The sequence below is a fragment of the Buteo buteo genome, chromosome 12, assembly GCF_964188355.1.
Source record: "Buteo buteo chromosome 12, bButBut1.hap1.1, whole genome shotgun sequence".
Classification (NCBI taxonomy): Eukaryota; Metazoa; Chordata; class Aves; order Accipitriformes; family Accipitridae; genus Buteo; species Buteo buteo.
Genome location: NC_134182.1, coordinates 37,572,529 through 37,716,707, shown reverse-complemented (window position 1 = coordinate 37,716,707; position 144,179 = coordinate 37,572,529). Strand labels below are relative to the sequence as shown.

At 49.7% G+C, this 144,179-nt stretch overlaps 1 protein-coding gene across 3 annotated transcripts; it reads right to left on the bottom strand.

The window, feature by feature from the left end:
* Window positions 1-38,617: 38,617 nt before the first annotated feature.
* On the bottom strand, window positions 38,618-143,645 carry ZMAT4 (zinc finger matrin-type 4). 3 transcript variants are annotated; one of them, XM_075043432.1, is made up of 7 exons: window positions 143,620-143,645; window positions 88,458-88,559; window positions 73,457-73,546; window positions 65,466-65,622; window positions 56,147-56,374; window positions 46,941-47,037; window positions 38,618-39,041 (listed from the first exon to the last, which is right to left on the bottom strand). In XM_075043432.1, the coding sequence occupies exons 2-7, from the start codon at window positions 88,557-88,559 to the stop codon at window positions 39,026-39,028; spliced, it is 690 nt and encodes a 229-aa protein (XP_074899533.1). In that variant the 5' UTR covers window positions 143,620-143,645; the 3' UTR covers window positions 38,618-39,025. The 3 variants fall into 3 exon arrangements, with proteins under 3 accessions (XP_074899533.1, XP_074899531.1, XP_074899532.1); XM_075043430.1 differs by lacking the exon at window positions 143,620-143,645 and adding an exon at window positions 120,507-121,016; XM_075043431.1 differs by lacking the exon at window positions 143,620-143,645 and adding an exon at window positions 107,033-107,126.
* Between the last annotated feature and the right edge of the window lie 534 nt (window positions 143,646-144,179).

The window sequence follows — 144,179 nt, the reverse complement described above, 5'->3', positions numbered from 1 at the left end:
GTAGCACTAATGAACCGGGCTGAATTTCAGTGTTACGGTCCGTTAACAGTCCTGTTAGAGAAGGGAGGTAAAATGCAGCTTCAATTCTTGTACTACGGGGGATGCTGCTGCTGCTGCCCTTCCTGCGCTGGGCGCTCCTGGGGTCCCAGACTCTCAACCTCCCTTTGGGGGAGTGGGAGTCACCATGATTTGAAGGAGGATGCTGATGGGGGTCTCATCCCAGCTCTAGGCTTATTTCCCTTTCCTATATAAAATGGAGAGCCAAAAAGAGCTTTTACAGATCCTGCTGGAGCGCTGAGCACGTGGACACGCACAGGTCACCCAGCAGAAAGTGGCTGCTCCAGCCGAATTATTCTGCACCCCTTGGCAGGACCGATTGCTGTACCGAGGATTTAAGTTGCCTGGCGTTTGCAGCATTGCGGGGAGCCCTGCCTGAAGAACCGTACAGCCGCTCTTGCGAGGAAATCTGTGCGTGGCCGTGTTTCACAGGGCTGCCATCAACATGCTGTATTGCAGGGGTGCTGGAGGATTCGGAGACACAGGAACGATGAACCCCCCTCCCCGGGTGCAACGATAAAGGAATGAACTAAGGTTAAAAAACAAAAAAGAAAGAGGAGAAACAGAGCCAGGCTAGAACACAGAGAGCTTCTGTTCCCTGGGCTTTGGCAATCCTTCTAAAGGCAAACATGCCTTTTCCAGTGCCCTTTTTCACGTCTCCTTTTTCATACATCCAAAATAGGTTTGCTATGAGCACTTTGAGAGTGGTCAAATATTAAACTCCGTGCTCAGCACAGAGTATGATAAATGTGCTTGAACAAATGATAGTATGCACCAATTTAACAATAATTCAGGGATAAGCATTGCATAGTCATTTTGAGCCTTTGGTGCAGCTTGGCAAATGCCCTTCCCAATGTCAGTGTGCCTCCAGAGAATTCAATGTGCAATCCAGCATTAGCCAGGTCAGAGTTGAGGCTTCTGGCCCACAAGAACAATTCATCGGCTTACTTTTAACGGGAGTACTGCCTGCCTGTTGCAGTGCAATTTCATCTGGGCAATTTTTAAAGTCTGTGTTTATTTTCAGATATTTGTTGTTCTGTATTATTTTAAGTTTGAATTTCTGTTTAAAGCACGCCTTTGTATTAATCCTTCAGCTATTAAGATATATCTCTGCCGAGTATGGAAGGCACAGTAAAACTAATTAAATAACATCCAAGAGCTTTAGCACTGCCATTTATTACTATTACAGAAATACATTAAACTGTGAGGAACTGCTCTTTAAGAATCATTGCAAGGGGTGCACAACCAGCTAATTTTTCCCATGATGGACTGTCGTCTTGTACACGGGGGAGTGAGGAGAGAGCAGGCTCACAGGAAGGGACACGCATCTGTAAGACCAGGTTTTGAGCAAGGATGCAACAAGGGAAGGGGACGATTTACAAAATCCAAAATCACTGTCTGCTCACCTACAGCACAGGGTACATCCACCCCTCCCAGGATGAGGGTCTGCTGGCAAACTGGGTACAGCACTGTTTTACCCACCGCCTTCATTTGGAGCAGAGGACATCCCAGGCTGCTCCGACCTGCTCCCATCAAACCGCTTTGTCACTGCCAGCCATGATCACTTAGAGGAACAAAAACAAAAGAAAGAGAAGGGGTAGGTGTGGAGGACTGCTGTTGAAATGAACATATGTGATATAAATGAGCAATTCTACACAGAAATCTACTGACTTTCACAGGGGGTAATGAATTAAATGAAGTGGAAAGCATGGCATGAACTGGAGATTTGCTGTAGTGACTAATGTAGTTAACCTCTATTGAAATAATTAAGCCTCCTAATTTGTGCTGCATGAGCAGCCCAACCGAAAGGGCAGGTAGGAGCCAGACCCGCTCCCGCGGCAGGCACCCGACCACCCGAAGGGTGCTCCCTCTCGGTGACGGGTTTTGGCTGCGTTCCTGGCAGCTCTCCCTCCGCTCCGCGGTGCCGCCGCTTGCCATGTGCCGGGGATTTAGCTGGAGCCAAGGGCAGCTTCTGGCACAGACCCCGGCACCGAGCGCAGGCACCGCGCTGCGGGCGGCAGGACCGCGTGCACGGTCCGCGTTGCCCGAGCTGTCCCAGATCAGCGTCTCAGGGTGGTTTGTTGGGCTTTGTGAGACGTCGGCGCTCAGGGGGAGAAGTTGGAGCACCCCAGGCTGCAAAGCTGAGGTCCAAAGCCTGGATCGACAGCCTCCAAATCCCCTTTTCCTAATCCTGGCGTGCCCTGTCTCAGCGGGATGCTGCTTTACGACTCTGCTTGCGGCACAGAGGGAATAAGCCACACAGGTTTGGGAAAAAAAGATCTTGGGCACAAATATCCCACAAAATCCTGTGGCCCATTCCTCTGGGAATGGGCTTGACCTGTCTCCTCGCAAACTGTCGCATTTTCCTGCCTTCAGCAAAGGATTGCTTTATGACAGTCAATGAAGCAGGGGTTTGTTGTCTCTAGTTATTAATTTACTTTTATTGGCTGCAGTGCCTTCCCACATTTTATTACCAAATAGCTCACACTAGCAAAATGGCTTTTCTTTTAAGTTATACGCAAATGTTTGACTTTCCCAAACGGGCACCAAGGAGAGGCAAAACTCTCCCGTGCTGCATCCTGGCACCTGCCCTCCTGCAGCGCTCGAGGAGCACACGGACCCCTGAGCACAGCATCAGGGCATCGTTACTAAACTTTTTTGAGTATCAATAATCCCTCATTTGAGCTAAGGAGGGGCAGAAGGGGTAGGCAGGTCGTTAAGTAAAGAGTCACCACCACCTTTCTGCTGGTAGTGAATATAATTGTGCCTGAAACACGAGGCTCTTGCTGCACTTTCACGTTTCCCATTTTACCCAGGTGCGGTTACTGCTCTGCAAACCTCCCCCTCGCCCCATGGCCAGCAGGAGTGGGCTGCAGATGCTCGCAGCTATTTTTCAGTGCAGGAACTGCTTCATTTTATTAATGCTTCTAGGTTACCTGGCACTGCAATAACTGCAAAATGTAAAACAGTCGATAACTAAAGGAGTTTGCTGGGGGTTTTGTTCTGTTAGTTCTCTTCATCATCCAAAAGGGCATTTGTTCTTTGTTTCACTGTCTGGATGAAAGGTTTTACTCTCCCTCTTCTGCAAGTGCATGTGCTAGTGGGATCCATTGAATCTGGCTGTCTGCTGAGTTTTTTTCCCTGCTAAAGACTGGCTGCTGGTGGAGAAGCACTGCAAAAATGCTGATCCTTTCCCCCTCTTTTCACTGCTCAAGGCATATGATGAAAAAGGCATAAGATTTAGATTGATTTTTTTTTTCTGTCCTAAAAATATGCTCTGAAATGCTTTCATTGTCAAAGCATTGCTCTCTGTGATAAGGCACATTTTTCCTCTATAGCAATTATTTTGAACACTGCTATTAGATTGACTGTGAAAACCCAAAAGCATCACATGAGGTACTAGCGATACTGAAATACTTTCACTGTTCCTGAATAACACATCCCCGCTGCGGTGTGTCCCATCAGTCTGGGTCCTGCTGAAGCCAGGACAACAGGAATATGGTGAGATTATTTTTTTTTTGAGAAAACTGACACCTCAAATGAGTCCCCTGCACAGACACCCATTTGTGTTAAAGTTAAAAAATAAAAAAAACCTCAGGTGCTTTACTTGCTTTGAAGCCCGACAAAAGAACTCTGCTTCCCAGGAGCTGTCAGGAACGGGCATCTCACCCAGGTACGACACGATGGCTCAGCAGAGCAAGGCAAGGAGAAGGTGCCTGGAAGCTTTGACCCACTTCCCATCCAGTTTTAGGGATTTACAGGACCAAGCTGGGAGGAGCAGCATTGGGGACAAAGGATTAGCAATTGGGCACTTCCAAGGTGAGGGGCAGAGCGGGCTCTGGCGATGCCTGACGCTGCTTCTGGTGTGATAATGAGCCTCATGCCAAGGCCAGGTAAGTACATCACTGCCAGAGCCAGTGGACTGTTGCTAAATTAATGCAAAAGGCAGGCATAAATTCTCATTCACTGCATCCTTGTCAACTGCACTGAGCAACACAGCTTCTCGCTAAATTTGATTATAGCTGTATCACTGCTGAAGATAATTGGGGGACATGTCATTAGTCTTACAGCAAGTATAGCATGTATTTTTCTTTCAGTCATATTTACTTTAACTTCACAAAGGAATAAATTAAGTTTGCAGTGATATCCAACAACTGTTGTGAGAAGGTTAGAATTCAATTGAGCAAAGGAAAGAGAAGGAAAGACCACAAATGGGAAAAAATGAGGTCCATCAGATACTAGTACTGTCTGATCCTCCCTTTCTTGCTCTGCTTTGGATGATTTTCCCAGTTCTGCTGCTGACCACAACAGAGTTCCTAGGAAGAAACTTTGGAGAAATACCTTCAGAAGTGCTCTGCTGCAGACAGAGCCGTGTGAAGGCACCTGGAGTGGCATCCTACTGTCAGTCCTGGACTGATTTTCCACAGAAACACACTTGTTGAGTAAACACCTCAAGATATCCGAGTCAATCTGCAGGAACAAGAGGATGCACTGCAGCCCTTGGCATGCACGATCCAGGGACATGGGGGCAGCCAGCATGGGGGGGGGACGGACAGGGCAGCGTTCTGCCCCCCCGATCTGCCAGAGCCCAAACATTGCCCGACCCACGCTGCAGCACAGGCAGCTGGCTGGGGCCTCAGGAGGGTTTTTTCTGGATTTTAGTACCCTTTGCACACACCTAGTTTCCACTACTTACTAGTAATTAAGTGCAATTTGTAGGAGGAAACCTCTCCTATGGAGGAGATGCTCGTTTTCAAGACACAGCCATCCGTTGTGTAGTTGTGCTCGTAGCGTTTTCCCACCCTTTTGGGGTTGGGGTTTTTTTTCCAGATTTTAAAACAGGGATGACTATTTTCAGTTAGGCAGCTTCTGTTTAGATAAGCAAAGGACCACAGAGCAGAGAGAGGTCTGGGCACAGCACAGTGCAGGCCAGCAGGTCTCCTGGTCCTGTACCTCCAGCAGCTCCTGAAGGACAAGGCAGGCACAGGAGAAATTCTTGGTGGGTGAAGCTGAACACCCGGCACGGCATCTGCTGGCATTTAAAGCCCAGGACACACTCTGATGGCTAATTCCGCTTTTTACAGCCCCAGATTTGCCAGTCTGTGCTGCAGCGCTAAGGTATATACAACAGAAGATGTGAAGAGTTTTCCCCCAGCCATCTGTACTAGCAGCTAACACGTCTCCTCTGGAAAAACTTCTGTGCCAGGCGCAGAAGAAACCCTCAGACGCTTCTCCACAGCCTTTGTCTCTGCTCTTGAAAGAGGCAATGCTGAAGATTTTAAAGGTTTGTTCATTTGCTTGGGGGGGTGTTCGTTTCCCTGGAAGATTGACAGGCTCCTACAAAGTATTTATATGAAACTGTTGAGTCTCTCTACATTTAATTACACTTGACTGAGTGCATTAACACAACCATGAATTTTTAAAAGCTATCAGTTTTATTCTGTTTGACTCCAAACCTGACAGTGTGAGTTGCTTTCCAGCACATCCTTCCCCCCAAGCCCTTTTCCCTGGCAGCTGCAGCTGAGCTCAGGCAGCTCCGGATCCCAAGGAGACCCCCTGCACGCCCCGCTCCAGCAAAGCTGCATCGCCAGCAGGAAAACACTGATTTCAGCCCACAGGCCTTATAGGGGCTTTGCTGCTTGTTGATAATACATCTGCCCTGAGTCATGATAAGAAAGGCCAATAACGAGGGGAGAAATATATTAACAAGACCAAACTGGCTCAAAAATCAGCACCATGCACTAGGTCAGCAGTACCTGCCTCCCTAGACAGTTTGCTCCATCAGAAATGGCCTTTATTCAGGAATAAATGAATTTAGTCCCCAGGTGCTCACTCAGGGCATGGGAAAACGCACAGTTCTCATCCTCAGGGACCCCTCCGGTCCCTGGCCAGGATCAGGATCGAGTGAACGGCTCCAAGGATGGCTCCATAGGACACAGCGACAGCAAAGACTGCCCAGGAGGGGAGGGATCCCGGGGCTGTCCCATCCTACGCTACCCAGGCACTGGCACAGACGGACATCCCCATCCCTGCCTGGCCTCAACGGGCAGGATGAGGTGATGAGGAGCAGAGCGGGATGGATAACGGCATCCACACAAGGTGTCCGAGAGAGAGCAAACGTGGCTTTCTGCAGCTCAGTGCCCAAATTTTGGGAGCGCTCAGCCTGGCTCATCTCTGCTCCTCTGAGCAACCGATCAGGAGTAGGAGCTAAGTGAATTTGAGATCCTGGCCACATTTGTGGGTACTGAGCTCATGCAACTCGTATTTATTTCCTGCGTGCTGGCAGGAGCCCAGGTCGTGCACGGCTCCTCTCTTACTTGCATTTTGTGACTCTTCTATCTTCCACATATTTATTTCAGTCCATTTCCTAGTCCAGTCTGCAACCCTGTGATAAGGCATCACCAAGTCTTTACAGCCTGGATTTTATTGTCTCTGCTGCTCCTTGTGTACTTAGTTGCCACCTTTTTCAATGAGAATTTCTTTTTTTGGCTAAGGGGTTTAGGGAGATTGTTTTTTGAAACACAATGCTGGCAGGTTAATTGTAAGGGGTATAGAGTCCTAACGCCAGTAGCAGAGTAAAAAGCTTCGATACCTTTAGAAAGTCACACGCTCAAAATCCACGCAATTATCTGGGATGCAACGCTTTCTGGTGGCAGCTACCCTTTGCTGCGTGCTCATCAACAAACAATTTCCAAAATGGTCACCGTGGCAGGGATGGCTGGGCTAAATTCTGGCAGTGAAAAAGACAACTGATCGTCAGCAAAAGGCACATCCACCGCCTGCAGCAAACCCAGACCAAAATCAGGGCAGGACAGCAGCGATCAACGAGCCTTGTCCAACAAGGTACTGCTGAGAGACTGAGCCTGGAAAGGGGTCTCCTTTTTCCCCATCCCATTTGTCATTCTGTGCCCATTGCTTTACTAATTAACCCTCTCCCTGGGCACATCGCTAAGCAGGGGTCTCCAGAACAAGGGACACAGCGACTGCACTACAAGTGCACGTAACGCTCCGTTATCGAGGAAACCAAAGACCTGACGTTCACACGCTCTCGTTACTTCTGCAGCACGATGTCAAGTCCTGGCAGAAGCAAACAGGGACTTAACCCAGTAGTCCATATGAAAATCACTTGGGTCTCAACAGGATCCTTTTCCTAGTTTATCTCTAGCTGCAGAGCTGCATATAACATAAGCTGAGGCTGTTAACAGATTTTGATTTTCACTACCAATGATTTTATCTCTGACATCTAGTACTTAGCCCTTTAAGGGTGATATTACTTATGTAAACACAGCAGCAAGAGGCTTGAAAAAGCAAGTGGTAAATTCCAGATCTTGGGACAGTAAAATACAGTTCAGCCAAAAGGGGTTGCAAGAGAAGTTTATAATCAAGATCTGCACCACTAGGAAGGTTATTTGCATTTAACCTGGACCAGAAAATATAACTGAATTTACTACAAGAGTTCTCTTGAGACGCAGCTCGTAGACCAACGCTTTATCTTTGCCTCTGTGCTGAACTCAACCGCAATGACAGAAGCAGGAACCTGGCTGATTAGGGTGCCCTTAGCATTCACAGATATTAAGTGACAAATTAGCATATTCTCAGGAGCCATCAGCAGCAGGATGGATGGTCCATCTCACAGACTACTCCTGGTTGTTGTGATTAGCGTAAAACCTGGGGTATTCAGAGAGCACAACGAGTGCTCGGGAGGCTGCTCGGTGCAGCGGCTGCGGAGCGACCAGGATGGGTAGGGGATTTCTCCAGCCAAATTCTGGAGCCCCAAGAGAAGTTCTTCGTCCTTTCTGCCACTGGCAGGTATTTATTTTTAGGTTTGTGCTGTGAACAATTAAGTACGTACGTGAGGGCAGAAGCGCCCGGGCTGTGCAGCCATCGGGGTTGCTCCAAGGCAGCTGCACACGCTGTGCCCCGGCTGGAGCAAGCACCCACCCATCCAAAACCAATCCTAAGGTATGGTACACAGTACAGTTTAAAACTGAATTTAGAGCAGTGGCTCATTCATCAATTCATATTCCGGTCAAGCTCTGTGACAACGATGCTGGAGACATTTAATGAATGCAAGTGAACACAGTTCTGCCTGTATAATTTGCTTCTCTCTGGCTCACACACACCTATCATTTTCCTGTAGTTTGTTAACAGTAAGTATTCACATAATTCATTTCTCTAAGGACAAAACAGAGAGTGTTACTAATGTTTTGTTTCCCTTCACATATGTGTCAGGCATTTATTGAATACAAACTTGAATAAGTAGGTGCCATCCAGAAATGTAAAGCAGTATTTCACAGCGAACAAAGCACAGGTGCTGGTATACTTGAAGTAATTTTGCAGCATTAAACCCCATCAATTGCATATAAATAATGAAGTAGCAGGGATACCAATTCACAATTAAAAATGACTAATCCCCTGTGCTGCCAGGCACCCCTGGAACACCCCGCGGGATTGCAACACTTGGCACTCACTTCTGCAGAACCGGCTTTTTGCTCGTCAAGCCTCACGAACACCCAGCCCCTGCCAGCACCCTCCTGCAGCCCTCAGCACCCACCGGAGGGGACCTGACCCGGGCTGGGAGCCGGCTGCTCCCCCTCCTTGCTGTCATACAACCGCCACGCGCTCGCAAGAGAAAACACGAGTTACAACAGATCATCGTACTCCTAGCTGGGAAATTTTGATCTTTCCGGTATTAGACATAATAGGATAATACTCCAAAGATTTCTTTGCCTCTGACCGGCTTTTTTTGTTTAAGATCTTTTTGTAATACTTTCCTACTTAAAACAGATACAAACCCTGCTGGTAAAACCACATGCTTTGTAGGTAATGGAACGATGTTGTAGAGCACAATGCTGGAAGCATTTACTTTTAACAACCCCTTTTGTGTGTTTAGGAAGACAGCACAATAAATGCTATGAATATATATATAGGACAGCACAATAAGTGCTATGAATATATATAATGTTTTTTCCTGATGGTGAACAACAGACTGGTAGCCCACAATGAGAAGTCATTTATTAGGAATGATAGGAACTATGCTGCCTGTTAAATGAAGATGTATCTTTTATATCACTGCTTTGCAGGCTAAGTGTAGGTCTCCACATAGACCTTTAAGGTTTTCTTTCAGATCTTAAAGAAACTACCAGAGAAGAAAGTTTACTTCCAACTTTAAATGTATCTCTTTTGAGATGATAACATCATTTACTACACAAAAATGTAAACTCTCCTGGGAAGCCAGTCTGGTCTGGTTTTCCTAGATAACTCTAAAGTTTTTAGCTCTAAAACAGTTTTCTTGGAAGGATTTCAGTATATGGTTGTGAGGATATCTTTTTCATACACCTATTATTTGGAATTTATTTCTGTGTTTGCCCCATGTAGAACTAGAAGAATTCTGAAAGGTGAGCCACTTAAAATATCATGTTGTCACTATCAGTTAATTTCAATAAGCCATTAGTTAAAAAAAAAATGAAATTGCACGAACTACTGCAGGAAGAGAGTCTGGCATCAGCAGGATGGACCAAGAAATTTTCCTACTAACTGAAGTCTTTCTCACAGCCTGGAGACAGGTGTCATTTTGTGTTATTTTTAATCTACTGAAACTTATCTTTTAAATGCTGCGAACTTTAAGTAAAAAAGGACATCTAATAAACATTAGAAAAACTTGCAAAAAGAAGTGTATTCCAGGAAGATAAAACCATACACTGGCAATTAATAGCAACTCAACTTTCTAAGAGATGCACCCAGAATGGCAACAGAGCGGTTGTTTCAGGCTGTATTTCCCTGTACCTTGTTTTCTGGTGGTTGGGTAGCCAAGTCATGCTTTAAAAACGTGTTTAATAGGTTGGTAAATGGTGCAGTTTATTAACTTCCTGCAATTTTGCCTTTCACCTGCACCGCTCTTCTGCAGACTACAGCAAAGCAGCACGTCTGCTGTAGTACAGATCTTCTATACCTATAGATAGAGATACCTTCTTGAGCGTTTCCCCAGGAGAAAGGGGGGGCAGATGAGGGACCACCCCGGACACCCTTAGTAGCAGTTACACTGGATGATGGCTTGAACAGCATCAAGTTCTTACAGCTATAAAAGCTCTTGAAAGTTGCCCTTAAACCTTTTCATAACTTAATGGAATTGGAAAAAGGCTGTGTTAATGCAAGGGACTGACATTTAGCTTTGAGCAGTAACGAGTCCTTGGACGGCTGCTCCTTCTGCACAATTAACGAGGCAGCCTGGGCCGATGGGCAGCTCGCTCCACGTCTGCCTGCCAAGGATCTGGGACGCAGAGCAGACGCAGCCCCTTGGTGAAGCTGCTCTTCTGCTCTGCCTCAGGGCTTCGGGTAGAAGTGTGACCCATCCCAGAAAGCATCCTCCAAGCCTGTGCTGGAGACAGCCTGGAAAGCATCCCCGGCACGTGACTGTACTGTCACCTGGCTGTCACCACGCCGTCTCTGGAGCGTCTCTCCAGCCTTAATAGTGAGAGATTTCCATCTGCTCCCTGGGCACCACACCAGTACTCGCCTTGCATGCAGTGCTAATTATCAGCAGGGACTGATAAGCATAATTAGAACTGGGAAAGTAACAAGGTATTACAAGTGACTTCTTATCAAATAAGTACAGTTCTTAAACCTTTGATGTGGACAATTTTATAGAATTGGTAATTAACTTTGTCTAAACGTGTCAGCATTTGACCAGCCAGCACTGCACCTCTGCACGCAGGAGGCTCTGGAAACCACCAGGAGCAAACCCTGCTGAGATCAGGCCTGGGATGTGCTCATTGGAAATGCACGTCCTGGCCTCCTTCCACACAAAACATGAGCAGGAAAGACAAGTGATGGACAAGACATTTCTTTGTCTCCCTGTTTTGTGCCTTATCCATAGCCCAGAAGACATCTCTCCAGGGAATAAACTCATTTGCAAGCAGATGAGAGAGTGATGGGGAGACAGACTGGAATGCAGGGGTCTGTTCCTGCAGATGCATTGCATCTGAAGAGTAATTAAAAGCAGTGAAAAAGTTGCTGCTAATAAAAGAGCTGAAGCCTCCAGTGTCAAAATCCCATAACAATCCAGCCAAGTGACAAGCAGTTTTCATCCTCTTAATTTAAGAGGACAATGCACAAATTTGTTTTCCTGCTTTAAAGTATATTGACTTTAACAAATACTCTTTTCCCATTAGTAACCTATAAAGGGGCTAAATTCAGTTAAACAGAAGGTGATGAGGGCTCAGGCAGCAGCAAGGACACCAGGAGAGTGTTCACACAAGGCTAGAGGGCACTATGGAAAGGGCACAGCTGATTTATATTTTTCCATTCTGTATTGTGCCCAGATGTTACCAGTTTTCAGGGCTTGCACCCTACTGCTGAGCCTCTGTATGCCAAAAAGATGCTAAGCAAGCTGGGTCTCATTTCAGTCCCTGGTAGACCCACATAGTCCTGACTCCCACAAGAAACTTTCCCACTAGATCTCATATATTCTGCTGAGCAAGAGTTTGATGCAATAACTTAAATGGATATGCTTTTTCCGCCACTTACTGAACTTTTATTCCTCAATAACTATTATTTAAATGTGTCTCCCCCTTTCACGCTTTTTTCATGGAAATGCACGATTTCAGTGAAGCAGCCACACTTTTCTCACTTTCTGCAGTAACAACCAACCAGACTGAGTCATCATGGGAGAGTGCATGATTTGTCAGATAAATCACTAATGCATGCAGACACTCTTATAGAATAATTTTGGTGCAGTTGCTCCGAGGTTACCAAGCCCAAGATGCTATCAGCAACGCTGACATGTGGCCCATTTTTTACGAGAGAAATGTAACATTTGGTGTAAATCCAGGAGGGAGGTGTGCAATAACGAATGAGCTCGGCCTTCAGCAGTGGCCTCTGCGCAAGGCAGGGTATTGATTTCAACATGATGAGAAAATGAAGAAGGATGATACGTTTCATATTATTGATCCTATCTATTAGCAATAACGGCAGGTCACTCTATCCTCCCCCTCCACGCACAGTCTGCATGGGAGAGAACAGGCAGCCTTGGAGAGGTTTATTCCAAGAGGCTCTCGCCTGTGGTCAACACAGATATTTAAGGTGGCATGTGGCTCCCTCCGAGGAGCAATGACCCTCCCTCTAGTGCAAGGCAGCACAAACAGTGACCAAACTGACTAGAATCACAACATTGCCATCACTTTTTGCATGCAACGCATTACTTCAAGAGGCTTCTCACTGCCGGTCAGGAGCAATTTCTCCCCAGGGTCACCAGGATAGGGGACAGTATCAATGGAAGGGTCTTGGTCCCTGCAGCTGGGGCTTACCAGTAACAGAGCAGTTAAATACCCTCCAAATCTGTAATTATAACGATTTGACAACTAATATGGAAGCTGCCAGTGCTGGCCCAGGGGAGGGCAATCTCCAAGGTCTCTCAGCTTTAATTGAAATCCTTTTACTATTTCGAAAACAATGCAAGTTACTCTAAAGAGTAACTTCTAAAACATTTATTAGTCAATGCATTTAGCCAAGAGCACAGAGAACAAGCCCTTAAGCAGAGGTGGCGACAACACCTTTATCTTTATAGCCCTTGGTGCCAGATGCCAGAGGGAACAGCTCCATGCTCAAGCACGGCTGGGCTCCCCTGTCAAAACATCCCATGAAACCACGAGAAGTGAAGATGAAGCTGCCTTACTACCCCATTTCAGCCCTCACCTGAGTCCAGAACTCCTCTCTCTGCCCCAAGCAGCTGAGCCGATCGCTGGCTGGAGCCAGGGCAAGGGCAGGGGCAGGCAGGACCTGTCCCCAGCCCGCAATCACAGCACCTCTCTGTCCTGCAGAGCCCAGGCTGGGCAGGGACCGATCCTGGGGTCCCAGCCCCCGGCACGAGGCCACGTGCACAGCACAGGGATGCTCCTGCAGGAGTTTGTCCCGGGAGCATCGTACCACTGCCACAAACTGCAGATCAGAGCTGTATCTCTGCACAGCACAGCTTTGTTTCCCTTCGATAACACAAATATATTCAATCTATTTCTCCCCCGCCAGACCTCTGTGATTTGGTCTCATTTGGTCTGATCATGAGAACTGAAACTTGGACTTATGATGGACTTCAGATTAGAATCAAGCCATTTGTGAATGGCAAGGTGAATTTTTTTTTTTAAAAAACATATTACAAGTTCTAGTTCACACACCACAGTTTAATTGCATTTGCCCTCCAGCCTTTCAATTAAAAATAAAACAGAAACCAGCCCTTTCAGAATGGAGATGAGAATGAGAACAAATTCTCATAAAGAGAAAAATGCTATGTTTGGAGAGGAAGAATAATTATCACTGAAGATATAATAAAGAGGGAAGGAGTATCATTCTGTGTCGTATCCAGGGGCCAAACATGAGTTATTCAGACCTTTCAAAATGAGGTCATGCCATCACTGAAGGCAAAATGAAAACGGCAGATTATTGCATAGCTCAGGGATCACTGTTTTACCTGAAATTCTGAGATGCAATGGGGAAAACCCTGTGCTGGGAAGAACTCAAATTAATGATTTTAGGGTACTTTCCCTGGAATTCTGCTCCCTGACTTCACTGACACTGAACAAGGGAAGCTACTGGGAACCGCTCTGCCTGGCTGCTGCTCAGCCCTGGCCCTTGGGGGAGAGCTGGGCTCTAATTCAGACACTGGGGGCTCCACGCCACGGCAGGGGGACAGCAAGGAGACACTTGCCCAGCACCCTCCCTCATCTCCAGAAAGAGGAGGTGTGAGGAAGGCTCTGCCGAGGGCACCGAGCAGGAGCAGCAATGCTCCTTCCAAGGGCTGAGCAAAATCACACCTGCCAGGAGGTTTTGCAGCTACTAGCAGCATGGCAAGCAGCTTTTACCAGCTGCTGTAAGAACACATATCACAGCACCATGCATCCTGGCTGTGTAGGCAGCGACAGGTACCTACCCGAGTTCATCAGTGGTCAAGAGAAAGGAGTATATTTCCAGGCTACAGAAATGGACACTTTCATGACAGATAATGAATAAATACCAGCTGTGAATAAATAACCTTCTGCTATTTCCCAAGGGATCTTTGACTCTCATTCTTGCCTCAAATTTCTACAGTAGAAAAATAAACCTACAGAGCTTTGTGTAAAACACCAAACACTTCTTACTCCAGGTTGTCTCTAGTTACTTCCTACCACCTTGCTTGGCAAGAGATTGATTTCTGATTAGTGTTTGTTTTTCCCCATGTATTACTGCTGCTGCTGTGTGCACCTCTCAAGTAAAGGGCCCTTTTTCCACCCCCCCATCCCCACCAGCAGCTCTTCCATTGGCTCCCCGGCCACTGACATCCTCGGAGAGAGGCTCATAGATGGACAACAGCACCATAATTCATCTCCTTCCATCTCCTCACCCTGTTCTTGCACCCGCTGCCTCAGCCACTGACTTCTAGAGCAAAGTGGGAAGGAGAACCAACTGACCAAGCCTATAAACACGTTGCCTTCATTTGCTTTGCGCCCCTCCTGGACACCTTTGCAAGCCAACAGCCCCCGGCAGAGTATGAGCAGGCATTTGGTGAAATCCCACCACCTCTCCATCAGGAAGCCCAGGGCAGGAGGACACTTTCTAGCCGGGCTGGGGTGCCCTGAGTGACAGCCGTGAGCTGTGCTGGCACATCTGGGCACTCCTGACTCAGGACTACAGCTCTCGCCTCATACTTGAGAAATAATTGTGACCCAAAATCTTGGAGGCTTGTGGCCCTGAATATTAACCACCACAGTGCCCGCTTGCTACAGCTCTGGAATATTTAAAAAAATTCTGATTGTACCTTCAGATAAATTATATCATGCTTTCTTGCAGAGCTATGAATAAAAGATATTTTCATAAGAAAACCAGGAGGGAAGATACCCTTTCTTGCTATACGAATATGTCATCCCAAACCTAGACCTTGTGGCGAGAAATAAGTCACTGTGCACAGACTAAGAAAAATTTCATACAAATGACCTTCTAATCACCCTCTCCGGTCCCTTGCTCATATTCAATTTTGCTCTCACTAAATATCTTTAAAGCCTTAACTTGGGACTTCTCCACACTTACAAAGCGATCACCTGGAGGGATGCCTCCATCCGACTGCAGGGCTTTTCCCACGCTCCAGCTGGGCTGAGCCGCACGGGGACCCTGTAGCTTCTCCGGGAGAAGGTCTCGATAGCAAAGGGAAGGCTCAGAGATCCCAAACCTCCAGGAATAAGCACTGTGGGGAGCACTAAGGCACAGGGAGCCTGCTGGAGGCAGAGCTGGCATTCCTCGAACAGCTGCTTCCTTGCGTTGTCCTCGATTTGTCCTCGAGGTTTCCCACTGCCGGTGCTGCACCAAGAGCTCCGCAGCTCATCACCGCAGCCCTGAGCCTGACGTTATCCCAGCTCCTTCCCAGCCTTCAGGGATCTGCTCCACTTTCGGTTTACACTGCTGTCAACAAGCACAAGCCAAACAGGTCCTTCGCCTATTTTTCATGTTTTTCCTGCATTAACAAAGCTGCTAAGGGACCAAACAGGAGGAACCCCGGAATCGCAGATGGGCAATTTGGGATCTGCTCCATCCACACAGAAAAAAGCCGACCAGGCAGTCACACCCCAGCCACCCATCCCAGCACCTCTGCCCTGGTACTGACGAGGGGGGAGCAGGAGGGACCACCGCACCGGGACACGACCACATCCTCCCAGCCTGGTCTTCCTCACCGCAAAAAAGCATGATAAGGCCATCGGCAGTGTCTGGAGAACAGACAGCTGCTCTCCAAACTGGGTTCTCATCTAGCAAAGTGCGGTTAATTAACACAGGAGGTTTAATTAGCTAATATTTCTAAGGAGCTCTGAGAGCCTGAGGTGAAAGACACCAGATAACTGCAAAGCATTATTATTACATTTCACCAGCAGTGGTTTATTGCCCTCAGCTTTCCGCACTGCCTCTCCCCTTCTCTCACTGCTTCCCCGCTTTATTACATCTCCCTAACGCAATAACCTCCCTCTCTTTTCCTCAAACTCAGCATTTGTCCTTTGCTCCTTCTCCAAATGGGGCTGTCTGCATTCGGCAGCTATTTCCCCGCCAGGGACCGTGCGTGGCACTGGTGCAGCCCTGGCACTGGTGGGTCTGAGGGTCTCATGGTGGACCATACTGGGGGGGCTCAGCTCCACTCCCTGGGCAGCTGGGAACTTGGGGGCACAGCAGACACTGCGGCACGGGCAGCCCCAAGAAGCATCACTTGGATTTGCACTCCAGTAACAGAGATCTCAGGACTAGTTGGGGTTTTTTTGCTGCCATTAATATGTGCTTAAGCCACAGGGAGCTTCTTAAGACAAACTAACTCCTTTTCTGCTTGTGACATGGAGCATTTGTTAAATACGTACTTTTTTCCTTTTCTCCCGACTCCCTGCCCAGCGGGGGCAGCTGCACTGCCAGCACCCATATGGGCTGAGTTTCAGACCACTTGTCTGTAAAGGAGGCACCAGACTTGGTAAGAGTGAAACAAAAGGCAGCAGCTTTCTGCACAGCAGGATAAATACATTTGGAAGTTAAGGGGGGACAGGGAGCATTAGTTATAATGGATGGCAGGGGCACAGACCAAACCAGGCTGCAGAAACTCTTTTTGCTGCGTGGACAAGTTTTAGACAGCAGATTTGCAAACTTTGGTGCCTAGAAACCAGTAAGCATTAATGTCACTTTCTCCCAGCCCAGCTCAAATGAAAAAGCAACCAGCAGCTTCGAGTTCGTGCATCTAATCAAATACATATTCTGAGTTCATACAGCATTGGAGGCACTATCCATATGCAGAAAGTATTGCTAGAAATCCACTTCGGTAAAAAAACAAACATCATTGAAAAAAACATGCCAAAAGCAAGAGGCCCTGCTACTGTGGAGCAGCAAGCAGTGTGTGTTGGCAAACAGATCCATTTCAGAAGGAAAACAAATGAGATAATTTAGCAAACATTAAAGACATCTCAGCAAAGCACTTCTAATTGCAGAGGAGAGGCCAGAAGGAGACAAACAGAAAACTAGCTGCAAGGAGGTTATTTGCAACATGCAGGTTTGCCATTTAAGATAATTAATTTTCCTGCAAAATGCACAGGTGGACACATTGCAGAGGGGTGCAGCATTGGACCTTTTCAGCTCATCATGTCACCTGCCTGTCACCCCAGGGAGCAGAGTAATACATTCAAACTGACAGCGTCGCATACCTTAGATCCGCACCCATCTGATTGCACTGATTGTCTTGTACTGAATGGGAACATTCAGTCTGGAGAAGGGAAGACAGAGGAGACATGCTAAATCCTCAAATACGTAAAAGGATGAAGCAAAAAATACATCCACCCCCCCCACATGTGCATCTTGGAGAGAGCATAGATTCAATTTGCAAAGACAGCACAGGTTAGACTTCAGGAAAACAGCATTTTAAGGGAAAGAACAAAGCAGCCCTGTAACACTCTCTGGAGAGATTGTGTAGTTTCTGTCATTGCAAATTTAAGGCCATTTCAGACAACACTCATTAAGGGACATGGATTTGATGACCCTGCAGCCCTGCAAACCCCAGCCTTTCGGATCGTGCCCATAGAGCAGGAGCACAGGGCTGCCCCGCAGGGCTGCACCGCGACCTTGCCCCAAGCCTACGCGCAGGACTGCCGTGTCCAGAGCACCGCACAGCACCGCTGCACCCCTGTGCCTGCCTGCCAGAGGAGGCTGGATGAACCCACCAGACACAGCTTCCTTTTAGGGCTGCCACTGTAACCTTTATAAATTTGCTGCATTGCTCTCACCTGACTTGTTACACAAATACCACTGGTTTAAATTTATTGCAGGAGGTAATTAACACTAGGGAACCTGGCTGCAAGGCAGAAAGGATAGTTCCAGCTAACGACTCCAGCATCTTACAATCAAAAGAGGTATTTGATTTTTATCTGGCCAAGGCTAAAGCTGTTGTAAAGTTGCTGCTTCAGACTGTGGGACAGAATCCTGGAGTATTTCTAAAACCCCACTTCTCCCACATGGACATTATTCCCAGTTGTTACAGAGAGGCATAAGTTTTTCCAACCTTCAGTCCACCCTCATACACTCTCTCTTGAGAGGTGACTGCAAGCATTGGGAGGCTCGAGTGTGTAACTGTGGCGTAGCAACAGGCAAGCAGTGCTCCAAGTAAAAAGCAGAAGCCCAGCAACCCAGCTCACTCCACAGGTTACCACCCACAGGAGCCACCCACAGAACAGACTAACCTACAGGAGCTGGGAGAGACAAGAAGTAATCAGGTATTCTGCCTCTTCTTGCAATAGGATTTCCCTAGCCATTCCGCAATTCATCTTTAATTAACTCGTGGTGCTATCAACTGCACTCTTCTGGCTGAGCCACGGTGCCCATCTGAGGTTCCACAGTGCATTTACTGATGGCGAAGACAGACAAATTAATAAATGCTCCATACAGGAGTTTCCAAAGGGCTTATTCTGTGTCTTTACAGCACAAGCCCAGCAGAATTCCCTGTGCCAAGTAGTGCCTACAAGTGCCTGGCAGACAATCTGTTCTGCACACTCAGGGGAGATAAGCAAGTTAATGAGCATTTCTTCTCCCAGCCATGACCATTGCAGCAATCCCTTGTGAACCCCGTGTTTCTCTCTCTCCTGTAATGAAAGCAGAAACTGACTTTATAAAACTGCCACTTACAACATTTCTGGCAGAGATTTTGGCTGATTAGGACTGTAAACACTGTCACAACTATTATAGTAATGTTAAACGCAAGATAATTTTCAGGTTTAAGGCAAAAGCTTCCGAGGTGGCTCGCAGCTTGCAAAGCATGTGTCTGTGTGGTTTATTCTTTGCAATGACACTGCCTGAACCTTGGGCATTCTACAGTGGTCATAAACAGGAGCACTCTCACAAGGTACAGCCAGCTAGCACGCAGACTAAAAAAAGCCTCTCTTGAGGAACAGAAGGGACCTCCGCTCTGCCTTTACATCTACCCCAAGCACTAATGCACAAAGGAAAAGCTGCCCAGGCACCAGGGCAACATCATTAGAACCCCCACAGACAGCAACTAAAGCACAAACAGACTGCAGGCTTCAGGCATATTTTTTTTTCTTATTTTCTTCACATCACCCAGTGTCCCATCCACACTATGGAGCCCAGGCCACCACTCTCGCCATGTCCTGTCTGCAGCCAGGACCAGCTTTCCTCCTTCCCCCATTCGCACGCGATTTTATTTCGGCACCAGTACGCTGAAGCTACCAGACAAGAAGGATGCCACGAGGCTGGGTTACGTGGCCAACGCTCGCCGCAGCCCCGGGCTGGCCGGCACTTACTGCTGCTCTCACCCACTGCCCTGTGCACTACCCTGGCCCCACGTGGCAGAGCGACCTTACCCCCTGCCCATGGAGCAATTATCTTGTTCTGAAGGATACAAAATACTCCATCCCTCTGCTAACAATCCTAACACCAATGATTGCAACTTTTATGCAGCAAGTCCCTGAATAAACTGAATAGCGAACGTTGCTGAGAAATCCTGAATTGTAACTAAGCCAGCTCAAGCACAAGTTGTCTGCGGGCATTAGAATAGTAAGAAAAACAGCAACAGCAAAAAAAAAAAAGAGGAGTTTCAGTTACTCACCAGGCCTCATCTGCTCAAGTGCAGGCGCAGCCCTTGTGTCCGTACATCTGCCCAGGACCTCCAGGCTTCTGCCACCCCTGCTCTCCCCAGCAGGTCTCTCACCACCCGCCTCCGATCCTGTCTCCGGCTCCATCAGCGTATTCCGATCAGGTACGCGCTGAGCCGCAGCCCCACGCAGCCCCACTTGTTCAGGTCCAGGTCAGGCGGTGCTTCCAGCCCTAAAAGCATTTGGCTGCAGCACCTGGAATTTAATGCACCGACCTGGGAGTCACCACTCCAAGAGCTATTTACAGCCCGACTTGTACCAAGCGCGGAATGATTGCGGGTCTCGCAACAAAGTTATGTACCGCTGGCTTATTAATAAACCCCCGAAACGGCAATGCCAGCTCGTTTAGCTCGGCGCCAAGGCCGCTGCTGGCGGCTTGACAGCCCACGTTGACAGAGACAACGCATCCGTCCCAGAAGATGCGGCGTGTGAACTGGACCTGGGCCGCTGCCCCGTGGGGGTCCTGCAGCACCATCTGCCCACGCTGACAGTGGCGATAAACATGCTTTTAAGAAAATAGCCTAACTTGGTCCTCTCCTATCCCGCGGTCTCCTGTGTCCCAGCAGATTGAGAACTACCTGGGCCCTCTTGCCTGTCATCCTCACCCAGAGCCCTGGGGTCTCGCTTGGGGTGAAGCTAGGTCCCCCCAGCAGCATCTCTGGTGCCCACGAGGGTGAGCAGCCAGGGGCTGTCACAGGGCTGGACGAAAGGGTCCCTCTGCATCCTCCCAGCAGAGAAGCCCAGGTCAAAGCTCCTGATGCTCCGGAGCAGCCAGCTCCTCCAAGGCCAGGATCATGCCCACAGCATGTCACCGCTGTCCCCACACGCTCCCGAGCAGCTCTGCATTACCTGCTGCAGCGCTGCCAGGCTCCCTGCCCCACGCACAGCCGTGCCAACAGCCAGAGCCCCTGCCAAACAGCCTTAAGAACTGGGTACCAGCCCAGCAGCTTTATGGGCATGCCCAGCGCTGGTGGTAACAAGCCTGGCTCATCGGGGCCAGCTGAGCTCAAAGGTGTGGGCAATCCCTCCTCGGGACCTGCTAACAAGCAGAAACCTGGCTGTGCCTGTGAGCAACACGCAGCCGTCACCATGCAAAATGAAAACCGAGCACAGCTGCTAAGGGTAGCAGAAACTGTTCTGCAGATCAGACAATCTCTGCTAGACAACAGGAACATTAATGTTATGAGCTGATGAAGAGGAAAATACTAAATATCTACAAAGTCTGCTATTTTTGGTTGAGGCATGGATAAACACTAGCACTGACAACGAGTGAAAACCAGCACATTTTGCACTCTGCATTCATTCTATGGCCAATATTTTCTTTACAGAAGTCACTCAAACTAATATCTAGGAAGCATAAAAGCACCATTTCTGCTTTACTGATTAACAAATGGGTTTGCCGTAGCCAAAGACGTACTGGGTACACATTGCAGAGGCAAAGCAAGAGCAGTGCATCTGCAAGACTGCAGGATAGCAACGAGTTAAACAGTTCTGCAGCAGATCAGGCAAAAAGCCGTGCAGCGCATCAGGCAAAAGTTCATTGTCACCCTGCGTGGTGCTATTCTGTGCTGAAATTTCAGGGACCGTGACCTCCAGCATCCGTGTTGCATATGTGAAAGCACTAGCAGCGATACGCTGAATTTCCAGTGTCTGTCATTACAAAGCCACCTACCCTGCCTGCCGGGGTTTGCAGCAGATCCTGATGTGTGGCCATTCCTGCTCTATGAGGCTATGAGAAAGGAAAGACAGCAAGTGAAAAACCATGCAATGTCCAATTGAAACTGCAGGAGGAATTACCTGGCCAAGAAAAATGAAGTAAAGTTTGAGGGGAGAAAAGCCAGGAGGTATTTAATGGACCAGACTGACTGTCTGACACAACATCAGAAATAAGAACACATCCAGCCCACAGAAATGCTGTGCTGGGGTATGGGGCTCATCAGTGACACAGACGGAGGTGCGTCATCTGCACTCTGTCACAGGAATAAATCTTTCTAAAAAGGCCAAATGACTTAATAAGTCTTGGGTCCTTCTCTGCACCAGCTCTTTGGCTGCTATCAAAGCTGTTTCTGAGAACAAGCGGCGCACGCGGGAGCTGAGATCCATCACACCTTGCCTTGCGCCAGCGCAAACAGCGTGAAGATGTGACAGTACTCCTTGGAAAAATTGTATTTCTACTGCACAGTCCCAGCTGCGGCTATCGCAAGTGATCGAACGCTGAAAATAAAATCGATGGGACCTGGCGCATCCGAGATGGCACACGGCGAGGTGCACGGCACGCAGGCTCCGTGGTCGCGAGCTGCTGCTTCAGGGAGGTCAGCATCTTCTCCGTCCGCAGGCAACGCTGCCCGACGGTTGCCCGCAGCCCCCTCACAGTTTAAGGGGACTTTGCAGGAAAACAGATGCTGAAACCACATGTCTTTTTTTCCCATCTAGCCACCCGCTTCTTGCAAACGATGGTCCCAGTGGTGCCAGGACAGCCGGGCTGGCTGGAAAGGCTACGGGCAGGATCCCAGCCCCTGGGGCGGTCAGGGTAGGGACCTGGCTGGTGTTTCTCCCCCAAACAGCTCCTCTGGGTACATGGGGGAGTTGGTTCATGGGGCAGCCAGCAAGAGAGCCTGAGTCCCCAAGGTGCAAGAGCTCTGATAGCTGCAGAGGAACCTTGGCTCTTGCTAAGTGCAGCCACCCTCTTCTACCCTTGCAAAAATTTCATCCAAGTGGTTTTGACGTGAAAAAGCCTAGCGGAGCAGGGTGTGCCTCGTGCAGGTCTACTGCTGCCTCTCAGTGAAATCCAGGGCTCAGTCCCTGCTCTGCCTGGGGGTAGGTGTGAGATGACCCCCCCCCACACCCCCTCCCACTGCTTTTCTGTCTGGCTGCTGCTATCCTGATGCTGCCCCTGGCAGCTCCTGCATTTTTGCCTGCTGTGCTGGAAGCATGCAGAGCCCTTCCCACCCCCAGGCTTTTTTTAGTTCTAAAGCCTTGCCCTTTTGCTCCATTGCTCTTTCAGATTTACTGGCGTAACTGTGACTCCTCTGCTTTTCCTCCCTTTGCACACCTGACCTTACACAGGCTCTTGTTCTTTATAGCCCTACCTACAGACACCTCCTCTCCCCTCTCCTCTCCCTGGGTCCCCGTACTCTGCTGCCAAGGTGCCCTTGACGTTCTGTTTCTCCGTAGACCATTAATATTTTCATTACTAATTACAATAAGAATTTGGATACTGACCGGGTAATAAAGCAGAGTTGCTGAAGTGGTGCGCAGCAGGTGACACAGTTTTGGAGACAGGTCCCCTTTATCGTAAACCACCAGCTCCCTGATTCCCACCAGTGCCAGCCCCAGGGAGCTGCACCACGTCCCAGCGCCCAGGTCCCCTGAAGCCATCGGGCCATCTGCCACCAGGCAGGACCTCCCGTGGGTGCCTGGGCTCCCCAAGGACGCTGTGCCAGGGAGAGCGACTCACCCCCGGGCACTGGTGCCATCCCCACGGCGCTGCTGGTGCTGCCGGCGAGCTCAACACGGACCAGCAGCACCGAAGTCGCTGCCTGCTTATCGCTGGGCGAGTCGGGGAGAGCAGCACCCTGGTGATCCGTTAAGGTGCAGAGGAGCCACAGAGCATCCCTCTGCAAGTTGTGGATATTCTTAAACTGCGTGTTTAATTAAATAGAATACTTGTGCTTTATATTAAAATCACACAGCAGCTGACTATTTAAAACACATATATCGAAGCCCGCCAACAGGGGAATGGCTCCGGAGCTGTTCTGTGGATCAACTTCCAGGAGAAAATGCTGCTAAGTTTCTCTGAGGCCTTTCCAAACGACCCTCCTGGGACCACCAGCCTGGTGTTGCTATGCAAAGAGAAATGGGTCAGAGCCATCGGTTTTGAATTTAAAATACTACTTTATCGCTCACCATGGATATACGGTGGCAAGCAGCTCCCTGCCACCGCAGACCTCAGCTGCTGCCGCCGCCGATGTTCCCACAGAGCCGCTGTTCTCTCTGGAGGGTAAAAAAAACCCAAAAAACCCCAAACCCTAAAACGCGACGTGTTAGGGGAGCAACAGGTACTCGCTGGGATCGATGCGGCAGCAGTTAGCAAGTTGGCCGGACCATCGCGCTGTGCAAACCAGCAGCGCGGTGCTGAGGTCGTGGTCCTGGCACCGATGGTGTCTCCATAAGGCAGCCCATGCGGGAAGCCCCCGGAGCGATCTAGCCATGGTTTTCATCTCCCCATCCTCCAAATGACTGCTGGGTTCATTAAAACAGTGAAAGGGCCCCCGTGGTAAGGCATGAATGTGAGCAGGTCCAAATGAAGCTGCTGTTGGCAGGAACGGGTTGTACTGGAGCCTAGGTTGGGTGTCCCTTATTAGTGGGTGAATGGGGGCTGAAAGCTTAATGTGCTTTTCCAAATTGCTCTTCTCCTGGCCTGTGCTAGCGTTGTATTGTTCAGAGGGAGCGGCACGGCTTTGTTTTGCTGTTCTGCTAGGCGGCGAGGAGCGTTCACGGAGCGGGTGCGAATGCAAAACCAAACCGAGCACGGAGGGTGCCCGGGGAAGGGGTCTCAGCTGGTGAACGGACACGGAGCTGATGGATGAAACCAGCTGGGCCAGCCAGGGAGACCCCAGCCCCACTTAGCACTGGTCATCCCCCTGCCCCTGCACCCCACTCCTCCCATCCTGGGCACCGGTCCCTGCTCCCAGACGCCAGCCCTGGGCAGGGAACGCTGTGCGGCATCGCCCGGAGCACAACGGGTCTCCTCGGGCGTGATGGACCCCAAGCATGCCGGGGTGGACTTCTGCCAGATATAAATCCCACAGGCAGGGCTTTCTCCATTCCCCCCATCACGTATTCCCTGCAGAGCTGGGGCAGATGCAGGTAATACAAGCAGAGTTCCCATTTTAAGCACAGAGGAAACATCAGAGAGGTGCGGGTGGGAGAGGGAAAGGCTGGTGATACCAGGTGTCTGTGCGAACCAAATGGCATCCCACCACCCCAGAGCATCTCGAGGTGAGCGCTGCTTGGCTGGCGGAAAAAAGATGCAACTGAAATAAATCCTCAAAAGAAAATAAATCCAACTATATAGCACAGATTTCAAATTATTTATTTTTAACATTCCTTTTGAAATACATGTCTATGATTGTGCTCACTTTAGAAATGGTACATACACAAAAACCCTGTTCTCAGAACAGAAATTACCGGGTTGGACATTCTCACATACAAAACGCACGACGCTGAATGGCAACAGAGAGGATTGTACAAAACCCCCTAAACACAAACCACAACATGTGCAATTCACATCTGTCAAGTGGCAGTTCCAATTTTCTGTCCAATGCAAAACAATAAATTTATTTCAAATCCTTTGAAATTAGGTGACGGTTGTAACACTATTTAAAGCTCCGAGATTCGAAATAATACATGAGGTTTATAATACTTAATTTTACAGGTGCTTACTACCTTTTTCCTCCAAACTGTCTAATTTGTTGCCATAATTATGTTAAACTGAAGCCGAAATTTTTTCCAGTCTGCATTTAGCTTGAAGCTTATTGTTCCTATTTCAGACCCAAAGAAGAATCTGTGTGTCCTAAAGCTTGTCCGTTTTCTAACTATATTGGATACTCTAATAAAAAAGCAGTACATTTCACTATAAACTTTAATTAGCCTATATCCTTAGATCATCACTACTACAACACTAATAATAAATTACATAGACCCCATTACGAGGGTGAAAGTCGACAGGAACTCTAACAGACATCACTATTGCTATGACTGTAGCCAGAAAGAAATCGGTAAGTAGAAACCTGTGTCCCAAAGGCAGCGGCGTTATCTGCCAGCCAGCGCCGACCCGCCTCGCCGTGTCGCAGGGCCGGGCTGACGTCTGGCCGCGGGAAGGCTTGTGCTGGGTTTATTTCTGCGCTCTGCTGCGGAGGCCGTTTGCTCTGCATCCGTCACCGGGTCATTTCTAGCCGCTTACCGGTTGAGCTAGTGGGAGAGCACGGACAGATCTGACCCGGAGCTAGCAAAAGGCAGCTGGGTCCTTGGAAGCATCCCTGCCGCAGAAGTGCACGCAGTGTTTTTAATTAGCGGGAGGAGCGGGCTTTCTGCATGGCAGCCTATTCCCAAGCCGAGCGCGGTGCCACAGGCATGAATAATCACCAGCTGGTGCCTTTCCTGCCGCTGGCTGTCACCATCCTGCGCCCGGCTGAGCCCGGGATGCGACGGCAGGCAGCACCGTCGGTGCCGGGCAGGTGAGGAGTGGGGGCTGTCGCCCACCCCACGGCCGGGACCCGGCTCCGTCCCACCAATAACCAGCCCCTTGCGTGGCCGCATAGTCCAGGCTCTGAAGGCTTTTACGTAGGAGTCCTGGAAAGAAACGCTCAGCACCTGATGCTGTTATTGTTTTGCTCACCGCATTGCATTTGATTATATCCCTGCGCTTCTCCAAAAGCGGTTCCAAAAATCACAGGGCCGGCTCCCACAGCCCAAGTCAAGTGTGAAATAACGGAGATCCTGTGGGCAACATCTTTGGATCAAGCAGTATTTTATTAGCGTACTGTCCTCCAAAACAAACCCAAAGAAACCCCACCCCAATGCAGAAGCCAGGAGGGTTTCCCCAAACCAGTCCCAGCTCTGCCAGGCCACAGACTGGTTTTGCTTGGAAGGGACCTCTGGAGTCACCTTGTCCAACCCCTGCTCAAGCAGGGCGAGCTACAAGCTTCGGAATATCTCCTGCGATGGAGAACCCCCCCAGCTCCCTGGGCAACCTGTGTTATTGCTGAGTGTGGTTTTTGCGGTGGGAGCCACAGCTGTTTGCTGAGACTAGGCTGGGACGCCTTCATCCACCAGCATCCTTCAAAAGAAAAGTGTTATACAAGTGCAAAATACTACTCGCTGTTACTGTCCCGCGGGGTGTTTGCAGCACCTGTGGATGTGCTGGGAAGGGCTCTGGGCCAGTCCCCTGTCCCTGTCCTGGGGACCGGGGGTGGCTTTGTGGCAGCTCAGCGGGGCTGGGGCAGCATCTCACTGGATGCACGGAAGGATGCACGGGCTGCCCGGCCCTCCGCAGAGCTCACTCCTAGAAAACGTCAGCAGGGTCCTACCCAAGTAGTGCTGGGGAAAGGCAGAAGCCAGAGTATTTGGACAAGGAGATAAACAGGCCTTTGGTCACAAGAGCAGGAAAGTCTGTGATTTTGCCTTCTTGTTTTCTGAGCTTGTAGGCACTTACTGGTAAGTGGCCATAGATGTAATGTTCAGGACAACATTCAAAATAAAGATGAGTTTTACCAAAGCGCTGGTTCACGCTGGTAAAGCAAGGCTTGTCTGCTTTTCTCATGCAAATGACTTAATAGCTTGGCTTAAGGAGCTTTCCAGGTCACATCAGTGCATGCTGGGCTGTATCAGAGACTTTGCTGATTTATACTGCCCTGCTCATCAACCGTGCTTCACTGCCCACTGAGTAAAATCAGTAGAAAAGAGCACGTTATCTTGCCTTTTAGCTCTACTCTGTAAGGTTTTAGCTCAGTGGCGATTCTGGTTTCCTCTACAAGTAGCTTTGCTTTAGCCCTTGCCAGCCGAGAAAGCATATTTCTCCTCCCTTTTACTTTGCCTTTTCCCATTTGACTCACTGGAGTAACACACCACAGATCTCCATCTAATTCCATCAGCGCTAAAGCAAAACATGATGGTCACCTTTCGGTCTTGTTCCAGACGATGGGTCCTGAAGCCAGTGCAGCACCAGCACCCATACGGTCCTCGGGGCTCGATACAGGACCGCACAGCGAGCATCGGCTGACGGCTTCAGCAATTGCAGCCTAATGCAATGCACTCTGCCAGGGGGACTCCCCTCCACGACCAGTCCGGGCAGGAGACCCTGGGCTCAGTGTAAAGAAGCCGTTCGGCTGCACCAAGCTCCACCCGGGATCTGGATGGAATTTTCCAGAACATTGGCCCTTCCCTCTGCCCGAGTCAAGGCAAAAATGAACCTGAGAATTTGGGCAGGGGGGGGGAAATTGTTTGGGTTTTTTTAAATCAGCATTGCCTTTTTACTGAGATTGATTTTAATGCATCACCGCGCTAATGAACTAAAAATCTGCATTAGGAAGTGACTCATGGGCAGGGGGGAAGCAATCGAGACAGCACTCCTGGTGATTTAAAGATGCATGAGCTAAGCTGGACTCAGGCCAGACGTCTCTAAAGGTGCACGCTGCTTAAACGTACAGAAACGGTGGAAGGGGTAGACTTGAGCAGTCTGTGCCTCACACCGCGTTCAAGGGCAGGCTCGAGGAAGAATCCACAGTGGTGCCTATTACAAGAGCCCCCCTCCTGGCAGCCTAAACCGAAACGCCCGGTGGCACAAGCATCTCAGTCTTTGTGCTCCGCAAGACCGAACAGAAAGGAAGAATCCTCGCAGAGTCCATCTGAGATCCCCACTCATCCCTGGCACTGCACCATCATATTCCTGGCACTAGCAAAGTTGCTTTTTCATTATTTAATACAGTGCACCTGCTAGATTCCACATTCCCTAACAAAGATAATAATTTCCTCATTAAGAGAAGCTATTGAATCAATAGCACAGAGCTGTGAGTGAATTGAGGTCATTTGTCTGTTAAGACCAGCACTAGTCTCATTAAAAGGTACATGCGAGTGGGACTTTACAGAAGATGCTATTCTGAACCGGCTTTTCACTATTTCTTCCTTTCTGGATAGAAAGGCTTCTTCTGATCTATTTCTGAATACCAGCTATCTCCAGCCCTTTGAAAAATCCCTTTCCAACCCCAAGGCATTCATGTCACCTCACAGAGCAGCATTTTTCCACCACAGCCCACCTGCACGGAGCCTGGAGACGGTGCTGGGATGGGCATTTTGCTCCAGCAAGGGGAGCAGCCCTGACCCCAGCAGAGCACAGGGCACAGCCAGGACAGACAGACAGACAGACAGCTCGGGGTCTCGTGTACTCCCGCATCAGGAGCTGCTGCTGCAGCAGGCTTGCAAAAACCCTGGCTGACACGATGGGGGCTGCTCTACTTTCCCCCCGCCTCCCGTGGCGAGGGTCCCGCTTCCAGCATCCGTGAAGGCGTGGAGTGGGAATCCGGATGGAGACTGAAGTCCCCGACAGACCCAGACCCAAGGCAAACCTCCACGAGTAACCGTGCCACGTGGGGCCGCGGGGTCTGATCCCCTGCAAGGGTAAGAGCCCCCCCACCGGTGCTAATTCGGAAGGATGCTTCCTCAGCCGAGTGAGGTGGGTCGTGGCTCTGATGCCCGTCTCGGATGCCGCTGAGGGCTGCCACATCCTATAAAAAGTAAATTAAGGTTAGCCTGGATATTTGTTGCCTTGGGCTGACAAGGTGCAAAACAGCTTTTTAGTATTTTCACCATAACGTTATTGCTATTGTTACAGGCTATAGCAATGCAGCAAGAGGCAAGCTGCCAAACTGCCACATTTTTTGATTCAAGCAATTTCTTAACACATGAACTTGTAGGAGGCTTTATGCTTTGGAGACTATAGCCCTCATTTCCAGGAGTGAAAAAAAATCACAAAATATGGGCCTAACTAAATGCCTAAAGGATTGTTTAAAATATTGTTAGATTGCCTGATGAAATAAAGGCCTTCCACAAGAATTCAGCGTGTACTCACAAAAAGCCTGTGCTGTCAAATACTAAATTTGAACTCATTCAGTTATTTACATTTACTATGATAACAACCATGATCATATAAATGGATTGAAGCTCTGGAGTGAAACATCCATCCCACACCTTTGCTTGGTCTCATTCCTCCAGCCACTTTCTTTATAGCAAATGCTCACAGGCTTTTTTTTTTTTTCTACCTCATACTGTTCCTTTTGTCCCGCACAGTCTGCAGTGGGTGGCTGCAGAAGCTGCAGACTGATTTCAGATCAGCAGCCGCACTTCTTTTCTTCTGGAGCTGGTGTGATTGAAAACCCCTAATTCTGTGCTGCCGCCCTGCTCACAGATCACTGAGAGGTTCCTCTTTCAAAATATTGTCACTCAATATTTATGTAGCGTTTACATGAGCGGTGCCTATTGTGGTCTCCAGTCACGCGCCCGCTGCTGTCATTTTGCACAGCAAACGGGAATGCTCCAGAGAGAACTGACAGTGGCTTTCCCTGTCTTCTGCTCTGCTCTTTCCAGAGCAATAGGAGGTAGGAGCAGGGGGACCTTGTCTCCTGCTGCAGGAACTCGGTGCTCCCCCCTTGCTCCTCCTCAGGATCAGCAAGGGCAGCTTTGTTGGCAGAGGAGAGTGGAGAAAAAAAATATATATATCTCCCTGTTCTCCCTTCCAAACGCCCTTTACTGTCCGCGTCCTTTGATCCCAGATTAGGAGAGCACGCTTAAAATTTAGTGATGCTAAACCTGAACTTGACTTAAAGCAGCTCCCATCTCCTCAGCAGCACTCGGCACAATCCCCAGCACCCACCCCAGCACCCACCCTCGCTGGCCAACAGGGTTTGCTTCTCCTCCAGCCCCTTCTCTGGTGGGGAGCTATGACAGCAATTAGTGGAGCCAGGCTGCTGGGGATGTGCTTTTTCTTCTGGATTCCCCCCCCCCCCCTTTTCCCATTTCTTTAATTTCTCTTTTCATCTCTCTCCTTTCAGTCTTGGGTTTTTGCCTCCAGACCATTTTCCTGCTGGGACACGGAGGAGGGAAGGTGGAGCGCAAAACCAGAGCACAGAAAATCACCTCCCGAAGCTGAAAGCAGGGAGAGCCCCGGGAATTGGCTGCGCTGAAAGTCTGTGCATCTGCAACAGCAGGGAACAGCCAGGGAAGGGGAGAGGAAAAGCAGAAAGAAGACAAGATAAACAACCTCCTCGTGCTGCGATCTGCAGAAAAGCCGGGGGTGATTTCAGATTAAGCACAGACAGCGGGGGATGCGAGTTGGAAGCCCACGGAGCTCAGCTCCTAAGTCACCTAGTCCCACATCAAAACGTTGCCCCTTTGCTCAGCCGGAGGACCTGGGACAAGAGCATCGCTCCTCCTGCGGTCTTACAAAGCGAAGGTGTAGAAAATGCTGTCAGCATAAGGAATTTGTACTCGGGGCTTGTTCGGGGCCATTTCACAAGCCCTCGCTTGTCATGCTCCCCCCTGCATGCCTCAGTGCTGCACAGTGCCACGGTCCATCTGCCCCCCCCCATTAATCCTCCCCGGGCACCGCTGCTGCCGGACGGACCGTGAGAGACGGCTCCGCTGCCGCGTCCCCGTCACTGGCACCGGGCTGATGAAGCCAACACCTACGGCAGCTGTGAAATGCCAAAACCTGGAGAGTGAGCAGTTCATTACTGGCATTTTAATTATTCTGCTGGAGTCAGCTGCAATAAATGGACTCCTAGACTGGGTCAACCTTTTGCCATTTTGCAAGTCAAAAGCACCCAGCAAAAATGTGATATTTAGGCTAGCTTGGAGCTGTCACAACAGGCATGAAATCCTGTCTTACTCTCCTGTTAAATGATCCTTGTTCTAAGGGAAAAAAAAAGATTAATGAATCCATCCATGAGAGCTATTAAGAGGAAAATAAAGACAGCGATAAAGAAAGATAGAGGCAGAGAATGGTAGATGCCAAACATGTGTTTTCTGCAATTTCTTTTTTTATACAATAGATGCAGTTTCTTTCTTTCCTCGGACTGGAAAGATGAGCTTGACAACCATCTCATCACCAGCAGCAGATAATAACATCTCCTTGCTATTAATATGCAAATTGAAATGCACACACTGATTAAAAACATATTAGACAAAGGCTATTGTGAAAGACCTAAGAGCACGCTACAAGGCTCGATTAGCGAGCAGTGGCCCGCGGAGGGGATGCTGCTTAAACTGCTCCCTTTCAAGCACTGGCATGGCAAACCCAGCCGACACCATCGAGGCGAGCGAGCTGTCACCAGCCCTGCTGCACCAACATAAGCAAAACCTCCAGGACGGCATCTGCAAATAAGAGTCCTCCCATCCAGGCTTCTTACAGAGACTGATAAAAATCCGCTCAGCTCTGTATTTAAGCTCAGGTGCTGCCGGCAGGACCTGCTGCAGCCGTCAGCCCTACCTGGGTACCTGCTTTGCCGGTGACGATGCCATCCCTTCGGCGCAGCTGGGTACCTGCAGCTCCCTCTTGGCTTTCCCAGGGAGCAGCCTGGCTCTTGCAGCTCCCAGTAGTCGGCTCGAGGAAGGGCTGGGGGGACAGACGGGGCTTAAATGCAGCTCCAGGACCCATGGGCTGGGGATGCGTGGGGGGGAGCAGGTGAGGCTGGCTGGGGTGATTGAGGACCCTGGTGCATTTAGGGTTCTCACGTTGTGCTGATGACATTAAACACGCTCCTTCGCAAGATGGTGTGTGATAGCAGCCCCGTTGAAGATGGGATGGGATTAATGCTACTTCTAGGGCTTGGCATCTGCGGTCATCATGCCAAAGGGGGCGGAAAGTGGACAAGACCATCATGGAGAGATGTCCAGGATAACTGTTCAGCATCAGCTGCTCATGTTCTGCCCCATGCCTTTAGCAAAACCCCAATCTGCAACCCCTCTGTTGAAGGATATGAAATGAGGTCCTGGCAAGAGTACAAGCTAGCTGCACTCAGAGATGATTTTTAGTAGTACTGGCAGGATTACGAGATGCACAAAGGTGCTGGGAAAATGAGGATATGATATAGAGAAGGAATTTTATAGAGTTTGCTTTAGATCTCCTGTGACTTAGGGTACAAGTAATATGTAAGAAAGCGGTATAAAAGCGCAATACATTGCTCTGGCTTGAAGAGTTCTGCAGCCGTCTCCCAACCCAGCTCCCTAAAGCCAGGAGAACACACTTAGTGAAGATAAACATCACTGGGTCAACAGGACCAGCTCCATCATCCCTATTCTGACAGTGGAAATAGAAATTAGACTAGAAAATTTATCCTAAAGTCTTGCAATTGAGCTCAGTGCAGTAATTTAATTAGGGAACGCTTTGCAATGTTAATAGATATTTGCTTTCTCTCTCTCTCGAGATCCTGAATGTTTAACCACCAAATTGGGTCTTCCCTGTCTTGCAGATCTGCAACAGATCTGGAGATTCCCAACAGCCTCTCACTGGGGGGAGAGGACTTTCAGGTAACGGTCACATGCTTGAGGAGTTCAGACGAATCCAGACAAGTGCAGAAAGCTGCTAGCACAGCCAGAAGGAGGAATGCAGACTTCCACATACATAATTTGAAGATTATGGAAGGTGCTTTTAAAGGTCAGGACTTGCTAATTAAGTTGATGCAATAGGAACTTAACAAAGAAAGTACCACTTACGTACTAGGAGCATTCTTCTCCCATGATTAATTTCTTTGTATTAAGTAGTATGTCTCACGATAGAGTTACTTTACACACTGTTGCCATAGAGCTCTATTGCCTTAGCACAAGCAGCCAGTTAAAAAACATGCATTATTGTGCTGTACTATGTCTGAGCATAGGACACTACAGAAAGTTAACGTCTTGCCGCCCAAAACATAACCTAATGTATTTGCGCCAGAGCCTGAAGAACTGTATTAGTATGCACTACAAAACCCTAATAAAACATGTCTAAAAGATTACAGTTTTGGTGTTGATAATCACATTTCCATCTGTCTCCCAGTGCCAGCGGTATTCCAGTTAGCGCTGCTCCTTAGAAGTGTGTGTGCGGCAAGACACAATCAGATTGACACTTAATTATTGAGATTTACTTTCTTTACAGAATATCTTGCATGGAATTTTAAGCTGGGAAAACATTTGGCCAGAACAGACAAAATTAAATTATGTAACATATAGGTGTTTTGCATCAAAAATGCAGAGTACGTTTTGGGGTTTTTTTTAAATGAAAAAAATATATGCAAATGTTTCCACCCTTCAATTTAAAGTAACCTTGGGGCATGCAATGGTTGCACTGCATTCATTTTCAAAGATCTCTAATATATCTGCACACAGCGTTTAAGCCTGGGGTTGTGTACCAATCTCAACATCAGAGAAGAGCATGCAATCTGGAGGCATTTCTGCAGGGATCACTGACTTACCACTAGGAGATTTGTCTTTTTATGTCTTGCTTTGAAGGCCTAATGAACTTAGGAAAAGCAAGAGATCAGAAGGATTTAGGGACCAAAGCCTGATTGACTGGACCAGCACAATATTGGCAACAAATGCAAATATTGTGCTGCTCTAGTTACTCCAGTTCGAAACAGGACAGAGCGGGGGGGATGTCCTCTGTCTTTGGGCATCCTCTTAGACCAAGCAAGCCACCAACTCCAGGCCAAGCGGGACAGCCAGGGGAGAAGGGCAGACAGACTTGTACGGGCTGGGTATCGGAGGCTGACTTCAACCCAGCTCACTGCAGCAGCATCAGGGCTGTCTACACACCTGCCTAGGGAAAGAAATTGTGTTTGTGCTGTAATTAATTTGCTGCAATTAGCTTGTAGTGATTACTTGAGCACACAAGTTAGAAGATTTTATTTTTTTTTCTCTCCTGACAAAATCGCCTCTGCAGCACCCTGGGTGCAGCTTGCAGGAAGGCACACACAGGCTGCAGAAAGGAAGAATTTGGGGGGGAAAAGGCTCAAAAAAGTCAGGCTGCACATGCAAGAATGATGTGCCCTATTTCTGTAAATCATTCTCGCTGTAAAAAGGCAGTTTAGCTTCAGAAACACTGGCGTCTTATGTTACTACCCAAACCACAATAAATGAAACAGCCCCACAGCTATGAAACCTAAGGAGATGCTTACTCATCTGTGAACAACCCATTCTCCTCCACACATGAAAGGCATTAATGCAAGAGCACAAATTAATCATATAGAGCTTCTTCAGTATCTTTTACCATCCCCAGCGAGTAAACAATTAGATTCTGCAGTGCATCTGACCCTTCCCTTCTCAAGACCGAAGGCACAAGCACACCCCACAGCCCAGCCGGGGCCGATGCTCCCGAGGAGCGGAGCTCCAGGCAGCCTCCGGGATGTGGAAAAGCAAAGGTCTCTCTTCCGACTCGGTTCCTTCTCTCTCTTTAGATCCCCTTAGCAAGGCAGAGGAAATGAGATGCTGCTGGCTGGTGCACTGCAAAGTACAGACCTGGAGCACAGCGCAGGGGATAACTCCATTTTGCAGGCACCTCCCCTCTGCCATGAGCTTTCGAACAGGAGAAAGCCATAGGCGCAGGAGCCTCCGCACACAACTGCAATGTCGTATACAGAAAACAATGCAGGTATTGCATATGTGAGCATATGCAAAGAGAGGCACACAAGTTACCTCACTTGCATATAAAATATTTCTTAAATACGTAACATGAAATCGGCAGGACTGAGTGAAGAAGAGGCGAGAGCACTGAAGGGACAAGGTTTTGTGATTAGCTCTGTAGGTTTCCACTCGCCCCCCAGCAATACAAGGGAGCAAGGTGAAGGGAAAAATCACTTCCAGACAGACTATACGCTAGAAGCATTTGTAACTTACTTCATTTGTCCCTTTTGCAAGCAGAAAACATTCTTCAAGTATGTAACAGCATCCTGTACATCTATTTGAAACAAACCTCAGCACCGGTCGGAGTCTGTGCCCGCTGCTGTCACGGGTTACGTGGCCAAAGCTCCGTAGGTGTCCCCTGGGCCACAAACTGCCATTGCTCACCACACACATGAGTGGGGAGAGTTTTAAAAGCATTAAGTGCTAACTTTGAATAGGTCTGGTGCTTCTCTCTCTCTTTCCCTATGCCACTTCAGCTAAACTAAACTAAGCACAAACAAAATGCAACAGGAAGGATTTTCAAAGCAGATAAAGACAGTTGGGCAAACTTTAAAATTCAATGTGAGTTTTGTGGCTGTCTCCTACCTGTCACAGCTCAAGTGTACGAGTCAGGGACTTTGCCCCACATTGCCTGTAACATCTGTCATCACACATGACGATATTCATATTCATTTCACCAAATATGAAGATGACCAATTGGATTGCTCTGTTCTGTCAAGTCAATTAGCCCAGCTATTATAGAGATGTAGCATGTCCCTTTGATTAAATGCCAAATGAAGATAAAGCACTGAACATTGCCTATTAAGTTTTTTTGCCAACAGGTTTCATATGTTACGGCAAAAAAACCACCAAACCCAAATCCCAGGAGTCTCATTTCTCCTTAGAATAGAAGGGGTCTATTTAGTCTTTGCTGCTGGCAGGCAACATAACATGGGTTTCCGTGGAGCAACGTTTATTATTGATCTTCCTCCTTATTTAGGAGAATTATTTCCCTTCTCTCCTGAAGATTTGGAAAGAGTCTTTTAAAAATAAATCTGTTCAGTTTGGGCTTTAATTGCCTTTGCAAGGTAAAAGAATTATTTCCACTGACAAAAATAGGTTTGTTTTCACTAAAAGGCTGACCCTAGCAGCGAGGTAGTGAGGGATTTCAGAGTCCCAGATGAGATGGTAATTAAGGAGCCAGTTACACAATATTATCATCGTGAAGAAAAGCCAAAGCAGCTTTCCGTGGCACTGGTCCCTGCGGCGCGTGTCGCGGAGCTGCAGCAGGAACACCCTGCAGCTGCCTGCAGCCCATGCTCCGCTCCAGCCAGCCTCAGAAGATGGACTTCTTCCCCCAGTAGGGAAAGATATGAAAAACAGAACCCTGTCAGCAGCAGATTAAGACTATTTTTCTTCCTCTGGCATCACAAGGTCCCCTCCACAAAAAGCCTGCTCCCACTTCATCCCACGGGCTCATTTACAAGTAGAATGGCTTGTACTGACGGAGTCCTACAGGTACCAGCACTGGCTTCAGGACAATTACTTCTTAGCATGTGCTGCCTGCCACTTAATGACTTGAAATATTGCCTTTCCCCCAAATATGGTTCAGCGTAGGCTTACAGTGAAGCTGCCTTGATTTCACATGCACGTCTGCCACTCCAGACTGGTCTGCCATACAGACCCTTTGGGTGTTGCTTCCCTCAAAGTGAGACAGATCAAGGTTACCGAGCAGCGCCTACAGCATCCTCTGCTACAGAGCTTTATATCTTATGGGCTACCATATTACAAATATACAATAATAGTAATAATTCTATGAACATAGAAAATGACATTTGCATCACAACCGCAGTTTTCCAAGTGACGTGCCCAAACATCTCTCATCTGAAGCACAGAGCGCTACTCAACACCAAAATGCAGAGCTTTGCTTTGCTTTGGTTTATTAAGGTATAGAGAAGCGGATGGAGGACACAGATTAATCATCTATGTACGATTTGTTAACTTGGCAGAAAATTCACAAACCTGCAGGCCACGGTGGTGAGCTGTGGATTAAATTAACTTTCCCCGATGCAGAGTCAGTAGCAGCAGGTCACTGCTCTTCCTTGAGATGCTGGAGAAGTGAATTTGCACCTTGCTGGGATTCCTGGCAAATGAACTGATGGATCCATACACATCACTGCTCCCTTCCAAAGACACAAGAGAGCCTCTAGCCGAGTGTGCACAAAAAGGAAACGTCAAAGCCTGTTATTTCAGAGATGCAGAAGCAGGGAAATGGCCACAGTCTCAGAAGAATTGTGCTACTACACATACATAAAACAACCAGATTGCTCTTTAAAAAGGTGGTGCTTAATCTCCAGCAGCATTCACAAGACAGGTTCTCTGCATGCAAAGTGCACTCACCGAGTTTGTGTAACAGGGCACAGCGAGGTTTGTTTTGCATTGCTCGTAGTACCTACGTGAAACCGGATCATGTTTATTGCAGCGCTTTGCATTGCAGCGGGTTAGGTAAGAAACCTGGTCTCTTTGTGCTGACTGCAGCAGAAAAACTAAAATCCTTATGAGCTCCCTCTTCCCGGTGGATAGAATTACTTTTTTTTTCCACTCCCCCCAAAGCCAGTGAGGAATAAACACCTTCCCTATAGACGAGCACCAAAATGCTGCAGACTGGGATCCGGCTGGGGTCTGCGCAAACAGCGTTCCTTTTGGACAGTTAAGGCTGGTTTTCGGTCGATTTTTTTTTCCCTTCGAATCCTTTGAATTTTTTCCTCCCTGCAAGCAAGGACGCCCCGAGCCGCAGTCCCTGCCACAGAGCCCCTGGCTGCGGAGCTGTCGGCCGGGGGTCCTGCCCGGGCAGTGGGACCCCGGCTGGAGCTGGAGGGGCTGCCAGAGACCCCCAGCACCCACAGGGTCTCCAACCCATCCAGCTCCTAACGTTCCCTGCAGACCTTGACCCAGCTGAACGCTTCGGCTCTCCCGGCGCAAGCGCGGCTGCAAACTTACAGGTTTTTCCGCTGCGGGGAGAGCGATTCGGTCCAAACCCTCTGCCCACCTGGCAGGGAAACGCCGGAGCTCGGCGGGAGACCCGCGGCTCGGCAGCGCTGGGCTCTGACGGCGAGCGGCTGGGGAGGTCGCCCAGTGCCGACCGGTGCCTCGGCGGAGGTCTACCGGGGCACGGAGGAGGATTTTTGCCCCAGCGCAAAACTCGGCGCCGGTAACACCCAGACGCCGGCGAGGGCTCGCCGTGCCACGGGGCTGTGGCTTCCAGCCCGGAGCCGGCCACACGGCGAGAGCAGCTCGGGGGAATGTGTGACGGTCAACCTCGGTGTCCTGAAACCAACCTCCGCACGCCACCTCTCCACCGTCTCCCGGCGTACGGCCCGGCAAGTTGAGGCGTTGCCGCCGGTCCGGTCCCACCGTCGTTCCCGCAGCTTTCCCGGAGGGCTGCCCGCTCCCAGGAACGGCCGGTGGGCAGAGCGAGGTCTGGCTTTGGGTTTTGCATCAGCAATAGTCGATAAAGCGAACGGCTTCCGTTTAGCCTGTAGGAATCCTACTGGCAGGGAAAGGATTTTACGCTTTCGTTTTAGTTTTCTTTGCTCAGTGAACCGTTTGTTTCTCTGAAGACAAAGAGGGAAGGAAAAAATTCATCCGTCATACAATCCCCGTGATTCATTTTTTGCTGCTCTTTATGTGTTGACACAAACCATGCTGGAGAAGGTGAAGAAAGTATGTTTATTTCTGATTGAAGACTGATTACATCACTATCATGGATAATGTAATAGAATAATTTCATACTCTTGGGAGAAATCTAAGAATAAATATGAAAAAGTATTTGTTTCCACTGTCTCTGAAGATGAGTGATGATTAAGTGCTGTATTTACAGGATAGTTATCATACTCTAGACTCTGTGCTGAATAAATATTATCTTGAAAGGGTAAAAAAATCCATTGAAATATTTTAACTCACCACAAAATTAAAAAAAAAAATCCATGTATTTGTCCAAAGCGAAGGTTAGTTACATGTTAATTATCGAATCCACACAGGATCATTGTCCAAGAAAGCATCCTCTCCTCGCTGACCAGCTCCTCTCCGCAGAAGAAGCCTTGGTGGTTTTCTTTGTCTCGACTGACAAACTACTACTGGTTCTTCAGGCTGCAAGACAGACACGAAGCAGAAGTCACTCCCCACCCTGCCATTCCTGCTCCAGAGCTGGTTTCTGCGCACCAGCCCACGCGTCTGTCCCCGTCTTAGCCCAGGCAACCCCAGCAAAGAGCCTGCCCAACCCTGCAAAACTTGCCTCGGTCATGACCCAATGTGGTTTTGGCCAGTGAGGAATTTCTCATTCAGCGAGCGTTGGCGATCTCGGGTTTACACTCCGAGAAATCAGGCCGCTGTTTATGCGTTGCGTTAAAATAATTAATCTGTACACCCGACACCACGAAACAAAGTTGCACGAGCCATTCTGGGGCTTTCAAATTATGATCAAAACAGAAGATATCAGAGATAGCTTTATTTTCACTTACATTAAAAGGGAAGGGAGAAAATGTAATCCTATAATGAGAGAAAGTATTACACACTCTCTCTTCATAGGCAGTGTAATTACTCAGCTGCTCTCTGGATCTGAAATAATGACAAATTAAAATGCCTTTCAATTCCTTCTACCTTTTATAACTATTCATCTTCTGGAGTTATTATCAGTCTAAAGGCTTCTTTATATTTTAGGCATCAGCCACTATACGTTACAGAAAGCGCGTGGAAATTGTGACATCTCCCGACAAAAGTTGCTGTCGTCAAGGTAAGAAAAAAATCATTTGGCTTGGTTGTAAAGTACACGGTACCACTCAAGTATTTACTATAATTTCCTGAAATTTATTGGAAATCTTACATCAAAGAGTGCATTCATTCTGGGTGAGGATGCGCAGGAGGGAGCTCAGCCTCGCAGCACCAGGGATGGGGCTGGAAAAGCCCGGGAGAAATAGAAATAACATTTTGCATAAAGCCTGACACAAACGAAGTCAGTCCAGGAGCCACCAAAGCCTTCCTCTAGTTCTGTCTCCTGCTTTTCAGCATGTAATAAACATCCAGAGCCCCCGGAGCAGGGACAGCTGCAGAGGCAGAGCACCCACCTCGGAGCGAAAGCCCAGGACCCGCATCCGCAGCGCCCGGGGAACGGCCCTGCTTTCGCCGCTCCTCCTGCCCGCACGTTTGCTACGTCAGATACCGCAACCGGGAACGTGTTTCAGTCCCAACAGGCTGTAAATACTTGTTTATGCTTTCTCAAATGGATTGGAAAAAATATGGAAATGCAATCATGGTGAAGGGTGACATTTCTCCAGGCATGATATTTACAATATTTTGATTAGCTCTGATTTCTGAATAGCCAAGCGGCTTATGTTAATAAATACCCTATTCCAATTAGACATCTGTGTTCTCAATCTGAAAAAAAAAAAAGGGGGGGGGGAATGCACAGGCACCAAGCCTGCTGTCATTTGCTCCTCAGCAGGCCATGAATCGTCTGGGCTTTCACAGGGTGCAACCCAATGACTAGGTGAAGGGCTGTGCAGAAAGGTCTTCGAAGCACACCTTCCAAATTAGAAATGACCATTCTCAACCCCTAGGAATTCATTTTGACCAGATACTGCGCTCCTTTGGTAGGTTGAATTGATCTTACCCTAACAATAGCTGCTGGATTGGGTCCCCTCTCTGCAAAAATCCTAAAAGTAATCAGAAAGCATGAGTTTGAAAGGGAAACCTAGACGTGTGTTAGCATCTATGAATGTGTAAATGAGTGGTTATAAAGCCCCACAATACATTTGTGAGCTCTAGATGTGGCAGAGAGGTCTGGCTGATCAAAGAGACAAAATAAAGGCAAGAAGATAAAAATCTTCTTTATGGAAGTGGGAATCATTATACTCAATATAGTCAGACTCTTAATTACTAGGGCTGGATCTCAGCCTCCAGTCGCTGACAGCCAGAACGGTGGAGGACAGCTCACAGCTCTCGCTATCCGGCACATTATTATAGCATTTGATATATTTGCAACCAGCCCAGAGATGGCACTTACATCAAATGTGGGTCTGAGCTCTGGTACTCTGCCAACAGCATCTTTGGTTCTTTCATCCGCAAGCCCCTCAGGAGCTACTTCAGACCTGGAACTGGGCTCTCCGATGCATCATCCCCAAACACAGCTCTCTTCTCCTGGATGCAGTGACGAACACAGCACCCTGTGCCCAGTCCCACTGCCCGCGTGTGCTAATTAAAGGAGGGAAGTGCTTTTTGCAAAGCCCTAAGTTAATATTCCACACAAGCGTTTCTTTGATGCCAGAATTTGAATATCCTCTGGCTTCTTCCACAACTATCCGGGACTTTCATTCTCTGTTGTTTGTTGCAAATCACTTTTAGCAGTGATTTTTCACCTTTACAGTTTACACAAACCAGGAAAAGAGGGAAGTTTTGTTTCTTGCAGCCTATGGCAAGCGGTAAGGAGCAAGGCTGGCATGTGATTCTCTCCCAAAATTTCAGAGATAATGTGCCCTCCTTCCTGCAGCATCTCAGGAGCTGGTGTTTCGGCTGCCACTGGTCCCCATAGAAACGGAGCTGCTGGTGCTGACCACGGTCCAGCCAAAGCGGGCACCAGCACCGTCGCCTGCCTTGCACCTTGCTGGTCATTCTGTTGCTCTTCTGCTCGTCGCAGGGAGGAGGAAGGGAGAAGGGGAGATTAAAAAAAACCCCACATCTATTTCTGGAAAGCAAGTCAAACAATGACTCAATCATCTCTACACAGTTCATAAATCCCTAATTAAAGGTTTGGTGCTCCTCCCCGCCGCAGATGTTCCAGAGTCCAGCCACATTTCAAAACCTTCTTCTGGGCCGGCGCGTGTGCATGCAGCCACCAGCGTCGCTTATCAGAACCGCGAGCTGAAGCTCTACTTTCCCAGCACATTTAAAAGCAGTCCTCGCTCAGCTGCTCTGTGTGAATGCACGGTGCCATCAGAGCGAAGACGAACGCTGCCTGACCCCTGACGTAAACAGACTGGATGCCAGATTTGTGATGCCTTCAAAGAAATATTCTCCCGTATCCGACTCTCACCCCAATTCCTGACTTTATGATAAGATAAAAAAAGGATGCGTTTTTCCTTTCTTTTCAAAAATACGGCTTAAAGTACATGCACCCTGAAGAAAAAAAATGGGAGCTAGTAGACATTATCTTGCTTTGCATATTCATTGGCCAGAGGGATAAGGACTAGCTCAATATTAGCTACCTCCTCCTGCATCTTTTATTCAACACCAAAAATAGCAGCCAAGACACTTTCAGCTTTCCTCCCAACCCCCCATTTTCCCATCTTTTGGTCAAACAAATCCAGCCAGAAGCATTCAGGTGAGCCCCTGAAATTCCTGTTAAGCAAAGAGCTGAGCTCCCCCTGCCAGACACCCCCAAAGGAAGACCAGGTCAGCCGCAGGGTACGCAGCCTTGAATTCCTGCTTTGCTAATGGAGCTCCAGCACCATTAGCGCCCGCGCTGAGAAGTGATGGAGGTCCAAATAACAGGGGCTGCTAAGCAGTAGTTCAAGGGCTGCTATATAGCGGGTTATTTAAAGCAACTCTAGCAGCGACTCAGTTGTGTGCTGCTCTCTGGAGAGCTCTCAAGAACTGTAATAAATATCCACAACTTGACTCATTCCTCATAAAAGTTCTTCTCTCCTAAAGCAGCTTTTCAGAAGACTCGCCTACCTGCTATTTTTTGGGTGCTACCAGCTTCCAGCCTGCAATCACCTTCCCTGCTAACCTGTCCCAGAGCAAAATCCCTTTCCTTTACAAACTGCTCCCCCCCGCCTTATTTTTTTAATTATATGAAGTGTGACAGCTACATAAAATGTTTTGTTGCCTTGGCAACTGCAATCCACTGGCTTCAGACCGAGTTATAAGGAAGAGGACAGTCTTGACACTAACCAACAATAATGAGAACAGCAAAAACCGGTGGGCAAAATACTCGCCAAGGTACGCAGGAGGGCTGGCTCCCTTACCTGGCACCCCAACGCGGAGCCCATCTACGTTTGCTTCACCCCGCGCTTGAGACCCAAAGTGCTGCGATGACCCAGCCGTGCTCTGCACTTCGGCAGAAGTACCAGGTCCGGATTTCAAAATTAACTTTCTTTGCACAGAAGAGGTAATTGCTTGTAGAAAACTCCAAAACCTAGGTGCAGCCCTGTTAAAATCTGTTGTGTTTCTGCTGCCCTGCACATCCCTTTGCCTTGGAAACAGGGCTGAGCTGAGGGCACGTGTACCTTCAGTCACTCGTACAACAGTCAAGACACCGTGTAGAATAACTTTTCACAATGTGTTCATTTACAGCACTAGAAATGAAGATTTCTTTGTCTTCGTCTGCGCCGTAGATGATTTCTGTAGTCAGGGACATGAGGCCTATGAACTACTTTACCTTCCTGAATTCTTTTGCTACCTGCTATTATCACAAGTGCCCAACCTGTGCAGCCGGCTCTGTACAAACACCGTGTACAAGGTCACCTCTGCGTACGTGGCAAATAGAAGAACTACGGTCGTGAGACCCCCCTGACTCATTCTGGGGCTGCATCTCTGGGTCCAGCCAGATTTAGCAGACCCCTTAGACTATGGGGAGAGAACTGATTCAGGATAAAAGATATGGGTAACTCATTCCCTCAGTCCCATATAAAGGACAACGAAGCTGCAAAAGCAGCTTTAAACAAGGAGAGTGAAATCTGGTTACATACTAATTACAGGGTGGGAAGAGCTTTTGTTGTGCCCAAACCCAAGCTGCCAATCTATTGTCTCCCATGCTTCTGCACTTTGCTATAGGCGCTGGAGAGATCTCTGCTGTGCTTGGATACTTAGCCTCAAAGAAAATTGTGTAAGAATGAACAATGGATGGAGGAAATAGAATAATCGGAGCAATTTCCCATAGAAATTGGTCAGACGAATGTCTCTAATTGGCATTCCATTATTACATTTGTAGCATACTTTCTTTTGAATGTATTACTTTGTTTCCTCTTGTACTGAATACCCATGAAAATCTCTTGGGACCAGATTTAAGTCATTATGAATAAATGATAAGAAACTAAATTTAGAAAGACTGATAAGAATATTAATTTGCAGAAGAGGAAGGTCCTTAAAAAAAAAAAAGCAGGAGTCCTGCAGGCCTCTGTGCCACTCTGGTGTTCCCTGCACAGGCTGGCTTGATCCTCACCGAGATGAAAGCAAAATGGGCCTTCCTATCAATAATTCATGTGCTTTCAGAGCTCCGGAAATCTCTGGGAACGGCTGTGACTTCCACCAAGCCTTGACACTAAAATAGTGCAATGCCATTTGGCTTGCTGGTGTCCCAGTGAGATGGGCTGGGACACTGGGAGCCTCCGTAAACCAAAGCCAGCCCTCTCCGCACCGCGTGCTGCTTCCTTCCCGACCGCCCCGTGTGTTCAGGACAGTATTTGTCTGTACCCTGCTGCTTTATCACCACCCCCCTGGTTCCCCAGCGTTTCTGCTCTGGAAGAGTTGTTCTTGCGAGTTTGAGCAACAGCGGGAGGTTTTTCTGCTGAACAGCAGCAATCCCTCCTGCCACAGAATGGGATTCCCGGTTTCCCCATCCTACAGCCTGGCCTCCTGCCACGCACGCTCAGTCGGGGAGTTGAGGGTCTTCTTCCCCATGGGCAGCAATAAACAAATGTGAATTATTGTCTCAACTCCTGCTGATTCTTTACCCAGATACTCCCTTCAATCCCGAGCTCTGCAGTGAATGCACTCCCTGTTAGGCTCCTACTCCAGCTACAGAACAAGAGATGAAGCAGAAAGAACCTTAGTGTTTGCAATTTTTGTCAGAGTAAGTTGGAAGAAAACATTTGGGAAAGCAATAGATGCAGAAGGAATTATCTTTCTGCAGAACTGTCTAAGTGTGGAGATGACACTCTTCTAATTGCAGGTGATTGAACAACAAAAGCAGAAGGCGTGGGTATGAAACAGAGGATGTGAGGCACCCTCTCGACACCAAAAAGAAGTAGCGCATCTTTTCTGCATATCTCTATTTCCCATCCATGAGGCTGCTCTGATTTGAAATGAACTCCTTTATCCTTTGCAATAATACCAGCAGCAACAACAGCAATAATAATACAAACTCAGAAGGACTGGCAGGGGAAGGATAAATTACAGCTCTGTGCCCAGGCAGCACATCACAGCTGCTCTCATTCCAGGTTTCCGACGGGAAGAGCTGTCAGCTCTCTTTTCCAGCAGTGGGAATTTGTTGCACTGGGTACGGACACCAATCCCACCTGCACCGTCCCACACACTGCGCATGTAACCTGGAGGAGCAGGGACACGCCGTCAGTTAGGCGTGCTAAAAAAAAGAAAGGGAGATGGAGGCAGCAAAGGACTTACTGGAGGTCCCGGATTGCTTGTGGCACAGCCTAAACCCACGTCTCGCTTGCCTGACCCCAGCCCTCTTCTCCACAAACCATCTAGACCGGGAGGTGTGCTGGATCACCGCGGCCACTCAACAACTGCCTCTCCTTCCACTTCACCCATCCTTTGCAAAGAGGGCGAGGGAGAACACCACCTCATCAGAAAGTCTGATACCATCAGTTCCTTCTGCTAATTGAGATCCCGACTGTGACTCCACGCTGAGGTCCAGGGAGGGTAGCATTTGGAAGTCAGTCAAACGCTCCATGAATAAATAGGATAGAGCTAACGTTAATAATACCAGGAATCTTTGAAGGTCTAACATCAGCTGGGGAAGGTCTGCATTTATCCTTTGGTAGCTTACGCAAAATTAGACATTAGTACTTATTGCTGGTTCTGATCATCCTGCCTCATCTTTCAGACTGCCCGTAAAGCTACCTGAAGTATTTCAGTAAGTAATGACACCTTTTATGTCCCTCTTCTAATCTGGGCAGTCCTGAGTGCTTCAGCCTGAAACGGTTCCCAAAGCTCACATGTAAGTGTATTAAGAGAGATTATTTCATTAATCTACTCTCTGGTACCATGTATCTTTATCACTTCATTTTAATATTTTCTACTAATTGACAGAGCAGACTCCCTCCAAGTCTCGAAGTTGGGTAATACATAACTGCTCTAAATCACAGCATAAACATTTTCACTTGGAAACACCTAATCCCATTACACTCCCAGTGTCTCCTCTGAGGTTTAACACATGAAGGATGCTGCAAACTCGGGATCACTAAGCACGAAGGCTTGTGGCATCAGGACCAGACACCATTAACGTCTTGGGTCACTGCTGCCCGTTTCTTCTTCACCCATCCCAGACCAGCAGGCACTATTTGGGTTCCCCAGCATTCTCTGACACATTTCAGTGGGGAGGGACATCAAACCTATGGGACAGGACACGGGGGAAGAGATGTGCAAAGCTATAAGGTACTCTGTGCTGTAAGTGCATGCGGTGCTGTCTCAAGCAGAAGTCAGGAGCGCTCCTGCCCAAAAGCCCATAACCTCTGAAGGACAAGCTGAGGACAAGGGGCGTTCCTGAGGACGTGCAGAATGACAGCCATGTGGGGGGGGGTCCTGAGAAGGGGGGCTAGAAGAGAGGTCTGCAGGAGAGAAGGAAGATGTTCAGGAAAGCAGGACATCCCCTTAACACACCTCTCCAGGCAGGACCCCCCGTCCCTGGGACATCTGGAGGCTCACGACTCTCCAGCCCCAGCCGAGCCTGCAGGACCATCCCAGAGAACGCAGGCAGAAACCCAGGAAACCAGGACAAACCTCCAGCAGCAAAACACAGCAGGCTGCGTGGAAAGCACGAGGAGCTGACAGCAGGTTTCACTGGGGCATGCTGTGGCTGGCAAGGAAATTAAGAGCAAACGGCACTCGACGCTTCGGTGGGACTCCGGGAATCCCATCTGGGCTCAGCCCTGCGTTTCTCAAGCTGGAGGTGCCTCCCGTATCTGTGTTTGCAAAACACCCAGAGCTCCTCAGATGAGAGGGTTATCGGAGCGTAAAGCATTACTTTATATATATTCATTAGGCAGACACAGACAGACAGGAGGCCACCGGGAAAAGCACGAAGATACCCACTTGGTCTGATGTTTGGAGCCCTTCAGGTGCGCGTGGTACTGCTCTATCGAATTCAGGGTGACGTTGCAGATGTTGCACGTGTAGCTGCGCTTCAGGCCTGCGAAGAAAACCCAGAGTCATTAATTGTGCACTGGCTGTGCATTTCGGTGTAGGCTGAGGGCAAGCTCAGGGCTGCGCCGTGAGGAAAAACATCTGCATGCCTGGGCTAGAGACTATTCAGAATCAAAATGGCAGCTGGAAAGTACAAATGAGTGAAAATGGCTGAAGAAAATGGGGAAAAAAGCAAAAAAAAAAAGCATTAGTCCTTGCCCCCAGCAAACTTCTAATTAATTAGAAGGTACTCAGATCTCAAATTTCATTTCCAGTTTCCCAAACATTTCTCTTTACAGTAACCCACCTATTTACTTTTCCAGGCCAGGGTATCCAAGCATTAGTGAAGTCTAAAGAAATATTTTTAAGAGGCACAGACCGAGCAGAACAAAGCAGGGTTCAAAGGCAAATCCCTCCTGGAGACCGCAGTCCCCACAGTTCCTCAGCGCTAGCATCCCTCGCTCGTGACTTTCTCACGAAGCATCATTACACTCAGACTAATGAGCACACGAGGCCCCATTTATTCCTCTGTTATTTTGGTAGCGATAGCAATTCTGGGCAATCCCTCATTAGTGTATTTAGGAGCCAGATCACTTAGGAACTTGATTTTCCCCCAAAGGGATCCGCTCTGATTTATCCATCGAAGTGAATGGCCGTGTTGGCCGAACGCAGCCGCTGGTGTCCCAATGCCAGTGAGTCGGCAGCTTTTGTCTGAAGGTCAGAGCTGGAAGCCTGGCACGGGGACCAGGTGGCCATCCAAAAACTGGAAGCCAGGAATTCATTTGCCTGACGGATTTACTCTTGGCTGCGATACCTGTCTACAGCCCCTGACCGCAAAGCAGCCCTTGCTTTGCTAATTTTAGCCCTTCACAGATACAATAACAAACAACTATTTATAAAGCTGTTGCTTTTGCTGCTGGCCAACTGAGTACCACTGAACTCGAAATAACATCTCAGTGGGTTCACAGTAGAAACGTAACGAAATTTGTTGGTTTTGTTTTGTTTTGTGGGGGCTCTGGGCGGTTGGTTTTGTTTTGTTTGGGGTTGTTTTACCTTCTAACAAATCTCTTAGCTGCCTCTGCTACTTTTTCATTTCATTGTTTGTTTGATTGCCACAGTTACAAGTGATTTTCTAAGTAAATATACCGCATTTTATTTTATTGCGATGTAAATCGCAGAGAACATGATCTAAGTGCAGCAGTGCAGCTGGCTGAGCAAGTTAAGGCAGCAGCAGGCAGGGCAGGAGACTGTGCCGAGCTCAGGAGAAGCACACAGGTTATACGCAGGCAAAAAGGAGACAAATAGTATCCGCAGCACCGAACCAAACCATGCAAACTCCCCCAGAGCAACAGAAATGGGGACTGCAACCCATCCTGCTCCCTGGGTCACGGAAGGGCAAAAGCTGTACCCTCGGAAGGGGCCACCAGACCCACGGAAAAGACCCCCCAATACCCTCCCGAGGAGCCTGGGTTTAAACAGCATTGCTCTCCTAATTCACTGCTCTGCCACTGGGCACAGATTGCAGGGAAGAAAAAAAACCCAGGCAATTAAGCAGATTCATGCATATCTCAAACAGAAGCTGCAAAGCGATTTATAAGCAAAGTCACAGAAACAGTCTCTCGCCACATTCACTAGAAAACATCCGAGCCAGAGAACTAAACCCAACAATATCAGCCTGTGTTTTGCTTATTCAGCTAAGCTCAAACTTCACACCTCTGAGACACCCACTGCAGACAAGACATTTATTCACCTGAAGAGTGTGCATGCACAGAACACCAACAGGAGACTTAGCAGGATTATAACGGCAGGCACTGCCGACGAGACCATAATAATAAGAGAAGAGCTACTTTTCTCTGAATGCAACACAGAAATATCTCCAAACTGTGCTCAACTAATTGTCACATAAGGTTAAAAAAAGCAAGAGACGGGAGGTGATTTATGGATACAATAAAAATTGCTCCTTTAAACATTATAATAGCTTTTACATTGCTACCAAAGTTCAGTTTTTACTGGAGATTGATACTCAGACTGGGACAGTTACGATGGCTTTTTTTCCTATACTATCCTTTCCACTCCATATTATTTCAGACCTTTTAATAAAGTGAATTGTCCTGGGTGGGTCTCAGGGAAGGGGGAAGAAGGTCAGGATTAAGGAAGAACTCCAGGGTTACAGATGCAACCTCTGTACAGAGTGGCCTGAGAAAAACAGTCACCTGAGATACCCAGAGAGACACAAAAAACGCTGTTCTCAACGCTATTTATTGTACTAAATAGGAGAATTATTTCTTCCTCATTTAACAGCTTGCATCTCAGAATTATAATTTAATGACTTAAGGCTGAGAGTATTTTCAGTTCTCAGCAGGACAAGGAAATCAAGACTTTGTCACCTCTGAAAAGCTGAAAATCTAAAAATAGGAACCCAGCAGACAGGCAGCAATCAGAATTAGAGGTGAAGGAGAAAAGGCTTTTTCCCAAGAGAGTGTGCTGCCCAGTGGCTGCTGAAAATGGCTGATATTATTTTTGATTCGTGTCAGTTTAGATTTCCTGGAAAAATGCAGAGTTTGGTCCATTTCAGAAGCATTTATTCTTAGTGCCCTGGATGCACTCCTCTTTCCCTCTGGAGAGGGTATTAGCCTGCCTAGCACATTATAGATCAAGTAATTATTTACACACTAATGTTCTATTTTGCCTTCTAGACAGGTTTTCACCCAAAACATTCCTCAATGACTTTTGCAATCACAGAAGAATATGATGCTGCCGGGGAAGTTCCTCCACACCTGCAAAAGCTGCAAAAGCAGATTTAATTTGTTTCTTTCTCTCTCTTTTGTTTTTTATTTTTTTTATTTCTTTCTCCATCCATAAGGAAGTGACCTGGGCCAAGAGAAGGGCCACTAGCTGCGTTCGAAATCTATTTTTTGGTGGAAGAAATGAGAAGCCTCTTTTAGGAGCTACAGCAACAACAAAACCAGATATTGCAGAAGGGAACAGAGTGCGTCTGAACGTACATTAAATGCCTGTTTCCCTTCTGGACATCCCTGAGAGAGCGAGCAATCTGAGGGCTCTTACTCCTGGTATGTAGGGCAAAGCCTGACATGAATTAAGCATATAAACGCAGATCTAAGTGTTTCCAGACCCTGATTCTGTTGTCTCCCTTACTATGCTGAGTGTCAGAGAGTGGTTTCTTCTCTCCTCCTCTCTTTTGTATTTTAATATCCTAATAATTCCCTTGGCATCACAGACTGCATTAGCATCACTGACATTACACGTACATCGGCATTTCAGTAAACCATTGATGCTAAAGTAATTTCTGTCCTGTCCTCCTAGAAAAAAAGAGAATTGCAAATTTTAGAGTCTCTGCGGTCGTGTTTCTGCTTTGCACTGATTCACTTCCATGAAGATCTGAACAGACCGTTTCAAGCTTAATTGAAGGGCTGCGCTTAAAAATACCAGAGTTGTGGGATTCTTAGCACAGGCTGCTGCACTCTTTAGGAACAGTTTTAATGTACCATGTAATAGTCTCTTTTGACTTTCTACAGTATTATTTCTTTGCAGAAATTGCTAAAACAATTCATTTAGAAAAAGTAATGTATGGCATTCTCAAATCTGATCCGTTTATGCTTACCATAATTAACTACATAGGCTATATACACACTTACCATTCCCCAGCTGTACCTACAGACTCCCCAAAAATCACTTGTTTGAAGTTCAAAAAACCCCCCACTAGCTATACTAACAGTCCCACTTTTCTCAAACATCTCATACATCTCTCACCTAGAAATTTGGCCCAACATGAAGTTAAACATCTTCTTTAAAAAATATTTCAAAAATATTCAGGTGAGTACTTAAAAACACCAAGCAAGTGATAAAGCAGAAGCATTTAAATAGTCACCTATATTTTTATGTGTCGTGATGTGGCACAGAACAAAAATCAAATAGCAAATATGCTTATGGATGCTCTCCTTACTGAATTTATTCTTGATGCAGCAGCAACGGTGTCATAGTCAAACCCTCTGTCCACAGCTCCCGTTTCCTTTATTAAGCCAACAGGCGTCAGAAACCACACACATTCATGCCACAACACAGGGGAAAGGATGGAAAAGGTAATGGATGGCTGACACGGGCGGTGCATTAGCACCTTGCTGCAGACTGAGCCCTCGGACCATGCCGTGATTGCTGCATGGCAGAGATCAGGACCGGGGGAAATAAGAAACCGGTAATACTTTAAATTAAGGTAATAAGGTTCTAATGCTGAGCAGCTAATTTAACAGCATACATTAACAGCAGCCTTATTGAATCTTAATTACTTGTGTAGGTGGAAATGCCATCAGCGATTACAGTTCCTAACTGGGGACACTGATTTTTTTTCCACCAGCATGTCAAGGCTGCTCATGATGATGAACAAGGGGGAATCCTGTCCCCCCTCCCCGCGTCCAGCGCTGGCGCCGCTCCGCTGCAGCAGCTCTTCCCACCGGCTGGAAAACGCGGCCACGGAACGGGCCGATCCTGTGAACTCGCTCGTGCTCAGCGGACTCACACGGCTGCTAGAACACACGGCTACGTTTTTAGCTGGATGGAAACGTTGCCGGGGCTGGACCAGCCGGTTGGGAAGATGCCAGAAGCTGGACCGCGCTCCACAATACCGCGCTGTCCCGGCGCAGCCACGCACCCCTGCACCCGGGATCGTTATTCCTGCGGCAGGACCTCTCCGCTGAAATCCAGCATCCCGAAATGGACTTGTACAGGAAAAGTCTTGAGCGTGACATTAACTCCACCGAAACAAGACACGGAGAAAGGAAATCAGCCTCAGATGAACTGCGGGATGAAAGCGCAGGCACCAACGACCTCCAGAATATCAAAATTAACAGCGTGTGATCTCACTGGAGCTCACCAAAGCTGCCAACTTGGCCAAAACTGCAGTTTCATCAAATGCACCCAACCAAAGCGCGTTGGAGTTGAGTATTAGCACAGCGGGCAGTCTGCAATAGGAAGGTGGTCCCAACCAGAGCAGCCTGTGCTCTCTCTGTGTTCACGTCTACTTTGGCATCCTCATGACACATCAGCTTTCCCTCCCCTGCATCATGACATGCATTCATGTAAAATTGAATGTGCCCCTATATCCATTAAATAAAATATTAACAAGTCAAGTCATTAATGTCCTTATGCATAAAATGCATTAAAACACATTCCAGGGGAGCACGTGTTAAATTGCTTTTTACTAACCAAAAGTGACAGCACAGAATGAAAAGTATTTATAAGGCATACAAAGAAATTATGAGCTGAGAAGGAAAATGAAAATCAGCTCTTTGCCTGATTTTGCAAGATAGCATCTGCAACTATGACAATTTACCTGAAAATACAAAGGCTTCAGGTGACAACATCCCCATGCAGCCGTCCCGATCCTGCTTTTACTGCAGAGGCTGCTGTATTTTATTTTAGGGATTCACAGTGTAATCCCCTTGAGAGGCACCAGTTTCTGCACCAGGGCCTGGTGCTTTTCTTGTTCACCAGGGACCAAGTGCCCCAGGAAGAAGACCCACATTCCTGCAGTTTACAGGATCCCATCTAATCCGCTCCAGGTACACAAGGCTGGCCCAGAATCTATCGCCATCGCTATGTAAAATTCAAGTTTTACTGGCACGCATCGAAGAGAGCCCAGGGTGCCTTGGCAAGTCATTTATTTTCACGCAATAAGGTGCTGAGGCTCAGGTTATAAACACTGATGAGATGACGGAGGGTTTGTCTGTACATTAAGTCTTCTGCTCATTTTGTTCATTCAAAGGTTTACATATAGGGAAGGGAAAGGCCAAGGGCACACCGAATCCGTGTAACGAAGCCCAGACTTTCCAACACTGTACCAGCCTGCAGAGAGAGCGCGTTTTGCTGTGGGGTTTTGGCTCCGCACCAGTAATAAGCAGGGTCCGTTATTAATTAAATTCCCCACGAATGAGATCTGCCAGTCTCTGCTGCGAAGCCTCTGCCCCTGCAGAGCCCACCTGCATCAGAGGAGGAACGAAAGAGAGCTCAGCGGCGGATAACGCCAGACGTGAAGCAAAACTGGTGAAATGTGACCTGATGGAGCAAAACCGCCCTTCTTCTTTCTGCCTGGCGCAGGCTGTGGGAAGGCGAGAGCTGCCAGACGGAGCCGCGCCGGTGCCTCCGACGGAGCAGCTTCTGCTCAGTGTTGCTGAACAGGCGCAAGCTGTCGGGGGAAGAGCCCAGAATTCAGGGCTCGTTACCATACCCACTGCTTTTTGTCTTTTTATGATCCGCTCCAGGATCAGGCTGGGGTGCAGCGGCAGCCAGAGGAGGCAGCTCTGCAGGAAGAAAACTCTCCATTTCTTCGTTTTTCAGCGTATGTCCGCGTGCTCTCCTAACGAGTAAGAGCAGAGGGGTTTCCAGGCCAGCCCTGGGAGCAGGAGGTCCTGGACCGGCTCTGCTGGCAAGGCTGGAAAGCCACACGAAGCTGCTCGGATTGACCGGAGCAGCAGCGTGCACTGCCCATCACCCAGAAAAAAGCACCATCCACTTGGCCAAAGTGTGCGCTGCATGACCGTGCACTTGCACATATTGCGGCTTTAACTCAAAACAGACTGCAGAAATGGTGTTGTTAGCGAGGGTTCTTTTTTCTTTTCTTTTTTCTCCTCTCTCTCATTTCTGAGAAGAAAATAAGACTTCAAAATTGCAGGATGAGTACTTGGCGAGAAGAATCAATGCTTTTGTTCCCTATAAATATCAGTTGTCCAAAAATATATCTCTATTCTTATTTCTCCAAATAGACATTCATATTTATCAATAAATATTTTATTATAGTCATTATCAAAACATCAAAGGCTGCTGAAATGTTGTACTTCAACTGACACTGCTTGTTCCAGGCTCACACAATGCATCAAATGTTCGTCTCCCACAGCAGTCAAAATAGAATTAATATTTAAGTTGTGATGGGAGAAGCCACTGGGGATACCGTGGAAAGGAAATGAGTTTGCGTTCTAGCGAAGACCGAGGTAGCAAAACAAGCGGAGAGCAGGGAGAGCACACGGCTATAATCCCTACCACGTCCTGCCGAACACCAAACCCGCCGGACATCGAAAGCGATGGTCAGACACGATTTCGCTGACAACCTGGGACAGATCGCCACTGGCTATCTCTGAACTGCCACTGTTATCATTTCTCTTGAAGTCAGATATGATTTTACCTGCCAAGGTAAGGCTATTTTCTCGGACAGAAGGCAGATCTTGTTCCACGTTGGCTGTTGCAGAGATCTGCTCCAGCCTCACAGCTAAACACATACAGGAGAGCGTATCACAGCCCCTAGTTAAAAAAACTGTGAAAAAGAGGATTACCCAGCCATACTGCTATTCCAGCAGCAGAGGCAAGCTTTGCAGGACACCATCGGCAGGCTCAAGGACATCTTCCCTGGCTCACCGAGTCTGGCTGTGCAGCTTGTCGACATCCATAAACTGCAGACTCCAAAATAACAGCCTGGAAGTGTCCAACCAGAGGACCGAAGCTGCCTTCCCGCTGTACCCGGGGATGTGTACGTACAGCCACGGCGCAGCTCTGCAGTCCCCTTCTCCCGCGATCGGTGGCCGCTGGCAGGACCACGCTAGATTCAGCTGCAAATCTCAACCACGCGCAGAACCGCCATAAAGTTAAAAACCAACACGGGCTGATGAGTAGGTAAAGCCCTCCAATTTCAACTCTCCTAGGCACCAGCTAAATGAATAAAACACTTCACAATTGATTTATTTACAGTTAATGACATCCTCGGCCACTCTTGAGCTTGGCACAGTTCAAAGTACTAAGCACTTCCATGTTATTGTCCCAGGTTTTATTTCCCTGCATATTTTCAACAGCGGGCAGTGACTCAGCCACATGAATCATTTATGGCATTGTGAGTCACACTAGGTAGCACACGAAGGATCTGGATAACCATTACAAGGTTTATTTGAGATCAAGAAATGCACAATATACTGCATAGTCATTAGTATTTAAAGGAAAATTATTTCATTTAGCAAAGAGTTAAAAAAAAAAAGGTATTTTAAAATGTTAATGCAATGTCTTGCTGGCAAACCAGACTTCCTCTCCCGCATGGTTTTGAAAATCAAACCTGCACTTTTTCCTCAGCCTGCTTCAGTCAAATACATTGTGTGCACAGAGGATTATAATCAAGACCACAGAGAAAAATTTCAACAGGAGGCTCGTACCTCTCCTCCTGCAATTACCCCTCTATGTTAAAGAGGCGCTTTGTTCAGAATTCAGTCTTAGCCGCATCCTCAGCCGGTATAAATTAGCACATCTCCATCGACAGGCACAGTGTGATGGAGCCGGTCCTTCATCGGTGCCAGGCGGCAGCTGCGACCTGGAGGGACCAGGGATGCTCGGGGGCTCTGCGTGAGGTGGGCTCCCTCCAGGAGGGATGCAAAGGCCAAATCCAGGTGACCCCGGGGCGCAGCCCCCGCAGGGACCCCATGGGTGCCAGCACCCACAGAGCCGGGAAGGCACACAGCTTGACCTCCTGGCAGGGCCGGGATGGACGGACGGACAGACGGGTGGATGGACGGCTGCTCCCCCTTCAGTGGGAACACGGAATACTTGTGTTTAACATACCCATGGCAAATGCTCAGTTTCCCTTTTCTGCTGCTGACCCAGGGCCGTTGCAGTGTTTTACAAGCACTAATTAAATCACAGAAGACAGCTAATGCCCCGCTCTCCATCAGGGAGATGTAGGGAGTGCTCTGCCTCCAGCAACAAATGTCCCCGTCCCCATTTCCCCGCGGGGCCGAGCGCTTTAACGCATTCTCCTCTCTCAGCAAACAGGGATAGGCCTGGAGGACAGAAGTGTGCGCTAATGGAAGGGACTATTTTGGGAAGAGGCAAAAGAAATACCTAGGAAACAACTTGTAAAGGATGCTGCTAAAACTGCAGACCGTCATCTTAGAGGAGGGGATTTTTTTGGTTTTTTACGATAGCGGGAACCTCGTAAAGCAGTAAGAGCACCACGGTCACCCCTGCACCACTTGACCAGAGGAACAGTGACTGCGGCGAGGGCAGCATCGCTGCGGTGCCCAGATCCCACGGGGAGCAGGTCCTTGCTCTCCGCGTCCCGGCGCTCTCACCTCTCAGCTCTCCCAGGTCCAGGGTCTTCCCCAGCTGCTCCAGGAGGTCGGCCCTGGCCGCGTTCTTCTTGTGCTTTTTGCCGTCGTAGTGCTGCTGTGCCATCATGGGGTTGTTGAACCAGGCTGCGCAGAGCTGGCAGTACCTGTCCGAGTCTCTCCGCTGATGCGGCGACGGTACCACCGGGGGACTATCCGCGTGCGGCTGCTTTAGGGAGCTCAGAGTGGTTTCTGTAAAAGAAAACGTTCAGACGTGAGCTCTTCCAGGCTACTGGTGCTTGTCTGAGTAACAGCAGACCCTGAGGCAGATCCCACATTAGACACGGGGAATAATTAGCAGCAGTTACAGGGTCCCACTGGATATTTTGGATGGTACGGCTCGGAAATGTACCATTTCTCATAAAAAAAGCAGCATGAAAGGGACTGCTCCTCAACTATCTTCGTTTCACTAGCTGGGAAAGGAGGATGCTCTCATTGCGGTTACATGTCTTATCGCTGTTGTGACTAAACCTGCTAAACCTATCCTGCTTAAATTGCTACTTCCAGGAAAAATTGCCAGTGGAGAATAAACAAAACATGCAAAGCCATCTACTTCTCAAGATAGACAGATTTATCGTTATCTCGGGATTCTTATTTTTCACTTTATTTGGTCTCAGAAAGAATAGGGAAATTTGCACTAATTCTGAATTGTGACAGATGAAAAAACATTCAATAGTCAGTCCCCTCATCCACGTATCTTCACATTGACAGGTACCGGCAACCCACAACCTTGATTTAATCCCATTTCCCTTCAGATTCGCCAAGAGGCCATGTGGGAACACAAACACGATCCCCAAATAATCTCAGAGAAAAATGGGCGATTAAGTCTTTACACAACGGAGCTGCGCCTTGTTTGCCAGAGTTTTCCTACTTTGTACAATAGAAGTCACAAAACTGTGGAAAAACAGTTTAAAGTAAAATAAAGTTCACATAACACTAGGATACAAAAATATACAATGACTAGCACTTAATTATCACACCTCATTCAAAAATTCCCTTTTATGTGGTTTTCCTTTTCCAGATGAAATGTCTGCTATCTAAATAATTAACAAACCACTCTCGCCGTGACACAAGAATAGGCAAATTTTAAGGTGGTGAAGAGGAGCTCGATCGCTCTCCTTTGATCAAGAGGCTCCGTGCTATTGCAGCTGAGCCCTGATGAGAGCACGGGTTGGCAAGTGACGAACCCACCTCGGTGTCTGATACCGGGAACGGCAGCAGCGAGCAAAACAGGGATATATTTAGATGTATAATTACACCTGAAGCCCACTGTGATTGACCCCACGGCTCAAGGAAGTTAACGTTCTTATAAATCTTCTGCTGACCTGCTCGGGAAGGGACGTCTATTAACTTTCCGCAAGGAAATTGTATCTTACATATAACATTACTTACAACCTTATCAATTTCCAGGGGTTTATGAGCTTCTATTGTTTTTGATGACAACTGCCAAGGTATCAGAGTTTCCCGGGCTGGACGGTTGGCCGAGGCACCATCCTCCTCCTCGCCAGGCTGCCTCTGGAGAAACACCTGGAGGAGAGTTTCCCGGCTTCTGCTGCCGCTGCCAGCGCTCTGCACAGCACGGGCTCTTTCGGGGATTAGTTAATAAAGTGATTACACAACTGGCTCCCGCAGAAGATATTTCTTCTCCTCGTTCAGCTGTCTCGCAAACCGCCCGCCCGCTCATTTGGATTCATTTCACCCCACCAGAGGATTCCGCTGCCTAATCTCTGCCCGCCCTCCATTTAACTAGCCTAGTTAGAAACCAAGCACAACGCCAACAAAGAAAACCGTTTTTTCCTTTGCCTTTGGCCCCGCTGCCCCTTGCAGCATCGCTGGGGCCGGGACTGCGCTCCGACATGTCCCAGCTCTGCTACATCCTGAAAAACTGCTCCCGACAGCACTGGCAGGCAGCAGGCAGGGCTCGGGAAGGACCCAACTGTATTTTGCTCCTAAACCCAACATCTTTTCTAATACCTACGCTTCCAGCACAAAAGACTCACCCCCAGCCCCTCCAAGGTGCACGCAACATAAATAACAGCGCAAGGACACCAAAGAGCAGAGCCGGGGGCCAACGCACGGTGTCGAAGAAGAAATTTCGGAAATAGCGATATCGCCTGCCCAAACTAAGATCGCGCGAGGCTTTGCGTACTCTTGACTGGTGAAAAGCAGGAGCAGCGTGCCGATTGCTCGCGTATTTTTGCGACCGCCCGCAGGCACAGCCCCGGAGATGTTCGGGCATCTGGACCGTTATAAACAACCAGTTATTACGGCAGTCCAGGAGCTCTGTGATATACTTGACTTGCTGCTCCAGAGGCCCCAGGCTATAAAGTTAAATCTCTCCGATCTTTCGGTCAGCTTTCTCCTTGTTTATATGTTAGCTGCCGCCAGAGGGGAACCGGGGAGGCTGAAGTTCACAGAGCTGGTGGTGTCTGCAGGAGTTATATCTCCCGCTCGCTAAAGAAATACGACTGAAGCGTTCTCCGCTGCTCAGCCGTCAGCCGGCCCGCCGGCCCCATGGCTGCATGTCCGAGCCCCTCTCAATGGGGTTGGGGGCTCGTGCTCACCCAAATGCAGCACAGGAGGGAGGCTGTCAGTGCGAGCAGCGGTCCTGCTTTGGGGGATCACGCCAGAGCCCCCCCCCCACTCACCCCAGCTCTGCTCTGAGCCCACCACCGTGCCTGGCTCCCCTCAACCCCGTGGGCTGCAGCCCCCGCAGCAGAGACCCCCGGCCGGCATCATCACGGGTGCTCCCGCATGGCAGGGATTTCCTCTCAGCATTCACAATACAAAATATTTTCTTGTAAAGCCACGTTGCTCAGGTTCCGTTTACAACTACCACCAGTCCTAAGGTGTGCTGAACCCAGCCTGGCAGTTAATGAAAACATCCTGTGTCTTCCAAATCCTCCTTAAGAGAAATAGATGAAGGTTGACTTCTCCGCAAATGTGGATTTATCATTTTGATATGCGCTACATAACTACTACAGAACAGAAAATATCATCATTCCCTGAGCAGCGACATGAAAATTAATAATAAACACTCACAAAACGTCAAATGTTAAAAATGTTTCTCCATCTAAAACACAAACATAAAAGCTGCTAGTTTGACTATTTCAAGTATTTCAAAATGCTAAATAGCTCATGACAGTCTGCCTTACGTTCCCTTTTGCTGTGGGAGGGAAGTGAGAAAGTCTTACTTTGCTGCAAGAAGCAAAATATAAAGTTAGAAACACTTTAACACTCTGGCAATGAACTAATGTTTGACTTATTTCTTGCATGCAAAGCTTTTTATTCATAGCTGTATTTAAAGGGCACCCAACTTCTTATCATTGCCACTCTCCAGGAACCGAGCATGAGAACGCGTAAGTAACTGAGCCACAACAACAGGGCACTAGAGAAATTCTGTTTTCTTCAGAAGACAAATCTGAGGCTGAGGTAGACTCCAGTTGCCGCCGGACAGATCCCCGCACCCAAACCCGAAAGCCATTTGCTCTGTCCCCTTCGGCACATCTGAAACGCAAACCCCACGCTGGGAACTAGAGAATGAGGAGGTAAAAAAGCCAAGGTAACTTTTGCTGCCGACAAAATCACGCCTTTATTCCTCACCCCGAACACGGGGCATCCTGGTGCTGGCATCTCCCCTGGCAGCAGCCGGCGCGCACCGGCCCCAGCACCTCCTGAGCCGTGACTCACGTCGGCACCGTGGCACTGCCGGGGCTCAGGGGCCAATTTCCACCTTTCCAAAACGATGCCTGCAGGTACCCACGCTTTGATCAATGAAGGCAGCAGCTATTTTCCCCCCTACAATTCTTTGGTTTAGAACTCATGCTGATGACTGGATGCAAGCTGACAGAAGATGTTGGAAATGACTAGAGAAATTCATCAGCAATAGCGGTGACATAAAGCCTCTGAGGGCTACAACCTTGTACGGAAGGAGCAGCAGAAAAGATCACAAATACTTCACTCTAGCGATGAGACATTGCCCTCCGATTGTGAAAACCCGACTGTTAAGACACTTCTCCCTCTCCTGAAAGCACCAGCAGAGAAATGAGAGATATGTATTTTGTTAAGATGATAAAATTGAAAGGGAAGGTGTAACTCCATAAGGGGACTGAGAATAGATGTCACTTTCTACGAGATTGGTGAGACAGAGAACCCAGAGTATCAAGCAGCGGTCTGTTCGGAGGCAGATGTGTCCACATGGAGCTGTAAAGCAGATCCAAGCCCTCCCGAAGGCGGGTGACGGGGTCCTGCAGCTTAAGGTGATCAGAAAGCACATCTGAATTATCTGGTAGGAATGAGGGGGAACAGAACTGTCAGGGCACAGAGTAGGATGTACGCTCATGCCTTGCACCGCTTTATATACTACGCAGAGCACAGGTTCCTCAGAGCTTAGGGCTGATGTAACCTCCACGGTGACAAGAGGGAAGTCTGGTCTTTACCAATTCAGCAGAGTTGAGATAAACATTTCACCTCGCGGCGTGCAACTCATTGGGAAGCCCCTGAGCTGCTCTCAGGTTCAATATTAAGCAGCGCTCTGGCACTGCGCTGCTTGCAGGGAAGAATGCTCAATGCTCAGACACACACGTTGGATGTCAGCACCAGAGGACATATCTGCAGAAATCCTTCCCTCTGCCGCTTTCTGGCTGGAAACGGATGCGAGTCCAGGATGAAGCCACAGGGCGCTGCATTTGGAGAGGAGCTGCTCTGCAGAGGGGAAGCCTCAGGGAATTTTTGGCCGCCGGCAGTGGCTCCAGGTCCCACGGCAGCCCTGCAGCACGGCATGTTCAGAGCCGCTGCCTCCAGGAACCACGGCCAGGATCAGAATTCCAGTTGCAGGCATTTTTCAAATTTTTCACCTTTGCTGAGAGTATTACGTATTTTTTCGATGCTTTTTTTTTTTTTTAACCTTTACTGGAAAACGCTGCTCTTCCAACAGCTCAAGAATTCTCCTTAAATTTCCCCTGCAGTTTCGACTGCATTCATTAGTCTTCATTTTGTCCCCTAAATTCATTTTGTTACTGTGCAATTTAAAGAGATGCTACGCTCCTCAGAGGCAACCGTATGTCTGTGTGAATGAAATGACTCCCGTGAAGACAACTGTGCAAAGAATTTCACAAGTTCTTTCCTCCCTTTACACACAGACACACTAATTGAGTAAATGGTCAACACAGAATTTCACAAAAATTTAGGGTAGCAGAATAAATTTTTGTGCAAGGCTGAAAATGAAATCTGGAGGTTATTACCTATTTTTACTTACCTATTGCCACTAAAATACCTTTTCAGATTAACCATGTTTAATCTCAGCCATAATAAGAGCACTTGGGGAACTCTGAAAACATTTTAAGCTTTTTTTTTTTAATTAAAAGATTATGAGAGTTCAAATATTTGTATAGAGACTTTCTCACTTTTTTTGATCACACATGAAAGTTAAAAAATAGTGTCCTCTTAAGAGCTTAAGGAAACAGCAAATAAAACATTCAATCCATTTAACCATCTGAAGGATTACCGTGTTATGATCAGAACAGCAGCTTGATCTCTTTTAAAGATGCTAAACCATTACACTGCAAGCATGAGCTCGTGCCTCCCAAATCTCCAGCACCTGCTCCTTGATCTATTGGGCTCAACATCCAGGTCTCCAGATCATCAGAAGGGGCTGGATCCCTCAGCAGTGACACGCTGGTGATTATCAATACCTCTTAACTGCTGCAAGTTAGCAGCTTACTTCCGAGCAGATAAATGTTATAGTAAATGTTATTTATCCCCCTTATGAAAATCAAAGGGAAAACAAACCACCCCTCATCCCAGCACAGGGTGATGTGGAACGCGCCGCGTCCCTGTCCCGCAGGACCCGCAGTGTCAGAGGGGACTCTGGGACTCAACGTGCCCAACAGCCCTTTAATTACAGACGGCCGGAGCAAAGAACAGCTCCACCACCGGCACTTCCAACCTCCAGCGCCGGGGTCTCAAAGCTGATGCTGAGACGCTGACAGGGCTTCTGGCAATCGGGGCTTTAAGGACGATGCACAAGAGCCTCTGGAGTGCCTTTCCATGGAGCTGGGGAAGAAAAATGGCTAGATAATAAATTCTCCTACCAAAACCAGCACAGCTCCTGCTCAAACCCTGCACAGACAGCTGCAGCCCCGCAGCCACGCTGTTGTCACAGACACGTGTGAAGCCCCCGAGGCTTCGTGTGAAGGTTCCCGAGGACCCTCCTCCTCCTCCCCAGGAGCATCCAGCACGCTCAGGGCTGTGCGTGGTCAGCTCCCAGGACTCACGAGCACAGGAGTCTCGGAAGCTCTGTCCGAGACTAAACACCCCCCGGTGCCAGCCGTGAAGGACTGGGACAAAAATCCAATGGAAAAAATGCTGAGTGACTCTGTAGGAAGCCCAGAAAAATGCTGCGTCCAAAGGGCACATTTCTGACAACTGCTGGAGAGCAAGGAGGTGCTTATTAATGTATTCCTGCAGCTCAGCTTCATCTTCCAGATCAAGTGTCTGGAAGAGCTGATGAGTCCTTGAGTTACTCTCCTAGTGATTATGACAGCTGAAGAGCCCATTACTCTCGGAGCATGCGGCGCAGCTCACTTAGAGCCTTTGCGAGGCTGATCCAGATGATTAAAAAATTAGACGAGAACACGATGCAAAGGTGCGGCTCTTGGAAAGCCCTGCCTTGTCAGGGCCCTACAGCTTCTGTACGGATGGGCAGCGCAGCAGGGCTGGTCGCTGCACGGTCTTGCATGGATCCCATGGTAAGTCAGCCTCGGCGCCCCTTCAGAGAGGTCTCTAACTGTTAAAGAGTTTATGAATGTGGGTTTCTCTAGGTTTGCTTTATTAACAACTCAGAGTTGGGCCACCACCGCAGTGAATGGCAACCCTCCAAAAGTTTTCAAATCTTTTATACCCTTTTGCCACCCATTGTCCCAGTCCAAAGTCTCTGTAATTTTCCAGTCGATTCTCTGTTCTCATATCGTTATCATCCACCATCTTATCTCATCCATTCTCCATTCTCATGTCTCAGTTCTTCTGGGATTGGTGGTCATGGGCAAAAAGTCTCCGGTCACCATCATCACTTATCTTCTTACACTTCAAAGGTATCTATGGGTCTCCAAAGAAAACTACTCAGGTTATTTTATTAATTTATCTTATTCTAAAGTTAATCACTTGCTCTCATGTCTTGGGTGTAAGATGTATGATCCTTTCTCTGTTGATTCAGCTTGACTGGATTTTAAGCCAGCCATGAAGAGGGAGTCTCATAAAACAATTAAGCAACTCATAGATATTGTTTTATATGCACCTGCATTCTATTAATCTTCTCTAAACCAATTTCTAATCATTAGTTATATGTCTAATATGAATAGTCTTATGCAATAAAGCAAATAGTCTTAAAATAATGAGGCTTAAGGCCTAGTTCCTTTTACACTAACGAAGGAGAGGGTTCTCATCTGGTTCTCGTCTACCTATTGCCAGTCCACGCGCGTCTCCAATTCCACTTCCAACAGAAATGTTGGTTCGCCAGAGGCCAAGATCTCCACTGGCACCTGCTGGGCCAAGATCAATTCTCTCCTGCCATCGATCGAGACCCACTGCCCACAGTCTGTCCGTCCGCCTTCGCAGGGCTCCAGCTCCGCAGGCGGACCCTGGGATCCCGGCTGCTCCCGAGGACCTGCCCGAGGACCACCAGACCCGTGGGGTCTCGCCCGCAACGACGGTCCTGGAGGTGAAAACAGAAACTCTTTCCCTGCTGGCGGGTGAATCTGAATCGTCGACTTATGTGGGAATGGGTCCATGCGCTATTCCCTGAAATCCAGCACCCCCGCGACCCTCAGAGACTCGCCGGGATGTAACCAGAAATACGAGGTTTTGTGGCAGGTCCTTTGGTGCCAGAGGAGAAAATGCTGGAAGGCTGCACACAAGGGACAGGGTTCTGAGCACTAACACAAGCACTGGGCAATTAAATACCATAAACGAGTACGCCACTTCTCTCGGTGCCCTTGTAATTATTTGCCAGCTGCAGAGAATGGCCTGAGGAGTCCTAAAGCGAGTCAGCTGCAAATTACCACGTTAGTTTATGTTAGATCCGTCCTCCCGGCTCGCTGTGGGGATGGTCAGGAGCTGCCAGCACCCCCTGCCACCCACGGCTGCACCCTCGCCCCCTGCGGGGTTCACGCCTGGTACCCAAAGCACCGGGGCAGTTTTCAGATGCACCTCAGCGACTCGTGAACTCTGCTGCACCTTCACTTAACGAGCCTTCTGAGAGCCCACTTGTTAGTTAAAACAAGTAAGCCACCATCTAAAGCGATTCCCCATGTTCCCTCAGGCAAAGCGGATAATGTTTCCCAAGCCAATCCTGGGAAAGGACAAATGATATTCTATGCACCAGCATCTACAGTCTGTAAAGTTAAAAAAGCAACAAAAACACACACAGAGCCAGCCCCCCCTTATTTAACCATACCTAGGATTTATGCACATCGCGTTAGGCAGGACGTAAAATGCACAGCCAACTTTATATTCTGTTCCGAAGGAAGGGCCACTGGTAGAAGTACCAAAATACATCTGTCCGCAGGACCACAGCCCAGCTATCTTGCCTGGTTAGCATGAAGAATACTTTGTTCGAGTATCCTCTGGCCTGACAACCACAGAGGAAGTTTTGTTTCACAGTATATTAGCGGTTTGCAGGGACTTTATGGTTAAGCAAACAATAAGATGGTTAAATTATCCGATTCCAACGTTTGACTTTTTAAATGTGAAAGTTAATAAGCTTGCATTATTGGAATCACTGTGGAGGAAAGCATGAATCCCCATCTGGGCAAAAATCAAAAGGCAATCGATCCAACAGTTTTTAAAGACCAGATTTCCCTCTAAGGTAAAAGCAAATGATATTCTGTTCTGTACAGTAACACGAAAGGTTTATTAAACATATTAGCTAAGCTGTCGAATAACTTCTGATAATTAAAGCGAGGCTTGGCTGTTCGTGCCCAGAGGAGATATTGCCTTCCACCGAGCAAAACATTTCAGAAGCATGGAGCCAGAGATAGGACTCTCGTACAAAGGCCAGCCCTGGCTGATAAACCACTAATCTATGTGAACAAAGCAGGCAATAATGAGCATCAGCAATTTTTAAAGGTTGTTATGACAGCAACACAAATGAATAGCTGCTTCTGCCGGCCTCCATCGCTCAGCTCCATTTTTTGCCGCGCTGGCACCGAGCCGGCACCTCGGCACAGCGAGCCCGCTCCGCCCCGCGCCGGACCCTCCTGCTCCGGCTCGCTGCCTCCGGACCTACCTGTGGCCTTTAATGCTGGTTGTTCACCTAGCAACAGTTTTAACCTTTTGGCATGGATTTTCCCTTGGTAATGCGATTCGGCCACCACTGCTGAGGTAAAGGACATGTTACATAGTGTGCAGCATTTGTTCTTATCCACTGAGTCACCATCACTGCCCTGGGTGGAGACAAAAACACAGACAAAAAAAGAGGTGTATAAGCCCACCAAGCACGGTCAGGGAGAAAGAAGAGAGAGGAATCCAGGTTGTTATGCCAAGGCCATGGTTTCCAAGGGGTTTCCCTTCCTTGTCTCCCCCAGACTCGCTCCTGCCTGGTCCCAGCCCTGCTCAACCTACGGATGCCTCCGACCCCCGGGCGGTCCCGACACCCCAGCACCTCCGCTCCCATTCGCACGCTGGGAGCTCATCCCGTTGCTTCGTGTTCCCCACAGCCGTGACGTTCACCCATCACGTCCACCAGCCTGCCTTCCTTTAGTCTTTATTCCTATTCTCTGGCTGAGGGAGCCATACAAATCTGGTGCTTTCCCTGCCGTCAGACACTTGCGCTTCCTCCTGCCACACTTCTGTAAGAGACCCCAAAGCAGCCGGGGGGACGGGACTCGGGTGTGCATCCCTCTCACCAAGTGGGAGAAGCAAATAAACCAGCGGGACTCGTGCAGGTCCCCCAAACAGGATCGCACACCAGCCCCGGATGCCTCCTGCTCCTCTGCCTTTGCTCTTCTGTTCTTGAGCCCTGGGGGGAGACCCCCTTATCGCCCTCCTCATGCAGAGACCGAGACTGAGATCAGCCGGAGGGGCAGGGAGCCCTGGCTGCACCCCAAGTGTCTGCTATACTGGGCAGGAGCTCCACGAGGTGCCTGGCCGTACTGGGCTGCCCATCTGCCGGCCCTTGCAGAGGAACCAGGCTCATACTTCACAATAATTTACTACCAGCTACTAACAAGATAAACCTGAAGGCAAGAGCAGCCTTATGGCATGTACTACAGATAGGAAAAACCTCTTGCTGTAGGGTTTGCACAAAAGGAAAAAAAGAACAAAACACCTAAAAACCACATTGACGTCCCGCTCCTTTCCTAGAGATGGATTTTGAGCTCTCGAACACTGCCAGATGAGAAAAGGCAATCACAAAAGTCCAAGACGCTTTGCACCCAACAGTAAAAAACACATCCTAGAAACTGATGTTGCCTAAAACAAACTCAGGGCTGCAGCCTGTAGCCCTGTTTAAGGATCTGCACAACGAAAGACCCCAGCGCAAAGGGGATACCCCCTCGCAAGCTCCTAGGTGTCAGAGGTGCCAGCTAAGAGGTGACTGGAAATTTTAAGAAGTTATGAACATCACCATTCAGTGTTTCAGTACCAGCAAGAGGCTCTCAAGGCTGTGGCAATACAAGTAGGGACCATCCTTCACAGTCACTAATGGCCGCACCTTTATTTTTACAAGTAAACCCTGATTTAATACGAATATTGTCTCCGACCTTCTACTCGGAGCGAACCTGGTGAGGAGGAGGGGATGGTGGAGGCTGAACGAAGGCACAGAGACATCCCTGCCCGGCCGGGAGGAGCTGAGAAGCCAGGGAGGGCTTGGGAGAAAAGCTCACAAACAGCCCCTGGGCTGAACGTCTGTCAGCAAAACAGAACTGCTGCTGCCAGCAAGTGTTTACGAACAAATAGCTTCCACAGATACAAGGGTAAAAACAACGAACAAGCAGGGGAAAAAGGACGTTTGCACCATTAGTCGCAATTAATTATTCAATCCATCCTGCAAAGGAAATGAGAATCACGTTTAGGGCCATATATAAGCGGTCTTGCTTTTCCAAAGATCTCAGTATGTTGTGTTGGCCGCTGAAAGCAATTTATAAATGATCTCTTTTGAAAACACTCCTCTGTGCAGAGGAAGACCTTTCCAAAGCCGGGAAATGACCCGCTGTGTGCAGGTAGTTAGCATCCCAGCTCATTCCCTGGACAAGATGGTCAGATCTGGCCCCTGTGCGACAGCAAAACTCCCTCCAGTGACAAGCCATCTGGAGAGTCGTGCACTCTTTTTTTTTTTTTTTTTTTTTAAAAAAAAGCAAGTATTTCAACTGCTGGTATACAGTCAAACCAGAAAATAGCCTGCTTTAGAAACTGCAACCTTCGTTTCACACCAAGCTGTAAATGCACTCTGTGGTTCATCCCCCTGCAAAGATTCAGGCACCCGCGGGGGCACACGACCGCACCCCTGGGCACACAAAGCACGTTGCACAGCTGGAAACGATGGCACTGCTCAAGGGACAGCGGGGGCCAAGGGAAAGTCAGATGGCATCCAAAAGCCAGTTCCCTTTTGCAAACGCCACGCTCGTCCTCAGACACAGAACGAAGGGCCCAAGCTCTTCAACTTCCCCAGCTCAACAAACGGGCGAAACAACTCCAGCACCAGCACCCAACCCTGCCGTCCTCCCACCGAAGCCTGGCCCCAGCCCGGACTAACGCGACCGGAGAAACCAGCCAAACATTTCCAGCACACAGCAGGCTCCTCTGGCAGCACCCGACCCCGCGGCGGCAATGGGCACCGGCCCCAGGGCACCGGGTACGCCGGCACCGGGGGAGCACGGCAAGCCCTGGAGATGCTCCCCAGCCTCCGGGGCAGTTGTGGGGCAAGAGAAGGGCTCTGCAATATTTGGGAGAGCGAACCCACCACACGGTCGACACCCAACCTTGCTATTTAAGGTCACTTTCTCCCCCCCAAAATAAGCACAATTAGGAAAAAGGACCGATTTTCATCACTTTGTTGTTGTTGTTAACTACAAATCAACTTAAACCTTAGGGAGAAATCTCAAGAGGTGGTAAGTACTGTTCTGAGTGTAATTTGCACTTCTTTTAAATAGGTTTCTCTCAAGATATTTTATGTCTTCAAAGGGAAATCACTTGAAAGTTAAGAGCAGAGTAAAAAATTCCCAGACTCTATTGATCATCAGTGGTGGTAACATATAAAGAGCCTCCAACAGAGCTCGTCTGAAAAGCTGATACACTTCGGTGTTTGTGCACCAGGGTCTCTTCTGCCTGGTTGGCTCTTCAGTGACATTTTTTCCTTTACAATCTACTTCCACAGATAGACTGCAGTTAAAAAAAGAAAAAAACATAAAAAATTTAGACGCCCCCTCAGACACCTCATTTAGAGCCCAAGGTCCCATTTCCACCGATCCACAGTTCACTGCGCAGCTTATCCGAGTTCACCCAAGTCTCTGGGCAAGGGCCTGGATGGGGATTTGGCCACCAGACTGGCACTCGCCTGCAGGAGAGGGGTCTCCCCAAATTTCTTTGTCAGTCTGAGAGTCCCAGCATCTGCACAAAACACAACAGACCTTTGCTCTCCAACAGCCAGCCATTTTTCATACACTACATGCTGTTCCTCAATGCAGGACGGAGGAGATGTTTGGGCTCAAGTGTTATTAAGCATTTACCCAAGTCTGCAGCATTTGTCAGCAGAATTGTTTCCCTTCCCTCCTCCACCACCCAACCTCCCTGCAAGAGCTGCCCCGGCGCTCAGGGCTGTATCCAGCCCTGAAGGGTAATTATGCCTTCTCATTTGTCAGCGGCTGTTTTACCTGTAACCAGATGGGCTGGGGGGGAATCTGAGCCCGGTGTCTTTTGTCACCCGTTGAATGACACCGTGTTGACAGGATTGTGCAGCCAGGTGGTAAAATAACATCGCTTGTCGATCAGGATGCCCGGGCGAGCGCTGGGGCACGGGGCTCAGCCAACCCACAGCCCACTCGGGGCAGACACCCGCTCTCCAGGGATGCTCTGCACCCACGCGTGCACACATCCATCTCTCCTCGCCTCTTCCCTTGCTCCCGCACCCAGCTCAGTCTAAAGCAGCAGCAGTAAATAGGCACTAACATCTCAATTTAGTTTCCATAAAACCCACACAAGCAACTCTCTAACCCCGTGCTGCATAAAGCCAGCCAATGCGCAAAGAATATTTCTGCCATTTGTTTTTGCGATCTTCTCCAGGCAATCCGTTCTCGCTAACCTTTGCGGAGATGCAGCACTGACAGGGGCGAATGGTCTCGCATAAACTGAAGCACAACGGAACACGCCACAGGCTCGGAGATAAAGCGTCCGTTTCCCAACGCTGACATCGATCATCTTCCCCCCACTCCGTAGCGGTGCCAAGCCAGCCTAATTTATAGGCCTTCTTTTTGTAATATTATAAACTTCAAAGCAAGTCTTGTACATCCAGCAGAATTAACTTCAGTTATTCAGATGCCTGTTAACAAGCTGCTAAAAGGCATAATCCTCACAAAGGACCAGGCAGTTGTAGTCCTTTGCTGGATGTTCCTTAAGCAATACTTGGGAAAAGTAAGGATTTTTATTCCACAGATACAATCTGCTGTCTTCATTTCCTAGGTTTTACTAAGAAGAAAAGATTATACAAACCCTTGAAATATAGCAATATAAACCATAGCACTCAAGGCACTGCAAATTATCTTTTAAATTTGAGTTAATTTTCTATGCATGAAGGTGGTGTTGCTAAAGAGCTATTTTCTGTAACGCTCTGTATAAAATTTAGACCACTTCCATTTTGGAGCCTGTTCTTGTGGTACAAGCAAAGAGCAAGTACCAGTTTGCAGCTCTCTAAATCTGAAACGCTCCTTGAGTCTCGGAGCATCTTAGGACGTATACGTTCTCCGAAGAAAAGGCAGCCCTAAGTTAAGCAAGGGGGGTGTTGGATGCGCGGTAAGCCCGCGTCCCACGGTCCCCGCTCTGGCAGCTTGTCGAGAACGGGGCTGACTCCTCCGCTGGAGACCCCGGCTTCCACCGCCCAGCTGTGGCTCAGTGGGTGTTCAAAACCTCACAGAGCAAAGCCTGGGAGAAGAGGGGAGGACCGGCACGCAGAACACACATGGGACACGCCACGGAGACACCAGCAGGCTCTGCCCCACGGCCAGGATGGGGCATCATCCCCCAGGGGACCAGCCAGGGCAGAGAGCCCGTCACAGCAACAGCAGCTCTCGGCCAGTCCCAGTCTTCCGTCGGAGAGTAAATTCAAGTCTTCCATCCCTAATTTCTTTCATTGAAACCAATACCTGGCCTTTTGGTTGAAAACCTCTGATCGGGTACAAAACACACAGTAAGAACGTTGGCCCTAAAACCAGACATTTCATCTTAGTTTCAGTGTAATCGCTGAAGATTTAGGTTATAGCATGCAGTAAATTTTGCATCAGAAGCTGTAAAAACTGTGGTTTTCTTGCTGATCGGGAACTGAAGCCAAGCCTTCCAAGGCAGCCGCCGGCACCGTTTGTGCCTCAGAGAGGCACAGCTCTTGGCTTAACCACCTCCAGCGCCGCCCTGCAGGACATGCATTACCCTCAGCACCAAAATCTAATCTCCTATCTTCCCTCAAATAATTTATCCTTGCTGTTATGACCCCTTTCTTTTTTAAGGAAGGCGATGCTGGTTAAAGCAATTTACTATCTTACAGTATGAATAGGACTAGAAAGAATTTAAAGGCCTTTCTCCCATCTCAGAAAAATGAGTTTCATAGCGTATCAGAAATTTTCATCGTGTTTGTCTTGATCATAAACAGGGGTCCTATTTTTAAAGGTAGTGAGAAAAGGCTGATTAAAACTGCTTCACCAATCCCAGGACTTGAGGATGTGACTCTGAATTTCAGCGGGGCCCTGACACAGGCTGCAACCTTCTCAGATTACTTTCAGCTGAAATGTTAAGCGGAAATTTAAAATGAAAGGTCAACAGTCCCTCAGCACACCAAAGACATGAGGTTTTTCCCCTCCCCCACAAAAAATTAAAACAATAACGAGCAGCCCAACAACTGAGTCGTTATCCAGTGCAAGACTAATCGTATAAGCCTCCTACTTCTTACTATGAAAGGATAATGGGTGTTTGGGGAATGCAGAGTATTTTTATAGTCCTCAAACAACAGCAAACACTACCCTTCGTCTCACCGAAAGGTCAGGTAGCAAATGCTGTTTCTAAGCCTATTGCATTGAGTATCTACAGCTGCAGCAGCTTCTCCTCCTATTGCCATTTGGAAGCAAGACAAGGTGTTTAGTTTTCTGGTCAAAAGGACACAAATCAAATGGCATACAGGCATGTAACCGTGCAGGTTTTGATGAAAAAAAAGGCTAATACTCCCTTTTTAGTTGCAGATGCTTCTACACAGAAATTTAATTGGTTTTCACGGATTGTTTCTAATACTCGATAAAGTCGGTGTGTCACGGCTTGACTAACACTGCTGGATACCTGAATCGGGCAATGCAGCTGCACTCCGTACGTGGCAATGATGTAATCATGCAGCATTAGAGATGTCCTAAATATTCCTGTTCACTTTAAATGCAAAGGCTTGGATCGTATCTCATCAGCAACAGGCCTACTTTGAGCTGTAAATTTTGGCAGATTTTCCCTGCTTTATTTTTATAACATAAATAATTTTCAAATTTAGGTCTTGCACAGCCTGTCATTCACCTAGTGCCTAAGGACTTGTTAATTCATCCCCCACTAAGGGCTGCCCTTGGCACAACCAAGCATCAGCAAACACAGAATGACATTACTTCTCACTGTTGCTTTTCACAAAAGAAATGGCAAGTGGTTCAGCTCTGACTTATTTGAGGTCTGTTTGGCTGCCTGTCCACCATATCCTCATGCTAAGGTGTACATGCAGCTACGTGGTTTCTTGTTAGATGTCATGAAGCTCATTAGAGGACCACGTTCCAAGTCTATATGTGCATGTCCACTGTACCTTTCACACTCTATAATTAATAACTCAATAAAAATACTGTGAGATTCTACTGTTAAGGGGTAGATTGCATCTGCAATTACCCTGTGTGCAACATAAAAGTTCCACTAAAATTTTAATTACTGTGTGAAGGAGCTTTCAGATTCCTTTGGCAAAACTTGCACACTTCTCCCTTTAATTAGAAGATACCTCACTAAGTATTGATAGCATTAAGCCACAGCCACGCTCCCATAGATCTGAAATAGTTTGGATGCTATCTGCTGGGAACCTCATCAACAGCTCTCACACCAGCCCCAGAATATGGGAAAGAGCTGAATGAATAATTCACTGTGAATCAGTCCCTTATAAATTTAGTCTCCTTTTATTGCCTGACAAATGGCTGCAAGCTGGTCCAATTCCCTCACGTTCATTTGTTTATTCGAATGCAACTGAGGAACCCGATTGCCGTTTTTTAAAACTGCGGACTGACCACAATCCTTTGTGAGGAGCCTTTCAGATCCAGCACTCCATTTTCATCAACTCTCAGAAAAAAAGTCAGGTCAGGAGAGACCCCTGGAGAGGACTCTGCTCTCCGGTGACCTCATCCTGGGGGATCTCCGGGGGTTTTCAGCCACAACGTGCCGATGACACTGTGAGCATCCCCTGATCTCCCACAGTCCATACGACAGCTCCATACCCCGGGGGTCGATAAAACAGCTCCGTATGCGGCATCGCTGCCCCACACCGCTCCCCAAGCGCTGGCCAGGCTGTAAGTCCTGCCCTCTGCCCGGTGCCCCTGGCCCTTGGGAACGAAGTCGCCTACTGAAAGTTGGGTGAACGTGTCTGGAAGCGACCCGAGTGCTGTTTCAAGCAGAGCAACCCCAAAGCCCCCGCCAGAGCCACCGCAGAGCAGCGTTCACTGTGATCCCAACCGCCCGAAGGCACAAGCCTCCGGCAGCCCTTGCCCTGGCTTACCCACAAAAAAACTAGCCATTGCACTTCAACTGAATAAATGCCAGATATTTGCTATCGGCCTATTTTTTTTCCTATGAAAGAACATTCGAATAACTAAAAATGCAATTACTGTTGCTGATGCACGTAATATTTCTTGTACGGTTTATTGAAAATTATTTCCAGTTACTTAGCATTTCAGCTAATCTAAATGTTACCTCTGGGTACCTGATCATCTGCGGCTGTAACAGAAAAAACCGTTGTAGCAGAGAGTCAATGATTCACAAAGCAGTTGAGTAAACAGGGACTTAAATTATACCCACGTTTTCTGACCGGAGCTTTTTAGCTGGGCAGCCTCCATCTATGGGATGAAGCATATAATAGAGGCGAACTTTGCTGGCATGTTTCCGACTCTGGAGAAAAAAAAAAAAAAAAAAAAAAAGCAAGAAATGAAGTTACAAAAAGCAAGAGGCTCTATTGCCGTGCACACAACATCAGTCTGCAACAACATTTCACATCCCCTTGATATACGTATCCAGTATGGGAGGAGAAAAGGGGGAAAGACCCAGGTGAGGAACATTTGCATTTCAGGGAGGTTTCACAGAGCTCTCCACCGAGATGAAACAAACTGTGGAATGATTATGACACCTGCCATTAGCAGGAGAAATGGTCCACCCTCACCGCTCGCTGCTAAGTCCTGTTGTCTGCAGCCCCTTGAAGATACAGTGGGAATAAAGGCGGCGAGAAAAGAGCTACATTTGTTATCAGACCATTTCCATAGCGGGAGAGATTGAAAAGATCAGTGTTATTTAGCTTTAGGGGGAGACAGGATGGCATCATGAGGGATCAGATGTGCACATGAACAGAAATCCACAGTTCCTACACTTAGAGAAGAATAAAATATACAAGGGGCATAAAACCTCACTCTCTAGGAAATACGCCCACTGATACCTGCCAAAGGTTTGAAAGAAATTTCTCCCACGGGTAAATTATCAGATAATTGTGTATTATGAAATCTAATGTTTTCCTCGTACGCAGCTGATGCTGGCCCTGCCGGGGGGATAAGGACTACACGGACCCCGAGCCTGAGCCCCTTCTCCTCTCTCGAGCATTTCTAAAGGGAGTTGAACAGTAAAACCTTCCAGACGGCCGTGAAAACAGGAGGGTTTGTGCTCCGGGTTAAGCAGTACCAGGAGGGGAAAGCCCAGGCTCGACCTGACGTTTGCTGCTACAGAAACCAGCCCCAGGAGCCTGGGCACCGGTCCGAGGTAGTTCTGCTTTCCCCAGTCCTGCCCAGCATCACCCTCCACCACCACAGCGGACGGACGCAGACTGCGCCTTCCAGCATCAGCCGTGGTCACCGGTCCCAAAACCTTCGTACCAAATCCCAGTAAGCAGCCTCCGTTCAGCCCGAGGGCTGCCTTCCCGCGGCAAAGCCGACCAGGTACTTCTTGTACTTTCTCCCAAGAAAGGCACCCAGCCAAACGTTATTTATACCTCAGGAAAGTTTTCAGGGGACCTGTATTTTTGTAGAGGTATCAGGAAGAGCTGAGGGATGCCTGGAGGAGACTTTTCCCCCGAGGGACACACCGGGTGGGAAGGGCAGGTTTCACACTGCCTTCGGGCAGGATACCCGCAGGTGAGGATACGGAGAGACTAGAGATGTCCTGGTCACGCCAGCATCAACAGACAAAGCAATCCTTGTGATGTGCAAAACATAAAGGAAGATTTAAAAGCTTCTCCAGCAGGAGCACAGACATAAACCTTCAGAACACTAACTTACAGCCAGCTCTTGTCTTCCAGTAGATGTAAGGGGGGGGAAGCCTGCAACTACCAAAAACCTGCATCCAGAGTCCCGACATGCACGGCAGCTATTATTATGCAAATGTTTTCTCTGAATCTCCATTTCTGATTGCCTCACAGAGCAACGCACCATAATATTATAATTTCAGATCACAGATTTGCAATTTTAAAATATTAAATTATCATTAGCATGTTCTGGAACATTCCTTTTCCTGTGGTGTGAACTTGGAGCTAAATTTGCAGAGAACTATATTTGTATGCATAAATGTGACTATGCAATAATTTTTTTTAATGAAGCAAATCAGTCAAGATAAATAACGTCAAATATCTTTCCCTAACTCGTCTTCCTGCATGCATTTAGAAAATGGGACCTGCTGTAGTCAGAGCTAAGCACAGGAAACCCCAAAAGCTCCAGCTATCAGTGATTAGCAGTCCAGACAGCGATGACGTAATTAAGAAATGACAAAATAAAGGTTCGAAATGCAAAGGACAGATATGCAAAGTCAGTCTCGGCGTTTGGCAGCGCTCCTGCTTTCTGCCTGAAGGGATGCTCGGCTGGTTTCACCTCGTGGAGGTTTGCACGCCGGGAGGCAGGCGACGGCTTGGCCCCTTCGCGCAGGGCAGGGGACAGGACAAGCCACCGCGGTCCCTCACACCTACGGATGGAGGAGAGTCAAACACGCCGTAAAGGCGATGCGGCCAGAGCTTTTCAGCTGAATTCCTTTCCTGAACACTTACACCCCTCGGAGCAGCCAGCCAGCCTCAAATCATCCTTCCCACAGTCACGAGGCTCTTCCCTCGGGTGAGTTAATCCAGCACTTCAGGATGCCTACTCGCGCAGAACCGTAGCCTGCCGAATTTAGAGGTTAAAAAGTTTGTGGGTTTTTTGTTGTTTTTTTGTAAGATGAAAAGGCAAGATTTTAACGGTAATCATTTTTAGTGTTCTTTTCTGTGGCACTCAGCTGTGTCGTAAATGATGTCCAAATGTCAGCTTTAAAAGGCAGCGAAGTTTCAGCCTTCTGTAAAACACCTCTCACCTTTATTTATGCATTTGTTTGGATTTATGAGTGCTAAGGTAAGGAAATAACTTATGTTGGGCGTAATTTAAAACTACATGGCTCCTTATGCAGCCTTATTATCCTACGGTTATAAAAGCAGAGCTTAAAATCATCCCCGGCCTTTGCAAGTACGTAGCGAGCATCTCATTCCCTCTCAGGGAGCGGAGGTAGCACAGCCCATTTGTCACCCATTTTATCTCTGGTGTTTTCTACATTTACATGTGTATTTATCATCCCAGCACCACGGCAAGAGCAAAGTGATTATTCTTAGCGCGCCGCTCACAAACAGCCCTGCGGGTTATCTTTTCCCCTCCGCAAAGCAACTTGAAATCTGCAGCTCTGAGGCGCGAGAAGGGCAAGTGCCAGGGAGGGGGTGGCACAGCCCCCAGCCGCCCTCCTGAGCTCCAGCCAGGCTCTGCCGTCCCGTTCAGAGGTCCCACGTGTCCAAAGGAGCTCTGGAGGACACGGCAGCGGGAGGATACCCGAAAGCAGCGGGGAGACGGCAGCGAGTCTGGCTCGAGCATCGCTGCTTCCCAACCGGCCGCCCAGCCCAGGCAGAGCAGGTCCCTGCGACTTGTCCTCGCAGCAGGGGCTGGCTTGGCCAGCCGAGCATCTGCTAGCAACCACCATCCGAGTTATTACAGATACACCGGGCAAGAGGGCCAAAGGAAAAACCACGTACCAGAGTCGGGAAACCGGGATAAAGGGGGAGCAGCACACATCCAGCTCCCATTCTGATCCATTTCACCACGTGTACAAGCCTTAAAAAAGCCAAAACCTTGCCATGTCTGTCAATCCCCGGTCTGGAACAAGAACGCTGCCTTTGGAGATACCTGCCTGTTCATCGACAGCCACCACAATTTTATCTTGGGGTGTGCTAGGAGAGTATTTCTGTGCCTGTGAATATTTGTTTTGTAGCTTTACAGAGTGTTAGGCCAAAGGCATTTTCACTCAAATTCTCTGTCTCTAGTGTCTGGAAACAACTCCTTTAGAAGGCAAGAAATCTAACTTAATACTGTATGCTTTAAAAACAACCATCCCTATGCAGGGAGGAGGGGAAAGCTTAGAAAGAGCCTGTTTTCACATAGCAACTGCAGACTTCTCTCACGTGCTATTGTAAGAAGGCTCATCAATAAAGAGAAATAAACGGATCATTTCTGTCTATATCAAACCTATTTTAATACCTAGCATTGTGGCAGAGGCAGCAGAGTCCCGGCAATTCAACCCTAAAACACGAAAGGGCAAAGCGGAGCTAAATTGTGCTATGAAATGCAATTTGCTTTTGCATAAATCGAGTTTTGCAGCGCACTTCTGCCCAGAGCGAGCAGCGGCGTGGCGAGAGGAGACAATTCCGTCTCTGTGGGAGCAGCGGCAGCTGGCAGGACCCCGGGAGCCGCGGACGAGCTGGTTTCAGATGCAGCAGCCCCTCTCGCCCTGGCCTGCGGAGGGTTCGCTCGCCGCCGTCATAACTTCACAGCTTCTCGGTAAATTTACCAACGGCGGCAACTGTCCCGGGGAAGGACTGAGGCACGTCTCCCTTTGCAAGGTCACAAGTCCCCAGTGGAGGTTTTAGCCCTGGGGTTTGCTGGGCTGCACAGACACTCAGAGATCCCCCCCGGACCCCGCAGTCTGCCCCGGGGGGATGCGGGCTGCCCTCCCGCCAGCCGCAGCTCTGCAGCCCTGGGATCCGCTCCCACTTTGCACCAGTGATTTAAGCTGACCTGACAGTCTAAAACACTTCACCATCTTGCGAGGGATTTCTTCGCGTACCCCCAACCCCCTCGCCAGGTTCAAATCAACCGTTTCTGCTGCTTTCCTCACGCTGCGCTTGCATCTGATCTAATTTCTTTATTCCCCATAGCTCCCTTTATCATCTGCTTGTTCACTCCTCTGCTGGCAGCACCATGTTTTCGGTCGGTTTGCCTTTCCTCTCCTGCTCTCCTTCCTCTGTGCCCTGTTCTCCAGCCAAAGACCAGAGACCCACCGCACCAGGGGACACGAGCCGAGCACAGGCAGCGACACGCAGGTGGGAGATGAAGAAAGGAACGGTCATGGCAGCCCAAATGGCTGTAGCTTCTCTTAGTTTGTAATAAATTCTTTTTCAGAAGCCTGTTGGTTGGATTTTAATCCTTTTAGCGCGTACTGTGTTGATTTTTTTGTATGCTGGCAGTTTCTTAATTAAATTGCCATGAAACATGCAGTCGTATGATTACACCAACTTTATTATCTATATTGGCCCTACTTGTAATCTCATCAAAAGAGATAAAGTTATTTTGGCTAGACCCAGTTCTCTAAACCTCATGCAGAATACCAATTACATTGTCCTCCTGAAGCTGCGTACTCGAGTCCCTTTCCAGAGCCTGCTTTGCTCAGGAGCCATGCCAAGCTGGGAGGGCTCCGCTCCCCATACCGGTCCCCTGGTGCCGCTGTGCCTGGCTCCACACTCGCCTTCCTCCTGGAAATTTCCTCCACTTTCCAAGTCCCATGGAGGATCAGCGGTGACGACGCAGAGCGCGTGGCCAGCTCTTTTCAAGCACTTGCTTGCAAATTACCAGACCTGCTGACTCAAAAACCAACATTCTAGATTTCATAATCGCTGCCTAACAAAGTTCCAAATTTCTGCTGGAACAGAACCAATTTATTCCTCATTCTGTGATATAACAACATCCTCTGCTTTTTTTTAAAATAGAGGACAGAAGTATTTTCAGCAAACGCCTTCCCTTTTTTGCCTCTTCCACCCACACGACCAGCAAACACTATTGTCGAGATCCCCGTTGTTCGCCGCAGAGACAAACTCCCGTCTGTTATTCCAGACGCTGCTGGGTGCCAATGTCCTTTTTCTCCCTTTGTAATTTTTGCAAAGCCTCATTTATAATTTATGGTCATTTCTATTCACTTCCCCTTTTTCCTCTGTGAGTTAATTTTTTAAAAAGCGTCTACTCATGCTCGTGACTTTCTGGGCACACAGATACGTGCCCATAATTCCCAACTGTACACAGCTGAATTTTCACCCCCATGAAACTGGCTTCTTCAAAGCAACAGGTAGACATGTTACTGGTTTGGACATTGATTTGCTTACATGCCAAGGCAATTACTGGTGATCTATTCAGCCAAGCAACCACTAGCTCACTTCATTTTCTCTAAATTTGTGAACATTTCTCCCTGCTCACTAAGCCAACTCTAAGCGTGGATCCCCTCACCGGGGTCACCGACAGCCTCACGGGAGCATTTCACAGGCCCCAGCAGCTTCTCCCAAATCTTGAGCACTGCAGTTTTAAAAATGCAAAACCAAGACGTCAGAAGCTCCAAGTAAAACAAACAGCAGCGACCTGCTGCAGCCAAAGGCAGCGACTCACAGGGGGTGAGGGCCTGACGCATCTCCTGCTCTGCAGTCGGATGGGGTCAAAGCATCCAGTCCAAGCCTGACAACTTTAATTATAATTATATAATATATGATGCTGTTACTTCAGTCACCTTCATGAGAGAAAAGTCTCACCCGCTAGATCCTCCTGTGCAGCGTGAGCTCAGAGCTCCCGTAGCCGCATGAAATGCGTTTCCTCTGGGAGAGTTCCCAAACACCCTTTCCCATCACCTCCCTCCTGCTGCGCTTGAAATACTAAAGCTGCAAATTGCTGGAGAGGGCTCAGGCAGCCAGCCCAGGAGACCCTTGAGAGAAGGGTTTCTAAACTGCTCTTGTTCAAGGGAAGAGAAAATACTGCCTTTGGTTTTTTCCCCCTTGGTGCAGTCCCCATCACACAGATAAACCAGGCGGATGGCACCGGTACCCTGCGTGGATGGGTACCACGGGTACCTCCTCAGACCGTCTCCCACGGCCGGAGTACCACCCTGGGACCCAGCCCTGCTCTCTCATAACTCCCGATCCAGATGGATTCAGGCTCGGCTCTACGACTCCTGGTGTGACAGATACCTGCAGACCTCCGGAACAGCAAGGCAAGAATTTTCTGTCTTGGGAATCACCGTTCCAGCTATGATCTTTAACTTTACCACTTCCTATATTGATTTTGATTGTAGTCAAAGTATCTCTTGTCCTAAACATCGCTGTGTACCCTGCCAGGAGGAAAATAAAACTCTCTTTACAGCCTGTTGCCAGAGCAGCGTAGCACGAGCAGCAGGGCTCAGCACCCGGCTCGCAGGCTGCTGGTACCCCGCGGACCTGCCTCCCAGCACCCAGGATCATCCTGGGATCGCCCCCAGGCTTCTGTTCCTCCCCAAAAGCACTGGAAGTCCCTCCTCATCTCACGTCCTCACATTTCTTCTGCAGGTGGATCTTATACTCAGACTAAGGCAACCATGAATTTTCTTCTCCATTGGTGTTTAGGGGTTTTTTTTCAACGCAGCGCACCTCCCAATGAACACGCCAAGGGAAAAGGGATGCAGGGGATGGAGTGAACGGGGCGGGAACCTCCAAAATGTGCTTCACACAGCAAGATAAACCTTGCTGTTTGCCCGTAGCCAACTGATGTCAAGCAGCTGCAGCTCAGATTTCTCAGCTTGGGCTGCTCTGCTGTTGGGTACCGACTCTCGAGGCGCCGATGAACTTCACTGCCGGTACAGAACTACCATCCTGGTATCAAGTGGGAAACGGAAGAGTTAACACAAACATAACATCTCCTCCGCACACAAGCGCCCAGCACCGGCTCTGCAGAGCAGCACGCACCAGCAGCGCTGCTGTTGTTCCCATTCTATCTTTACGAGTCTGAAACAAATCACTTTTAAAGCGCATCAGTGCCAGTCACTTCTGAGAGCCCGCTCAGCCCCGGCGCAGCGCGTGGGCGGGTTTTGTCACAACACACGACGATAACTAAAGACTCTGCTTTCAAACACCTGAAACCCAAATCCTAACAAGGATTGTGAGTTTAAAATATTAAAGAAAAGCAAGAGTGAATACCTGGAACAAAGAGGTGCCCTCCTGTGCATCGGGAGCAAGAAAGGGGCTGCCACAGGAAAGCGAGAGCTGCAGGGATTTCTCCTGGGGACACCTTGGCCAGGGCAGGGCTGTCGCGGGGAACAGAGCAACGTTTCATTCCACGTAGGCTTAATGTGAAATCCCTTGTGCCTCCCCATTAATGCTAACCCCAGGGTCTCATCCCCAGGGCATTTTACTACTGCTGTGAAAGTACCTTTTTGAACTTCAGCTATTTTTAGCCAGAAATGGGACTCTGCACAGAGGTACCTTGGAAGGGAGCTGTATGATAGGGCTTTATCTGCTCTGCTGTTGCTGCTATTTAGTGATAGATTTTGACACTAGGAGTGCATTAAAAATAATGTTTAGCCATTAACGTTGACAACAGAGTAGTAACACGGAGCCCTGTAAAGTACCATTTAATCTACATCGGTTTCCTGAAGCACACTGCGATCCAGCAGCTAGTGCTGCCCTGGTGAGTCTCCACTTACTGTAGGCAGAAAAGGGAAGAGGCAGCATGAGCACCTCGCCATAAAACACTGACATCTGCATATTCCTTTCCTATACAATGTGTGGCCACATTTACCTCAACGTATTTTAATTGCTGCTGTTAACACGACATAACCGGGTACCAAGGCAATCTGCGGAAGGTCTATGTGTGCACATACGAAAAACAGAACAGCAGCTTCATCCTCTTTGCGACTGAACCACAAAAAAGATTTCTTTAGCCTGACTTTTTTTCTCCTCAAGCCAAGGTTCTCCTACCAAACACCAGCACAACCTGCAGAATAACAGTAATGTTTGAGCAGCCACTAAAAACCGTATAGCACGCGTGGGCCACGGCAGAGCAGATTCTCAGCAGCTGTGGGGAAGGACATAGGAACAACAGGTAGGACATCCCCTCCTCCTTCATCCTCTGAAGTATTTACAGGTTACTGCCACTTGGCAAGTAAGCAGCAGCAGTGGCAGAAGATATGAGAGACAGCATTGCTAGCAAACCTTGCATTCCCTTCAATAATACACAACCAACATGAGCAGACTCCCTGACACACGAGAGCCCTGTGTAGCCTTTATTTCCAGCTGAAGCACGTCCTTTCCATTCCTCCATCCTGGAAATGCCTGCAGCATCTCGTGTGGGGAGCTAACAGCAGACACAGAATATTCCAGCTCCTTGTGTTCTAGCGCAGCATTTATTTTGTTAAATAGAGTATGTGCTCTTCCACTGCATTAATATTTCAGACACAGGATTGCCTTTCTGAGCACACACATCTTGATCCTTAAGGCGCTAATGTGCCAATAGTAAACAATGTTTATTATTCCTTCAGACAAGCCATCATTTTATGCAGTTTCCCAGAGAAGGATGGCCCAACTGGAAGCAGATTAACCCGAGCACCACTCCAGCCCCACGCAGACAAGGAGTATTGATGAGGCTGTCGATACCGCTCGCCTGCTTCGCTCGGGAGACAGTGTCTAAAATTCCAAAGAGCACTCGGCTCCGGAGATGAGCCAAAGGGCACGGCACTTTATTTGTTCTCCCCAGTTTCCTCTGCATTTGAATTTTAATACACTTTGCCTCTGCCCTCCCCCTGCCATTCAGGCTTCACCGCAAGCATTTAAGCATCATTCCTTCATCTCACGACATGAACCACCATTCACACGACACCTTCCTGGGCTTCTCTTCCCACAGAGCCGGCGTATTTCTTAATTTTAAATGAAAAAACAAAGTGCCATCTGAACACCTGAAGCAATAAAGATTACAATGGAGAAAAGTGTTATAGCAGCTTGAGGAGCAAATGTGGTGATGAATATGCAGCTCAGGGTGGAATCTGAGAGCAACTTTGCATATTTGGTAATTTTCCTGCAGGATTTTCAAGGAGAAACTTGAAAATAAATGGCAACATCTTCCTAATGGCTGTGAACACTTCTATATAGAGATGAGGACTCGGAGCTAACTAAGAAAGCTTAGCTTTTTAAATTTACGGAGCAGCTCACCAAAATGATTGATACATCCCCTCTCAAAGACCGAGCTGGAAGGAAGCACTAAATTATGGGTGATCTAGAGAGTATCCAGCAGCAAAGAGGCTTCCCACTCCAGAGGGAGGCAAGATGCAGAAATACAGAAAAGGAAGAACTCATCTCTGGGGCACAGACTTTCAATCGCATTGCAGCAAGTACATTTTATTTTTCTTCTCATTCCTGTTTAGCAAGCTCTGGGGCACCAGCCACTTCCCAAATCACTGGTGGCCTCTGACCCTCTCCAATTCCTCCTACCCTTTTCCCTGTGCAGAGGGCAGCAGCCGTTGCTGAGCATATTAAGCAGCTGGTAAAGCAGCCACACAACCACGAGAGCTCCTGATCACAGGGCAGCAGCCTCAGTTATTTCTTGGCAATACCTTTGAGGGGTGAATGGCATTTGAATAGCGATGCTTTGTTGATAAAAGTTACAGGAGCCTGATGCAAGAGAGAGCTGCAGGGTGCTCTGAATCTCAGCCTTTTGACAGACTCTCCCAACTCCTCAAACAGGGTTCTGCGCGAAGGTGCAGACGCTGGGTAGCTGCCTTCTGGTTCTCCCACCCACAGATGTCATTTAAAACCAACAACAACAACAACAACAACAAAATCAATCCCTCCGTTTCAAAGTTGTGCTCGAAAGACACACCGTCTGTGCCACCGAAACAGAGCAAAAAGGTCGACGCCTGCGAGACACTCCCCGTCTCCGCGGCCGCCACGGAAGATGCTGCGGGAGGAGGGTGCCGGCAGACGTGCCCCTTCGCCACGCAGCCGACCCTCCCCGCGGTGCCAGGAGGAGGTGGCCGAGGAAAGAAGGAGCCGCCGTGGCACAACGGGGGCATCCCCCCGCTCCGCGGACGCCACAGGAGCCGGCTGATGCCACCGAGAATTAAAGAGCATCAGGGAGAGGCTGGTCCCAAGCCGGTGCGAATCAAGCGTCCCTGCCTGGAAGGGGTCTGCCAGTTGTCCCCCCACACCCGAGAGCAGGCAAAGGAGCAAGAGAGGAGGCTCGAAATACCCTCCCCTCCTCCAGGCAGCACCGCACGTTTGGCCACCACCTGCCTGATGCAGCCAGCAATCGCCTGGAGCGTATTGCATCACTCTGCCCTTTTTTTTGTGATTCTTTATCTAATCAGTCATCCCGTTTCTTCTTTATTCCTTCCGTGGGGGGAAAGGGAGAGCCAATGCACATGAGAAATGCTTGGCACATCACAGCAGCACAGCAAGCTATTACCTAGCGGGGATTTTATCAGACATCCGTGTTTGGATGCTTTATTCCAGTAGCGGAAATGGGAAGGGAGTCTTCTGATACTTCAGGGGACAAATTAAGATATTCATTTGCTTTAAGAATTAAAATATTCAAATGCATGATCTTTCAGGCATTGACAACAACCAGTAAGATCGGTCTCATCTCTTACTTACCGCTGCGTGGAAGCTAACCGATACCTTTAAAGCAACCTCCTGTGATACTCAGCATTACAGTATGCAGAGAGCTCGTTAAGGCATTTTCTCATTTGGGCACCTGCAACTTCATTAGAAGTCAATATCCCAAGGCCAGCTACTCAGATCAGCTCTACCCTAAGGTGAATCCCGGGTAGAAGAGCAGTACCTGGCAGTTTCACGGGGCTGGAAAGGAGAGCAAAGGCACAGCAGACATGTCAGACAAAGCCAGAGACACAGTTGCACAAAGCACATAAAATAAGGGCAGTATTTTGCTGTACGTCAAGTTGGAAGCAAAAATGTGCTGCAAACACTGTGATTCTTTTGTCATTTTTCCTCTACACTTGCCCTTGGAAATAATACCACTTAATATTGTGCGACTGACATCAAATTATTTTTTATTCCTGGCAAAGTAGCGCAGAAGAAAAGAAGAGTTACCGGTTGATGATTTGGAGAAGGAGACAAGACAGCGATTGGAACCGACTATTCCTGTTTGGCAAGATAAAAACATCCCCCTTTCATACGCTGTTTCCCTCTATTTTCTTACAGAGAAATGTCTTATTTTGCATGCACAAAGGAGCCAAGATTTTAGTGCCTGGCACAAAGGCTGCGGATCTTATTCGGCAGCACTAGAGAGGCAGCAGATAAATTCCCTTTCTCTCTAAGCTCCGGCTCGGTAAGAGTAAGGGCACTGCTGACCAAAACAAACCACGCCACGGAGGAAGATGCATTACCAGCACGGTCCGGGACCTTGCGATTGCTGGTTTCCAGTACGTTCTTCTGCAGGTACCTCCACCAGCTCTGAGCGTTCAGCGCACTGCTCAGCACACCCCTTTGCTCTGCCCTTTGGCACAGACAGAGCCCCAAAGCCCCAGCAGCCCCCAGAGCTGCCCCAGTACCGAGGTGGACCAGTGTCCACGTTCCCCATCGGCCGGTGCCTCCTTCAGAAAACCAAAGGAAACGAACACTCAGGAGCACGGCGGGATCCAGGCTGTGCGAGAAGCTTCCCCACGCGGCTCTGCCGACACCAGCGAGCACGCTGAGCTGGGTGGAAACACTGAACTGTTTTGATTAAGCTGCGTGCACCATACCAGCACGGAATTTCTATTTTGCAGTGTTTCGTTTTTCCCCATAAAGTTCAAGTCAATTCAAAATGAAAAGTTTTGCTCTGTGCAAAAAGTTCGGTTATGTTGTGTTTTTATTGTGTGCTTTGATACTGACAGTATTCTTTTTCAATCAAAAAGCCGAAACAAAGCAACTTCAGAAGATTAAAAGAAAATTTATTTGCATAAAATTTAGACTTCTGAGGTTGGTATTTTTCCCTATGAAAAGAATCAGTTTTGACCAGAGAGTGCTTTTTAAAAGAAAGAAGGAAAAAAAAAAAAAAAAAAAAAAGGTGTGAAAGTTGTGACCAGCTACTTTTTAATCAGGAAGAAACAGTGAATTTTACTTTCCTGCTATTAACTAATTGGCTTGCAGCAAAGGCTGGCAGTCTCGGGCAGGATGGAGCTCAGGTACATTCAACACCACAGTTTTCTACAAGAACAGTGTGTTGCAAATCCTGATGTTATAAAAGTGAACATTCTGACCACAGACTTGATCTGCTCATCTCACCAGGGAGGAGAAACACCCTTGAAGCAGGTCCCTGGCAGAAAGAACAGCCTTCTCCACTTGCGGGGCAGATGCTCAGACCAAACTCCTTATGAAACAGCACCAGAGCAGGAATTATTTGCAGAAATTATTCTCCAATAATTTTCCATGATTAACGTACATGGGGAAATCGCATCCTGCTTGGCCAGCGTCTGACTAGAAAAAGAGGCCAAGTTCTCCTAACAAGTGACTCACTACAAATTATTTGCTCAGGTCTCTCGAAACCCCATCCAGCTCGCATCGGGAAGGAGCCAGCAGCGCCGCAGAGCTGTTTTCCATCCACATTTGCAGTCAAAGCACATGGACTCGGGAAACCTCCCCCGCAAGACTCGATGCTGCACCGAGCTGCCGGCAGCCCGAAGGCTTCGCGCATTGGCGAAGGCACGGCAATTCTGCGCCCAGCGAGGGCTCCTCGGGGGCACGCACGCCTGTCACCCAGGACCACCTTCCCCGTAAAACCTCAGGGCAGATCTTCAGCCCTCTCACCGCCTCCGCGGGTTTCTTGGGACCGGGGAATGAGGAGGACGCGCGGCACACGCTCCAGAGCGGCGACCGGGACAGACGGTCCAAAGCGCCGAGCCTCCCTGACGAGAGCAAAGGCTGCTGCGGGGACACGGCCAAGTGTGGCACGGAGGCACCTTCAGCCCATGGGACCACCAGAGGAGACCCCCAGCAGGGGCCGGACCAGACCCCTGGCCGGCTCGCTCTCTCCATCCCTCTGCTTCGCGTTGTGCAACCCAGCGGGCAAGGTTAAATAATGACATTATTGTGCCGAACGTCTACAGCGTCTGCTGGGATTTCACAGGGGATGACAAACGAGCGCACCACCTCACGCTAGAAACACACAACAGAAAACCCGTGTTGTTGCCACATTTCAAAAACATCTGCTGTGAATTAATGATTCAGCTCATACCTACAATTACAGGCGCGGGAGAAAATAGATTGGCTGAGCATCCCCGTCGCTCACCAGTCGCTACTCCTGTTTCTGCGGCAATGCTTCTGCCTCCTGTAGACAAGATTTGGCATCCGCATTGCCCATTAGCAGGATCTGGAAGGTGTCCCTAAAACTGCAGCCTGAGACTTCACAGCGGCTGCCAGGGATCCGTGCTGCACACCGAGGGCAGCCGGGGGAGCGTTTACAGGAGGTGTCTTAAGAAATTCACCAAAACAGACACGTAAAGTGCCTTACAAGTAAATGTGCATTATCGTTCACATTGTTTACTAATGCCGCACAGCATCCTTGGATACCGTACGTTAATTAAGCTTCTTGCATGCCTCCGCTAGCCACACTGAGACAAACGTCTCCCCCGTATACCCACTGCACATCAATAAACACTCAAATCAGAGCAAAAGTTGGGGAAAACCTCATCTTCCAGGCCTCAGCACAGATTCTGATTTTCTTGAAATACTGCAGACACCGATAGTCTCTGCGTATCCAAAAGCAGGGGAAAAAGGCAGCTAAGCCACACAGCCCCCGTGAGTGCAAAAGTCCCTCATCGCCAGCCTCTCCACATGCATCACCGCTTCTCCTGGAGTCCTCCAGGAGAGACTGGACCGTATCACAAGTCCCTTCTCCGCACGGCACTGACCGCACAGCCAGGCATCACTGGTGGAAGATGGTCCTCTGCTCCCTACACACCTAATACCACGCAAAGTGACCTGCGCCCTCCTCTTCATCTGGACACGGATGAGAAAATTGCTGTTTTCCTGTCGGGTTAACGCCGAGACAGCCCCTCACGGCGACGAGGATTTACACCGCGCCGCTGCAGAACTGCTCGGTGCACGTTTCCCACACCCCAGGGAGGAGGTGCCGAGACACGGAGAGGCAGTGGGTTTCCTTTCTTGAAGAATTTCACAGTAGCATATCCCTCAGTAATTTCCTCCCTTGTTTAATAAGAATTTATTTAATTTTGTTTTGAAGATATGCAGTGCTGTTAATTGCTGTTCTAACATCTCTCTAATAATATATCCGTTCTAATTGTTTATTGCTTGCCTACCTCTTAAGTGCTTAAATACATTCACAAATACTAATCTATTCTCTGCACAGTCAGTGATTCCTACTCGGGAAACCATAGTGCAGCACTTTAATATTAAAACTTGAGTTCGTTTTGCTGAACTGTTAATTGATCTCCTCGCTAACTATGTTTCTTTGAAAACTAGCCTTCAGTCCTGTTCAAATTGCAGCCTGACTGCAAATTTAGACAGAAGAAAAAACAGACATGCAGCAGACAACGTTGCAATGACATCATTTACAGAATAAGACGCCACCAGTAAAGATAGCCTTTCGAAACTTGAGTTTTCGGGGAGGAACATTAAATCCTGGTGTTGCTACTTCCCAGGAATGCAGCGGCTGATGCCACCCTGTAAAATATGGAGCTGAAAAGGCAGCAAGAGAGGAGTTACAAACCGACAGAGCCGAGTTACCAAAGAGCATCCTACCTCGTAATGGGCCACGCGCTGGGACTCAGATATTAGCTGAGCGCTGCACACTTTGCAGTAACTTTCAGTGAATAATTCCTGGTCGATGTCAGACGATTTCATCTGTTCACGACAGAGAGAAGAGACAACAAGCAGAATCAGTTACAGAAGGCAGGCAGAACAGGGCACGTTTGACGAGGGTCCCTACAGAGACACGGGCAAAGCAACGCTCGAGTCGAGCGGTTCTCGTCGCTGCGAAGGAATGAAACCAACTTTACACAGGCGCAAATGCGAAACACGGACGGTCCCCACCGCAACCCCAACATCTACGATTCGGCATCCCCGGGTTTACACACAACCAGCCTGTGCCCAGCATTTGGTCCCAGGCCCCAGGCACTGCTGGAGCCCAGCGGGGTTTCCCCTGGCCCCACGTCCCCACCTGCACCCAAAGAGCACCCAAAATGCTGAACACCCTCGCCCACAGACACGGCACAGATTCCTGTGCTGCTCTGCACTTGTATTTCACGTGTGAGGTACAGCTGTAAATGGCTGTTCTTCTCCATTACCTTTCATATCTAGAAATACCACGTACATAACCAGCTGTAGCATATATCACTCATGGCTCGAAACACGCTTAACCATTTGTTATACAATACGGAAGAGCCGATAAAGAGTTTTCTATAAAACACAAACATCATTACAACCTGCAGTAAGGTGGTTTTAAGCTGGAAGGGTGCTCTGCTATATTTCTCAATTTAGACATGGAAGGAAATTGCTTGAGTGATTTACGGGGCTGTGCTGTTCTCAGGCAGCTGTTTAAATATTCGTGCATTCCCCACAACTTCCAACAAGGACGCTTGCACTTACAAAAACAGCTTGCCGAGTGATCTGGTTCACAGGAGTACTTTAGTTCTCTGTTCACACCTTCCTCATTATGCAAGCAATTGCAGGTATCCTACTCTGAATTGATAACCAAGGTGCATATCAGGAAGGTTGAAGCTTTCAAAAGACTGAACCCAGGCAGAGCCAGAAAACACCAGAAGTAGCTTCATAGACAGGATAGTTAAAAACAAAAAAAACCCACCCAGCACGATTCAAGAGGGAAAATAAAGGCCAGTTCCTTCTGACTAATGCCACGATAAAGTCTATTAATTCACAATTATAACAAACCTGGGCATAATGAAGACTGATAGTACAGTTTTTATAGAGTTTATTCCACTGATTAGGGAGAAAAACAACATGGAAATGAAAATGTTATGAGATCTCATTAGGAGAAAAACAATCGGGTGCAGAAAGACCTGTCCTTGCTGGGCTGCACAGCGGAGCTCGGGGCAGCACTCGCTCCGCCTCGGGGCTGGGGACGTCTCAGACCCCCCCGATGCCGTCCTGGGCCGACAGTGCCCGATCCCTTGGGCTCAGGGAATGAGGCTTTCTGTGCACGTCTGCCTGCCAGCCCGCAGCAAGAGCTGCTGCACTCCAGGTGGTTGCACCGAACCCCCAAATGTATTGCAGTCTCAAAAGCGTTAAGATCCCTGCACGTTTTATGAAAACAAGCAGCTGAGTCGACACCAGAGGCTCCCAGCCTGGAGAGACCAACTCGCCCCCAGCTCCAGGAAAAGGTTTATTCGGGTATTCATGGTCTACCAGACAAAAGACACAAATCTCAGAGCTCCTCTCCTGATGCCCTTGCTCTCTGATTCTGCAGACACTTGCTTGTTTTCTCTTGCTATCTGCCTAGGTTTAATCTTCATTTACTCTGTCTAGAGAATGCTGCATTAAGAAACTTTCAAAGACACCAAAAGACCCTTTTAGGAGTACAAGAAACGTTGCAAAATTGCATCAAAGGCAAAATAAAGCGGGGGGAAGAAATCTCACTTAAATACAGCAGATTGACATAAAGCAAACCAAAGAATCTCATTAAACCTCAATCCAGCAACCAAGACAGAGGCAGGTAATATTGCCTTCATTTGCATGCAGTTTGCCATGCCCACAGTATAAACTCTCATTGCAAAAATCAGAGTAAATCAAAAGCTGCTCAGTATTAGCTTAGCCCTTCATGCTCTGATAACAGATCCCAAGTCTATTCTGCCTCTAACATATGTGCATACAAATGGAGTTGTCTGTCCCCCCTCTATAGCAGCAGGGGCTAAACAGGCTTATCCAGGAACAGGATTTAACGTCTTTTCTCTAAGCAGTAACTTCTGATACAGGTATAGGATTTGTTAGCCTCAATACTGCCTGTTAGGTTTTATATACCATTGTTACTACACAAGGATGTAACGCATCACAACAGGTCAATACAGTTATTATGCTGACAATGTGAATGTTATGCAGCATGATTCATGTATAACTATTCAAGTTACCTAATAAAGTCCCTCTGGAATGGCAGACCCTCAAGTAATGAACGCACGGAGAGCACAGTTACAGACTACACGTGACAGGAGCATCCCCAATGCGCTGTCCCTGCAGGGGACTCCAGTACCGGCCGGTCCCACCCTGCTGTACGAGGCCACGGAAAGCAGAGTTTTAATGAATTCTCACCACACCACAGCTCGTCCCCTTTGGCAGCAGCCCCCAAGCCCTGCTGCTGCCCCGGGCCCTTGGCTAAGGTCACTTGGCAGCTCTCAGCCAGCGCTGGCACCTCGCAATGACTCTGCTTGGACTCGGGAGCACAAGCTGCAGCTTAGCAAGGAGCAGCTCTGGGCTGCCTTCGCCCGGGAAGCACAGCAAGCCCAGGATGGCTAAAGCTCGCAGGATGGCAGAGTCCCCTTTTCAGGGAGCAGAAATGTAACTGAGTGTCTTCCTCATACTTAGGATCCTGGCAGAGGGTTTCACTGCTTGGTTTTGCATGCATTGCTTTTTAATAGTGATGAAAAGGACGGCAAGGCAGAGGAGTGAGGGATGGGGATTAGGCGGAACAGGAGAATAAATGGAAGCAAAGCCTCCTTCATGCTTTTGCATGAATATATTAGGCTAAACAGTAGAGAGGATTCAAGCATATGTAAGCTTGACTACTTAAAATAATTAGAAAGCTCTGGTAACAATAACTGCTTTGGGCAAAATTTATTACTAAGGGCTTGACAAAAATAATAGATTCACCTTAGCAAGGAAGATTTCCATGCAAGCAATCCACTACCAGCACCCATTTACACAACTCACCCTTGCAAAGCTGCCACTAAAACCTAGACAGCCTGAGAACAAGTTTAAACTCAAGTACCAGCTATTGACTTGAGAAAACAGACTTCTACCTGTCCCAAATAAATGCAAGAGAAGAGCAGAAGTCTCTTTCCCTTCTCAGTAGCCTCCAAATTGTCTCTCTGCTGCTGGAGAGCCCCTATACAGCCTTACTGCCCGGAGTCTCTCCCTGAGGACTGACACCTTAAACTCAGCTGGTGCAACCTGCTGGCTCTGAATAGAACTTTTATGTTTGGTGGCTGTTAGCTGGTTCCTTTGCTTTTCTTAAAACACATTTTTTTTCCTCTACTCTTCTATTTTCCTTTCTAAGATAACACGCCAGAGCAGTACAACAAAAGGATGTCAAGGTAATATGCAGTGAAATGAATGCATGCACACGCATCTCCACACCATGTGTTTTAAAAGCAGGCGCTCTCACTGCCACGGTCCCCACGGTGCCACCAGCTGGTCTTGCACGCAGACCACGGGAAAGGTGCAGGGCCGATATTTCCCTGGTGATCTATGCACAGACCCTGTTAACGATGCACAAACCAAAACGAGGGACCTGTCTGCTTTCTACAAAGGGACTGGTACAGAGATGCTGTAACCGCAGCGAGGCAACTGCAGGTGGCCGGCTGATGGCATCTGTGCATAACTGCAAGGGCTCCCCTCTGCAGCAAGAGGCAGGCTCCAGACATGAGCCCTGGGAAAAGGAAAACAGCTTTGTTGTGTGGGTACCTGACCTAAAAACAGTGCTTTACTCCCGCTCCAGAAAAGCTCCCCTTTCCCCCCCCATTTTGTCTTGTCTCAGATACATTCTGCATTATCGCTTTGTGGGTCAATCCTAGCAGTGATTTATTAACTTCCTCTGCCTGCAAGTGTCATAAAGGGAGTTAATAAGCAATTCCTATTTATATATTTCTAATCACTTAATTCTACTCCGACTCTCCCTGCCTACAAGTGCCTAAACAGCTCCTAGAACTGACTAGCCTTTGGCTGATCCTCACTACGCAGCTCGTCTTTGTCAAAAAGCAGAGTGGAAAGGAGGGGTTTTCTCCACAGCCAGCCATCAGCCTTCAGCGTGTCCACCACTGTAAAGCACCATGCGCTTCCAGGATGCCCGAGGAGAACCGCAGATGCTGAGCAAGGAGGGACATGTTCCCTGCACGGTCTCAGAGGCTTTTCTTGCTGAGAGTTGAAGAATTAATGTGTGACTTGAAGCCTTACCAGCAGAACTGAGAGCGTTCCGCTGAGCAGAAGCACTTGGTCTGCACATCAAGGTCTAAATATCAAAACTCTTGGTCTTCTCCTCCTCAGATGGGGCACGAACGGTGGGGCCTCCACCACAAACACCGATCCCTTTGTCTCCTTTCAGTGGGGTTTATTATTGCCTCTTGTGCTGGCATTCAAATGTTGAGGTCCCCCTCCCCGCTTGAGTTCACTAACCTCTGCACATATCAGCTCAGCATCTCCAGGAATGGCAAACTGTGTCATAAGAGACTTCATTTTAAATACCTTGTGCCATATGGCTACGATTCTTCTCAGCAGTTTCAGTGACTATAACAGCTTAATGAAAATCAATTTGATGGGGCTGACTCCAGTTTTTGGCAACTGCTAGAAAGATGCTAACTAAGTTGCATTAAATTCTAGAGGACAGCAACGCACATATTAACATCAGAGACATATTCAAAGCCAAATTCCTTTTTAAGGATATGCTTTGCACCAGCTGAATCCCACCAGACACAGACACATGCCGAACGTATACCTGTCACAAAGAGAGGTGGAAGTGCACCTGCAATAAATGTTTTTCCAATCCAGACCCAGCCAGGACAGTAAAACTTCTACAGGACCTCAGGGCTAGAACACCAGCTGGATGGGTGCGAGTTGCAGCAGCCCTTTGCCGTTGCGACAGCCCTTGGGGTCCTCACTCACGAGGCAGGAGCAGAAGCACAATCTGCAGTCACTGCTAGCGAATACTTCCCATCATGTTTCTGATAAATACTGTTGTAATCTCCTTTCCGGCAATCTTCCCTCAGCAAGCCGCTTCTATTTTTATTGTTGTATACCCCCTGTTATCAAGTTCATTGCCCCCTTTTTTTTGAGCAATGAGCTCAGTGAAGAGGAAAAGAAGTTCTTTTAATAACGGGAAATTCACAACTGGTAGCAAGAGTTCCAGAGTACATGACAAACATGAACAAGACAGAGTTTTTCCAATTCCAAGTTTTGCCTTTTATATCACTTCACAGACTAACCTTGGTCCTGTTCACTGTCAATTATTTCTGTATTTCAACAACAAGCAGAAAACCATGAAAACCCCGAGAAGCTGCAGACAACTTCGTGTCATTTCAGGGTAGGGAGTTTGAAAACGCAGAACCATCCCTCGCCTAACCAGCCTGTTGTCAGAAGCAGACGGCTTGCAGCTTTTCCAAACGCTCCTCCTGCGCTACTTGCAAGCACCCGCGCCGGCAGATCCCACGGCACTTAGAGCAACAGCTCAGGAGGGGACGTGTTAAACGGAGACAGCAAACGAAGGATCTAAATCTGAGATCAGAGCTAAGTCCCCGGGTAACCGCTGACTAAACTTTACAACACACGCCTCAGGTACAAGGATAAAAGTTACAGGCAGACATCCCAGAAGTTGCTGACTCGGCTGCTGTGACCGCAGAGCCGCACACCCATCCTCTTCCTCACCCAGCCGAGGCCCCGCAGACCCAGAGGACTCGGAGCAGAAGGTGGCAACGACCTGTGCAACACGTCCAAAGGCGAGCGGGAGAGCTGAGCCCGTCTGCCCCGCTTCGGGCACTGCCTCGCCGCGCTCCGCCGAAAGCGCCGGCACCCGCGGGAAAGAAACTGCTTCCACCGTCCCCGCTGGCCATGCCTCCCACTGGTTGCTTCCAGCTACGTTCCTGCCTTTCTGATTGAACTTCTTTTAAATTTTTTTTTAAAATCACTGCTTCTCAGTGCCAAATTTCCATGCCAGCCCACCCTAAACACAGGTTTAGGGGAGCATTCCCCAAGGTACCCTCTGTGCAGGGCTGCTCGCCCCGACACAGCTCAGACCCACTTCCCCGTCTACAACGACACTCGGGCAAACTCCCACGCGTGCACAGATCCAGAGCAGCCACACCGAGATCATCAGCCGATACCAGAAAAACTGCCTTTGCACCAGCATATCTGAAACCTTGGGGCACATCACCGCCCCAGTCTGGCCCACCCATGGTGCTGGGCACACACCAGTGTGCTTCGCCCTGCGCCGGGGCTGCCCCGCGGAGGTGTTCGATCACCTCCTTGCTGTGATGCACCAGGAATTTCTGCACAGGTTCATTTTTCCTATTGTACAATCAAGGACAAGGAGCACTATATGATAAAGCACTGACTTCAGCAGCTCGGTTTCTTGCAGTTAAGGGGAAAGAAAAAAAATTGTGGTCCCTTATCCAATTTACTCTCAAGGGCCTTAATCACCTTTCCCAGAATTAACAGCTTCCAAAACCTCCGTATTGGAGCACTAGAGAAGTGGCAACTGAGCATGTGCATGAATGCCAAATGCAAACAAGAAGCCAAAAATTAAATGTCCTGATTTTCATGTTATGAATTATTTGCGGCTTTTGCTGCTGTCACTCTCCCATGGATTAACATCTCGTGTAACACTTCCTGTTTTCTTCTGTTGTTTAATTTGTCTTGCAATAAAAAAAAAAAGTCTTTACTAATAATTAATGTGCTTTCAGCAACTCTGTCACTGCACTTACAACAAAGCATCTGAAGAAATGCAAAATACTGCCTTTTGAAGTGCCTTATTTCCCAGCACTATCAGCATGATGGATAGTTGAGCCTGTTCCACGAGTGCAATTCTCCTTCTGCTTTTCTCGCCTTGAGAAAGGAGCGCTCCGGGCACTGGAGACCACAACAGGCTCCCAGCACGGAGAGCACCCGCCGGCTACCAAGAAAAAAGAGCAGCTCATCAGAGCAGCACCGGACTGCCAGCTTTCCCCAGGGAAGAACATCAAGGAGCAGACAGGATGGGACCGTCCCACGGCGACAACTGCAGCCTGCGCAGCCCACCCTGAGCCTGGTGCAAGGGGCGGAATTCACGGACGCAGGATCTGGGGTCTCTGCCGGTACCAGCACCTGAATTTACTTGCTCTCCCTCTGCAGAGGTGGGACAGGGCCCTCGCCAGTGAGCGATGTAACGGAGCCCAGATGATCCTGCAGCCCAGAGGTGATGCTGGCACTGTCCCTACCCATGAAAAGCTCGCTACGAGCCACACCTTCAGAAGATGTGTGTGCTATTTTTAGTTTTTCCTGTTCTCCTGCCAAACCAAGAGATGCTCCACGTCCCTCCAGCTGTGCTGCACATCTGCCGCCTCTGCCACGCTTCACCTTGCCTGCAATCCTCCTTTGGTTTGGGGTTTATCTGCCATCTCCCTACTCCCTCCTTTCCTGAAATCCTCCCCAGAGTCAATTTGCTTCAGTACTGCATTCAGCCTTTGATGCATTTTGACACGCTTTATTGGAGCCTTGAAAATCAGAACAAGATTGTGTATGGCATGAGCTGGGGAGCAGGAGAGATCCTGCACGTGTCTGCTGCATGTGTCAAAACACAGAGGAGAGGCTGCAGAGAGCAACACGGAGGAGACGGAGCCTCAGCGCAGACGAGCCTCAACCCCAGCATCCCAAACGCCCAACTTCGCGCTACTCAACAGGACTAAGAAAGGGTCACTCAGACAGCAACAGGGTCCTCTCAACGGACCGAGATGATGCTTTTGAAAGGAGCCTCGCAGCTCTCATGCCGTGGAGGGGAAAGTGCCTGCATCGGTGCTGGTTCCCCCACGCTGGGAGAGTGCTGCCCTGCTCCACGCAAGGGGAGAGAAATGGCCCGTGGGACCACGAGAGCGGGCGCAGGGAAAGGAAGGACCGGTTGCACGCTCCTCTGCGTGGGATTCAGCCACAGGAGCAGGATCTCACCAGGGATGTCTTGCTGAATTCCACAGAGACTCATGAGCGGGGCGGGAGGGGAGCTGCCAGATGTTCCACCTCCTCACAGGCATCACCGAGGTACCGTTTATAAATAGCAAAACCAAGGAAGAAATAAGAAAAAAAATTATCAACGTGTTAGGAAAAACAGTGCTTTCTGGCCAGAGAGAAGCCACAAGGGACAGATGATGCCTTCCAGACAGAAAAGCAGCAAGGCCAAAGCTCCAGGTGTGCGGGGTGCTCCGCATCCCTTGACCAGCACCGCGCCACACAGCACAGCACCCGCTTGGCATAGAGGCAAACGACAGAGACGCAAGCTTATTTATGGCAGTAAAATCCAGCTGGTGCCTTTTTGACCTACTGCCTGTCTGAGATTGGAACAAAGGGCAGAGCCGAGGAAATTACAGGCGCGTAGATTTAGAGAGCAAAGGAAAGACCTGTTTGTGCAGCAGAGAACAAGCCCTCCCTGCCACAAATTGCCTCGGGGGTGAGGGAGGAAGGATGCTGCCAAGTTTAAAGGGAGCTACACTGCAATTTTGAGAGTGGCAGCATCCCTTCCCTACAAATTCACGTATCCGGTTATACACTTGCATTTTTCTAATTATTCACACTACACCGTGCGGCAGGATTTAATTGCAAACATGCGCTGACTTGAGTAAAAATATATTTTAAAAAGGAAATTGATATATTGTGACCGTTTTAATAAAGTTTGTAGGAACTGAATGAAGAGCAATCACATTTCGTGCCTCAGGGCATCAATTCTGCATCCTGCACGCTTCAAGGACGGGGCTCCGGCACTCGCTCCAGCGCGGCTGGGTGGCACGGTTTGGCCCCTTAGCAGCAGGGACAGCCCAGAAACCTCCTAAAAGAAGGGGCTAAACCAGACCCGTGCAGGCTTCGGCAGAGGCTGCACTCTGAGATGGAGGGGTTGATGAAGTCCGACGGCAGAGGGGACTCGCTTGTACTGGGATGTGGAGAGCTGGAACAGGCGAGAACCAGGTACCCTGGACTGGGACGTCTCTGCCGCTGGCACCTCCCTGCAGAAACAGATTCCCCTCCACTAAACCCCCACCAAGCCCAACCTGGGGAAGAAGCCTGGTCCGACACAGCCTGGCACAAAGCCCTGGCACCCATCCTTTCCCTCCTGTCACCTCCCCTTTTAAATCCTCCCACTGCTCCCCGCTCCGCACTTCTTCCCACCCCTGCCCCCCCCAGGGATGCATTTTTGGCAGCTCTCGCCGTGTCCCCAGCCACAAGCTCCAGGCACCCACGTTCCCCAAAGACCCCGCACCCCTCCGGGGACCCGCATCCCCCCCCAGGGACCCCGGCAAACGTCGGGGCGTCGCGGGGCCGGGAGCACGGGGTACAGCGAGGCGCCTTGCAGGCTCCCATGCTGCGGAGCCAGGGTTACCATGTGATGCTCATGGGTTGCTATGGAAACGGTGGTTTCTCACAAAAAAAAAAAAAAAAAAAAAAAAAGAGAGGCATAAATAGTCTCCAAGGCTCCCCGGAGCCCGGTCCACGCTGTCAGGCTGCGGGCATCCCGAAATTCGGGGGGTTGCTGCTGCCCTGCTCCGGTCCTTGCCCCGCAGGTTGGTGCTGGGGCTGAGCCGCGGCAGGAGCCGACGTGGGGGGGAGAAGACGGCGAGCGGCTCCCGCCCAGCCTTTCTCCGCAATTACAATCAGGACGCCACATTTATTTTTGGATAAGCAGGACCTACTTTTTCCTGTGGCTCCCTAATAACGTTCAAACCAGTAGGAAGCGAGTCAAGCTGAATCCCGTGCCTGCAGCTCGTAGCCTCTGGTACTTTGCATAATCAGGGCTTGTCATTCCCCATCAGCTTCAGCTCGGAAACCCAAGAGGCAAAGCCATGTAAGGTGGCAACGAGCTTAGAAGAAGACTTCAGAGAACAGATCTGTCCATCGCTGATGGGAGATTATTTTAATACTGGATTCCTTGATAAAAGCCCGTATGCTGGTCCAGGTGGCTAAGCTAAAGCACCTCTTACCAAAACCAGCTGCAGCCTCGACAGCACTAACCCCAAATCAGTTTAACGTCACTGCTTGCTTGCTGACAGCACTAAAAGCTCCCTGCCCAGCAAAGGTTAACGAAGTTAGCGACAGCAGAAGCAGAGATGCTCCCGGTTATCCTCACCACCATCCGAGATATTTGCCAGCTGGAGCTGCCTCACCGAGTGCCACCCGGTGAGGATTTATAGGAGTCCAGGTCTCCCTGAGGCAGCCAAGCAGCGCTGGCCAGGAACCCTCCTTACTTGTAATGATTGATGGACTCTGTTCCCTTCAGCTACAGCTCCCCTGCTAGAGCAGAGCTTTTTGTAGTCAATGAAATGATTTAGAAACAAGACACCAGGAATGCAAATGCTTTGTGTCTAAGTCCCCTAGTTAGCATGGAGCAGCTAAGCCCCTGGCCTAATTTAATTGCACATCCAAATTCCCCATCCTCTAAAGGGTATCAGCAGATTTCGTTAAACTTCTTCATATTATCGTGTAATCTGTCAATTAGTTTTGTGTGCAACAGCAAACAACAAGGAGCTTTGTCTTAAGTAAAACATAAAACATTTACATCCCTCCTACAGCCTTTTCTTTGCCCATCCTCAATTTAAAAAAGAAAAAACACAACCCTTCTTTTGTTTGCATTCATTCCCTTCTAAGAAGCAGGAGCATCTCCCATGCTCATCCACACGGAGCAGAAGCATGCTGGACTTTTATGTCATACCTGCCTTGTATTTGGGAGCATTTCAGCAAGCCACTTGGATAATTCATGCTTCATTTTCCCCTCTGGAAAAAAAAAAAAACCAAACCAAACACAACACTGTTCTGTCCCTTACCAACAGATGAGCAATGAGAAATGGTTCATCAATGCCCATTGTAGTGCTCCAGCTTTGCGTGTGAAAGGGTCTCCAGAAACGCAAACTAGTCTATTTTTGTCAGTGAGAAATTAGACTGCCATTGCAGAAGGGCTGGAGTCAGGCATGCTCCAGGCTGGGCACTGGCTGCTCCTTTCAGAGACTGGCTCTGACTCCAGGGCTTGGAAAGTTCTCCCTCTCTCTGCATAGTCCGGGGACTCCTATTCCTACAGTATTGATTAGGCAACCCCTGTGGTACCGAGAAGCCATAGAGAGGCATTAAAACAAGTTAATGTGTTTCATACAACATCAGTTTTCAAAGTGGGGCTTGTAAGTTATACTTCAGTCCTGGCCACCAGCCTTCCTTTCTGGCTAGAGAGGAAACGAGGCTGAAAAAATGCTTTTCGTATGTTCTGCAAAACAAAAAAAATCCCTGTGCTTTGGGCAGGGGCAGGAAAATACCTTTGCATCATGCGCACACAGATCCCAAACTTCTGAAAAGGCGCAGACTTCTCCAAAAAAGCAGACCGAAGAGACATCTCAGCTATACCACCTACTAGAAGCAAAGAGGTCTAGACCTGGCAGTAGGGGATTTTGAGAAACAGGAAAGCATCCACCAGGTAACACCAAATTGCCAAAGTAAAGCATCGCCTGGTACGATCAGAGCCAGATGAGAATTAAATGCTCGTTAAACCAGGGCTTATTCCTGAAAAGACTGAATGTAATGGGCTTCACCATGATCTGCATCAACTGGCAGAGATGATACGAAACAGCCCCACGACCTCCTCAGCACAAACAGCGACAGAGCTCCCTCTGCAACCACAACAGAGCTTGGTAATTTGAAAAAGCCTGAAATACAAACCAGCCTGCATTGCAGAAAGAGACTGTGAAACTCCTGAAGAGTTCCATAAATACAAATTAGCGACGATAACTGTAGACGGCACTGAAAACTCGGCTCCATCCTGCTTTGCAATGTCATTTCTTGCCCGGCGTTGAAGCCGCACGCTACAAATCGGCTCCTCGCGTCCCTCTGTCTTGACACCCCGTCCAAACCCTGTCCCCACACGTGGGGGATCCCCCGTGAACCCCCACCCTGCGCTGGGAGGACCCAGGGCCCCCAGGAGCGGGTGAGGGCAGATCGTGGGGGGGGCACAGCCCGGCGCCTCTTCACCTCAGCACGGCAAGCTGAAATTGCAGTAAAAACGTCTGACAATTAAAGAGAGAAAATAACAGGTCCCCGCACTCTGCGTGGCTCCCATCCCTGCCAGACTCCTGTGAACTACAGCCGCGTGCTTGAAAATTAGACGGATTAATTATTGCTACAATTAGTAGTATCGTGAAGCATCTCTGGTGGCAGGAAGTAATATTGTCATAAACTTGTATCATCGCTCAATATTTTCAAATGAGCAGTTGGATCCACAATTATCATCTCGATGCTTTCACCGGTGACATTGTAGGACGGAAAGCACAAAATTAATTAGCTTTTAGTTCAAGTCAAGCTAAACTCTCTCTCTCTGCCACACGCCGTCACCGAAGCCAGGGCTCTGTAAAGCTCCAAGAGGTGGTAAGCGTGGAGGTGGAAGACACCAGCGTCCTGCGATGCACGGTTACGGCTGAGAGCAGGCGAAAACGCTCCCGGGGTTCAGCCTGGCTCTGACTGCGGGGACACAAGTGCCACTCGTGAGCACCGCGTGTAGTCTGCCGTGATTCCCAGCGTTGCTGTGGCAGGAGCCAGGGCTGCAAAAGAACCACGCCGGATCCACGGCCACTCCGCTATGGTGATACCCGACTGTAGAGCCTGCTCAGCCATCCAGCACGCCGGGGGCACGTGCGTGCAGACACGAACTTTTCAATTTTATTTTTTTTTTTGCATGGTGGGAAGGTAAAATCCCGCTAATCATTCCAGTCTCCTGCTTCTTCACCAAGAGCATGTGGGTGCATCCACAGGCCCCAGAGCCTTTCAAGGCATGGGTGAGATGGGCAGCACCTCCACGCCGCGATCTGGACCAAAACCCAGGGCTGGGGCTGGCCGTGCTGCACCCGCGCCGTGCCAGCCTGAACACCTTAGCCGTGCACAGAGACCACGCGAGTTTCTACCTTTCTCGCTAATACCATCAAGCTCACATGTGCTTATTATATTTCAAATAATAGAGGAGCTTGCACAGCATCCCATACAACAGGGAGTTTAATCAATTAATTTAAGGCTTCAAAAGCAGCGGGTGTTCGATTCCACCCTGTTCCTGAGGTTTCCAACAAGCCACTCTGGGTGCTGCAGACCCAGCGCTCAGAGCTTTTCCCTTTTTCTTTATGTAATTTTGAAACCAGCGTGTGCCTCATTTGCAGTTAGCTGCTGGGTGTCATGTCTGTGGCTGTATCCTTCAAGACAGCTTTAAATACCAATGTCTCACTTTGCCACCAAGTCCACCCACTGTTTTTAAGCGGCTGGATCAAATTTAGGAGCAGTTTTAAGGTCACAGCACACTTCCCTGCGTCTCCTAGCGTCGATATGGCTTTTTGAGAGCCACGTGCGCAGCTCCATCACACCCAGCTCACGGGCAGTCAGGGCCTTGTTCGGGTACCCTGTGCAACACCCACACAAGTAACACATATATGATATATAAGTAGATCAGAGGGGGAGAGAGGTGACACCTCAAGTGCAGAGGCTGACCTACTGGAAAGGTTTATTTATACTCTCCCACCTCGTGGATTTGTTTCACCAACAAACATGAATTAGCAAGAAGCAGGTCCGAGCTTAACTGTATCTTCTACCTTATATCCCCTTTAACAAGGCAAAATAAATATATTTCTGCTTTGGAATTAAGAGGAGCGATACTCTTCTTCCCTGTTGCTTTCCAAATGAAGCTCCCGAAAGCCATTTTTGAAGCTTTCTGGTTGCATTTCCAGACCTGCTCCCCCTCTGTGCTCTGGAGAAATGGATTAAACGAGCCCTTTGAAGTGCTGCTGCTCGCGAGCCACTCTGGGACGAGCTCGGCTCAGCTTTTTGTCACACGCTGGAAGGAGGACAGCAACCCCTGCTCACCTTCCAATTTCCCTCTCATCCCACAGGTGCCGAGGGGAGACGGGGCCGGAGCCAACGCACCCCCCCGAGGTGGGACAGGGTGCTCTCCTCCCACCGCCTCCCTCCGAAAGTGATGCCCAGCTTGAGAGCAAGACCCTCGCAGCCGGTGCGAGCCCTCTCCCTCCTGCTTCATCCCCGTCCTCCGCTCAACCACATCTTCCCAGCATGAGGGCAGCACCCCACGAGCCGTCCCATCCACCCGGGTGCCCAGCAATGGTGCCCAGCCAGCGACCGCCTGCACGGGTCCCTGCGGTAACACCTTCCAGGCTGGACCCTTGGCTTGGTATCACCAGATTTGCAGCATCTTGCAAAAACTCCCAGGACCGAACCTCGCACGTACGGGTAAAACGCCGTCATGGGGCAAACGCTGCGCCACACGCGTGAATTCCCCCGCGCAGGGAGCGTGACGGCCAGCGCAGGTTAAGCCACCAGCATCTCCTGCCAGCACATTAAAGGCCTAAACGCTGTCAAGCATTGCACGACAGGCAAGTTTTAATATTGAGAATATTCATCTCCAGCCATTTCTAGTTAATGGAACAAAGCAAACTGTCGAGAAAAATGGGAACATTACAGTAAAAACAACAACAAATTAAACTCTAATGCAATTAGAGAGCAATTAGGGATCTATCCTCTGGGAGCATTTTGGAACTCTGGGTCTTTCTCAAAAATCTGATCTCTCTGCAACTTTCTTTCTTTCTAATTAATAAATGAAGAAGCGAATGGCATGGCTCCCCCCACAGTCCCCTGCAAAATGCCATCTCCTGCTCTGCAGGAGCAGAAGGTGGTGGCAGGTAAAAGCGTTCACACCTCTGAGCTGAGGAGAAATGCAGCTGTCAGCAGAACAAGGTGCAAATGCAGGGAGAACAGAAATCGTCGCCTGTGTCTGTTGCAAGGTGACCAGAAATGCAAAGACCCAAATGCTCTTGTGCAAGAGCCAGGCTGAGCAGGCAGGAGCAGACAGCGGAGCATAAGCGACCCTGGAAAACACTTTGTTTTCCTATACAAAGCTCCCACAAAAGCCACAGCCCAGAAAAATACATATTTAATTCCTCTTGACTTTTTAAACTTACCCACGTATATATGCCTATAAATAAGCACCCACTTAACCAAAATGCTCGAGTACGCTGCAGAACGGAGCAGAATGCCCTTTGGGCATCGGTCTCTGCTGCGTCCTGGGCAGGGCACAAGGAGCCTTCAGCAGCCCAGGGTGGTCTGGGTGCCCCACGACCTGCACACAGCCTGGGCTCGCCTCTCCACCACCCCAGCAAGTCTGGAAAAGAGCGTTTGGCACATCCTTCCCTGGAGGGCAGGGGACATCGAGTGCGGTGCCAACAAAGTGCCCAAGAAATCACAGAACTGAAACAAAGGGGCAAAGATGCACCATCCCATTAAGCCAGTGCCTCTCCTCTCTCATCCACAAGCTGCCTGAAGGTCACAGCTGCAAAAGCGACAGAGCAAAGCCTGGCTCCCTTTAAACCTTCCTTCAGGGGATGCAAACACAGTAAATGCTCTCTGCAGAGGAGAGGATGGCATGGCGTGGAGGAAAGCCTTCTTCCTCGTTTCCTGAAGCTGCTGCTATTCCCGGGGGCAGCCCCGTCTGCACTATGCAACTCCAGTACTCGTCAGCGAGGGGTGTTTTTCACACTTGGTAAGGAATAATAAAGCTTCCATATGTCCTGCTACCTGCCCGGCAGCTCTCAGGGAGATGACCCCCTATGTGTTCAGCTGTGCAATGGAGAGAGGTGGGAGCCTTGACCTTCATCTGTTTCTGTACCCAAATCCACCCTTGGGAACACCAGTAGTCCCATTTTGGCCTAGAAATTGGCCCAGTTCTGATCTCTCAAACCAGTTCTGGATCTCATGTCACACCTCTTCCTTGGGAGCTTAACCCAGATAAAGTGAGACACCCAGATCTGACAGTGCCCAGGCCACCCAGTGCAAGGAGCAGCCAGGAGCAGCCCCAAGAGCCCTGACCTTGCCTGGCCATCTCAGACCTTGCAACGATTTCCGAGGGTCTTCTGGGAGCCCTCCCAACTCTCAAGAACACCTTGCAGTGAAAAAGGGGCTGGTTAAAGACTCACGGATCTGAAAAAGATGCCAACTTTGGGTCAAAAGTTGCTTCTTGCAAAGGAATAACTCTCAAAAAATCCCCAGTGTTATTGTCTACATTTGATCACTGATGGGGGGGGGGGATGAGGGCTGTTTGTTGGTGGGCTTGGGGATTTTTTCCTCCTCCCAACAGCAAAACCCCTGCAGGGAGGGATGATAAATCCATAGCTGGACCAGAGCTGGCCATCAGCATTCCCAGGTAAATCTCTGGGCATGAAGAGGGGGACTCGGGTGGTGCAGTGCCATACACCGAGCCATAAATCCCCCAGAGAGAGAAAGGTGGGCTGCTTACTGGGAGCAAGGTGCTAAGTCAGCACGGATCAACCAGCTGCACCAATTCCTTTCCAAACTGGAAGCAGCAAATAAACCAGAACCAGGCAAATACCAGCAAAACATCACCATACCTAGACAACACATTTTCAAGAAGGGCTAGTCAGCAATGCTGCGAATAGCTAGGGAGGCCTGCCAGGGGGGTAGTAGATGCTGTATAGCACACCTGGGAAAGTGGAAATGCAGCAGCACTCAATTTCCTCTGGGCTTTTCAGCACAGGAGAGGGCAGAGCAGGGCAGAAAAGCCTGAGGGAGGAAGGCTGGATGCAGGAGGAAAGTTCAGACAGTGCAACTCAGAGCCAAGTGAAGTGACTTCTGAAACGTGCCCACTCAATTCAGCCAGGTACACACAGAAGTGGGGTGCAAACCGCTATGTACGGACAAGGATTAATTATTTGGAGTGACTCAGAAGTGACTAAGAATGAACAGAAAAAATCAATTGGGAGAGGTGGAAATCAAGCCGAATTTTGGAACAGTCCCACCCCAGGATGCAGCCAGAAGGCAGGATCCTCCCCAGGGAAAGCGATTCAGGAGGTGCCAGTGCAGGTGCAGGGGCACTGGGATTAGGAGGTTTATAACTGATGGGTCTACACTGCTCTGGGAGTAATAAAGGATTTCTGCCCTCCTGCTTCTGATAAAATTTGGGGGAAAGACCCGTTTTCACTCTAGAGAGCTCCTGTACTGCCTTCCCTCCTGTCCCTTCCTACAGTAGATGAGTCACCGTCTAGAACCTTTATCAAAATACCTCTTACAAAATTGTTTATCAAGACCCTCCCATTCCCCCCCTCACAGCAGAGTGCAAGGAGAAGTGGCAGGAGATGCTCTGGGTCACTGTCCCTTTCCTGTGGAATGACGAGAGCCCCAAAGCTGAAACTCCTCTGCCCCGCATCCCCCCCTTCCAAGCTGCCCCTCTCCAGCAGCATCGCCCTGCTCCTCTGGGCTCACCTCTTACATTTCAGAGCCAGTTGTTTGTGTTTTGCAGATGGATTGCACGTGCTCATGCGAGAGCCAACGGCACAATCTCATGCAGAAAATGTAAACGGGTGATTTTTACCCGTCTCCTCGAGGCTTTGCAAACCTTTTTCTTCACCCTGTGCTGCACGCTAAGGTCACTTCAACATCAGAGGAGGGCAAAAGGAGCGCGTGGCTGTCCTTTGGGCAGCCATCGGAGCATGTTTAACACAAACCGAGGGGCCACTGCCCAGGTCTGGTATCCCTAATCGACGGATACAGATCACCAGCAATTCAGACGGCTCGAGGGCCAGTTGCTGGAGATCTTTCACGCAGCCCAAACCAGCAGTCACCTCGCTCATGCTGCATAAGGGGCAGCTTTTGCTCAGGCTCTCGGACCCACGGACAGCTCCAGCGCAACACGTGGGGCCAGCCAGCCCCACGGAGATGCACAGCCCCGATCCCCCCTTCGCCGGCACCGTGCGGCCGCGCAGGCTGGCGGCTGCCTTCCCACCCGTGCTGCGGCCAGGCGGGTCAGGGCTGTCCCCGGGGACGGCAGCCCCCAGCCCCCTGCGCTCAGCTGCCTCCCTGGAAACCTGCTTTTCTTCTCTAAGCGGAGCCCACTTGGGAAGTTCTCCAAACTTCCCGAGCAACAGAGAGAATAGGGCTGCTTTCCCGCATCTGCGGACACCCGTGCTCGCACCCCGCAGCCCTAGGACCCCCCCCACCAGCCCCACACTGGGCTGTGGGGGTGCCTGCGTTCTGGAAGAGCACCCTGAGTTCCCACCGACCAGCCGGGAAAAGACCCCTTATAACGCGGGGTCGGACCCCCTAGCCCAGTGCCTGCCATGGGTTGGGGGGGGACACACGGCCGGCACAGGCACCAGCCCCCCCGGTCGCAGGCTGGACCCCCCATCACGGGCTCCCCCTCCGCAGCGGCCCTCAAACCCTCTCCGGCAGCCGATCCCAGCGAGCGGCACAGATTCCCCCTCCCGCCGCTCCCCCCCCGCAAACGCTACCCTGAACAGCTCCCCATTTCCCCATAAACTTTCCTCCAACTCTAATCAACAGATTCGAGCAACAAGCGACAAGCCCTGCCGGGGATGCGTCGGTACCTTCGTGCCGGAGCCGCTCCAGCGATGCTGCCGGAGCAGGCGCACGCCGGAGCTGCGAGCAGGGCTCTCCTCTCCCCACGCAGCTCTTCCAGCAGCCCAGGCCAACTGTGCTGGGAAGGCGCTGGGCGATGCTCCGCTGGAGCTCCAGCTCCACCCCTAGCAGCAACGATTGGCTCCGCCGCGCTCTGCAAGGCTGCACCGGCTCCAGCAACCTCCCTCCGCATCCAGCTCCTACTATCGTATCAGCAAGAGCTTCTCCAGGACCGATTCCCACGGCCCGAGAAAGGCCCCCGGTCTTTGGGCAGGCTTGGCAGGTCAGGGGAAAGGCAGAGCCTAAAGCAGAGCACCTGAAACGGTGGGAAAATACGCGGAGGGGAAAATACACGGATGATGCGCAAATCTGGGTTGCAGGGCAGAGGCTGCGAAGGGTATCGCAGGCTCCAGGGGAAACGTGTTTACTTCCCGATTCGTACTTTTGCAGATGATGCGCTTATTTTAATACCTTTGGGTTTAGGGAGCGAGCACACCTCCTCGTGCTGCAGGCGCCCGCCACGTGCCGTGCCGAGGGACGGTGGGAGGCAAGCCCCCCGCACGGGGATGAAGGGCAGGAACAGCTTTCTCAAAGCAGTGGCCAGAGGAGAGCAGGTACCAAAGGGAATGGGACAGGTTCATCTTCAGCCAAAGGATAGTCACAGCCTCCCTTGGGCAGGACTGATGGGACACAGAAGCCAACCATAGAATCACAGAATCATTTAGGTTGGAAAAGAGCTTCAAGATCGAGTCCAACCATCAACCATGCCCACTAAACCATGTTCTGAAGTGCCTTGTCTACGTGCTTTTTTAATACCTCCAGGGATGGTGACTCAACCACTTCCCTGGGCAGCCTGTTCCAATGCCTGACAACCCTTTCAGTAAAGAAATTTTTCCTAATATCCAACCTAAACCTTCCCTGCCGCAACTTGAGGCCATTTCCTCTCGTCCTATCTCCAGCTACCTGACAGAAGAGACCAGCACCCACCTCGCTACAACCCCCTTTCAGGTTCGAACAAGCACCCAAGGCAAGGGGCAGAGCAGAGGAGGGCAAGGCAATAAACAGGGAAAGGAGCAATTGGGGGGATGCAGACCCCTGCAAGCCTATAAGATGAGGAGACAATCCCTAATATAGCACCACGCACACATGCCCAGGAGTCTTTAATACACAGCCAGGCTTAAACCAAACCAATCTCCCCAGTCTGAAATCCAGTAACAGCTGAACCTAGAAAGAGAGTTGACTTTCCTTATTGTATCCTCCAGGCAAAGCCACTTCAGAGTTCAGACTGAAAGGTCTGAAAACCAGGGTGTAGACAAGCACAATCCCATACAGTTCCTCTCTGCTGACGCCAAACTTCAGCGGCAATGTCATCTCACTACCCTCCTTTCTGCTTATACCGAAATAAGGAGGGCGAGGACCAGCTTGGCACCGTGGAGCGTTTCTGTCCCAGCTTTGCTGAATTGGCAGGCACCTCAACTGCCAGCCCATGAGCCTTCCTGCTTGCAGGTTAGTTAAGAAATGGGGACACGCTGGAGCAGAGGGAGGTTGTGCTCCAAAGCCTTGCGGGGGGACATTTCCAACCTGCGATGCATACGCAAACAATGGGAAAGGCAGTTAATCTGGCTCTGCTTCACCTCCCTCTGTTCCCATAATGTCTCTCAGCAGGGATGAGGGTGCTGGGTGTCTGCAGGGGAGGGGACATGTCTCAAAGGTCTTTGCAGCTCAAGGCAATGGGGGCTTGCACCCTGGAGGAACCGGGGGATACTCGTCTTGCACGCTGAGATGCGGAAAGGCTCCTTTATGTCTTCACTTCCAAAGCCAGGTAAACCAAGCACGCTTCATTCCCCTTCTGAACATTTGGCCAATCAAAGCGATTACAGGCCTCCCGCTTCTCTCACGAAAGAGCTCTGCTGTCTAGGTATCACTTTGCCAGAGCCCGATAAAAATGCTGTATCTTAAGCGATGCGCCTTATTGGAAAGCATATGTTGCATACATAACAGAGTAATAGCAAAACCTGACTGGTACCCTGGGCGAGAGGTCTCCAGGCTCTTACAGATTAGCTACAGCTGATGGTCACTAAGGGAGTACCTAGAGCACCTTTAAGAAGTGAGTCTATTTAGTTTGGTTTACTTCTGTTAAATATACCTTGCAGTCTCAGGGATTTTATTTGTGCAAAGTTGCTGGCTGAGCCACACTGCTGCACTTTTGCTATCGGGTATCTGGAGCCTCACCTAGGTGGTGAAATGGACTTTAAATCAGCCTTTATCACAAAAATGTTAGAAAGAAAAGAAAAGACTTCACCAGCAATTTTTCCATTTCCAGCTTAATCTTCTTGACAGCAGTTTTACAAACTATCTGAGCTGTGATGCTTCATGTTCCTGCTTGGGTCTGTAGCTGTAAAAAAACCAACTGCTAAGGAGCATTTAAACCATGCATCTAAGCCTCCAAAATTGACACCAGCTCCTTAGAGCTGCCACCTGGAGCCTCAGATACTTCAGTGCTGAGAAGGGCAGCTCAGACAATATTTGCAATGATGTAGCTGCCATCCAGGGAAGAGATATTTCTTAAATCTCTTCCTCACTTTTTTTTTTTAGGATTATATAATTCCCAGGAGCATCCCATGCTCCCTCGTAATGGCAGCATCAGCACAAGAAACGTTGGAAATAACTTACAAATGAATAAATCCTTTAAAATGTTTCAAGGTGCACCCTCTCACCATCTAGCACACTCACCCCATCCGTCACAGAGCACTAGCCGCCTTTCTTCACATTCACCTGTGGCTCCTTGACCCAGTGAGCATTTTGGGACGCTGCCTGCTCCCCAGCCACCCGAAAGGGATACGAGGGTTTTCACACACCGCACCATTGCTGGAAAAAGCTCTGTGCCAGCATCCAGCAGCAGCTTCGGGGGCACTCAGCTGCCTTGCTGATAGGGCTGCGGGGCCAGCCCACCCCATCACCCCAAACCCAGGCAACTGGGGAAACCCCAGGCCAGTCCAGAGACCGAGCTCTGCACTCTTGGCAGAGACATGGAGGGAGATAACCAAACCCTGAGCAGGCTGTACGGCTCCCCACCGGCCAGGAGAAAACAAGCCTACTGCACGGAGGCTGCTTTTACCATGCAGGGACCAGGAACCTTTCCTCTCCCTGGAGCTGCAAAGCCCCAAAATGCTTCCCAAGGTCTCCCCGAGAGCCTGGCAGCGTCCTCACAGTGCCAGCTCAGCGTGCCAGCACGGCACAGCCTGGGGAGCCCACACAAGGCTCCTTAGACAAAACACCTCCGATCAAAACTCCCTTTGGCAGAAAATAGCGGCGAGAATGAGTAATTCGTTACTGCCCTCCTTTGTGCCAAAGAAAAAGGCTTGCCCCATGGCTCTCTCCGATAGACTTGAGCAGCCTTGGCTTTGAACAAAGTGCAGCACTGGAAAATTCAGCTTTTGCTCCATCCCAGCACCCTGTCAGGGCTCAGGAATGTGTTTACTGGCCCTGTGCTGGGCTAACTTTGGAACAACCTGAAACACATCAAAACAAGGAGCTGTAAAGCAGCAGCTGTGATTGATTAATCACAGTAGTGAAGCTGAAGGGTTTGATCATTTTCAAAAGCTCTTTAACATCTTATTCTCCAAAGAAGGAGAGGTTACTGCAGCCACAGAACAAAGCAGAGCACAAACTAGAGCCGTGTACTCCCGGGAAAGGCTCTGGACAGGCTGTGCTGCCTCGTTCCGTGCCTCTGGGAAGCAGGAGATCAAGACAGATGAGTGAACTCGCCGAGCTGCTGCCGGCTGGGAAGGAAACAGTCTGACTGACATCTCGGCCGGGTTCTCGAGATGTTCATGTGTCACCTACACAGGGACACCGCTCGCCAGCGCGCACGGCCTGATCCTGCACAGGCTGCGAGCCCCCAGTGGCTGTTTACATACCCTGAGCCTGATGCACGCAGCATTGCACGAGCCAGCAAGGGCATTTTTTTCCCCTCAGAGTAGCCTGGTCAAGCCAGGTCCAGCCCGTTTCTGCCAGTGGGCACTGTCTGGGAGACCTCTGCTCTCATACCTCATCCCCGCACGTCCTTGCTGCTGGAGGGACCGGAGCATGCACAGTCCCCGCTAAAAATCCCAACCCGCAAAGGGCATCAGTTACTCTCTGCCTCGAGAGGGAGGCACATTCCTTCCTTTGCTCGCAGGTAGACACCGACAGCCCTGCAGCCGAGTGAATAATTGAATTTCCCACCCAACCTCCTCGCCCAGAGGAAGCTTACCCTTCCTCTCGCACACATTACGGCTATGAAATATTTTAGATTCCTTGTATTTTTATGGGAACACTACATTTTTCTCTTCCAGAAAGAAAAAATTCATTTCTCTCTAATTTGACTCTGGTGGGCAGTCACATTGATTAATTTGCCTATTCCACCAGCCCCGCTTCCTCCCAAAGGCCGAGCTAAGCCCTGTCCATAGCAAGCACATGCTACAGTAACCATCACCCCACAGGGCTGTTCAGGCAAATATTTTTCAACCACCAGTTAAATAACAGAACTGCTATCTGGTCAGCAATTAATTGGCGTAAACATCAGGGCGCGCAGGGAGCCAAGCTCCCTGCGGCGCTGCTAAAGGAACAGCCCTGGCGCAGTACGCAGCTGCAGCACCGCATGGGTCCAGCTGCACGGGAGCCCCCAGCCCCAGGGCAGCAGACTGACATGCCCACTGAATCAGGGTCCTGCTGTGCAAGGGCACCAGCAAGGACAACTAAATATACCTGCCCTGGTACCCAGAGGCTTTCAGCTTGCATCTTTGCATTCGCCTCTGCGCTGGCAGCAGGAACGCCTCTTTCCAGGTGGATTCCTCTCCGTATCAGTGCACTCAAGATACAAGGACCAGTCACTCAATTCTTGGATGTTCTCACTTGCTTAGGCATGTCAAACGTGGTCATGCTGGTCCAACCTAAAGCACGCTTAATGAACACTTGGCATTTACATGGCATTTCATGCTTCCAGACTGGTGTAATTACCTGGAGTCCCGCAGCAAACTTTGCAGTGCTGACGCAGGCTAAAGAGATGGACAACGCAAACACAAAAACCCCAGAGAAGGGAGAGGTACAGCCTCGAGGTGTCTGAATAAACCCAGCACCCTTCACCTTCCTTCTCACCAGAGGAGACGAGCTCCTTGCTCTTCCAAACACCTCCAGGCAGATCTCACCCATGCAGCCAGGGGACGAGGGGCAGTCCCCGGGCGGGAGGGTGACCCCCAAAGCCCAGTGCCACAAGGCAGGCTGCCTTCGGCACCAACATGAGCACAAGTAGCTGGCGGGCTGGGACCCGGGATGCTCTGCTTCCAGCGCTGCTGCTAGACTTGTGACTGCCAAAAATGGAAACCAGATTTTCCCCAATGAAACCCCAGGTCCGACCGTCTGCTACTAATCTACTGCTTTGCTGCGACATCCAGTTCCCGAGGCACTACAGAGCTCAGTGAATAATTATAAAAATCTCCAGAAATAAACAAGATTTTTGTCACAGTTGTAAGCACAGCTCCACGTTGCTTTGCTGCCCATTCACCATTGAACACCGTTGCTTTGGTTCTCCTTTGTGCTAAGACCACACATTAGCACTATGGCAAGCGTGGAAGTATAACTTATGGCATGATGTGGCCAGAGAATAAACGAGAACCAGGCCCTGCAAGACTATTGATTTGCCCTTGGTGTAAAAGCTCAGTTTGCCCCCCTTTCCCCAAGGGAGGATAAAAAGAAACCTGCTGTCCTCAAGACCATTTTCTTAACTAGCAGTCACTGCACAGGTCAAGGGGCATGGCAAAGGCACTGGGTGGAAGGGAAATAAGCAAAGTAAAATTAGTACTTGGGTTTTTCATAAGGCACAAGCAGGCCCAGCTCCCATGTGCACTCACAGCTCAGTGCCTGCACATCAGAGCATGTCAAAGGACACTGCAAAATCTGCCCAAGCTCATCATAACCAGGACTAGCTAGGTGTAGGTCACCTTGTCAGACAGAGGGGGGACTGCTGGAAGGAGCTGCGTTTTGCACTTTAAAAATCTACTTCCCATCTCATTCCAGTAAAACAATTGACACATGGCGAACGCCACGCTGTCCAGGGGACAGCAAAGGGCATCGTTCCAGGCCTTCCCCCGAAACACCACTAATCGGACGTCAGCCTGTGGATTCAGAGTGAATTCTGGAGAGAGGATAGATGATGCTCTATTGTGCAATGCAGCAACATCTGCTGTTCCTCTCGGCGTTTGCTATTTCCCTTCCCTCCCTTGGGCTATACTGTGCTATCCACGTTCTATTTTCTGAGCTGGCAGGCATGGGGGAGTGAAGAGGAGAGGAAACGTTAGGCTAAGGCACAGTCACCTGTGCGTTGTTTATGAGACATCCTTGCAGCAAACTCTGCCTCAACTGGGACCTCATTTCCAACGAGACGTGGGACAAACGAAGCTGCTGGCACTCCCCCCTCTCTGCCGTGCCACCGGCACAGGAGACTGCAGGCAGGTGAAAGCTGCTGCACTTGCCAGAGCAGCCTCCAGCTCTGCTGCCACTCCTCTCCCAAATCTAATTCCCGCTTCCGATTAAAGCAGAGATTGCAGATTGATGCAGAGCACAAAGCAGCACTGGCTCAGGGAGCGGCAGCTGCTCAGCATATCTGGAGAAAGAAGACGGAGGCTTGAGCAAAGCTTCGTATTGGAGTTCACAACCCCTGTGGCCATGTGCGTGCAGCATAAGGCCGTTCTTTTAGCAAGGCCAAGGTGCAAAGCTAAAGCAGGGCAAAACATTACCTTGATTGTGCTGCCCTTATTGTCCACCTCTTTCAGCAGCAGAGGATCTGCCCTGGGAGAAATGCTATTTGGCATGAAAGTAAGAGGCTCAGGCTCCAAGACCGGCACACTCAGGCTCTGCGCCTTGACCAGATACTTGTCCCACACGAGGCTCTTTCTGCTCAGCCCTGCGTGCAGACTCTCCCCAGCTTTCTCCTGGCAAAGCCTGGGTTCTCACCCAGCTGCCTCGGGCACAGCGAGGAGCCCACCCTCCGTGCACCAAGAGCAGCAGCAAGCAACCCTCCTTCTTGGGCCTGGGCAGTCCCTATTCCTTTGAGATGGTAACAGCTCAGATTCTCTTCCGAGGCACGATGCCCTTTAGACTTCTCCTTCCCTGACATTCAGCATGAATTGGAGCAGGCAGCAGCAGGTTCTTTTGAAAAACAAGGTTTGCTAAATGTGTTTAAAGTACTACCTGCTTCTTCACTGAGGCTTGTGGGCCCTTCTGCCAGCTTGTGCTGTTTGAAACAACCTGAACTAGTGGCTGACCCTGGCTCCATCACACTGTTAAACACGCCTGTGGGATGTCCCTAGATAGGTTACTTTGATTTCGTTAGCTCATCCTCAACTGCAGTTTTTAATCCTCAGGATAACAAAAGGCTGAACTGCAGCCGCCTTCCAGGATCTCAGACTCTGGCAGAGCATCTTTAGCTCTGTGCATAAGAATTGCAACACCCAGGGAGCTTAAACAAAGAGCCCCAGGCAGCCCCAGCCTGAAACACTGGGAACAATGCCATCCTTCACAGATAGGGGAAGATGTTTGGAAATGCAATTTCCGAGGTCACCTTTTATCATCCAGGCAAACCATAGGCACAGGGTAGAGCCGGAGCGCTGCTTTTGTCAGCCAAAGCCAGCACTGGGGATTTCCAGCAATTACAAAACAGCGGTTTTCAGAATTTCAACAGGTTCTCTCCCACCTCCCGGGTGCGGGCCCCAGCAGCTGAACCCCAGAGGAGGCAGAGCGGAGCCAGCTGCTCACCAGGACTCTTTGCGAGGGATTTCAGTCCTGTCCCTGCGGACTGGAAGGCTTGGTCCGCTAATCTCAGAGGCTAAAATAATTTTACGCTTTCTTCTGAGAAATCCTCACAGCAAAGCCTGGAAGATGCAGCGAGCCCAGACAGAAACATATTTCCCCTGTGGTTACCCTGATGCCTGACTGCCAGCACACAGACATGCAATTTGTGCCTCACTAGGCAAAACCCAGTGAAGTGTTTAACTTGACAACAGGAGTATTTCTTTGAATAACACCACCTCAGCTGACCCCAGCACAACATCACAGACTCCCCCAGCACCTCGCCAGCACCCACTCCTGCAGCTGCCTGCAACTCCCCTTCCCAGCAATTGTTCCCTCTATGCCAGTTCTGCAGGCTCCTCACGCACAATTTAACATCCAGCAGTCCTTCACCGCACCTTCTTTTTGTTGCTTGAGAAAAACTTGGGAGTTTTTCCCCCACTCCCTCTTACAGCAGACTAGCACAAAAGCTGCCCTTGTGCAGGGAGCCATCGAGTGGGCAGCCGAGGTCTGGCACGGAGGGCAAAGCCCAGGAGCTGGGAGACAGCGCGGAGATGGACCCCCTCGAGTGGAAAACCTGGCAGAAAGGTTGGCTCTTGCACAGGGAAAACGTGGACCTCAGCCCAGGCAGAGCTGCATCTCAGAAGCTTGTAAATAACAGCCTTGCTTGGTCCGTAGCTCACTAAGCATTGCTAACGCCCCAGTTTTTCCTCTGGCTTAGAGACACAGGGACCAATCTCTCTGCCCGCACCACTAGCATTCATCTAGAGTTAGAGAGCGATAACACACAGAACGGAACAGATACGGCTGTCGCAGGAGTCCCTGGGTGGGAAGAGAAGTAAGTAACAAACCCTTACCTGCCAAAGCATCCTGAAAACTCCCTGATGGCTGAGACCAGGCATAAGGAGATGGTTGGGTGGACGCTGGGCACCAGCTACCAGCCCCAAGCACAGACACAGACTGCGCTCCCAGCTTATGCTCCCCGCTCTATTTCCCCCTGCCCTCCACCGCTGCAGCACTGCCAGCCCAAACAGGAGCTAGAGCTGGGAGAAATCAGGCCAGTGGCTATCAGCGGTCTGCCAGGACAGCCCGTGGCGATGGGAGATGCAGACCAGCTGGGCAGGCACCCACATCAGCCTTCCTCCCGAGAAAGCCCAGCAGACAACGCGCCCATGCTGTCATTCTGGTTGCACCTGGGACTGCACAGGAGAGGGAAGCTCAGGTGCTAATTGCTTAAATGGATCCCAGTTACCCTGTAACTGGTTACCCTACACAGGGTGCAGCGCTGCTGGAGGATCGCCCCACAACGGATCGGCAGAGCGGGCTCAGCAGGGAGGTTGGGCAACCTGGTTAGGAAGGGAGCACATCGCGATGCCGAGCTCTGCCCGCAGATCCTTCTGTGCAAAACCTGACACCAGCCTCGCATGCACCGCACTGCTGCAAAGGTCCCTTTGTCACTGGGTTATCTGTATTGGTGTTTTCCCAACACCAAACAAGGCTTGCCTGGACCTCCGTCGCTGTGGCACAGTGCATTTGACTTGCTTTACAAGCAGCCACCCGAATACTTGCTCCATTATCCTCCCCAGGCAGGCTGGAGCATTTTCCAAGTTTGTTTCCTGTGTTGCTAAGGGCGCTTGCTGCTAACACTAAACCGATGGACCAGGGCTCTCCAGCTCCATGGACAAGAGATGAACACATATCAGCAAACAGCCAGCCCAGTCCCAAGGTGTAAGTATTAACAACAGGCTGTCAGATACGGTTTGTCACTGCTAATTTATCAGAAGGGCCATTTTGATTGGTTTCAATGCCTTTCCCCAGGACACTGAGGAAAAGGAGAGCTGAGTCGATTCATTATTGTTCCTTGACTGAAACCTGCTCCAGCCCTGGGCTCTGCATTGGCCGCTGGTGGGTCCCGGTGGCAGAGGGAGCCTGTGGACACAGGCAGGACAGGACTCCCCCCAGGACACCTCAAAGCCCAGGATGGTGACAGCCTACAGGGGATGTCCAAAGTGATCCCCTGTGGCAAGTCCAGAGGGTGATAGCTTGGTCAGAGTGGACGGTTTGCATCTCTCTGCATACGGCCAGAAGGGAGTTTCCCTCCCAGAAGCAAATTACTTTCTCCAGTTTGGGCCCCACAATACATATTGCACCAGGAGTAATTTCCATACCCACCCTAGCCCAATATGCAGGGTACTGTTTGTCTGCCTTGCTATAAATAGTTTCTAGCACTGCCTAGCAAGGATTAATGACTTTTCTAATTATACCACCATCAGTTGGTGACAGGGGAATGATACTGTGCAGATGTCTGAGCCCACTCACCCAGTACATGGCTGGGTTGCTCTGTGCAGAACATACCCGTATGTTATTTCATAATTCCAAGGAATATCAAGTCACGAGGCAGCAAAGAGAAGAAAAGGTATTCCTTAACATTAAATAAGACACATCTGGAAACCATATCTACTCCAAGTTCCTAAAAAGAATCCTATCAGTTTTGGGCGGCATCTCACAGAGCTGCATTTCCGTGTAAACATTATCTGTGATTTGTACAATCTCAAAGTACCACTCCTTCTGAGTACAAAGACGACGTGTTTCATATCAGCTTCCCAATTAAACCTTGATTTTAAATTGGCTTGCCTTATTTACTAGGCAAGTGCTTTCTTTGTCCTACTGAAAAGAAGCATTTTTCACATGCCTGCACTACCCAGGCCACAGCAAGACTGATCCCTGCACCGTTACACAGCTGCTCACGTTTCACCAGCTTGTGGCAGCCCTTGCAGACCCAAGCTGTAAAACCAGTTGTCCTTTGTCCAAACATTCCTTTTCCACATAACTTGCTAACAGTGCACACAAGAATTTCTGTTGAAGGGCTCTTACTTCAAAAAATGCTTATAATAGGAAAGCACATCTTGCAACACCTGGTGGTAGTTTTGGTCCGCCTTCTGCATTTTAAGTTTTCCTATTTTATGACGGCATGAACAAGATGCAGTTTCGGAGGGGAGTATAGTATTTTGGTGCCTAAATAACTCTTCATTTTCTGAGCGGTTGATGGCTATGGCAAAAAAACATTTTCTCCTGAGGCCACAGTAGGTGCGTGATTTGCCTGGAAAATTACTGGAAAACTTAACAGCTAAGGAACACTTCGTTCAGCAACTGCAGCACTGAAAGTTTCAATCTGCAGGTCCCTAGTAATGTGGCAGGGGCAGACAAGCCCAGCTTCTCTCTGCTGGCTCCAAGAGCGGGATTTTCTATCCAGTGTACTAGACTCTGTCAGGCTTCTGAAATAGCCTTGCTTTGCAAGAGCTACCAGAACGGAAGGGATCAGGCGAGTGATTTCACCCAGTCATTTTGGAAACAAATCACTCCTTGCAGCAGAGATCCTGCCCTTTGTCAGGTCTAATTTAAGGCAATAAATTCTATCAGTTTGACAAGGTCCTGAAGCTCGGGTTAAAGGAATCGCTGTGGGTTTTGGCACAAGAAAGCGGTCCGTGCGGTCCATGCGCCTGGGTCCCGTGGGGGACCAGCACCCACCGGCCGACGCTGTGGGGACAGAGCAGCCCGGCGCGATGCCACCCGGGGAGGACCAACGCAGCCTGGGAGAGCTGCGCTGCTCGGGCTTCGAGGCAAGCGAGCGCAAGGCCGGCCGTCCCGCAGGCTCCCACCGCCGCGTTTCTCACACCTTCCCCGGGAAGCCGCGACGCGCGGCCGCCGGCCCCGCTGCCGCCGAGAGGGGCTCGGCCCCCGTTGCCATATGGCAGCTCCTGTCCTCCAGCTCCGAAGCGTCGCTTCGTTTCTGTTCCGCCGCCAACCTCGTCAGAGTGCCCCAGAAACCACTGCTGCTATTTTTAGAGGGCTAACAAATACCTCTAGGAAAAAATAATCCACTGGTACATGACTCCCTTTCGGTCCAACACTCAACAAACAGCCACAGCATCAGTCCAGTAGCTGTAAAGATGAAACGCCAACTGATGAACTCCATCTCCCCTCACCCACCTGCCCATAGAGAATGAACATGAGAAAACAACTAACCTTCTATTTGGTTGCCAAGGTTTCTCATTTTTATGTATAACTGTGTATTTATAGTGCCCCTTGCTATCAAAAATGAGCAAAGGGAACAGCAGATAAGACAGCCCGGCGGAATTGTTTCTCAGCGGAATGTTTTTCAGTTTTCCATGAGGCGTCAGCAGGTCTTTAAAGTCTTTTTATTGCGTTCTGCGTTAGATGCAAAATCGTATTTCAAAGACACTTTAACTTTGAAAAAACAAAATGCAGATTCTGTACTGTGCCACCTGCAAACAGCAGAGGCACGACCCACATTAGAGAGAAACTTCTAACAGAGGGAGGGAGCTTTGCAGACAAGACCAGGCCATTTAAAACATTTAAAAAATAAAAGGTCACAGGGAAATTGCTGCCTTCCTAATGATAGCATTCACTCTAGTGTTACCACGCCACAACTCAGGTTCCTAATTCAAATTGTCATTAAGCCTTGCTGCAGGCCCCATAACTTAATGACTTTTGGTATGATAGCCTCTTCTCCGCCAAGGAGATGAAGAGCACATTTGTATCAGAGACGGGGTGAGGAGAAACAGCAACGGAGCTAAATAAGGATCAAAATCACAACGCATCTCAGGGGCTGCCCTCTCTTTTTCACAGGGTCTTAATCCAATGTACTACACCCGCACAACAAGCTTTTTTTCTTGTCTGCGCTCGTGGCTACCCCAAGGGATGTCGGAAGAGCACGGATGCTCAGGCACGTTATTACCCCAGCTACACGTCAAGCTTTACAGGGACGGACGGCCTGATCCTGACCGGCTTTAAGGAGTTTTCAAAGAAGCCGGCTGCAGTGGGACGGCAGCCACAGCAGTGCGGTGGCCTTGGGCATGGACTGTGACATCCCGACGTCCCCTCAGCAGGCAAGCTCAGCAAACGTTGCTCACCGCCCTCCTGCTCCCCGGCTCGGTGGCTGCGGGACCACCGGCCGTCCCCTGCCCGTGCCGGGCGCCGGCAAGGCGTCCTTGGAGGCTGCTGTGACGGGCCGGGTGTTCGCAGACACAACCCACTTGGGCGCCAGCCCCGTTCCCAGCTCAGGGCTCCCATCACGGCTCATTTTCGTAGCGGCACAGAGCAGAAACCCAGAGACTCAAACACACGGCGCCGGTCGTTGCTCATACTTTTAGGGGAGGCTGAAACACAAAACAGCACGTAGATTGCAACTCCTTCACACGGTTCCCAGCAAACATCCAAGTCACTACCTTGAACCGCTCCTGGGTCTAGCCAGGCTGTGGGCCCTGGCTGCAGTATTCCCCTTTTCCCAAAGGACCTGGTTTCCCTGTTGAGCATCCGGCTCTTTGGGCCAGGCCCAGTGACACCAGCACCAGGCGGATGCCACCAGTCCTCATCCCTCTCGTGTTCATTTCTCACGTGGACACCCAGGCCTTGCCCTCCCCTCTGGGTTATGACGGCAAGGTCTGCAGTCACCATGCAATTAGCGTTTATAGCCACATAGCAAAAATTAACCAACTGTTAGATGTTAAATAAAACCGGCAAAGCTTCCATTATTTTTTGTTCCTTCCTAATTAGTTTATTAGAGCACAAATCATAAATCAAAAGTCTTCTCACCTCCATTGCTTCCAGCACAGACTGTTATCAATTTCTGAATTTTCTAGAGATTGACTTTTACCTTTTTTTTTTTTTAAAGTATGAAAAGCTTTAACAGCCAATTAGTGAAATGAATAAAGAAGCAGCTTGTATGTCCAGATTGGTTATGCCATAAAGAGGCACCATCCTAATTGGACCGGAATGGCAGCTCTTCACTGCCGCACCTGACACTGCGAGACAGGAGATGTGCAAAACTCAGCCGCAGTTTCTCGCCAGCATCGCGACGCTCTCAGCAGAAGTCGTTCCACGCATTATTACTTGGGCAGAGGACATGCAAAGAGCTGCTCCTAGCGTTCTGACTTACTCTCTAAAGAAATGCACTATTTCGGGCAAACGAATCTCGCCAAGCTTCTCTCAAGAGCTGCCATTAAAAACAACCCCACAAAAACCTTTTAAAAAGCCCCAAGCTGAGACTTGAGCGGCCCCAGAGCTCTGCCGGAGCCCTGTCCTCCCCATCCCCATCCCCATCCCGATCCCGATCCCGGCGGAGCCGGACAGCCATGGCCCCGCCCCCCGGCCCCGCCCCGGCCCCGCCCCGCCCCGCGCCTTCCCGGGACAAACGCGCCACCCCGCGGCGCGCGTAAACCAGCCTGGAGCGCTCCCACGCTTTTCTGGCGGTCAAGAAATTCCTCCTCCTACAGGGCCTTCGACAGGGGAAAATTGCATTTTGGAGGGTCAAGGGTAAACCGGAGAGTTTGGGGCGTTCTGCTTGAGCGCCGTTTACCATTCCCCTAGCAGCTCACCCGCAAACCCAGCATCTGCTCCCAGCCCCCCAGCACCCTGCCAGGCTGGGAGAAACTTCTCTGAGCTCCAGGATCACTCTCAGTCTCCGGCAGTGTTCCCACCTGGTTTTTTTTCTCAGCACAGGTACTGCAGGAGGAGCTCCTCTTATTCATAAAGCAAGGTGATCTGCAGGGAATTAATTTGGACTCCATCCCAAAGCCGAAAGCAGGAGCGGATCAAATTTTGTACCGCTCTGGAAGGCACAACAGGGCTTTTCTGAGACTGAACTGAAGAAATTTTAATATCTGCAGGCAAACAATGAACCTCGTTCATATTTTACGTGCTGCTGTCTGTCTTCCCTTTAATTCAGTCATGTAATTGCAGACAATTTGGTTTCTAGACTGTAATCTGATATTTGCACAAAAGCGATACAAGTATCCTGCCATTAAGTCCCTTTGACTTTGAGGAAACAGTTCAGGTATTATGAGCTGCTTATCAAAGAGCAGGACCTCTGGGTTCCCAGCTAGAGCTAAGCTATTCTGCCTGAAGGAGCAACGACCTTGTTCAGATGGGGAAGGGCATCTGGGTGCCTGCCCGGATAAGCAGAGGATGCCCTTCTCCTTTCCAGAAGTCTCTCAACCTGTACCAAACACGCACAGCAGGAGCCAAAAGAGCAGTACAGGGGCACTTAGGATAAGCCCCAGGTAAGACAGGATGGCTATAGACAAGGGAGAAGGTGTAATCACAGAGAATGAGGAACTTCAAGGATCAGATGTGGCTTGGGAAATGTATTAGAGGGATTTTGGAAGGGAGTCAAGTTCTCAGTTGGACCGATCTGTCTGCTCCTGCTATATATCCATTATCAGACTTACTATTTCATCACTGAGTGGAACAGAAGGACCACTGAAGAAAAACAGGGTGGAAAAATGAAACTGGGTTTCAGTCTCCCATTGTACAGCCTTCCTGATCTTGCAGATTTTCTGAGAAGGGAAGCGCCAGTTTCACAAGAGTGGGAAAGCATTTTGAGCACAGAGGTCAGCAAAAACAATGCAAAACTTTACAGTCATAAACAGAACAAGAAAATCCATAGCCCATGCTGTGCTGGGACTTGCACAGCCATTCTGTCAAGGAGAGAAACAATAGCTTATAACTTGCCAACACAGTACGAATTCCAGACTGCCACCTGGGAACGGTCACTGTGCTGCCAACTGTAAACAGCTACAGAGCGAGGCTTATCCACTGAAAACTTTCACCAGCCATCTGGGAGAACAAGCACAATGCATAACTTCTTACTGCGTGAGGGAAGGAGCAAAGATAATGTCCGTTTTCATTTGGTTTGTTATTTAGTCATCGCCAGTCCTACGTTCCAGGAACCGTACTGGGACAAAATGGGAATTCCTCCTTGGCTAAAGCGAGGAGGGTGTGCTTTGTGTTGGGGTAGCACCTTGTGTACTTATCTCTGCTGTTCTTATCTCAGCAGACACTGCTATCCAAGTAAACAAGGCATGGTTTCATTGTCCGGGCTAAGAACAGAAATAACCCTGTCCTGGGAACCCTGCGTGTTTTGTAGACATGTCAAAGGGCGTGAGGAAGATGCATTCACAGCAAGATTAGGCACTGGCTCCATGCTGGACAGGAAGGAAGGGCTTAGCAGAAATGGAGTTGAGCACAGCTCCTGTTCACACCCAAGATAAAGAGCAGGGCCGCCGTCGAAGGTTTAGAGGTGATGCTGCACTGTGCTTTCAGGCACAAGGCAATCCTGTCCCAAAACGCTCAGTATCTGGTGAACTTAACCAAGCCCTGACTCAGAGCATCGCTGCACCAGCTTTGTGTAGGTTGTGCTTGTCAGGGCCTTTGCGAGCTTTGCAGGCACACGCCCCGGCCATTGCTTCTACCGAGAAAAGCACACTACCTCCTCCTCCAGCCCTTCCTGTTACTTGACCCTGATTTTACCACCAGTTGGAAGTCAGTCTGTTATCCCAGCCTTGCAGGGTGGGGATTTCACGCCTCAGCATAAAGGTGATAAATAGGATTCTGTGCGGGGTGTGTTTGGTTATTGACGATGCACATTCCAGCTTTGGGAAGTCCTTGGAAGCCTGGTGTTCATATTTCAGTTGAGATTTATATCCAGGAGAACAATGCTCTGTTATGAGGGCTTCGCTCTCCCAGCCACACCAGTAATTCTCAGCAGCTTTTTCCTGAGCTCTTTTCTGGCTCCCCACTTTGACTCATGGTCTATTGTTGCACATCTGTCAAGCGTAACAAGGAAAGCTGTGTACATGCCTCATCCACTGCAAGGGAGTTTCTTTATGCACTGAGATTTCAGTGCTCTGCTCTCTTAACCCCTACGGCACCATGCACATGCATAGGAAAAACTGCTGAGAACTGAAGTAGGGCAAGTAGACATTTCTTTGCCTCCTTTCCACAGTCCTTGCTTAAAGGTAAAATCCCTTAAAAGACATGAACGTGCTCATACGCCACAGTACCAGCTTAACCAGAACGACGTGACAGCGTACAGCGCACCTGCAGGGACAGATTCCCATCAATGTCCATCCCAGCAGAGACCTCTGGCCTGATCCCATACCCTGAACTCACTGAACATGGCATCTGCCCCGTCTTGCCACACCTTTTAGTGTTTTCAGCCAGAGCTTTGTTCGACATTTGATTGAACACCAACTTGCTGCCATAGTTTTAGAAACAGGCTAGGGACTTCTACAGATTTATTAGTGTAATTTATGGGCATGGTTCATATGATTATTATAGCAGACTTTCCTCTCACATGACAGCTTCCTTGTGCCTCTCAGAAAAAGCTTGTCGCTTTTTCGAGGCAGTTCCCTTTAATATACACACTGTCAATCCTTGAGTAGGTATTTTCCCCACTGCCCCACACTTTCTGCCCTATCTGGGAAGGACCACACAGTGCTAGCTGTAAAGGCTTAGGCTTCAACAGTGGCTTTCACCGCTGCGGACTTTTCTCCCACTTGCACCATGAGAACTAGGAGCCACCTCCTCTCCAATGCACACTGGGTTCCCAGACCTTGCTTGCAGCCAGTGAGACTCCCACCAAACCCAGATCTCATTGCAAAGATCTCACCCCCGAAAGATGGGCATTTGGCTGCTTGTCTGCAGAGAGGGTGACGCTAGACTTAGAGCCCCAAGCATTTATTTGGCTGTGGAAGGATACAACAAACATTGCAGCTCCGCAACCCAAAAACCTCTTTCCAGGCCTTGCTGAAGATACTGTATTTCAGTAACTGAGAACAGGCTTAGCGAGTACTTTCTCCTGCAGAAACATGCTGGCTGTAACGTAGCTGCTGATGTTAGTGCATGGAAGGTGACCGTCCTTCAGCGAGCAATTTGTCTCCCATCTTTGCACAGAATCACTCTGCAATTTGTCCAGAGCATTTGCCTTGTCACAAATGATGCTCCAAAACCAATTGCTTCTCCTTTGCAGCGTTCATTTTCTTCTCCCATTTACCTTGTCAAAAAGAAACCATGAGTTCAGTCATTATGGCTTTCTTGTTTGTCGTGCAGAGTTTTTTTCTTCTTCCAGAGTCCAGCTCCATGCTCTGCTTGTGCTGCCCAGAAAGGTGGGGACCTTTAGTGGCTCAAGAAGCAAAGTCTGCCGGGATCCCAGTCTGCAAGCAGACCCAGTAAACTGCTTGCCAGGAAACATAACTGCTGTTCAGAGAGCAGATGCAGGAAAACAGGTTTTTCCCAAGTTTCCCACTGCAGAGAGTTCCCTCGAGTCAGCCCCAGGCTCAGCCCGGGGTTTAACCGCGCTGTCCCCAGCCTCCTGCAAGCGACTGCAATGCTGGAGATGAACTTGTGCAATCGGCTGCTCCGGCTCAGAGGGAGCCAAGGGGATCTGTCTCATCTATAATAAGCGGTTTTCAAGGAGGGAATTACGTACAAGCAGTAAGACTTCAGCACCGAGTGAAACCCTAAGAGAAGTTAACAAGAGCTAAGCTATTTCAAACCAGGCCAACGCTGCTTTCCGAAGGGTACAGTCAGTTTTCCCAATTTAAGCAGGGCCTTTACTTCCAGCCACTTCCAACGAGGAGGTTCAACGCTATCACCAGCAGCACTTCAGCAGCCAGGACACTTTCACCATCCCTGCCTCGCAGCTGGATCCCAGTTACACCTCACATCCCAGTGACGGGTGCTAACGGAGCAGAGTCCCAGGGGAGCGCGCAGGGTCCCCGGCACCGCCCCAGCAGCACGGCTAATGGCAGCGGGAGTCCGTGCTACTTTTCTTGATGACGGACTGCCAGAAAGACTTTAATTATTCCAGCGCTGACTGTTTTACAGCAAGCAAAAGGGATCCAGGAAAATGTTTTCCTGAGAGTAAACGATTGTGAGAAGCTGGCTGTAAACACAGCGCTCGGAGTCCAAACAACACAAAGCTGAATGTTACCTGTCACAATAAATTGTCAGCCTCAGCCTGCGTGTTCTGTGAGGAACTGGCTGGGAGGAGCAGACACCTGGTGTGCTGTTGTTTGGGCAACACAACCACGTTAATTCTCTAAAGGAGGGGAGAGACTGCAGCCCTCTGCTATTTGGGAAGAATAACATGCAGACAAATCACAGAGCTTTTCTTAATGCTGCCATGATATACAAATAAGAGGCTTAAGTATAATTATAGGTTGTATAATCAGTGTGAATAAAGAAATATGTAGTAATTGATGCCATATTTTATAAATATCCTAACTGTTTAAGAAACTGGAAATGTTTTCAAAAGAAATACTTTAGCATAATGATTATAAAGCCCTTTAATGTGAGTGAGCTGCTTTCTGAAGCCAGTTTTAGATTCAGTCTCATGAACATAAATAGAGTTAATTGCCCTTCTGTGCAAGCTGGATGTTAGCACATTCCAGCAAAGCATGCATTTTCCAAAGTGCCAATTCCAACACATTCCAACCCGTGCAATTTCTGCCTTTTTATGCACAGCACATAAAACGCACGCACATCTGGGCAAGGGTAAAGTTAAGTGCTTATAGTAGTGGGCCTTGGAAATGGATTGAGACGTCAACTGCTTGCCCATATGTTATTTGGATATTCAAGTGCAAATGCGGCTTTTCTGAATTCGCCCCACAAGGGAGAGCACATTGATGTGCAAATGGAGACAGTGGGGAGAAGGGATGCAGGGCGGCTTGGAGGGTGCAAACGGCTCGTTGCCTCTTCCTTCCCAAAAATAAGCAGCTGTACCATAGGGGTAGAGCAAGGGGACGATGCTCGCTAACAAAAAGGGGAAATCGTTTACCAGAGGCAACTCCTCAGCTGAACCGCTTGCCAGGGCAGCGGGCGGGTGGGTGCAGGATGCTGACACTGCTAGCAGAGGATGCTCAGGGAAAAGTGCCGGATGGATGCTCTATCTCTTCCCTGGGACATCCCTCCCACCCCAAGCGGGCAGCAGGACACGGCCCCGCTGGCATAGGCTGCACCCAGCCATCCTGTCAGTCCCTTCTGCCAGGCCAGTTCGGAGCTGCCAGTCCCACTCAGATCCCATCCAGGCCACAGGAATAGCGGTGAGGGACATTCCTCCCCCCAGGCCATGCACACTCTCAAACTCAAAGCTCATTTTCTCTGTATGACTCACATACCGAGTTATACGTGAAAAATGCAAATGAAAATACAACACAACTCTATCAAGAGACCCTACAGAAACAAAGCATTTACATCGCCAAAAGTAAATACCACCTCGGATTTGGTCCTACGGGATGAAAATCAGGGATATTTTGTAAGTAATGCTAAAAATAATAAAAAAGTCCCGATTTGGACGTGGCTTCGGGGCACAGCACAATGTGCGTTCGCAACTGCCAAATCACAACTGCAGAGGAGTTTTGTGCAGATGACCCATTGCAGAGGGCTGTCTCGCAGCGCGGCGCTCCCCGGGGTTTGGGGTTTCTGCCTTTAATGAGCTGGTGATGAGTGACCCCTCCTTCAGTCCTCCTTCACGCCTCGGCCTTCTCCCTGGAGTCAGGCAGAACAATTTTAAATCCAATTTCCTCTCACAGATTTTCTGAGACGGGGAGGGGGGGGCGAAGCGCACTGCTGAGCAAGCACAAGCCCTGGCTCTGCGCTGCAGCCTCGCCGCCTAATCCAAGTGTCCGTCACCGCAGAGGACGGCCACGCACAGCGGCGGAGTGGCATTTCTGCCCCCGTTTCAAACCCCAACCCCACCACCAACCCGGAGCCTTGCGAAGGTCACGTTTTCCCAGGGTATGCAGGCTCAGGGCTCTTTCTGGCATCAGGCTCTTTAGCCAAGAGCAAGGATGGCCATCGCCAACACCGGGATCTCGGTACAGGGCAAGGTGCAGCCTCTGCTGCTGGCCGATGCAGAGTGCAGCATGGCAGAGACAGGGCGATGCACCAGGGACCAGTTCTCCCAGTAGCCTGCAAACAGGGACCGGGGAAGCTCCCGGCGCAGCAGCGTGGCAGACGGGGTGTGCTGTCCTCTGCTTGCCTCGGTTCAGTCCAATTCTGCTCCCCTGCAGCTCCATTTCAGCCCCAAGGCTTCCACCGCCGTAACTGCCAGACCCATTACAACCTGCTGCAATTTTCTTTGCTCTTGTAAGGGAGATGATATACTGGCCATCCAGGCACCTCCCTCCCAATCAACATCGCATGCCTCTCGCATGCTCCGCCACAGTCAGGGACGTGCCGAAAACAGCCCTGTGCCCACTAATTGCTTTGGCATGTGGGCAGCGGGAAAACGGCCAGGCTCTGCGTTGCATTAAACCATTACTCTTCCCTCCTTGGAATCACTCTCCTGTCTCTGTGCCTTCACAGTTGCCTTTCTGCAGCAATGCACGAAGGATTCATCGCTGCGCTTGGGATATCCCAAGCGCAACGTCTGGTATTCATCAGAACAGAGCCAGTTTTGCTGTTCCTAAAGGCCACAGTATATGGAAGCCAGGGCCTTGGTACGGCAATACAGCTGCTGATGAGCAGCCTGGAGCCGAAAGGGTCTGGCTGGTGGCAGTGCCTATTTGCATTTGCATCTTTGAGCACCTTTCTCGGCCTTTTTAAACAGACACGACACAGTCAGCCTTTTCCTTGGCCCTCTGAAACCACACAGCCCCTTCTGCTCCCTTCAGTTTGCATGGTCCACAAGAGGCTTTGAACTCCGACACCTGTAAATACAGGAGGCTGCATCCAGACAGCAAAGTCATGGCAGTCTCCAGAAAGCCACAGCTCAGCTCCTAGCTCAAGTTTTGCCAGCCCTCCAAAACCAAACAGCAGGAACGCATCCCATCCCAGGAGGTGACAGGCATCCTTCTAGAGACACGTTGGTCCTTCTGACCACAGGAGCCAAGTCAATAACTCTAGTGCTGGAGGCACATCCCGAGTCTCAGGGACACTACAGTACTGTTCCCATCCTCCTCTTGGCTCAACCACCAAGGAGGATGCTTTGCTGGTGCCTGGGGCTGCAGTGGAACTAAAGGAAGACAAAGTGAGGCGCTAGCTCCACTGTCATCGGACTACCCAGTGCTGCTACTGAGAGCTCACCATGGGCCAATAACCCAGCCTTTTTTTGGGGGGGATTGGAGGAGCAGAGGCACAGAGTGTAGCAGCCTGTACAGAGAGTCATGGTGCCATAACTGGGCAGCTAGAACCCTCAAATGGGCCAGCACAGCGGCTTGACTGCAATGGAAATACACATTAAGAGTCTATGCTGTGAAACGGTGCTGCAGCAGAGCCGAAATGCAAAGACGCAGCATGTGCTCCAGCTAGGTCATGGTCTGTTTATAGCCAGGCTCTTCTGGACCTGAACAAGGGTTTGTGTTCTTGGTCATCAGCAACCCTACAGTTTGGGAAGGACAACATTACACTTGGCTCCATGCCTGAGCTAAACACTGCCCCATCCATCAGCAGTTTGGCTTCTCATTCGTATGGTGGACTTGATCTTGAAACCATCTGTTTTCCCTCAGCTTGCATCCAGCTTTCACTTGGACAGCAGAGCCCTTTCCAGCTACAGCCCCTGGGCATGGGGGTGGGAAAGCCACTTCACTTGCTGCTCTCTGCAGCTAAAAAACCAAGTTTGACTGGAGACACACCAAGGACCCTTCTTTTGCAAGTAGAGGTGAGACTGGCAGGACGTGCTAGTGAGGAGGACCGGAGAAGTAGCCCTGGGACAGAGCTCAGAGGATGCAGCTGGAGCTGCTGAGGCCAGATCCTTGCAGCAGGGAAGATCCCATGCACCTTGGAAACATTAGGTCCATGCGGACCCTGCAGTGCACGGAAAATGTCTCCAAGAAAGAGGTGCTTGGTCCAGCCTAGGACTCCAGGAAAGAAAGATGGTCTCAGCAGTGGAAAGAAACCTTCAGCAGTCTGAAAGCCTGTGATGAGTAGTTTCCTTCTTGTAATATTTGTTTTAACCTGTCAGTGTGTTTTCTGCTCCCAAACAAATGCGGTCTGGATTCTGTCACCAAGAGGCTCCGAGTGCGCTGGTTGTGGCTTGGGGCTTTGTTTCTGTTCCAGGGAGTGGAACCAATGTGAACTTAACTGAATTGGTCCTTCTCCTCCTCTCCTCGGGACACTTTTGCTTTATTTCAAGGCTGTTATTAACTGACAGGTTGGTGTAAACACACATTTTGAAAGGCGCTAGCAGACAGCAGTGCCTGTCTCTGCACTACACACGCAGCACTTGGACGTCTCCGCAGCAGAGATCCAGCGATGATTTGTCGCATGCCCTGGTCAGCAGCTCGCAGCTCCAGCATCCAGGCAGGGAGGAAGGAGCAGGGCTCTGGACTGCATCTCTTGCATGGGCTCGTCTGGGAAACAAGCGGCCTCCAGGCCTGCAAAATGGACCACGGACGGCTTTGCCTTCTGACCACTGCCCTGTGGTTCCCACCTCCCCGGCCAGGTCCAACTGCAGTGGCCACACCATCACTGGAAAGGCTTCTGGCACCACGAAAAGGCTGATCTGCAGGTCCCAGGGAATGCCCAGGGGACCTGGTACACCTGGCGCTGCTTTGTTAAGGGTCCTCTCCTCCAGGCTGGAGCTTATTTTGAGCTCCGGCTCCCAAAAGCCATGCGGCAAAGCGGGGCAAAGGGAAGGAGCTGTACACGTCCATCAGCCAGTCTCCTTGCTTTGGACCAAACAGAATCCTGCCAGCTGAGCTGCACAAGCCAGCTCCAAAATCCACAGAAATGAACTGTAAAACCCCGTGCATTTCTAGTGCTGCGAGAGGGGAGAAAAAAAAAAAAGCATTTCCTGCAGATGTTTCCAGTTCACTGGGCCAAATCTAGACCTGGCATAAACCTGAGCAATGCACAGAGGAGCTGTATTAGAAAGAGCCCCCCATGCTGACATGCAGTGCAATACCTCCCGTTCAACCTGGTGGGGACACCCTGCGATAGTCCTTCAATCCCTCAGTAGCTTACGGTGCCAAGTTTGCAAGAGCAGGTGAGGTACCACATAGTGACGATAACGAAAACCAGCTGCCGAGGAAGTGTCTGGAGACAGAGGCAAACCGTCAGGCTCAGGATAAGCACTGTCTCCTAGAGCATGGAGACAAGATAGCTGCATCTCTGGGAGGGCCCTGCAGAGGTCATTTCGCAGGAATGGGTATGGAGGACTTTTTCCTATTAACCCTTCGGTTGACTTGAAATTGCGTGGTTAAAGTCCTGATTTTTGCTGCTGAGGCATTTAGAAGTTCGACCGCTGAACAACGCTGTCCACCCGAGCCCTCTCCTCCCTGGAAGACCCACTGGGGATTACACCGACAGTCCCCGCCGATGCACTGTAGGGTTCCTCTCCATCCTCCAGGGCCAGACCAACCATCAACGCTGGGGCTCGGGGCGGAATTTTCGGCCGCTCCGAGGACAAACGCAGTTCTGAGGCTCTCCTAGAGAAATTCCCGTTTCCAACCAACACGGTCCCAGCGGCAGGGGATGGAGAAGCCCTGGCCCCGCGGGGGGGACACAGGCAGAGGGGGTGCAGGCAGGACCACCCGCTTCTGCAGGGCAGGACCGGAGAGATGGGTTCGGGGGACCAAACCGAAGCGGAGCTGCGGAACCGGAGCGCGGCCGCGCCCCGGCGCAAACGCGCTTCTGCTCCGCGGGTGCGGAGCCTCCGGGATGGGGATGGGGAGGCCGGGGAGATGCTCCCCAAGGGAATCTCGGGGAGTTCGGGTTCCCCCCCCGGCCCGTTCCCCTCCGCCACCGTGAGATGGCAGCCGCCTCCCGCGGCTGCTGCGGCCGGGAGGGGAAAGGGGGGGACGGCTTCAAACCCGACCCGGCTCCCCCCCCCCCTCCAAAAAAAACATCCCCGGCACAATCTGCTTTTCCGCAGTTCACCGTTGTTGTCAGAGCTGAGATCGCTCCGACCGCCCCGGACGACACAGCAGCCCAGGAAAGGCTGAGCCTGACCCGCTGTCCCCACACAGGACCATTTAATCCCCTTGTTTATTGTTCCTTTGGTTAAAGCGAGTGGGAATTTGCATATTCTGGCTCCTGAATCTGGTCGTAATGAGAGCAACTGCACAGAACTGCTGAAAAGCTCCTCTCTCTGCTTGAGTTACATTTGAGGGGGCCCGGGTGAATCTCCTGTAACTCAAAGTTTAAAAAAAAAAACACCGAACAAACGGCACACGCTTTCAACCCCAGGCATAGTCTGCAGGCACCCAAGCCATTAAACTGCATTTTTGGGAGCCCAGAAACACCTTAGGGAAAGTGAGAGCATCTCTGCTCCTGCTTAGTCATGATGTTGAATCCAGGTGCTTGAGGAACACAAATCAGGACATCCAGGCTCAAAAAAACTGACTTAAAATCCTGGATGCTCTATATTTTAAATTCACCTTTTGCCTTTTAACCTTTGAGTGACTTTGTTCAGCTTTCCTAGCTCTCCTGCTGGAGGAGAAGTTTCCTCCTTTAGGAAGCAGTGAAAACGAGGAGTTTCTGCACCAGATGCGTGCAACAGCTGAGGGACTGGGAATTTCCTGACTAAACTGGGCAGGGTGACAACAGGATGGCCACATACGTTCCCAGGGAAAAGCTGCCAGAGTGCCACCAGCTTCCCAGTCCAGGGTACATCCAGCCATCTGGCATCTCTCTGCATCTTCTCCTGCAGCACATCTCTGCCCAGAGCACCGCCGCTGGCAACGGAGCTTCCCTCGAGGGCTGACTTCGGGAGGGCACGTCAGCAGAGAGCACGCAGGCATCTCAGCTAGTAGCCCTGGCACATCAGTTTAACGCCTCCAGTGCATTAGAAAAGCAAGTATAGCTCAGGCATTTACCAAGGAAAACCTAGGGGTTGAAAAGTCTCTTCCTTGGGCCAGCCGAAGTAAGCCTCTGAGCTGAGACACCAGGACAGCAGCCTGGAGAGCCAGGTGTGCTCTGCAGGCTGAAGTGATGACTTAGGAACAACACATTGTCTGTGCAACACACCAGTCCAGACAGTCACAGTGAAATACATTAAACCAGTTCTTTTGTGCTTAACCTCCTGTTGAGATCAACAATGACATTTGCATCCACTACAAGCCAAGCAAAGCCAGAGAGTCTGCTGGGAAAACAAAAAAAAAAAATTGGAAGGGCTGGGCTGAATCCCTCCTGGCTTTCCTTCCAGCCTGTACAAACCTGTGTGTGTTCCTGAGGGACTGTGAAAGGGCTGCTCATAAGGACACGCTTGATGTGTGGTACCTGAAGGGGAAGCCTTTCTGACCATGCTAATGGCAGAGAGCTTGCGGGCATCTGCATGAAACTTGCCTTTACAGAGGGACTGAGATGCTTAAGCCCAGAAGGCAATTTACAGGAAAACATAAACTGGGCATTTTGGAAAGACTGTGCATTTCCAACAGGATGATAACATGCTATCTAGGTCCCAGCCCTTAGGCTGTTTAATGATCTATGCAAACAGCATGTCAGGCTCTCTCAGCAATGGCATGTAATGGATCTTCCAATTGCTGTACTACACAAGCCCATGCTGAGCTGTATGCCCAGCTCAAAGCCAGGGCTTCAGCTACTCCCGAGACTCACATCGGCATGTAGGAACCCAATTGCCCATTTAATGCCTCTCCATTCCTCCTAACGTTCCCAGCCTGCTGCAAGAAGTCAGAGGAAGCACTCCATCCTCTTCGGTAGATTTTGCCCTATGCAACTGAAAACCTGTGTACTTCACGAAGAATAAGATGTTTCCTTGTGTGTGTACCTGGGCACCCAGCACTAAATACCCAAATTCAGGAGCTGACGCAGCCAGAGGCCATGCAGAAAGAAGTGCTGGCCAAGCAGGCTGGCATCTCAACCATCAGTCAGTGCCATCCTGGTCCACAGTTGCATGTGATGTGGGACACGGATCTATTGCACAGGACCAGCCCTGCAAGCCTGAGACTTGGTGCTTTATGCTGCCCTGTCAGTTATTGCACACATTCGCTGCTGATAGACACTCAATCCCAACACAGCGCTGTCCCCATTTAACAAGTCAGGGCAGCTTTCAGCTTAGATATGCTTATTTCTGCAGCTGGTAGGACAGCTTGCTTTGCCCCAGACACCCTGCCAAGCTTCCCACTGCATCCCTCATGGTCCTGTGTCTCTGCAGCAGCCCCGTCACCAGCACCGAGCCCCCCAGGCACCAGCGTTCAGCAGGATGCCCTGGGCCAGGCAGTTTCCGAGCAGATGAAGAATTAGGGAATTAAAAACTGGGAAATACATCTAATGAGCATGAATAGCCTCATTGAGAGAAGGCAGGCACATGCTGCCCCTGATCTGGCTGCACTCAGCACATCCCCGATGCCATCCGTCCTCCCAGCTGGGCTCTGCAGAGACTCATTTGGTTTGTCAGGGCTTTCAGCCCCTGTCCCCTCTACATTTGACTTGTCACCATCTCATCGACACTCCTTAGCCTAATCTTGCCCATCTGTCCCCAGACCAGCCAGGCCTTGTTGGCCACATTTCTGACTCCCCAGTCCTGCAACGTTTCCTTCTCCAGCCTGCAGCTCCCCTGGAGTAGTTCCCAATCCATCGATCCCCAGACACTGCGCGGGCCGTGCAGCTCCTTCACCCTTCTGCTGCTCCTCAGGGGCATCCAAAATACCATGAAATTACTGCAAGGACCTGGGGCAAACCACAGGGAACACCACCCTCCCTCCCCAAAACCCGACAGGCATCAGAAACACTCACCACAAGAGCAGAAAGTAGTGCAGATGATATTTTATAAGGAAAAAAAAAAAATCAAGCGTGAAGCACAGCGTTATTGCATTTTAGAAATGAGTAAAGGATTGTTTGCTCTGTGAGTAGTCGGAAATGTTGTCACTAGAGTAGCTGTTTCTAACTGTAACTTGCTAGGAGTAAAAGCAATTTATGCCAGTGATCCTCGACTTTAGGGCTCAAAGTTGGGCAAGATCAAACCATGGAGAAGGAAAACATTGAACGCACATTGCTTAGAGCAAACAACAGGAGGAGAACTACCAGTCACCAGCTAATTATGGCAGAAAATTTTGTGTGAAATTACCAATGAAGAGATCAATATGAACCAACTAGATTTGTTGCTTTTGGGCACTGTAGGAAGCTAGCTGGCTGGCTGAAACTCATGCATGCTCTCCACCTTCTCCCTTTGTACCTTATTTTTAAAAAGCATTAGTTATTTTTTTGGTGAGCAGGTCAGTGATGCTGAACACAAATAATTATGGCCAGTGAATCACAAATCAATGTAGTGCAGTTGTTATACACGAGACAGCCCAGAATTCTAATGCTTCTGCTCTCATCTGAGTCCTGGGGGATTTATGATTCTGACAACACAAATAACATATTCCTTTGGGAGCTCAGCTGAGAGTTGTCAGTGCTGCTGCTGGAAAGTCTCCTCACTGGCTTATTACCACATCGTCTACGACCTGTGCAATTTGAAAAGGTCAAAGACGGGCAGTGAAGAGCAGAGCCTGAATCAGCTCTCTTCCCATACAGAGAGTCAGTCTTGTGCCGGTGCGACGCCGTCTGCGGAGCTTTCCCAGGCTCACGAGAACTTGCCAGTGTGGTCCAATAACACCGATCCCTGCCCACGGCTAGCGATAGCAGAGCCACTCCACGCAGCCATGCTAATGCCCGGCCAGACGGGAACCCAGAAGCATGTTGGCTCACGCAGCCACGGTTTTTTGGCCACAGATTGTTTCCGCAGGTAGGGGAAAGGATAGAGAGACCACACCAGCTCAGAGCAATGTTTCACTTCAGAAGCTTTTATAGGAAGGCTCCACCACAAGTCCTCTTAGAAAATCATTTTTGTCTTAATATAGAAGTGCCACGTAAGTACTGCTGAGCCGTCCCCTCCTCCCGAGAAGACGACCTGCCACCCGGCTGCTTCCCACCCCTTACTCCTGCTCATTTGAGCCAAGTACTCTCCATGGACAGGTCCCATCACCATTCCCATCCGACAAGACCCAGCAAAGGCAGCAGGGCAGCACTTGTTGGGGCTCAGGGAGCCAGGACAAGCTCAAAGCCTGTGCATACCCCAAGACCTCGCTCTCTGCGGTCCGGACCTGTCCGTGGCACCGGGCAGGGTGACAGCCTTCAGCCCTCTCCCCACCCTCCTCTTCTGCAGTGGGGAGCAGGTTCCCCCACAGGACCCAAATCTGCAGGCGGTGACAGCGGTGCCTGGGGAAAGCTCGGGGGTCTCGAGGCGAGCAGGGAGAGGGTCCCGTCACGACGGCTGCGGCCGGTCTGCAGGGAGCATCCCAGCATCTGCAGGGAGCTCAGGACGCCGCGGGGCATAAGGGCCATCGGAGGACAACATGACGTAAGGGACGGGGCCTGGCAGGAATTAGCCCCTCCTCATTTATCACCTCCAATAAGAACAACCCTTGGTCAGCACAAATTCTTTCATGTTCACTTACAACATCTATTTATAATATCAACAAAACCACAGGACATAACAGCCTCAGACACACTTGAGAGCTTCCAAGAGCTCGAGACAGAAGAGGGTTTCCCACCAGCAGCAATTCCCCGGCAGAGGCGAGAGGGTTTTGTGGTTCAGGCTGCGGACGGAGGCGCAGGAGACCTGGCTCAGCCCAGATGCCGCGGTGGCCGTGGCCACGGAGGGACTCGGGCTGCATCTACAGGGCATTGCCCAGCCAAAACCACCACCTCTGCCTGCCCTGGCAGAACACAACCCCAGTTCCATCCTCACCCAAGCACCGGCCTCATGCCCACCTCCCTCCCCTGCTCTGTTTCCACTGGATCCTACACCAACAGCTTTTCCCCGTCTCCCCCCTGCTTTTCTTCTTTACAAATCAAGTGGTAATAATTTACAAAAAGTCTGTTTCTGCTTGGAGCCAGAGGTCTCTGAATGATGGCTGGCTTTAAAGCAACTCCTGATTCTGCCAGACCCTATAGAGCACCCAGATCTTTTCAAGAGTCCTACCAAAGCTAGGGCACATAAAAGCAAATTTAGTTGCAAAAATAAATGTTTCCTTGGGATCCCTGAGCCCGGACATAACCAAGTTCCTTGAGGGTTTTAGGCCTGGCAGGACTTCTCCCTGCATTTCACATTTTTGAATCATAATATCCCATTGCTTTGATGTATCAGTGGATTTCCAGTGTCTGCCGGAGCTGTGAGCGTTCAAAGAAAGGCGCTGCCATTTCTCCTCTAGTTTTGCAGCAGTTGCTGCCTTTCCAAAGCCAGCAGCCTGCATCCACATCACGAAACCCTCGAGTTCGGTCTTTTCTTGCATCGGCTTTCTCACTGCACACCAGCGCTGGCAGAGGGAACAGACAACCCTCCTCGCCGAGGGATGCGAGGGGAGCACAGCTCCAGGTCTGCTCCAGCTGTTTCTGTTTCAGCCAGCAAGGTGACACACGCTCTCTAGCTGCTGGAAACCCTAATCCCACCTGCAGACCCTTCTCCTTGTTTCTTTTTGGTACCTGCACCCCTGGCAGTTTTCCTTAGCCAGCAGGTGAGCGTGAACAGCCACCGGGGCACCTCAAGCTCTGGATTGCAAGGCAGCGATGCTGGGCTTCCCCAGAAACACACTTTTTAAACCCCAGATGCATTCGGGATCATCCAGGGGGCTGCTGTTGGCACAGAGCCGGGTGGTTTGGCAGATATAGCTCTAAAGAAAAAGAAGGGGGGAAAAACTGGTGGAAAAATGTCCCCTCCAGCCCTCTTGTTGAATTAAACCACATGTATATTTTTAAAATACAGCGGAAAGGAACAACTCTCCAGCACATGTTCAAGAGCAGAGTCTTATTTCAGAGATTTCAAAAAATTAGTGGCTGAATGCTGAAACAATATAGCCTTTAGACGAGGGCATTTGGAAGTGATTAACGAGCCTGAACTCATGCATTCAAAATAAAAAGTTAGTACCTCACGCTGGTAACAACTGTCAGCTACTAAAAATCCAAGGAGAGGGGAAGAAATCAAACTCAATCCTGCATAATCTAATGCTCCAAATCAGCAGGAGACCACTAGCAAGCCCACCAGCCCATGACTTCCCTGGGCACATCGCCTCCAGACCTCACGCTCGTCCCCGCCGGACAGACGGACACCCCTGCCCCGCTCTGACCGGAGGGCTCAGGACGCCCTGCACCCCAGACCACACAGCCCCATTTTGTTGCTTTTTTGGGGCAAACAGATCAAGTCTAGCAGCTGCATCCCATGGACCAACTCCTGCACGGGGCACGGCCATGAGCGTTGGGGTACACAAGGAACGGTCTGCTTCTAGTCTTCCTGTCTTTTAAATGATAAAAAAAAAAAAAAAATTAAAATCTGCCCAAACCTGGCTACTCTGTGCCCTGAAGGAAGCCATGCCAGCTGCGTGCTTGGGCCTAAGTGGCGCAAGAGAGAGCTCACGGTCCTTTTGAACATTAAACCGGCTCTGCTTTTCAGGGACTTTTCAGCTTAGCAGCAAGAAACTGAAGTGATCCAGCGCTGTGTTGGTGGTATCAAGATCAAAGAGCTCAGGAAGTCTTAGTTAAGCAAAAATCACACCTCGTGCTACAGTGTAGAAGCTGCTTCTCATGCCCCCAAATCTGAAGCGATTAAGAAGGATGTTTTTCCTCCGCGGCAGCCAGCCCCAGCAGCGACTGCCAGCCCGGGGCAAAGGCAGTCCCAGGGCGCGTGGGGGGGTCCGAAATTCTTCGCTGGCACGGCTCTCCCGCGCCCGTACGCCCAGCAATGTCCCCAGCATCGGAAAAAGATGCAAAGCCCAGAGCTCTTGGCGCATTTTCCCTCCGTATAACTGAGACCAGGATGAGTTCCCACAGGAGCAGGGCTGCAGGTGACAGCGGACCGCACCGAGCATCTCACCCCGCTCCTGGTGCTGCCGGGAAGGTGGCTGGAGGACAGGGACAACAGGGTGACCCTGCAGTGCGGGAACACCCCCAGATACAGCTGGGACCCCATTTCTAAGCCCAGCTCCAAGCTGCGGGGCCAGGCTTGCAACCTAATTCACAGGCATACAGGGATTTGGAGAGCCACGGAGGGGACTGCTGGGGGCACGTCTGTCTGTCCTCCACAGATGGGCTGCAAAGGAAAGAGCCAGCCAGTCCGCCAGAGCTTGCTGTCCCAGCAGAGATGTTTTTGTGCATCCTGGGATGCCCACGGCTCCCCAGAGCCCCCCAGACGGGCAGAGCCTGCACGTGAGCCGGGGGGCAACCAGTCTGCCCAACAGCAGGATGCCACAGCACATCCCCACCAGGCCAGGGCCGGTCTGTATTTTGGGTTGGGAGCTGTACAGAAATGAACTTCCCCACGTCTCATGTCTGAGAACTTAAAGAAAAATAGATGTTTTGAGTTTACTTCAGTAAAAAGAAATGCTGGTAACATGACCAACATCTGGGAGCTTAAAATGAAACCAGACCGTTCTTCCCCTGCAAGGAGCAAACCCATCCTCAGCCTGGGGAGCCTGGCAGCCCCCCTCCGTCACACGAAGCTGGGCCCTGTGGGTGCACCAGTGACACGGGATCCCGGGGCTGAACGGCTGCTGTCCTCTGTCATGGGACACGCTCTGCCTGCATCCCCTGCCATACATTTTCTCCCTGCCTTAGTGAAAATGTGGCTATTTCAGCAGCACCCAGAAATTCATGGCATTTTAGAAATCGGTCCAGGATTTTCCACCCTCCTTTTTTCTTTGTTTTGTTCTCAAGTCTGTCTGAATCGCATGCTGCTCCACTGAGTTTTCCTGGGCCAGGCGACAGGAGCTAGCGAAAGCATGTGCGTGCTTTCACACACATGTGCACTGGTAGTGCCATTAGCCGAGGAGTCCAAGATATATTTCACACCCCCAGAGCGCACCAGACGCTCTGGCAGAACAATCCCAAGCCCCCAGTAGCTCACCCAGACCCAGGTCCCTGAAAACCCGACCTGCCCCCATCCCCGAGAGCTATCTCAGGGCATCTCTCGACACCAGGCAGCCGGCAGACCCCGCTGTGCCGAGCGGCTTCTCCTGCCGTTGGAAGGTGAGAGAGGAGGGACTGCGAGGAACCCCTCAAGCCTGACAGTTGGCTCCCTCCACTCCACACTTGCAGACACAGCGTCTAGCATCCTTCCCATCGATGGGAACGTGCTGCAAACGCTGCCAACGGGCCAAACTGCAGGGCTGGCAAGGGTCTGCAGCCAGGAAAGCAGGGGACCGGGACGGCAGGAGGGACACCCTTGCATACTGCAGGGGATGGGCACAACACCTCTGCAGCGCACTCAAAGAAACAACTGCCTGCAGAAGAACAGCCAGTTTTTCCAAGCTTTTAAACCCAGCTGTACCACGTTTTTGCCCAGTGCTGCAGAGCTGCAGCACGTTTGGCTGCGCAGGGCACTCAAAGGTTTCTGCAGTCAGGCTTCCACCGGACTTTTTGTTTTGGATATAGAAAAATACAACCTGACAGCAGCACACAGTACACACCGCTTCTAGCTAAGAACGGTTCAAATAATCCTTGCATGCTGCAGCACACCTTTTGTTATGCCAGCCCACACATAGCAGAGCTAGGCTTTAGTACCAGCCAGGACATAGGAAAGGAGAGGTTTCCAGCAACAAGACGCCCGGCAGCAGCAGCCCTGCAGAGCACGCTTTGCGCCCGCACTATGGCACGGTCGCATCCCCTGTGCTCTCGATCTGCCACGCACTTTTGCCTCATGGCACTTGCCCCAGAGTTGCCCACTGCAGAGTCTCATCCTTTGGGCACAAACGTTGCCCCAGGGGAGGGTCTCAGCCCCGTGTTAGTTATCTCACCGAACACAGCATCTCCGTATCAGCAAGGAGACCAGCTGCCAGCACCTAAACCTCACGACCCCTCTTGATAACAGGTATCTGTCTCTGCCACATTCACAGAAAAGACCCACCACCTCTGCGGTCAGACGCACCCCTCCACCTCTCCCCAAAGATGAAAAACCACATCCAAGCGGAGGGTGTACAGTGGGGAACAGGAGTTGGCGCTGCTAGAAGAGAGCACAGAAAACTCTCAGAGCCAGTGGATGCAGCCCCTGTTAATCTGCTAAGGCTGAAGCATGAATAGCTTTCTTCGCCGAAAGGCATTGAATGCAATTCTGACTCCACTCGGGAGCGTTCCTGAGTACAGCTCATTATTATTATTATTTTCTTGTTTCTTCAATGATGTTGAACATGCTCCGAGACCCTTAATCGCAGAGGAGATTACAGAAGACTCCCGGAGGGCTGACAAATGAGCTGAGGAAGGCCAAGAATAGCCGCGCTGACAGCACGCCCTGCCCTGAGCGGCCTTCGAGGGGAGACGGAGGGATCGGGGAGGGGACCAGCCCCTTCCCCACGCCCCAGGCAGGAGGCTCCCACCCAGCCAGGCATACGGGGAAGCCCCCTCCAGCACTGCAGGGTAGCCCGTGCTGCGACCGCAAGCCCGTCCCAGCGCGTCTCGAGTCCCCCAAACTCCCCATCCTGGGCACACGCACCCCGCAGGCAGGGTGGGAGCCCCTCGTACCGCTGCCTGCAGCTGCCCCAGGCAGGTATCCATCGCTTCCAATCGGCACCCGTGACTCTGGGGTTGGGAAAAGCAAGAACGGAGTATTTTGGTCCCACGGCTGTTCCCACAGCTGCCAGGGATGCTCGGGAGAGGTGCTGGTGCACAGCAGCTTGTCTGTGGCCCCTCGCCCCACCTAAGAGATTTTGATGCTTTGAGCACTGTGTTGGGGACAATTTTCATGTTTTGGAGCATGCTGTAAAGCCAGCGCCAAATAATTTCCAGAAGGATTTGCCTCTCTGGGCACATCGTGGAAGGCAGTGAGGGAACAGCTTCAGAGCCCTCTTGGTCCCCGGACCGGCCCTCGCCCGCTCAGAGGCTTTTGTGTAGGAAACCCAGGGCTCGCTCTTCGCAGAGCGCAAGGCATTTTCCCCTGATATCAATCTCGTGGTTTATCCCATAATTTTGTAAAATAAAAAAAAAAAAAAAGAACATTTTAAATGAAATATGTTCCTTTGTATGACACCAGGAATTATGAATTGATAAAGATTTCCTATTATCTTATAAAATCTACCACGCCAATCCTTCAGCGAGGCCATGCCCGTAATTGCAAGCAGATGTCTTTCTCTGCTGACACGTTAAATAGAAGCAGAAAGACCCACTGCTATCTCCCATCAACAATTTGCACTAAAGCAGAGAACAGATTTTCACAGACCAGGACTGCTGGAGGAGAAGGGAGATTAAGTTCCTGCAGACCAGGCGTCTAAGCATTACAGCAAAACAAGGCAGCTCGGGAAAACAATGAACTCTAAACAGTCCCTAATCCCAAAGTAACCAAAAGCTTTTGTGAAGGAAAATGAATATGCTGAAACCAATACTGCCAGGGCCCAAGGAGGACTTGGAGATTGAGGTAAAGTGAGATTCTCCAGCTGACAAGTCCTTACATTAGTTGTCCACAAACGCTGTCTGTGCAATATTGGCTTTCGGACGTCTATATCAGCATGTGTAAAACCAAGAGGGAAAGCAACACAACCCCGAGGACGTCGCAGCCGTTCTCCCCGCGTGGCAGTGACCTGGGATGCTGGCCAGGTCCCCGAGCCACCCAGCGCAGATTTGGGGTGCACGGCCCCACCACGCACCCTCGGGACCTTTGTCACCGGCGGTTGTGCTCCACGCCGAACCGGACCCCGACAGTGTGACTCCCATTTGCCGATCCTGGGTGGGTCTGGTGGCTCCAAGCTTCCCAATTAGTCCCGTTCCCGGTGGACAATCAGGGTCCCAGGGGACGGAGACGTGTGGCGGGGGGCTGTCCCGTCCTGCAGCACAGCTTTCGGGCAGAGCCCGGCTATTCTGCAGCAGCCCGGGAATTATCACTAGAAGTGGAAGTGACAGGGTGTTTAGCAAACATTAAACCCAGGAAGCTTAAAAGGTCTTCCAGGATTATTAAATAAACATTTAGGGTGAGTGAGAGGAAAGAATATGAAATGGCAAAGAAATTGTAAACACTCTGGGGCGGGCAGTTAGGGGCTACACTAATTCAGCTGGGCAGCACAATGTTTAATAATTAAAGTAGTATCACCCATAATTATCCCTCAGCTCTCCAGCGAGCATTAATTCAAGGGGATGGACTTGTTTATAAACATTTAGCCTGATATTAACATTTTATTAAGACCATTTAACATACAACCTTAAACACGCCATCCTGGCCTGCCTGCGGCCGCAGCGTGCCAGCTCGGCAGAGCGGGGTCACCAGAAGCCCCTCACCGGCCCCAGCCTCCCCCCATCGTCCCGGGACCACGGTTTTTAAACCCAGGCTTGGCTCCGACAGCCTGCACACGTGGAGTCCTCGGGATGGCACGGGGATCTCCAGGGGACTGAGGAAATCCCATCCTTCATGGAGAAGTGGGGAGGAGAAGCCTCCGGCTTGGCGAGGACAGCACAGCCATCGCACCAGCCCCGCGAGAAGGCACACGGCCGCACACGACCAGATGTTAAATTCCCTTGGAGCTTCCACAAATGAGCTCAGCCTTCTCCAAACCAGTTATTTACCCTTGCTGTACAATAACTAGGGAGGCTGTCTGGGTTGGGTGTGATCATCTGCCCCTGAGGATGACCGATTTAAAGGCACTACATTTGCATTTGCCTAAAGGGGTTGCAGTTCATTATTTGGGGGGTTTAATGTAGTTCTGAGTACTGTACATAAGAGACTGCACGTGCTTGCTAGCCTGCCAAAGACAAATGCCCTGATCTCTTTATTTCTTTTCAAGTAACAGCAGAAATAGTCTCCACCATCCTTCTGGGGCTATAATTTATTTATACACAACACTACACCTCCTAGTAAATTAATCTCTCAGCCACATTAATAACTCAAGAGTTTGGAGAAAGTTAGATTGAGGTAGCGAACTGCAAAAGCAGAGGTTACTAATAGCATAACGTGCCCCAAGCTGAACTAAGCAAAAGAAAAAGCGGAACAGTTTTAGTAACTGCACTGAAGTACCTTTGCGTTTCGGGTTCCTGGCGATGGCTTCGGAGCAGCATGGGGAGCACCCACTTGCCAGTGGTACTGGACCCACACACACAAGCACCCAGACAATCACCTCTGGTTTTATCATCTCTCTTTCCTATTACTGCTTGTGAAGCACCTCTCACTGTGGCACAAAGTACCCTTTCAGTATCTGCTCTGTGGCACATGCCCCTACGCAAAACGTGGGCTGCAGTCTCAGAACAGCCCATCCCGGCCATAAAAATCCATAAACTTGGATTTGTACAGATCACAGCCCAGAGAAAAGGTCGGCAGTTCAGTCCTCCAAAGCTTGGGTCAGGCCCGGCACTGAGAATAGCTGTGGGATGCCTGCCTACAATCAGAGATGCATTCCCTGCCACAGCCACGGCACTGTATCAGGGTAGAGGTTATCATTTAGGAGGCAGGTCACGATACGGCCACTTCGCTTTTTGCCCACGTTGCAGGGAACGATAGCCTCGAACAATCACGAGATCTCACAAACGCAGTCGGGACAGGCAAGTCGGAACATCTTTTTGAGGTACGTGCTGGATCAA

Bases quoted from the DNA above. Each gene is read 5' to 3' on its own strand.
- ZMAT4 (XM_075043430.1), bottom strand. The intron at 73,547-88,457 runs GTAGGATGCTCT...TTTTTTCTCCAG, and splicing joins AGCGCGTGGCCCATTACGAG to AGTCGGAAACATGCCAGCAA. The intron at 47,038-56,146 runs GTGAGAGCGCCG...TTTTCTTCGCAG, and splicing joins GGACCTGGGAGAGCTGAGAG to GCCTGAAGCGCAGCTACACG.